At 41.8% G+C, this 142,109-nt stretch overlaps 25 protein-coding genes across 25 annotated transcripts in view; 7 read left to right on the top strand and 18 right to left on the bottom strand.

Annotated features, from left to right (window-relative positions):
• MELLADRAFT_91102 (uncharacterized protein) overlaps window positions 1-1,645 on the bottom strand; it is a gene marked incomplete at both ends in the record, with an annotated part of 1,983 nt that extends 338 nt beyond the window's left edge. The window contains 3 exons of the mRNA XM_007405102.1: window positions 1-365; window positions 523-926; window positions 1,033-1,645. The exon at window positions 1-365 is cut by the window's left edge and continues 185 nt beyond it. Coding sequence (XP_007405164.1) covers window positions 1-365; window positions 523-926; window positions 1,033-1,645 — 1,382 coding nt within the window. The remainder of the gene's footprint in view (window positions 366-522; window positions 927-1,032) is intronic.
• Window positions 1,646-2,745: 1,100 nt separating this feature from the next.
• Window positions 2,746-3,716, top strand: MELLADRAFT_33341 (uncharacterized protein; the record flags this gene model as incomplete). The annotated part of the gene is made up of 8 exons (XM_007405146.1): window positions 2,746-2,832; window positions 2,905-2,919; window positions 2,990-3,050; window positions 3,156-3,218; window positions 3,297-3,304; window positions 3,380-3,463; window positions 3,531-3,561; window positions 3,625-3,716. 8 exons carry the CDS (start codon window positions 2,746-2,748, stop codon window positions 3,714-3,716), a joined length of 441 nt encoding a protein of 146 aa, XP_007405208.1.
• Window positions 3,717-24,969: 21,253 nt separating this feature from the next.
• MELLADRAFT_91101 (uncharacterized protein) lies at window positions 24,970-27,293 on the bottom strand (the record flags this gene model as incomplete). Its single annotated transcript, XM_007405101.1, has 7 exons — window positions 24,970-25,355; window positions 25,446-25,484; window positions 25,559-25,693; window positions 25,739-25,784; window positions 25,841-26,082; window positions 26,161-26,243; window positions 26,311-27,293. The coding sequence occupies 7 exons, from the start codon at window positions 27,291-27,293 to the stop codon at window positions 24,970-24,972; spliced, it is 1,914 nt and encodes a 637-aa protein (XP_007405163.1).
• Window positions 27,294-30,491: 3,198 nt separating this feature from the next.
• On the bottom strand, window positions 30,492-31,151 carry MELLADRAFT_70850 (uncharacterized protein; the record flags this gene model as incomplete). Its single annotated transcript, XM_007405100.1, has 1 exon — window positions 30,492-31,151. The coding sequence occupies one exon, from the start codon at window positions 31,126-31,128 to the stop codon at window positions 30,592-30,594; it is 537 nt and encodes a 178-aa protein (XP_007405162.1).
• Window positions 31,152-35,733: 4,582 nt separating this feature from the next.
• On the top strand, window positions 35,734-40,528 carry MELLADRAFT_74086 (uncharacterized protein; the record flags this gene model as incomplete). Its single annotated transcript, XM_007405147.1, has 12 exons — window positions 35,734-36,212; window positions 36,294-36,407; window positions 36,481-36,632; window positions 36,724-37,721; window positions 37,818-38,204; window positions 38,315-38,438; window positions 38,512-38,641; window positions 38,726-38,797; window positions 38,867-39,090; window positions 39,235-39,741; window positions 39,848-39,933; window positions 40,037-40,528. The coding sequence occupies 12 exons, from the start codon at window positions 36,041-36,043 to the stop codon at window positions 40,122-40,124; spliced, it is 3,054 nt and encodes a 1,017-aa protein (XP_007405209.1).
• Window positions 40,529-41,933: 1,405 nt separating this feature from the next.
• Window positions 41,934-48,408, top strand: MELLADRAFT_76707 (uncharacterized protein; the record flags this gene model as incomplete). Its single annotated transcript, XM_007405148.1, has 6 exons — window positions 41,934-42,561; window positions 42,683-46,678; window positions 46,800-47,413; window positions 47,508-47,701; window positions 47,778-47,893; window positions 47,970-48,408. 6 exons carry the CDS (start codon window positions 42,001-42,003, stop codon window positions 48,003-48,005), a joined length of 5,517 nt encoding a protein of 1,838 aa, XP_007405210.1.
• A 480-nt stretch (window positions 48,409-48,888) lies between these two features.
• On the bottom strand, window positions 48,889-49,921 carry MELLADRAFT_59749 (uncharacterized protein; the record flags this gene model as incomplete). Its single annotated transcript, XM_007405099.1, has 3 exons — window positions 48,889-49,268; window positions 49,366-49,693; window positions 49,778-49,921. 3 exons carry the CDS (start codon window positions 49,919-49,921, stop codon window positions 48,889-48,891), a joined length of 852 nt encoding a protein of 283 aa, XP_007405161.1.
• Window positions 49,922-51,974: 2,053 nt separating this feature from the next.
• MELLADRAFT_91097 (uncharacterized protein) lies at window positions 51,975-53,332 on the bottom strand (the record flags this gene model as incomplete). Its single annotated transcript, XM_007405098.1, has 6 exons — window positions 51,975-52,111; window positions 52,199-52,310; window positions 52,421-52,571; window positions 52,664-52,734; window positions 52,846-53,007; window positions 53,084-53,332. 6 exons carry the CDS (start codon window positions 53,330-53,332, stop codon window positions 51,975-51,977), a joined length of 882 nt encoding a protein of 293 aa, XP_007405160.1.
• A 956-nt stretch (window positions 53,333-54,288) lies between these two features.
• Window positions 54,289-58,682, bottom strand: MELLADRAFT_91096 (uncharacterized protein; the record flags this gene model as incomplete). Its single annotated transcript, XM_007405097.1, has 6 exons — window positions 54,289-54,928; window positions 55,043-55,607; window positions 55,677-57,928; window positions 58,014-58,091; window positions 58,183-58,273; window positions 58,520-58,682. The coding sequence occupies 6 exons, from the start codon at window positions 58,680-58,682 to the stop codon at window positions 54,289-54,291; spliced, it is 3,789 nt and encodes a 1,262-aa protein (XP_007405159.1).
• Window positions 58,683-60,369: 1,687 nt separating this feature from the next.
• On the top strand, window positions 60,370-61,875 carry MELLADRAFT_59746 (uncharacterized protein; the record flags this gene model as incomplete). The annotated part of the gene is made up of 2 exons (XM_007405149.1): window positions 60,370-61,386; window positions 61,492-61,875. The coding sequence occupies 2 exons, from the start codon at window positions 60,370-60,372 to the stop codon at window positions 61,873-61,875; spliced, it is 1,401 nt and encodes a 466-aa protein (XP_007405211.1).
• A 2,792-nt stretch (window positions 61,876-64,667) lies between these two features.
• Window positions 64,668-66,110, bottom strand: MELLADRAFT_91095 (uncharacterized protein; the record flags this gene model as incomplete). Its single annotated transcript, XM_007405096.1, has 8 exons — window positions 64,668-64,729; window positions 64,815-64,948; window positions 65,036-65,117; window positions 65,191-65,414; window positions 65,483-65,657; window positions 65,709-65,727; window positions 65,831-65,888; window positions 65,959-66,110. 8 exons carry the CDS (start codon window positions 66,108-66,110, stop codon window positions 64,668-64,670), a joined length of 906 nt encoding a protein of 301 aa, XP_007405158.1.
• An 8,079-nt stretch (window positions 66,111-74,189) lies between these two features.
• Window positions 74,190-74,938, top strand: MELLADRAFT_59745 (uncharacterized protein; the record flags this gene model as incomplete). The annotated part of the gene is made up of 3 exons (XM_007405150.1): window positions 74,190-74,483; window positions 74,550-74,717; window positions 74,816-74,938. The coding sequence occupies 3 exons, from the start codon at window positions 74,190-74,192 to the stop codon at window positions 74,936-74,938; spliced, it is 585 nt and encodes a 194-aa protein (XP_007405212.1).
• On the bottom strand, window positions 74,921-76,786 carry MELLADRAFT_115289 (uncharacterized protein; the record flags this gene model as incomplete). The annotated part of the gene is made up of 7 exons (XM_007405095.1): window positions 74,921-75,334; window positions 75,409-75,541; window positions 75,637-75,748; window positions 75,852-76,002; window positions 76,094-76,164; window positions 76,261-76,422; window positions 76,502-76,786. The coding sequence occupies 7 exons, from the start codon at window positions 76,784-76,786 to the stop codon at window positions 75,241-75,243; spliced, it is 1,008 nt and encodes a 335-aa protein (XP_007405157.1).
• Window positions 76,787-83,865: 7,079 nt separating this feature from the next.
• On the bottom strand, window positions 83,866-84,868 carry MELLADRAFT_74085 (uncharacterized protein; the record flags this gene model as incomplete). Its single annotated transcript, XM_007405094.1, has 5 exons — window positions 83,866-84,050; window positions 84,133-84,229; window positions 84,331-84,408; window positions 84,502-84,597; window positions 84,726-84,868. The coding sequence occupies 5 exons, from the start codon at window positions 84,800-84,802 to the stop codon at window positions 84,006-84,008; spliced, it is 393 nt and encodes a 130-aa protein (XP_007405156.1).
• An 8,486-nt stretch (window positions 84,869-93,354) lies between these two features.
• Window positions 93,355-94,304, bottom strand: MELLADRAFT_123913 (uncharacterized protein; the record flags this gene model as incomplete). Its single annotated transcript, XM_007405093.1, has 5 exons — window positions 93,355-93,479; window positions 93,557-93,599; window positions 93,738-93,806; window positions 93,890-94,081; window positions 94,166-94,304. 5 exons carry the CDS (start codon window positions 94,302-94,304, stop codon window positions 93,452-93,454), a joined length of 471 nt encoding a protein of 156 aa, XP_007405155.1.
• Window positions 94,305-95,547: 1,243 nt separating this feature from the next.
• Window positions 95,548-97,065, top strand: MELLADRAFT_102546 (uncharacterized protein; the record flags this gene model as incomplete). The annotated part of the gene is made up of 3 exons (XM_007405151.1): window positions 95,548-95,792; window positions 96,047-96,366; window positions 96,722-97,065. The coding sequence occupies 3 exons, from the start codon at window positions 95,548-95,550 to the stop codon at window positions 97,063-97,065; spliced, it is 909 nt and encodes a 302-aa protein (XP_007405213.1).
• Window positions 97,066-97,534: 469 nt separating this feature from the next.
• On the bottom strand, window positions 97,535-98,768 carry MELLADRAFT_33109 (family 43 glycoside hydrolase; the record flags this gene model as incomplete). The annotated part of the gene is made up of 4 exons (XM_007405092.1): window positions 97,535-97,721; window positions 97,786-98,142; window positions 98,230-98,441; window positions 98,505-98,768. The coding sequence occupies 4 exons, from the start codon at window positions 98,766-98,768 to the stop codon at window positions 97,535-97,537; spliced, it is 1,020 nt and encodes a 339-aa protein (XP_007405154.1).
• A 3,865-nt stretch (window positions 98,769-102,633) lies between these two features.
• On the bottom strand, window positions 102,634-103,760 carry MELLADRAFT_91090 (family 43 glycoside hydrolase; the record flags this gene model as incomplete). The annotated part of the gene is made up of 4 exons (XM_007405091.1): window positions 102,634-102,712; window positions 102,774-103,130; window positions 103,216-103,433; window positions 103,497-103,760. The coding sequence occupies 4 exons, from the start codon at window positions 103,758-103,760 to the stop codon at window positions 102,634-102,636; spliced, it is 918 nt and encodes a 305-aa protein (XP_007405153.1).
• Window positions 103,761-104,887: 1,127 nt separating this feature from the next.
• On the bottom strand, window positions 104,888-106,646 carry MELLADRAFT_33336 (uncharacterized protein; the record flags this gene model as incomplete). Its single annotated transcript, XM_007405090.1, has 7 exons — window positions 104,888-104,965; window positions 105,077-105,116; window positions 105,198-105,309; window positions 105,395-105,823; window positions 105,939-105,975; window positions 106,317-106,475; window positions 106,563-106,646. 7 exons carry the CDS (start codon window positions 106,644-106,646, stop codon window positions 104,888-104,890), a joined length of 939 nt encoding a protein of 312 aa, XP_007405152.1.
• Window positions 106,647-106,995: 349 nt separating this feature from the next.
• Window positions 106,996-107,855, bottom strand: MELLADRAFT_70846 (uncharacterized protein; the record flags this gene model as incomplete). The annotated part of the gene is made up of 3 exons (XM_007405089.1): window positions 106,996-107,300; window positions 107,390-107,529; window positions 107,642-107,855. The coding sequence occupies 3 exons, from the start codon at window positions 107,658-107,660 to the stop codon at window positions 107,238-107,240; spliced, it is 222 nt and encodes a 73-aa protein (XP_007405151.1).
• Window positions 107,856-115,520: 7,665 nt separating this feature from the next.
• Window positions 115,521-116,744, bottom strand: MELLADRAFT_91087 (uncharacterized protein; the record flags this gene model as incomplete). Its single annotated transcript, XM_007405088.1, has 2 exons — window positions 115,521-115,541; window positions 115,584-116,744. The coding sequence occupies 2 exons, from the start codon at window positions 116,742-116,744 to the stop codon at window positions 115,521-115,523; spliced, it is 1,182 nt and encodes a 393-aa protein (XP_007405150.1).
• A 670-nt stretch (window positions 116,745-117,414) lies between these two features.
• Window positions 117,415-122,257, bottom strand: MELLADRAFT_102541 (uncharacterized protein; the record flags this gene model as incomplete). Its single annotated transcript, XM_007405087.1, has 13 exons — window positions 117,415-117,893; window positions 117,959-118,035; window positions 118,112-118,452; window positions 118,533-118,749; window positions 118,810-118,931; window positions 119,028-119,585; window positions 119,674-120,542; window positions 120,629-121,238; window positions 121,307-121,569; window positions 121,632-121,827; window positions 121,905-122,003; window positions 122,075-122,182; window positions 122,255-122,257. 13 exons carry the CDS (start codon window positions 122,255-122,257, stop codon window positions 117,415-117,417), a joined length of 3,942 nt encoding a protein of 1,313 aa, XP_007405149.1.
• Window positions 122,258-126,080: 3,823 nt separating this feature from the next.
• Window positions 126,081-126,991, bottom strand: MELLADRAFT_115287 (uncharacterized protein; the record flags this gene model as incomplete). The annotated part of the gene is made up of 3 exons (XM_007405086.1): window positions 126,081-126,184; window positions 126,243-126,383; window positions 126,467-126,991. Coding segments are annotated over 3 exons (588 nt in total), but the record flags the coding sequence as incomplete, so codon positions are not given.
• Window positions 126,992-128,596: 1,605 nt separating this feature from the next.
• MELLADRAFT_91083 (uncharacterized protein) lies at window positions 128,597-131,240 on the bottom strand (the record flags this gene model as incomplete). The annotated part of the gene is made up of 9 exons (XM_007405085.1): window positions 128,597-128,695; window positions 128,804-128,923; window positions 128,968-129,197; window positions 129,260-129,402; window positions 129,498-129,591; window positions 129,667-130,447; window positions 130,545-130,600; window positions 130,680-131,124; window positions 131,190-131,240. The coding sequence occupies 9 exons, from the start codon at window positions 131,238-131,240 to the stop codon at window positions 128,597-128,599; spliced, it is 2,019 nt and encodes a 672-aa protein (XP_007405147.1).
• An 8,505-nt stretch (window positions 131,241-139,745) lies between these two features.
• MELLADRAFT_59734 (uncharacterized protein) lies at window positions 139,746-140,607 on the top strand (the record flags this gene model as incomplete). The annotated part of the gene is made up of 2 exons (XM_007405152.1): window positions 139,746-140,096; window positions 140,167-140,607. 2 exons carry the CDS (start codon window positions 139,746-139,748, stop codon window positions 140,605-140,607), a joined length of 792 nt encoding a protein of 263 aa, XP_007405214.1.
• Between the last annotated feature and the right edge of the window lie 1,502 nt (window positions 140,608-142,109).

Below are 142,109 nucleotides of genomic sequence, written 5' to 3'. Positions count from 1 at the left end.
CTGACTGAACGGCTGGGTTCGGCAAACGACGGCGCGCGCCTTGGATCTGTGGAATTCATTGCTCTTTCCGAAGTTTGATGTGAATAGACTGGGTTCCATTCAGGTTTTGTAGGTAAATCCAGTTTGACTTCAAATGGACCATCTTCCAGCTCGTCGGGGCCATCATTACAAAAACTTTTCTGTGTCTTGCGACTGTTGTTACAGCAGCAGAAATACAGGACAGCGACAAAGAAAAGCAAGATAAACACCAAACCTCCAAAGAGTACGGTGCTGTTAACGACGGGAGCATGTGCGGATTTTGTAGGCGCATTTGCACTTGCAGCTAAAGGTGATCCTGCTCCAGCCGAAGGCTTCAGCTGCTCGGTCTGATTGGTTGGGGTTTTCGAGGCCTGTGTCACATCCGCGGAGACAAACAAAAAAATCGATCAGATATTTTTCTACGGCCTTTTCGGTTCTTCCTGTGGATAGGCCTTGTGATTATTTTGCCTACCACTTCAAGGCTGATAAGAACCCCCGACTCACCAAGACATGTCCACCATCCTCGGGGATTTTCTTGCCTGTAACTTCAGAAGAACTTGCAAGCAGGACTTTATTAGCCGTAATGTTTGCAAGAGGGATTGAAACTGAATTTTTTGAGCTCTTGTTAGAAGAGGTTGAGTTCTGAGGGAAAGATGTTGAAGTTTGAGTTAAAGATGTCGAGTTTTTTGTCGCCGTTTTCTTTGATTCGGTGGGGGTTGAGGGTTTTGTTTGGACATCAGCAGTGCTTTGATCGGTGGTGTTCGCTTTCTGGATTACCGACTCCGTGGATGTGACAGAAGGGTCAGGGGGTTCTAACAAGGGCTGCGCGGTAGTTTTTTGCTCTGTTTCAACGGGAGGACTTGCGTCAGAATCTTTGATAAAGCTTGGGTCTGTACCAGATGAAGTGACTAGTGGCATCGATTTGGATATATGCATCAGCAAAAGTAGCTTTGGAAAGACTCAAACTGGATGAGACCTATGCATGAATCAGACTTCGTATAACAGCTGACTGACCTAGACGAGCGCTTTCACTGGCCTTGACTGTCTCGATGAGAGAAGAATTCTGCCCAGGGATGATCACCGAACTCTCAGAGCTACCTCCTGATTTTGTGGAGGCAAGTAGTTTTGCCGCCGTCGTGTTCTCTGAAGTTTTCGACGGATCATCAGTATCTACCTTGAGGTTCCTCGTCCCGTCATCGGTTTTCTTGGGGTTTGGATTCATGGACTCTAAGCTTATCATTTGTGTGATGTCAGGGAGCTCGAGAAGAGGTGTGAGATCTGCAGTGTTCTTCGTATCCGATGATTGCGTGGTATAGAATTGGCGCTGCCCCAAGTCACTTGAATTCTGGTTTTCCGTTTGTAAATTTATCGAATTTATCGATGAAGATGAAGATGTACTATCTGTTTGCTTTGATCGATAATTTTCGCGGGCAGCATCCAAAACTCGATTTCCGGTGAGAGACTGATTGTAGACTGTGTTTGAGGTGAGGGGAGTGGCTTCTTGATCTTCTGGACCCAAAACGGAGGCAAGCAGCTGTTTGGCCGTGAAACTTCCGTTGCATGAGTCCAGCAACAGACAATAGCCCCACAGGGCCCAAATGAGCCACTGTAGGCGGCGTTTTCGCATGCGAGAGTATTGATCGCAGTGAGAGAATATTTTGAGGTAGAATTATTGCCGATTGAGTGAGGGGGATAGACCCACGAGTCAGACTTGTAATGCCTGAAAAAGATCCAAGGAGTGAGTCAAGAAAGAGAAAGTTTAGATAGGACTCTGGATGATTGAATATGGGAGCTCAGAGCAGATGTCCCTGTAGAGTCTTGATGATTTTCCAGCGATATGCGTGCCAATCACTCTTGCTAAACGATAGCGACTGCCGAAAGTTAGTTGAAGTCTTAGATTCGATGGCATAGCGTCCGGGCCAAGTCGACCCAGCTCGAAACTCGTCAAGCATGCATGGCGAGAGAGCTACCTGGTAATGTAAAGAGACCAAGCAACCGGAGAAAGGATGGATGTATTTTCGGTGGCGAAGCAAGACACATGGCACGGTGACGTAGGTTCAGCAATCGTTACACCGATTGATGTTGACAACTGAGGTCTAGGTGGTGATCACAAGGATGTTAGTTCGTTTGGCTCGGAGCCCAAACTAGCTGTGAATAGAGATCGAGGTGAGACATTTGGTTGTGATGGTGAACTTGATACCTTCCGACACCGCTTCTGGATTGCAGAGGTTGTATGCGCGCATCCACACGTGATCCACCGCTGAACGAGGAGTACAAATGGACATCAACAGACATCAACTATTTCCCCTGCGCACCCTTGCAGAGTTGAAGTCTTGCTAACGACAGTCACTCAAGACGACACAGGACGAAGGCGCGCATACAACGTTTGAAGTCTTGAGGAATGCAGCTTTCCGGTTTGAAGATGTGCCAATGAGAACCGATTGAGTGTGGCAGAGTGTGGCGATTAGGCGAATTATGGTTTCAGTGCACCCATTTGAGGAATGCAGAATGTCTGTAAAAATTGCTCTTACAAAGGGTTCAAAGGAGGGTCTGGCTTCAACTTCATAACATTAGATTGGATTTGTCTCCATGCATTCATCGTTTCGCCTCTGCATCAGTTCCCAGCCCTCACACATTCCTTGAACAAAATAAATTCAGCATAAACTACATATTTAACGTCCCGCGCTTTCCTCACCAGAGCCTCATCAAATTCACGCTTTCGATACCATGACTTTCTCGATCCTCCGTTTCCTCCTCTTGGCGCCGATCTTCTATCAAGTCGTGAGAGCAGACGACAACAACACCATCGCTCCAGTCAGTAAATCCTCTATATGTATACGTCAATGTTGATGGCGCTTGATGCTGACCAGCTGGCCTTCCTTGTAGTCCTCTTTCGCGGGTGTAAGTGTCGAAGCGACTCTATGTAGCATGAACCTTTCTGATATTCAGATCCACTTCGTCTATTATTCAGAACATCCCACCTTGTGCAGTAGCGTGCATAACTGAGCAGGCCAATAATTCACCATGTGGAGGTCAGGGAGATCCTTTCTTTGCTTCGTCGCATCTCAAAATCTTGTCGTCTTCTCAGGCCATTAAAACTCCAATCTTTTCCGTTACACTCCCAAACCTCTCTTTAGCCATCTCCCATGTCAGTTGCCTTTGCAACGATGGAAACTACCAAAGCGCTATATCTTCTTGTAGTAAGTTCTTGGAATTTCACCCATGTAATGGTCGGAAGAGCTAATGAATCAATTCGCAACTTCGCGCATTGTCATCAGTGCAAAAGGTTCGTTTCCCAGCTCACTTATCATCCACGTCATCTGGTGATGAAAAGACTAACCCTTGACACTTTAATTTTTAGACCTGTGATTCTACGGCTGCTAGCTCGGCTATGACTTATGCGACGAGCTTGTGTGCTTCGATTGGTATAAATGCCGCCGCACCGGTAGGGGACCCCCACTTTGATCGCACTTTGCTAGTAGACTGACTACTTCCTTCTCATCAAACTTTAGACTTCAAGTTCAGCCAAGGATAGCGCCCGCTGTAAGTCAGACCGTTATTCCATCCAGTCTGAACCAAAGGCTGACGTGCATGTCCCGACTATAGCCGCATCCCCGCCGGCTACCATCCATCCATCCTTGGGTCACATGTCCATTATCGGTGCAATTCTCTTATCAGGGGTCGCGCTTCTTGCGTAATGCCCGACGTGACATCTATACAAGACCAGAGCCACACACATCTGATTTAAATGATTGTAAATGAACCCCTTCAGCCGGGCTTCTCGTCCTCAATCAATCAATCCTATCTTGGAATTACCAATGTGTTGTTATCTCGCCCAGCTAACATGTTGTATATATATTTAAGGCCACTCCAGCCTGCCATCCATTTGCTGTTGATTGTGCAATCACACCAGGCTCAATATGTGGACACACTTGTTCACAACCAGATGGGGATGTCTGGGCATTTTATGTGAACCCCCGGCCGCCAGATGTGTTGACAAATATGGCCCGGCACAACATTGAAAGCCATACATGTTTTCTTGTTCAAATGAGCAATGCTTATAAGTTTCAGCCCACTATCATCAATACATACTCACATCAGTGTAATTTTGGTCAAAGGTTGCTGTGATGCTCTTGGCTAGCCTTGTGTGGTGTCCAAAATGCATGGTATACGCACACAAACATCAACTTTAAACCAACATTTTGTGTCACTGTTTTCCAGATGACATTCTACATGCGGCTGAATCTTAGAGTGAGCCAATCCCAGACCCCCTCTGTAGTGTGTAGTCATCTTTGATATAACACATACTTGCCATATTGGGTCCTATAGTACACCACAACCTCACTTTTTATGGATTGAACACGCTCAGGGGGTTGTGATGATCCACAGTTGTAATTTGGAAGAGACCCGGCAGAGTGCCGGCTTCCCCAGTACAGGATAGGTCATTCAGTTGCCATTGGTTAATCACTTCTCCTCTAACATTCTTCATTATTGCCTTTGGTAAAAGGCCACATTTCTAATCTCTCCACTCCATCAATGCCAGCCGCGGCCAGCCTACTGAAACCAGAAATATGTTCTCCCCCTTTTCTAAGCAGTACCACACCTCTGCTGGTCCCAATGCAAAGCTTAAGATAGTGGTGGTGCATGTTGCAGGGACAAGCGCAGTCTTGTGCTGCACCCTTGCACTTGGGTCAGGTCAAAACTGGCATCAAGTGCACAGGGGCATTGTTGTGGGTAGACAAGACCCTTGTAATTTCATCCAGATGTCTGGACAATATGGAAGGGATGATTGGTTCAGGCTTGGTCTCATCTTATTGGAGCATAAATTTACCAGCAGGAAAAACACAATGTTACACTTCACCAACCTCACTGTCATTTCAGGCAATGACAAGATGGACACACTGGCAATCACACCGGTGTACTAGCAATTTCTGCAATCTGGTGTTGAATCTGTTCCATTTAAGGACTGATAGAAATATCATGATCATTGGAATGAGCTACTCTAGTGAATACTCAGTGCTAACAAATGGTGTGGATGTCTCAGTATTGGGTTTGGAGCACCAACATCCAAACCAATCTGACACAAAAGTTGGTATTGTATTGCATTGCCAATCTGAGATCAAAAAATGGATTTCTCCACATAAATTCACCCAACCCAACATGAGAAGTCCCCTTTTATCATATTGGGTATTGGCAACACATTTCAGGATTTTCCTTTTCTTACCTTGAAAAGCCTTGAAACCAATTTTTAACTACCATATTTGAGCAATACAATATAAGTCGTGTGAGAAAACAAGTTGAATAGCTATTTGAGTGGATGTGGCGTTGCCAATAAAAAAATTTCCCTGGGGTAATCAGGTAAAGGTAAGTAAGGCAACAAGCCACACGAGCTTTGAGGAGCTAAACAAAAGTGTAGACAAACCTGTGCACAAGCAACAGGATGTACGATGGAGGTCAATAAAGGTTCAGATACTAAAAAGTCGTAATAAGATTCTTTTTGGTCAGAAACAAAGCATACCTTGGGTAATCAGGTAAAGGTAAGTAAGGCAACAAGCCACACGAGCTTTGAGGAGCTAAACAAAAGTGTAGACAAACCTAACAAACACAACAGTTAGTGAGCAGAGAAAAAGAGAAAGAAAAATAGAATAAAAAAATAGACATACCTGTGCACAAGCAACAGGATGTACGATGGAGGTCAATAAAGGTTCAGATACTAAAAAGTTGTAATACTATAAGGACGTATAAGAAGATGATAAATTAGACTTGAGTGTATATAAGAATTTATGTAGAGAAAACACTTACAGATTCTTTTTGGTGAGGAAAAGAATCTGGGTGAAAGATAAGTGCCACTATATATACAAACACACAGCGGAAACACGAACACAATTAAAGTAACAAAGAAAGATAAAAGAAAAAGAAACTCAAGTCACATTTGACTTATTCCCAAAACAGACTATATGAACCTCAATCCAATCACCACCTAAATTCTCATCGCTCTTTAACTCTTGATTAGTAAACTTCTTCATAAACCAACTTGAATTAAATACCAATCTTGATGTAACTTGATGATCATTAAATTAATTCGTCTACACACACACTGGAAGTCCTTGACCATTAGGTCAAAAAGAGAGATAGTATGTACAATATCACAACAAGTTGCCAAATATTTTTATCTCCATGTTGTATTGGGTATTGGTTCCAATATACGGGCTGCCCAATACAACATGAAAAGGGTCCGATATATTGTATTGTGATGGATTTGTACATAGGTGCCATTGTGGTGTTTGTCAGACATCTGAATGGAGAGCTGGCTTCATTACAAATGTCAAAGACAATGCTGATTGATAAAAAAAAGTATGTACACAAGTGGTCTTGCAATCAGGATTGTGACTGATGTGTTTATTTTGAATTTGTTTAGCAAATTACCGGTGATGCACAATGAGTGAGGATAGTTCTTGCCAATTACCTGTGGTATACAGTCTTGACTAACAAAAAAAAATGTGGGTACCATTGGGATACTTGGTTGTAAGAATTTGATAAGAAATTGAAGGACTTCCAGTAGTAGAAATGATGAAATTTCTACATAACCTTTTAATCCTATTTTTAGAAAACAAAGCCAATTTCAATGACCCAATATCACTGTTGAAATTAAAAAGTGGTTCTACATTTATAGCTTTTGAACAATACCTAACAAAAGTGTTGGTAGTTGAATTAGGTGAGTGACTTGATTACATGTCCATGTTAAATAATCTGAGAATTTTCTTCAGGTTTGTGTAAATATTGAACAATTTGTGAGGCTTTCTGTATAGTTATGTGAGTGTAAGTATTGTAAAAATGTGAAAGTTGAACTTAGAATCCAGAAAATTTCTGAATATCATGAAAACGTAAAAGATTAAACCATTGAGAAAGGTTGATAGATTTGCAAAAAGGTTTGAATTTTTATTGGACAATGATCTACAGGTCAAACCTTCAGCATTGCTGACATATGTTGTTTTGTATTGACCCAAAGCAACATTCTGAAAGCGCCAAATATCTAGCAATACAGATCAAAGTGAATCAACATATCAATGGTTTATAGACTAAAAAACATCAAAATACAAAAGAACAATATACACACCTTGTTGGTCTAGTATCTAAGACCCAAAAAATAAAACTGCATATTTAAGGCTAAGAAAAACCAAAACATAAAGATAAAATACAACTTACTGGTCCAGTAAAAACTGTCACAGATCTGGAACACAAGAACAAACCTGCGCCAGCAACAGCAAAGTTGTGTGTTGCTCAGCGCAGTGTTCTGGTTTTGTAGCCCCACCACACAGCTTTGTTGGGGCTCTTTTGCTGTGGTTTACCCCACCTCTCCCTGCCTGCCTGGAGGTCCTTGGATTTTCCCTTTTTTTCCAACCACAACATACCAGGGTTTGTGGACCCTGAGACCGCAGCACTTGCGGCTGTTTTTGCCCCATCGCAGCCCTGGGGTTTTCTACACTAAGCCAAAATAGTCATGTCGCCTGCATGTTTCCTCACATTGTACCACCACCCAATGGAGACCAATTTTTGCTGCTCCAATAATGCACCATGGTATCCTCTGACACTTCATATGGCATCATAAATCTGTAGCAGCTGCTTCTGTATCCACAAATCAAGAATATATAGTTTGATAGACTTTATCATGTAAATTTACTGACTTACTGGGGTTTGAAAAAGATCTCAGATAACAAAGGCTATTTTTGCACTAGAATCAAGACTTGAATCTTGGATATCTTCAACATGGACCAATATACATATACATCAAATTTCATATTCATTTCTGTGATATGCTTTTCCAAATTGAGACCAGCCAATTCCTGTACATTACATAATTTACTGTCAAAGATTGGTTCCAGAAATAGTGGATTCCAATCACACAGTATCTAATGATAACTGTGAACATCATTCAACTTTCTCAAGTGGGGAGGGGAAACAGATTAGGAGTATAATTTATCCTAAAAGGGTCTATCATTGCACACCTGAGCCATGACACCCACACTACATATGTGCAGCAGGCTGAGTGAATAGGTGGCTACCATGTACAGTCCCCTCCAAGTGGTTTACGCAATCATTCAAGTTCTGCACCGGCGGGGCCAGGGCCTGTTGCGAACCCGATGATTATGAAACCTAGACGTGGGACGTGTACATACAGGTTTGCTCAGTTATGTCCTCATCTGGGTGAGTGAATCAGAGGTAATACATGCTGTAACTTTTTTTCAGCGTGACAAAATCATTGCAAAGATTGACTACATACACTGATTCATAGTTTTGCTGTAAGTTTGTCAACCAAACTTCATGTAGCACCATTTCTGTTACTGACAAATGGCTACCAGAATGTTGCCTGAGTAGCCTTGATAATATATGTAGTGGATTGTTGGGACAATTTTGTCAATGGCAAGAAAGTTACATGATGTATCACATGTGATTGATTTATTCAGATACGCAGGCAGCTGAGCAGACCTGTTGTACATGATAGGCAACTATCAACTAAGCCTTCTGCACATATGTAGTGTGTGTTATGGCTCAGGTGTGAAGTGATGGCTCCTTTTATGACAAACTATGCTCTTAATCATTTTCTGCTTCCCACTTGGGGAAACTGAAAGATTTTACAGTGTATACTGTACTTTACAAACATGCACCATACCATTACAATAATTTTACTGTAATAATGGTGGATGCTGTAAACCAGTGCTATGGCCCAGTGTCGTATCTAAAGCTCAAGATTTACAACACCTAAAAAGGGATAATCTACCAAACTTTGACTAGTAGAAGAGGTCTAGGACTGCCTTCTACAAAGAAATCATCACATGGGGTGATTCGTGACCGCTTTGTGATAACAGAGAGGTAGATAAAGGCACTAGATCAATAACTCAATACTTTTAGGTATTATTATCAGTTTTTAAAGCACCAAAAGATCAAATTATATCATCAACTAGCTATTATTAGTATTATTCACAAAGAAGACTTGCAGCTTTAAGTTTTCACACGTAATTAAATTTCTTCTTAGCTTTGAAGGGGCTGATTCAAGTGACCTTGGTGCAGATATAGTAATTTAATGATGATTAACAGCACTATAACAAGGTATAAAATGAGAAAAAATGGGACAAAAGCCTGTAAACATCCACCACCAGCATAGAACTTCTTTACACACACCCAACAAAGTAACCAACAAATCTTGACAAAATCCCTCAAAATCCCTCTGATGTAATCTTATGATAAAATTGTTGCTGAGTTTCAATAAACACAGGCATACAAGTTGATGATCAATATGCTTGTAGCCAATTTAAACCAACCAATCTGGATATAAATATGTATATAGTTGTCTATTCTCATTCTGCTGTCTTGTCCTCATCTTAGAAAAAAAGACTGTGAGCTGATTGATTTCTTTGATCTTTATTTTATATATTCACTAAACACTCATCTAACCTCTGTCCTTCAATTACAGTTTATCTTGAGTGCTTCTCTATCAGGTCCAGATCAGATCAGAACCCACTTGTATTTTCTCAACTTGAGGTGCATATTCTTTTTTCATCATCTTTGTAAAGAAAGATTTTATCTCAAGTGCTTCTTGATTAGATCCAGATCAGACTATGAACCCACACGGATTTTCCCAACTTTAGACTGTGTTCCAAGACTTTCACAATTATTACTAGTAGATGACATGAATTAAGCTGTGAAATTGATTAATTGAATCATATAAATTTTTGCGAGATCTTCTAATGATGTATACAGGTAATTTTTTCCTAATACTCTTAGCTGAAAACCATTTTTAGAAGCTCAACTTCTTTCTAAAGTGCTCCAATTTTTGATTACTATAGCTCATCTTGCAGATCTTGTAATTCTTATCAATACTTGGCATTACATGACCTACTTCTGATGTGCGATGAAAGAGTAATTGAGCCAAAAAGATTGATAAAATAAGCTTTTGGTGTGGTAAATGCTGTTACATGTGTGCATGTAAGGGCAAGAGTCAAAATTCACACCATTCTCTTTGTTTCCTTATAACCTTTTCACAAATCCTGTGGTACTAGTGGTATAGGACCCCGGTATGCTCCTATGAGGGGTACTGATGTAAAAAGATGACTTTTGAGCTCCCGCGTAATTACGCTTCATGGGATTATGCACTACTGTCTTAGATTTTGCCGGTTTCTGCTCATTCCAGAGCTGCTTAAACATACGATACAGCCAATTTGAAAGATTAAACTGTCTGAAAGTATGGGTAAAGCAAGGGGCTTATCTCCGCAGGAGCTCAAAAGTCATCTTTTTACATCAGTACCCCTCATAGAAGCATACCGGGGTCCTAGTGGTATATTATGAAATGGAATAAAATGATTTGATTGAACTATTACTTGTCCTGACCTGACAAGTTTTGACATATGTGATTAGCTGAAAACCTTCATTTTTGACAATTTTCACCCTTTTCACCATTTTTTGCTTCTGGTACTAATTCCTACCCACTACAAGATACTTGTAGATCATTCTATTATTAAAATTGACTTTTAAATTATCATAAACCTATTTGAAACCCTCAAATCTATCTAACAACCATTGAATATGAATTATAGCTGTAGTACTGTTGTTAATTACCATCCTCAAATGTCCTTTTTCCTCTAATAATTTCACTCCTCTCTTATCAATCCTCATGGTGAATGTTCTTGCTAACTAATACAACCCTGCTATTTCACAATTCAACATTCTTGAACCATCAAACAAATCTTAGTACCCTAAAACCCATTGAACAAACTATATGTTCTTCATCTTTTATCCCAACTTTAAGACCATATCATTAAGGGTACACAAACATTAAAAACCTGTATCAAAAACCCATATAAAAAACCCATTCCAACCCATTTTAATTTTGGCTTTTTGTTGGGAAATCTTGAAATTAAAATGGGTTTCAGCAGGTTTTTCATATGGGTTTTTGATGCTTGTGTACCCTAATCAAATTAATCTTACTAATTTCTATTTTTATGATTTTTTGACCTTTTCTTCTTTACCTACTATCATTCATGTCAGCCCCAAGCGCTATTACTAGTACCAAAGGGCTGTGAGAAATGATTATAAAAGAATAAAAATAATAAGGGTACACAAACCTACAACCCAACATGAAAACCCATGTAAAAAACCCGTGACAACCCATCTCGATTTTGGATTTTTTTGACGGGTTTTTTCTGATGGGTTGCCTTGGAAGGTTTGAACGCCCCAACCTGTCGTAACCTCTTGAATTTGATCAGTCTCATTTCCACAAGCCGCTGATCATCTCTCAACACCTTCACTCTACTCATCTCACTTTTCAAATGACAACGATAACAACAATGACAATAAAACAGACAACATCTCCGACATCATTAACATCTACATGGTCTCGATGTCAAATTTTTTTTCATCTTGTCTCAAAGATATACAAAAATCAATTATCACTCTCACCATTCAATCCAACCTCACCTTCAATGACTTACACTATATCTCTTCTCCGATTTCAAGTCATGATGAATTCAATGGGATTCAAAATATCACACAAATCATTTATGAACATCCTAAAGTGCTATTTGATTCTAGGAAAACAAAATAAGATACACAAAGTTGTTTTCAAGTTGTCCTTCTTCCAGCTTGATTCCTTTTGAGTCTTTCTAAATTGAATCCTGACTTGTCTATCTCTGAAGATATCTCCAACGGTTGTTTTGTACTCTTTAGTTGATGAGTAGAAAGATTTCAGTTTTTCATATTTTGTTTTTGTTTTGTTAGACCAGTTTTACAAAATAAGGTTATTTTGGAACAGATATGACATAATAGGATTGAATTGTATGATTAAAGTTGATTGCAGTGGGTGTGGCTGTGGTTTGTGAGGTGATTGGTCTGTGTTGGGGTGGTGAGTTGTGTATTTATGTAGTCACTTGAACGAGGAGGGTGTGAAGGGGTGTGATCGATTGACCCAACTATTTCTTTCACATGGGTGATAAGATCTGGCCAAATTTCAACCCATCAGAAAAAACCCGTCAAAAAAATCCAAAATCAAGATGGGTTGTCACGGGTTTTTTACATGGGTTTTCATGTTGGGTTGTAGTTTTGTGTACCCTTAATACCTACAACTCATGGCTCAGTTTCAAGAGTCAGTTACATATGTAATTACATATAGTTACATATGAAATTACATATGTACACACATGTAAATCTAAACAAGAGCTTGCACTGAGTAAGAACACCTTTCACAAGTGCACATCACATGAGTTACACATGTGCGTAATCAAATAATAATTAAATAATTGAAATTATGATTACATACAACAAGTGAGTATGTAATGAAACCACAAGTTGTGCATAAAAGATTTCCAGGGTTTTGAGTATATAAAGAGCTCTCTGACCCGCCAGGAAAATCCATCATCATTGTTACATTCCAGCAAATCATCAACAACTTCATCAATCAGATAAATAGAGTTCTTGTCCTCATTGTCAGACATTATAGATTTCTCTTATTGATCCTTACTTTGGTAATTTGTTGAAGTTCTTTTGAAGACTTCTCTCAGGAGGTGATCCTTGCAGTACTGCTCACGTTATTAAGGGAATTCAATAACTTGAGAAACTTAAAATTCACGGGAGTTCCTTGGTGTTCAGAGTTTAAAGAACTTTAAATATCACTAGGCAATATTTCCTTTGATTAACAAACTCTAGAGTAGAGTGTTGTTAGCTTGGGCACAAACCTAGACTGTTGTTTCTACTCTACATCCTGCTAGAAGACTTTTTGTCTTCCATCAATTCCCGGATTTGTATCCAAACCCTTTCTTAAAAGGTCATCTAACTGAAGTCAGTGCTGATTTGATCACACTACTTCTTAACAAACCTTGTTTTTGAACCTTAAAACAAGGTTCTCACACGCTTAATAAATTTAGTTCATTATCCCACCCTTTTCTTTAGTGGTTTACTAGCCTAAAACATGCTAGTAGCTCACAATTCATGAATTGTATAATTACTTTGTATAACAAAAAATTGAATTGATCAAAATTAAATCAAAATAACCAGTTGACCAATAATCATAACCAATAAAAAATAACTTTGACCAAAAACACACCTATTCCATTTGTTATTTTTTTTTGCTTATTTGAGAGATCATACTCACCACACCGGACTTGTGGGTTTGGGGCTGGTTGTGCCACCAGGCCCAGACTTTATGCAACCCAAGGGCTTTCAAAAGCAGCTTGGCTTGGTCGGGGCAGAGCCAGAAGCCTGAGGCCAACCTGGCAGGGTCAGGTAGCCAAAGGCATCATGGATCGGTGCTATTGGTGTAGATTGGTGATGATTAGCTTGCAGGTAAGTTGATTGTCCTTCAAATTTAGTTGGTCCACTTGTTGTTGAGTTGAATTATCTGAAAATATTGACGGCAACCCGGATGGGTCACCCCCCTGAGATGCCTGCAGATTTTTTGCAAGGCTCATCAGGCTAGGCTTTGTGGCCCCAGGCCCAGCCATGGAGGCTCTAAGATTATGCTCAGGCAGATTGGGTTGGTCAGGGTCAAGCCCCCTACTCTAAACATTTGGATGCACATCTTTTGAAACACATGTAGCACTGTTTGGCCCTGGGCTTGCCCCAAAATGCTTTCTGATACAACTTCTGAGCCATTTGAGATAGGATAAGGATGGCACTATTTGGCGCCCGGTCTAAAATTACCCGACGCCCGCTTTTTTTGGGGCCTTTTTTGAAATGCCCGGACTTTCTCAAGCCAAATTTTACCCCAATTTCAGTCAAACCGCTTTTATTACAAACCTGGTGAGAACCGGACAAAACCCGGGCATATTAACCATCAAATTGGGCACTGACCGGGCATTGGCCAGATACATCCCGCTTCAGAAGCGGGTGAGAGGGTGTCTTTGTCCTTTTCATCCTCATCCCAAAGCGGAAGAGGGCTTGTTGACTCAACTGACACCACATCCCAAAGCGGCAACCATCAAACACCACTATCTTACCATTCTCCTAAGATGGTAAGTTCTCTTCTTTCTTCAGACGTCCAGCGGAAAGAAACACACTGACACTTCTTTCAACCTTTTGTATAGGCTTTCTTCACACTCACTGTCACCTCCCTTACCACCAATCGTCCACTCTATCAAGTTGTCTTCCAACCAACTATGTTGACTATCACGCCTCCTGCTTCATCATTGGCGGGTTTGAAAGACTCCAACACTGATTCTCGTGTACCTCCTCGACAATTGCCGCCACCTCAACCAACTTGTTTCCCCTTCAATCCATACATGATGAACCCTTTCATGTTCCTGTTTCACCCCAACTACTGGTCTTGCCCTCCAGATCTGCCATATCAAACCTCAGAAGTTGAAGAATCAACCGCTCAACACAATCTTGACTCATTCAACTGGCAAGATCCGCATGGTTATTATCACCACGAGTACCGCCAGCTGATGACCAATTGACAATCTATACCTCGTCCTATACCCGCAAATGAGAGCTCCACTTCAAATATGTTGTAGAACTCCTACGCAGTGTAGCGTAGGCTGAGCCGGAGAGGGGAAGAATCACCACTCGAGAGAGCGGATGAAACTACAGGCGCTGTGAAGCTGCCCTCGTTCTTCAAAATTGCTTTTGAATTTAAGATGAGATTTCTCTACTTTTCACTTCTTTGTCTTTTTGAGGTTGCTCAAAACCTATTTTACACCACACGGTTGGATGCGCAGCACTGAGCGGAGTCTAACACTACTACACACAACTCTACACAAGTTTGTAGTACTGAGATATGTGAACTCGAGTTTGAGTGTTGATTGTTACGCTTGTGTAACACAGCTGTACAGGACTGGAATAAATTCCTGAACCTGACTTGACCTGGCCTCGACTTGGATCAAGAGGCAGGTTTGGCAAAACTTGATGTAAATCACACAAAGTGTAATTATGATAGTAAAGAGGGGGAATGGGTTTTATTGACGGCGGGGTTTTATCCGGAAGGTAGAGTACTCGGACTCAGGGCCAAATTTTGATTTTGAAGTAGTAAATATAATAATTAAATAAAATAATAAGACTCTAATAAAATATAAGACTCTAGACTCCAATCACCGAGCTCAGCAAAAAAAAGAAAGAAAGAAAGAACAAAACAGAACACTCAATAACAATCAAACTCAAGGTAGGAGCAATCTTCTTTGTCTCTGTTATCAAAGAAGTTCTACTACTGACTCAAAAAAAACTATACTCTTATTCAATAACTTTTAGGACTTAAACTTCAAATACACAACACGAATGATGGACACTAACAAAAACACTCGATAACACTACCACTTTTACTATAACAAACACATAAAACAAAACGGACACACACAAAAATTGATCAACAGATGGATTGATGGATTATCCCCCCTTCTCCTCTCAAGTGAAGCCCTCTTTATACCTTTCCTCGATCCCAGACCCCAACTCGATCATTCACATCTCAGCTATCTCAACCCGAACCTGTTCTTTTCCTCAGACCGATCATTCTTAAAGTAGTTTTATCATCTCTTCTACTATGTAAGTGTTTTCTCTTCCTTCTCTTATTTGTTTTCTTATATTGTTCATCATCTAATATTTTCATTCTACTTTAACTATGATTTCTCTATAGGGATTGTACCCCAAAATCGATCATCCTATCAATACCATCTTCATCATGCTCTATCCAATTTCGATCTCGAGTTCTGATATCAATTTAGTTTCAACTTTGGACCTCAAAATCAAACTTTCTATTATCTTTCAAATTCGATTTTGATCTCTGATTTAAGTATGATTCAAGTATGAACCAAGGTGAGTCTTGTATTCATCTTCTAAGGACTGTGGCTCCATTCAAATCGATCCCAGCCCCTTTCTAACTACCACCTTCAAAATTTGTCATCAAACTTTCATATCTGATTTGTTTCTTATTTCACAACCCACTAACACTTCTAATTGTTTTTTTAGGTATATACCCCAAAATCGATCCTCATGTCAAATATGTGGACACTCTTCAATTAAACTATAACTTCAATTCATTCTTAATCTTATTCTCGACACTAACACTACTTGATTTTCGATTTTGGCCTGTACATTAGGTGTTTATTTAATGCATCTTATTGTCATATTTAAAGCTTCCTTGTAGTTATTTTGTGTTTGTTTCATATGTATATCTTCAAATGTATTTTGAGTTGGAATCAAATAATAGAGACTATAATTGACTGAAATGATTGATAATAATCTTGATTGAGAGTGAATGTGCCATAGTGAGAGGATGATTCCAATATTGAATATGTTCTCTATGTGTGGTATCTGTTGATATATATTAGAATGATAATCCTATTGGATCATTAGACTGACAACTCAAAATGAGCAAAGGGAACTTGTTTGCTTATATATATGAAAGAACGTTCTTGTTTGATTTGATTACCACAACGTCTCCAATCATCGACGCAAACTCGACTCTCAAATCTGTTGTCAGCAGTTCAAACCCCATAATACCTACACACAATCCGATTGACTCTGAAGCACCTACTGTTACTCGTACACATCAAGTTCCAAACTCCACGGTACCTTCTTTGGCTCCAAGACCAGTCCCTCTAGTACAAGACAATGACCTTGAAGAAGCGGACGAAGAAGAGGTTATCGACATTCAAGCTGAACGTGATGATGATTGGCCTGTAATTGGTATGAATCAACATTTCAATCGTTTAGTTCCTTACGATTTTCTCCTTCAGAATGACTTCTGACACTTGCTTTCTTTTCCTTTTTAGGAGCCAAACCTGTACGCCTATTGAAATCACCTAAATTTGGCAAGGAATTCTTGACGATGGCCAGTGGAATTATGTATCTAAACGTGGTGGCTTGACATCAAGGCTATGGAATTGCGATCAAGAGCTTCAAGACTGAACATCATCAAAAAGTCTGGGTATACTTCAGGTGTTCACTCGGCCGTGAAGTGAAGACGGTGGCTGCGGTTTGTGAAACGTCAACCAAGATGACTGGCTGTCTTTACCAAATCTCTCTCAACTACCGCTCAAGATCAGACCAATGGGTTGTTAAACGCGATGAGAACGTGCCTGATAAACATGAACATAATCATCCGCCATTTGATCAACCTAACAATTACTCAAAGAATCGACAGTTTTCGAATGATATCCTACATCAAATCAACCTCTTACACTCAGCAGGATGTAGTGCTAGCCAGATTCGAAGCCTGATCACCTTCCCAAATGGCTCTGAACCATTGGTCAGAGACATTCGCAACGCTTTACAACGCCAACGAGACAAGTGGTTACGTGGCCGAACACCTATTCAAGGTTTACTCGATCTTATTACTGAACACAACTGGGCCTTTTGAACGACTACTTCAGGAGATGGGACTCTTCAATCTCTCTTCATGGCGAGCCCTGAAGGCATTGATCTAGCACGTCGGTTCCCAACCGTTATTGGACTAGATTGCACATACAAATCAAATTGTTTCAATCTACCCCTCCTTCACATTGTTGGAACAACAAATACTCATGCGACTTTCACCATCGCCCTCTGTTTCATGCATAGCGAGGTTGAAGATCGATATACCTGGGCAATGGAACAATTAAAATCAGTAGTTTTTGATGGCGACACGGAGCACACCAATGTCAAGCAACCCTAGACCTTTTGCACCGATGCTGAACCAGCTCTGTACAACACTATTGGAAAGGTATTCCCTAGTGCATGTCATATATTGTGTATTTGGCACATTAATCAAAACATTAGCAAGAATTGCAAGAAGAAACTCGGATCAGACTGGGACGAATTTATCAAGATATGGAATGTTTTTTTGCAAAGCGCAACCAAAGAGCAATACGATGCAAACCTAGAAGCAGTCACGACCATGGCGCGAAGACATCACATCTTTGATTATTTGGAGAAGACGTGGCTGTACCGAACCGACAAATTCGTGGCACTTTATACTGCTCATCAATCTCCACATTTTGGGAACTCTTCAACATCACGAGTTAAAGGTGGTCATTATCGACTCGAGAAGTTCTTAGGTGGTGGTAATAATGACTTTATCACGTGCTTCAAAGCATTTAAGCACGCAGGAGATTTACAGCATAGAGAGATTACTATTTCAACTGGTGTTGAAAATCAAAAAACTTTGTTAGGTCTTCCAGATTGTTTTCAAGATCTTAATTGTGTAATATCTCACTTTGCTATCAAGAAAATCAAAGCTCAATATGATGGCATGGCGGACTCTATCAAGAAGGACTGTACTCATTCTTTTCGAGGCACATGGGGAATTCCTTGTGCGCACGAGCTGACTGGTGCTCTTGTGGAATCAGATACCTTATATCCCAGCCTTGTCCACTCCCAATGGCATTCAACTGTTCTAGCTCCTCCAGGATGTCATGATGAACTCAAGAAGGCTGTTAAATTAAAATTAGAACTACTGATGGAACTTCCTGAACATCATCTGCAAAAGATTTATGAAGAATTGGGGAAGATTGAAACTGGACGGTATGCGCTGATTCCTATTGAGAACGCAAAGGTCAAAACTCAGACTTGTGGGCAACCTCGAAACAGCAATAAACGGCCTTCATCACAAAAAGACGGCCGATGGAAGTCAGACTTTGAACTTGACGAAGAAGAAGAAGCCCAGGAAGCTAAAAGGGAAGCTAAAAGGTCTAAAGCATCCACTTCTCAAATGACTGAAACAACCGACAAAGGCAAAGGTAAAGGTAAACAAAAGTTCAATGCTTCTCAAGTGTCTCTTACTTCTCTTACTTCGAAATAGCCGGAAAGCTCTCAGCTCACAAAACTCAATATTGCCAAATCTCCTCCAATTGCCACACTGGATATTGGACCTCACGCTTTGACTTCCGAACTTACTATTCCCAAATAGATTTTTCAAGCATCTAATGATCAATCTCAAAAGTCTATTATGGTCACCAACGTCAAAACCTCAAATGTCTCTTTTTCTCAGCCTACCGAATTATCTAGATTGTCTTCTACACAGGAGACTATGCCAGCTCACCAATCAGAATCAGTATCACAAAAACCAACCACTCGAAACAAGCGAGTATACTGCTGTAGTGTATGCAAAAGGGCAGGACATTGCGCAAATAATTGCCCAAACAAGACGTCTGTTCCAGCTCAGCAACCAGTTTCCATTCTTTCACCAAAGTCCACACCTAAGGTTGAATCTCAAGCCTTGGACATCTTCGATCTGGACTTGAATCTTCACTTGAGTGATTCAGACGAGAGTTTACAATCTCAACGTGATCTTGACAACAAAGAAGAAGGCAATTTGTGTATGTGGTGTGATGAACTGCTTCCTTCTGAGCCATCAAAAAGACTCACCGTTATGAAAAACTCATTATTGGCTTTGCCAAATGCGAACTCATTACCCGTAAGTATTCATTCCCTTTGATTTCGAAGCATTGAGGTTGTTGCTCATACTTAAGCTTGTGCAGTGGCCACAAACAGCGGATTTCTGTGATCTTCATCAGAACGAGAAAAAAGTCATTCCTTATGGAATACGCAAAGGATGGCCGACTGCGATCAACTTCGGAATCATACCACAGTAAGTTGATTTTCTAAGTTACTCAATGTACTCAATGGCTTTCTTTGGACTAATCAGAAGTTGAATGTCATAGACAAATTCAAAAGCATTCCGAATTTCTTCTGCGGATCATTGATAAACAAGTTTGTTCTAGTTTTATGAATGAAGCACAAATCAATTTGAAAAGACATGGACAATCCTTGTTCAGCATCACTCACGAGTTTCAAGGCTTTGAGGTCAAGCAGCCTGGCTAGTAAGTTGTTGGCTTTTTCTCCAAAGGCGCGATGGATTAAACACTGACCATATTCATTTGTCAGCTATGGACAAAAAGGCCTTGAGGTTATCATCAAGACATTGACCACAATGTTCTTGTCTGAAGGATCCAGCCCTATGCTTAATGTCACCAAAGCCCAACCATTTCCTCCGGAATACCTTATCTGTCGTGTGCTGCTTCCCGAGATATCAATGTTACTCATCGCTGAAGATCTGGCCCTGTCCAGAGACAATCCCAAAGTCAAACAAACCCTGGAGGCAAGTCGAGTTTTTGGAAATGTGGTTTTCCCACTCGACGAAGTTGGAAATGAGGACGACCAAGAAGATACTATCCCGCAAGATCAAAAGATACTGAGACAGCTGCCTGGATTCATGTTGCCCCACATCAAGTCGTCATTTGATCCGCCGGCTTTCGGAAACTGCGGGTACTATGCCATTGCGGAGGCTATTGGGTCTTATTCTGTAGACTCTTATTGGGATGTTTGACAAAAACTACTACAGGAACTTTTGTCTCATGCTATAGATCATCAACACCTTATTGGCCCAACTCCAACTCGGCGTTCTGTCAATACCATCTGCTTTGCTGCCAAAGTTGTCCAAGACCTACTGGTTCGACTAGATCACCGCAAGGTACACTGCTCCAAAGACTTTTGGTTGCGAATGCCGTATCTTGGGTTCATCATTGTAAGTACTTATGATCACCCAATGATCCTCTTGGATCCACATGCAGGGAATTGCAGCACCTTTTTCCCGTATTGCACCCCACCAAATAGCCAATCTCCAGTGATTCTCGCTTTCATCAATGGTGAACACTTTGTCACCTTGAAGGCAAGAGACCCCTCTCTTATTCCTTTTCCGCAAGTGTTTGGGGAGCACCGCAACTCAGGTATGCTCAACACTACTAGTATACCTGCTTGGGTGAGCAAGTATCGAGCTCAATTGGATAGCTGGACAACCCACATAAAAGTTAAGAATTCGGCTTGATATCTTGGTTCCTAATGTTTTTTTGTCTCTTAAAGTATCTACACACCCATTGATAAACATGTTCAACATTTTTTTCAATCTTATTCTTATCAAATCACACTCTCACACTCATTTATTGCTTGTCTTGGGATTTTAGTACACACGCATTGAGATTGAGAAACATGTTCAACTTATTCTTATAAACATCACACACATGTTTATTGTTTCTTGTCATCTTGGATCTTGATATCAACATATGGTTTATGTGTGTTAGTGTGTAGTTACGTGTTTTGTTATCTTGTGAATGAAAACATGACATTTCACGCCCATCCATTTCCATTTGAAACGAGTGAAATAAATAGCCGTGTTCAAACCTGACCCGGTTTCAAAAAACCCAGTTGACCCGGTGGACTTTTTGGCTGGAAGCTGTCAAGAACTGTCAATGGATACACAAAGTTACCACCAGAAAAGCAACTGGGTTGCCGGGTTTTTGTGTCAACCGGGTTAGGTTTGAACGCGGCTAATGAAGATGTGCCTGTACCTACCCTAGGGTTATCATGAGAGCCTCTCGACAGAGAGAGAAACACAATATAATGATATGCTGGTCAATTCTCAATTGTCAAATTGTGAAACGATGATGGACCAGACCATATGGGAAAGCCCGGTTTTTAAACCGGTTTCATTCAACTCAGCATCAAATTTCGACACTGCCCGGTTTTATTATCCGAAAAGCGGGTGTCGGGTTTCCAAAACCGGGGGCCAAATAGTGCCCTTTGAGATATTGATAATTGGACAACATGAAAATATGTGTGGCAAAGCTGCACAGATTTCTTGTTATCAAGTCAAATACAAATTATGGTACTCAAAGCAAGTATGGACATGTACATACTCTTTGCTACATACTTTTTTTGGCAGGGAAAACAAGGCCAAAAGTATAGTTGTTGTTTTTTTTGCGCCAAAAAAAGTATACATGCAAATGCTTTGAGAGCATCCACAGCTGTGTGGCGTAAACTGTGTTGTACAAAAATTTAGGGCAAAATCATCCACAGGCAATGCCCTAAATTTTCACATAGCTAAGAGCATCCCCAGCCGCGTGCCGTAAACCGTGCCGTACGTAGATTTGGGGTATTTTTATCCACAGCCGCTACCCCCAAACAGATACTTAGCTTGGGCAATTCTCTACGTGCGAGTCGAAATAGGCCAAATATGGTCTTTTTCCGCTCGCACCCCAAATCCCTCTGTACCTCACTTCTCCCATAAAATCCGACTTCTACGATCCGACTCTCCGCAAATCACACACCTCGATGATCAACTAATCCATAATACATCTCCCCTATTATGCTACAAACTGTACTGTAGGGAACCACGGCTGCAGATTGTTTGAAATTCATACCTCAAACCCTGCCCTAAACGCTCTGTGCGACCCTCCGTACGTTACAGATTTCCGGCACGGCTGGGGATGCTCTAAGGGAATTTTGTCCTTGCTTCTCCCATAAACTCCCACTTCCTCAACCACACTCCCTGCAAATCATCTCCCTTGATGATCATTAACCCGTATCTCACCTCACAAGATATGCTTCAAGCCGTACTGTACCAAACCACAGCTGTGCATCGGTCAAAATTTGTGCCTCAAAGGCTTCCCTAAACAATCTGTGTAACCCTCTGCGCAATGCAAATTTACGGCACGGCTGTGGATGCTCTGAGTACCGTAATTATTGATGAGATATGTGAGCAGTGAGGATGATTGATGAGTTTATAAGGATGATAGATTTTGGAGAAAAACCCCAACAAATCTCACGCCAAATTTGGGACATCACGAGTACATACAGTCAATTGCAGCTCGGAAAGAATTCCGCGCCAATTTGCTCAAATTTGGCAGGCAAATGTTTCCAAGCTTTCTGAAATCGACTGTACATAGTCCCTTGTTTGAGCGGGCCAGTACAGCCTCAGGTAAAAAAACGGGGAACTTTGTTGAGTTTGGTCACATTCATGGGCTGACATGAGTCCATGACCGTTGTTCAAATTTACAAGATTGACAGGCGAAAATTTCTTGTGCAAGGACTCCGACCAAGGACTCAGGAGAGATGCAGTATCAGTCTTTTTCTGAGACTGCGCTGAGACGAGCCCTGGGACATACAGGCATAGTATAATTTCTTCTCGAGTGGCGCCTGTTTTCGAGAGGTGTGTTTTGTTTTGATTCGCTGAACTTCTAGGCCTGTACACAGGTATTCAATCAAAACGATTTGAAGGAAAGTTGGGAAATAGAAGACAAATATGTAGCTTACGTTAATTTGATCAAAACGTCAAATCAAGAGGTTGGGTCAGCAAGAGTCAGAATCACACAGTCACATATAAGCTCTGTGAAAACTAGAGCTACAAAGATACGAATTGAATGAAGTAAGAGAAACAATAAACAGATGATTAAAAAATTAATCGCTCCAAACGAGCCAATTGTAATGAAAAGGACACCCTAATAGAAAATACTTACAACGTTTCAGCTTTATAAGAAGCCGTTAATGTGATCAGAGGATTCAAAGATATAACATATGTTGGATGAGTAAGAAGTGACAAAGCTCAGTCCAGACTTACCAATAGATGAGCTTACGAGCTTTGGTCGAGCTTGTAAATGGTTTCATAAATCGATTGAAAAGTTTGTGCAAGTTAAATGTAAACAAGTAGGATATCAAATTTGATTTGAACAAAACTAGTTTCAAATGTAGAACCATTAGCCCCCCATGTAAAATGAATCATTGATGGATTTAATTTGATCATTCTTTGAATTCTTGTTTTTCAGTTCTGTGATTCATTGATTGATTTTGTTCCAAGAAAAGCCTCAAGTCGAGATAAGTGTTTGTGTTTTGATGCCTTGATGCGTTGACAACTTCTTTTGATGTTATGTTGATGAATTCCAATAGCTCGGACCATCTTGGTTCCCTTGGTATGGTACACTGTGCAATTGAACTATGGAGTGCCACCTTTTGTGACCACACTGTATACAGACAGCCACTATTTTTTGTAGCTCAGAGACACCTCGGGCCTCTGTATAAAACCACTTGAAGTGGAGTAGAAACGTGTACTATTTGACCATTATCAATGGCCTGTCTCGTATCTCAAATCATCTCACTGATCTCGCCATCTCTCGGTCCTCAACTTCACACTGACCCGAGAGATTTTTTGAAATTCACAACGTACGACTTGGCCGCTCAAGGCTTAAGAAAAAACATCGTATGTATGTCAACGTTACACTACCTTGAGCCTTGTAGGCCCCGATCCATAGCAGAAACTCTCACTCAAACTACAACTTATTCATAACTCGAACGGAATCTAGGTCACCACATTATAATCATCAATCAAACTTCAACTTAATCATAGCTCGAACGGAATTTAGGTCACCAGATATGACCAATCATCAATCAGTATTTGAAAGACGCTTGGAATATTACAGTGAAGCACCGTTCATTTGATCATAACCAATTTATTTCAGAGATTGGAATTGACTTGCTAAAATATGAATACAGCTTCGAACATGATTTAGCCTTTCGAGTTGAAGAACAATTCGAAGTCTCTATGCTAGAGATGAAGTTGAATTTATTGAAAATTCACAATCAGATTAGGAAACGAGATCAAGTTGGAGTCCGAGAATTCAATTCGGTAAGTGATTACAATGGATGTTTGATCAGAACTTTTCTCTTCGTATACTGATTCCAATTTTTGTTGATGACTCATTTGATGATAGTATATGAGAACATTATTAAATGTTACCGAACAATTGGCTGGAGCTAAAGATGATGGATGATGACTCTTTTTATCATTTTTCACTTCAATCAAATTTCGTTTTCGTTGTTGTTTGTTGTCATTAGCAATTTGGGATTTAAAAGACGATTCAGATGAATGTAAGCACATGTAACATAAATTGTAGTTGATCTGAACACGAGTGACGATGGGATAACCAAAGCCATGTAAGAGTCATAAATCATGATGACTGAGTAAAAATTAAATTTCATGTAAATTAAGAACGAACCAAGCGATGAGGTTATATACATGAACAATTGAGTTTTTTATGGGGAGAAAAATATGAATAAAAAACAATTGAACCTGATACAACGAAATGAGAGTGCTATGTAGCTTAAGCATTTGCTACCTTTATAAATACCGCATCAGCGTGTATTAGCATCAGCGGTCAGATGTTGTTAGATAGCAGCCATAGGTAATTGGGCGAGAGAGTCTTCAATTGATGAGTGATCGGCGCGAGGTGTGTTGTTGGCATTCGCCTCTGGTGGAGCTGGAGGCGTGTTATCAGCCAAAGGTGTTGTAGGAGGTGTGTCATGATGGGGACGTTTTCGTTTGGTCTTTCGAGTGGGACCGGCTTCAGTTTCCAGAATGAGGATCCTGTTGTGTTCAAGATCCGCCAACACATTACGAGCCTGTGATGGGGTCAGTTTATTGCTATCTTGCATGATATCGCTCTCTTGAGACTTTGAGTCTGGGGCAAAGTGAACGTAGTAGCCTTCAATGGCAAGCTTTTCTTCACATCCTTTCCACGGCCATTTGTTTGTAGTGCCCTCTGTCTTTAAGCCTAAGACAATGTCATCAAGAAGTCAGTCAGGTACGTACATATAACGTATATACATAAGTCAAACTTCAAAGGAGATTGAGATTGCCTTACTGATCAGATTGGATAGGGCTTCTCGACACCTTGCTCTTTCTGTGTAAGCCAGACATTTCAGTAGGTGGACAGCGGCTTTTGACAATGAAAGTATATACCAGACCAGAACTTACCATCGACTTTGAGTTTACTCAAGTTGAGTAGCCCAGCCTCGGTGCCAGTAACAAATGCTTGTAGTTGCGCGGCTACGTGTTTTTGGGGGTCGCATAACTTATCGTGCTCCACCCATTTCAGAGCGCGCGGTGTAGCTCAGACCACCTGGTAGGCATCGTTGCCTAAGTAATTTGATACACCCATCATGACAAAGTCGCCCTTGTATGTCGCAGCCATATCGTTGGCCTGAATGTACAATATAGTCAGTATGAATCCCTCTTTTGTAAATGAAGAAAACCCACCTCGATTTGCCATTTTATCATAAAATTATTCACAGCGACACGCGCGTTTGCCAAAGATCGATTTTTGCCTCGCGTATTATTTGATTCGGCATCGGGTACAGAATCCAAGGAGCTGGATGCAACGTTCACGGGTTCGTTAATGGGTTGATTCTCTACTTTGTAAGAATCTTGCTCTGCCTTTGACAATTCACGCCATCTAGTTGAAGCCGATTTTGAGCCTTCTCCGGTTGCTACACCTGAGGCTGAAAGCAGAACAATAAACTGATATCAACTTGTTATACATATATATTATCATTGAAAGAGTCACTGTTCTCACTAACTATTTCGATAAATTTCTCGGACTGCTTGGCTTTGGGTAAACCGATGGTATTTGTGCGCCCCTTTCCGTGATGCTTTGACACCCCTGTGATCATGTATGTATGTCAGTAGATTTGTATGATGTTAGATTGGAAAAAATCAACTCGACTTACCATAGTTTATGTACCGCCGGCACCGCAACTTGATTGTTGATGCAGTTGATTGCCAGTACCTTGTCAAATTCATCATGCAAACGCATGAAGAGATCGGTCAAGGCTGGTGGAACAGTAGACCCCTTAGCGTGCTTGGCAGCGAGTGTTCGCAGTTCAACAGAAGATCGATTCATCATATCTTCCGGAGTTGGAAGATTAATTGAAGGTGATTTATCACTATCTTGTTCTCCTCTGAGCGTGTTAGGGAGAAATAAATTAACAATAGCCCTTGTAGATGTAGATGCCTGTGTCTGAGTTGAAGTCGGTGTGGTTGTGCTGGTGGGTGCAGTTGTGGGTGCGGATCGCGGTGGTTCTTGACGACGACGGCCGAGGTTGCGTTTCTGAGACACTCTAGGTGGCTGGTTTTCAGGACAAGTAGTTCCACTGCCGTGAGCAGTCAGTGGTACTTGCACACTTCGATTTGGTTGTCTGACGGATGGATGCAACTCCAGCGCATGGACCGAAGCGACGCGTGGATTAACTGCAGGAAAGACTATGCCGGCTTGAGTGTTTGCCTCGTGTGTATGGTGAGCTTGAATTTGTTCGGAGTTCTGAAGGGAGTTTGAGTGTGTATTGTGACTTTGCTGGCTGTGAGGAGTCGTCAAGCCAGGGGGATAGCAAGGATTACCATAACTATGAGAATTATCATAGTTAAAATGGTTATTATCATGGTTATCACAAGAATCGTGATAGTCAGGATCAGGATGAGGATATCTATACACATCACGTTGAACTTGCTGAGCTTGATTTTGCTGACCACCGTGTTGTTGTAGCGAGTGAATGTGACCATGATCATGAAGATGTCCGTGATTCTGATTGTGTTGGTGATGAAAATTGGCTTGATTGGGTTCGTGCTGAGTTATCTGCTGACCAGAACCCTGTGGTTGTGATGTGCCCAAGTTAGTGTGAGCAGGTATTCCAGAGTGATACGGATTATTATTCATTATGGAGTTGTTGTGTGCAAGGAGAATGTGCTGGATGATTTGGAATTTTTTTTCACTTTGGAGATGATGAATAAGATTCAGCGGAGTAATGCATGTCAGAAACAGTGCCCAGACAGGTTTTTACCATTTGAAATTGGTAAGATTACAAGTTTCTGGCCAAATGAACTTGGCTGAGACTGAATAAAATTGCACATTGTGGAAGCCAAACTAACCAGATGTTAAACATTTTGGTCCACACTGATATCTCAACCCTGATAAAGTAAGAGCAAAGATAAACTCTTTGTCATTGGGTTACTCTTTGGCAACTGTAACTATTGCCGTCGCAAGCTAGAGACGAAATATGCTCTCTTGATTTCAAACTTTGGTTACAAAACATAACCATTTAGTAGGCAAGACAAAATCAAGAGTTATGCACACTTGATCAGCACCTGAAACAAAATAATAAGGGCCAAGTACCATGGCATTGAGGTTCATGAACACATGATATTAAATAAAATGCTTGTTTATCAAGACACAGGACAAGCCAAAGTTGTGGATGATCATGTCTCTGAGGAGCAAATGAACAGCTCTGGAATTGTACAAGGGGTGGGATAGAGGTTGTCATAGGGGTGAGCTGATGTGACCATATATAAGTGCTGATTCTTGCACAGAGAATGAACCATTAAAGAAGAAAGATAATTGGATTGCAATCATAAAAAAGATAATTGGATTGCAATCATAAACAACCCCGAGGATTGGGTCCCTGCGGGCTACTATACTACACTAAATGTACAAGGTTAAGAAATTCAACACATATCATACATGGGCTGTGAAGTTAACTTAAAATAGATCAAAAATTGTTTGATTTTGGGATCCAAAATTGGGGATAATTAAGTTAAAATTCGAAAAGTTATTTCCAAAATGTGTCCTTGCGGCTACTATGGTGAACGGAAGATATGCAAGGTGTCATATAGCTGGCGACGGCTGTAATAGTAGTAAAGTGAGGTTATCATCAGATAGATCCAAAAGTGACATTGAAATGGCTCAGTGATCAATGTCATGAGACCCAAATTGAAAGAGAAAATCAGCCTTATGTCATTGTGCAGTAAGGCATGTGGAATGCGGGACATCTTTGGGGTTATAGAAGTTGCCACAGACAGAACAAGGGTATTGTGATGATAGAATTAAACAGGACAAACATTGGCTGAAAAGATGAGACCTTACTGAAGCTAAATGCAGGAATTTTGGCAAGCTTATTGAGGATGATGTCCTTGTGTGGTCCTACCGCAAACACGGGAGGAAGACGGGAGACATTTATGGGGTGATAGAGGTTCCCACAGACATGTTGACAATGTTCTGAAGAGAACATATTAGCCTGCTCACATTGGCGGAAAAATTTGGCCCTTACTGAAGCCATGTCGGACAAGTTTGAAAAAGTTGTCAAGGATCGTGTCATTGTGTGGTACTACACTCAACCGGGAGACATATGAGGTTGTATAGCCTCCCAAAGATGTCATAGAGGGGAAGTAAGGATTCCATCAGAGAGACCTGACCTTTGCGGAGAGAATGAGTCCTTACTGAAGGAATTTGGACCTAGTATGGAAAAGTTATTCAGGAATATGTCCCTGCAAGTCATAAGATTCGAAATATGCTGAAGCGGGGGGACAAATTTGTGGATTTAGAGGTTTGCACAGATGTCTTAGGTGTGATTGAGCTGTTCCATCAGGAAGACCTCACATTTGCGGAGAAAATGAGCCTATATAGGCTCATTTTGGACTAGATTTGATAAAGTTGTGAAAAAAGTTGTGTCTTTCACCTGTGATATTGACACAAATATGTGCATTCTTGACTCAACTTTTTGATGAAATTTCAAAGTGCCGTTAGGCTAAAACTTCCTTAATTAACCCCCCCTAAAAAACCCTCAGGAATTCAATGGAACAATCCCCGGCATCAAAAGACAAATATTGACTGAGATATACTCATAGAAAAATGTGTATAAAAATTTCAATGACCCAAAGGAGTGACAAGATGGCAACTTTTTGGAGAAAGTTCTTATTAAATGGAAAATGAAATTCAAATACAAACAACTTTCATTAGAAGAATATTTTCATGGGATCAAAATTGAGTGAGATATGGGCACTTTGTGACATTTACAATCACCCCAAAATTCACCAAAACCTCTACATGGCAATCAAGGCGTGATATTTTACCCAAATGGTGTCAGTAACTATCCATGAAATTTCATGGGGAACAAGTTTTATTATTGGAAAATTAGGCTAGGACAAATATTGAGTGAGTTATGCGCATTTTGAGGCATTTGCAACACCACAACATATCATCAAATCCTCTATATGACCATGAGGAAGCAGGATTTAACTGAAATGGTGCTATCAAACTATCAATTTAATTTAGTTAGCTTCAACTTTGATTATTGGACCATCAAGGTCTGGCAAAGAATTGGCAAGTTATGCTCATTTTGAGGTGTTCACAACTCACCAAATCCTGTACATGAGCATCAAGAAGTAGGATTTCTCATAAATGGTCTTATTGAACCCCCCTTTTAATTTGACTGCCAACAACTTTCATTATTGAACCATCACGGTAGGGCCAAAACTGCGCGAGTTATGCCCATCTCCAGTGCTTTCGCAATACCTGTTTCTCAATTTACTCGAGAATACACAAAAGTGTAATCATATTCAAAATTATGTGAGTGTTCATTTCAAACTTGGCATTACCTTACAAAACGAAAGTCTACAATGACTTAAAAGCATTGATCATTAAAATCGAGTGTTTGATGAGTAGCTACACGGATGAAGTGTGATGAATGAATTCCAAAACGTTTTAAAGATGAATGAATGAATGAATTCCAAAACGTTTTAAAGATGAATGAATTCGAAAACGTTTTAAATCATACCCTACACCCCAATCAATGAGTGTAGCCAATGATGTTGATAAGTTTGCAAGTGAAAGAAGAGTATCTGGACCACCTGGAGCCCCGAGTACTTGGACTAAACAAATGACCATTGTAGATTTAATAAAGTGACCCTAGTGATCGAGCTGGTAGACCATTACGATTTGAAAATCAAGAAAGACTTAGAATTTCAACGTCGTTTTCATAGATTGATTACGATTGGTGAATCTTTCAAACAACAAAAAGGGTTCATATGGTACGGCGATTCCATGTACTTATATCTCACTATCATGTCTAAGATGAAGTTTGAGAAAGAGAAACATTTGTTTGTATTACTTTCAACTTCAAAGACATCTTATATCGTCTCAAAATCAACAACTATGTATGTATTACAAGATAGAACGAGAACTATTGATCCAAAGTTGCTGGGTCAAGGGCAGCCTGTATATCCACTAAATCGAGTCGATGTACAAGCCCGGAAATTACATCACCATCATCATCTCCATCTAAACTACTGAGATCACTTTCATCATCTTCGATAAACACGTTGGCCTGTTCTTCGACAGCAGGTACCATTGGTCTGTGCGTAGCTATCATGTTGTCTAAAACACCAGGTATCATAGACATACCTGCTTTGTGTAGAGCTCTGATATGATGTAGCTGGGTGTCCCATGTTCGCATCAGGTCTTCATCACCAATTTGATCTTGTGACTGAGTGAACACTTTGTGTACACCTTCGTGCCACGCGAGCTGTAAGTCTGTAATTTTAATATACTGATTCTTCAAGATCACGGCAGCTGCATCGCGACGAGCTGATGGTGGTAGATATGTAAGATTTGGGTGAGTAAGGAGGGGAGTTAGTAGGTTGGGGTCTGGAGTCGGTTCGGATGTTAGAGAGATCAGTCGGCTCCAGATGCGGTCGTGGCTGGTAGTGGCCCAACGCATAGCTCGGCGAACCTCCCAGCCAAGGCGCCTGAGCTCTTCGTTGGCTCAATCAACGTAAGCCACCTGCTGCATCCCATGCCTTGTGTTGGGATCAACAGCCCAAGGCGCTTCGATTTCGGTGAATAGAGAGTTGTTCCAGAAGGGGTGATCAGCTTGTATCTCAAGTAAATCGTTATAATTGATATCTTCAGGGAGCTGGTGTTCAGGATATTCAGCATGATATTCCGCCCGACGAGTGCGATATGTTTCTACTAGCTTCTTAAGTTGGCCTGTGTGCTTTCGGAGCGCAACCATAAGATTGGTCTTGCCCTTATGACCTACAATCAAAGAGCATAGACAATTAGTGAGATTCCAAAGCGTGCCTAACAAAGGGCTGACCTAAATTTGATTGGTGACCATCAGATCGACTTTGTTGAAGGGGTCGCTTCTCCTCGCAGATGGCGATGAACTTCAAGCCAACTTCGTGTTTACTGTACCAAAGTTTCAGGAACGCTTCTTGTTCTTTATCTAAGTTCGAGATGTCTGTAGTGCCTACTTTCGCCGCCTGCTTGCTAATCTTCTCCTCAAGTTCAGTTGTTGTCTGAAGTCGGGCTATAGCCTGCTCCGCTGTAAGCGCCGGCCGAGACCTTCAAAGAAATCATTGATGATAATCAGAGATATATATCGATGAATCTGATAAATTCACTTACCAAGCGTGGTCCAACTCGTCTTTTAACGATAATAGTTGTCCAAGTTCCAACTTTTGCTTCAGCAGGATAGCCTGCTTGCTTGAATACGCTCCGCGCTCAATAGACCATTGCCCGCGGAAAAAATCCGCTGAATAGTTCTCTCCAGGTTTGGCTGGGTTGGCCATCGCACACAGTGACGTTACGGTGGCTTGAGCTTCTCCTAAGACTTTCACTGCATTTCGAAATCGTTTTCGAAGCCACTGACCTAAAAGATCAAACACATGTCAGTTTTTGGTTTATATGTGATGAATGGCCAGAGACCTGACTCACCACATCCTTCTTTGACCTTAGCAGCGTAAAAGACCGTCCGCCAATGAATCGAGAGGAGCCGATGAAGTCGAGTTGAGATTCGAAGGCAAGCTACAAGGGCCGATAAAAAGGACCACAGCCTTTCAAGGCCCTCGCCATCTGAAAGCCCCCAATACTTGTTGAATCGAGGGTGATATTTGATCTGACAGGCCCACTGATGGATGTAGGCATGGAATACTGAAGTACCAAAACTCATACGGAGATCGTCAGGTGGAAAGAGCCCACGCTGTATGAATCAACTCATTGATGAGTAGCTGCGAAGCTATTTGATATAGGAAAGACACTCACTTTAGCTATATGTTCATCTAAGTGACAACCTATGTCATAGAGTATGCCTATGAACTTGTCAGGGTACAATTCTCGAAGCTGTTTGAGAATGGCTACAGGATAATAAAGTCTAAATATGAAAAGGGTCAGTCCTTAGTTTTTTTCTTTACTCGATAGGAAAATAGAAGGTGAGCTCACTTTTCACCGCTCTGATAGATATTGACGAAGTGAAGGGGTGCATCATGACGACAGGCAGCTGCAAAAAGCCCTGTATCATCACACCTGTCCCATGAGGAACTATTGCGAACATCGTTCGCAGCGGTGTGAGAATCAGAACATGGGGTCTAGATTTGAGAGAAAACAGCTCAGAATTAGTGAACATTAACAAAAACAAATGGAGATGAATGACAACAGATACATACCTTGATGTTATGGGCTTGGGCATCGGTTCTTTGGCAGGCGACGACCTCTTTTTCGAGCTTGCTAGGTCAAATGAAGGAGTTGGGATATTGGTGTTCTTGAGGACAATCTTTACTGGCGTGGGATTGATGGCGATGTTGGAAGTTTCCATCCATCACAATTATAAAATCGGGTTCTTCAGGTGACAGCTTGACTTCCCCTTCTGCTGGACCAAAACAGCGACAACATCGATTGGCAGACACATCAAGTGGAGTTAGTTCGAGGCCTTCTTCATACATAACTTGCTCGCCCAAGAGAATTTGGCGATAGATATTGATTGACTGAGTGAAAGGATGTCTTAAACTACAATTGATGTTCTTTGTGGTTGTCTTTCTGACTTGTTGAGGTTTCAATCGTGATGCACATTGTTCATCCAGAAACGCCATGAGTGCGTCAATAAATCCTGAAGTTGAGGAAACCGTGTTGTTCCAGAAGTGATGATGGAATCGCACAAGCCGAACGGAGAAGGCGGTGCGAGGATGATGAGGCGAGCCGGCAATATAACCGAGATGAATCAGGCGGATGACATCAGGTATGCACTCACAGAATGTGACTGGTTGTTTGCTGGTGTGACCTAGGTGAAGACGTAAGGCATCAGTCTCATCAATCTTAAAGGGAAATCAGAAATAAATGATACTAACTCAAAAGGTCAATCAGATCAACGTGCCGTTTTCAAAGGTTTTCAGGCAAACACTGACATTGGATCTCGTCAGCAAGATAGGAGTTGAATGTGGGCTGCGAGGTCCAATTGCGAGTGTAGTGTTGAAGGTAAAGATACGAGGCAGTGAGTCGAGGTTCAAGGGCCTTCCACCTTTCCTGGATCCTGGCTCGGGCTTCCACACGGCGAAGTGACTTCTGATGGCGAGCATAAAGATCTCCTGGAGAGTCTGGCCGGATTTTGCTATTGATACCAACACCTACTCTATCGTCTACATCGTCCCAATTGAATTCATCCTGATTGTGTTGTTCGAGAGAGGGAGATGAGGTCAAATCTCGTGGATGCCTAAGTAAACCGAGTGATTCATTGATCTTCAAAGCTTGGTCGCGGGTCATAGTGGAAGGTGAAGGTTTTTTTTGCCTCTTCGAGATCGTTTGATTCCATGGCCAAACATATCAGCATTATACCCAAAATGATGATGTTTGCCCATGGTGAGAACAATCGTTGAGAATTGGATCGAGTAGGTGTGGAGATGATGAGAATTGATGAAGATCAATCAGTGGATGAAGTGATTGTGCAGGTATGATAGTGATGTATGTATTCAAGTGGTGGAAGGGTTTACTTACAACTCATGCACGTATGTAAGTATGTAAGCTATGTAGTAAGTTTAACATAATAAGAGCATCTGCACTCGTTTGCGGTTGTTAATTTGGTCACGTGCGGTAACAAACACAACATTAAGTAAAAAGTTACTTAACTCAACCAAATTTCGCACTCGTTTGCATTAGCAGCGCTGTAACTTTTATAACTTTACAGATAGTGCATGTACTCCGCACCGGTCGTGCAGTAAGGTAAAGTTTTAATTTTTTGAGTACACATCACCTGCTTTCATGGCCAGTTTTCATGTGATAGAGGCACTGTTCTCTTCTTTGCACTAAGATACTAATACTCCATCTACACATGAAGACCCGATATCATCCTGTTCATCTACTCGATCGATAGATCTTAATTTAAAATTACAAATTTAACATGAGTTTGTTCAGATCTTAATACATGAATTCCAATTAAAAAACAAAGGCTTTACTACATCGAGAAAGCTTTTAATGAGTCTGAATACACATAATGATCTTGTAAAAGATTTAAAGATTTAAAACTAGGAAATAAAAATCCAAACTTCAATTTTTAATTTGTATCACTTGATCCTAAAAGTCCTCCAATGATTGGTCTTTTAATGTTGATTTTCTTAAATATTGACCTCTACATAGCTATATGAATCTAGACATCTTTCATTTTCATCTGAATGGTTTGGAGTCGAGTTCAAGATGGTTGATTGACTTATTTCAATTGAAGACATCGATCGGTGTCGAACGTTCTCGAGTTGATTCATGCAACTGTAAGGCTTGGAATTCATCGTGTGTGAGTGGTGAAAAGGAGATATTGGTTGTTGACTTTGGTGTTGGAGGTCTGGTTGAGTTTTGTTTTTGGAGTCGAGTTGCCGGGAACAAGTCGTGATGTGTGATACCGCATGCGTTAGCCAATTGGTAAATTTACCGATTCGCTAACGCAAAATGACCGAAAATTAACTACCGCGGGGCTAATTTTTCACCGGTGTGGAAAAGACCCCGCGTTTGCGGTAAATTTAACCTTACCGCACCCGACTTACCGCACGAGTGCGGATGCTCTAAGATGTTTTTTCTTAAGCCTTAAGCGGCCAAGTCGTACGTTGTGAATTTCAAAAAATCTCTCGGGTCAGTGTGAAGTTGAGGACCGAGAGATGGCGAGATCAGTGAGATGATTTGAGATACGAGACAGGCCATTGATAATGGTCAAATAGTACACGTTTCTACTCCACTTCAAGTGGTTTTATACAGAGGCCCGAGGTGCTCAGAGAGAGTCTCAGAAGAGTCTCAGAGCGACAGAGTCTCAGAAAAAGACTGATACTGTTACTCCGCACCGGTGGGATTCCGAGGAGTCGTTCTTTTTTTAATCTCGATTCTCAAGACAATTGTTGAGTTTATTTCCAATTCATGACAACCGCATCATCATAACTTCAGACGGCTTTCAAGTTTCTACAAAAGATCTGTAATGTAATCTAATTACAGTTTTACCTATCAAAAAAAAATTAAACAGATTCACACAAATCCGCCTTCGAACACTTTTCCTCACACACTTAGCTTTACATATGTACTTTTTGGGTCACTACTAATAAATATCGGACGGGCGTTGCAGTAACTTGCCAGTCATCACATTTTCCTATACCACTTCAGCATCGATTTAACATCAAAGCGAGATCAGCTCAAAATAACTTTGCGAATTTTGTGGATGAATCTTTAGCATCTCCGTTTGATATATTTACGACCCCTCATTCGACATTCCTCCTCTGCGCCCACTGACCATCTCAGCAGCTATCAACTGGTATTAACAGTATCACGCAGAATCTGTTACTTGAACTCTACAGCTGTTGCCATTTTGTACTCCATCAATTCCCCAAATGTCCATCCTCTCAAATCGTCGTTCCCTTTCCTTCCCGTTTCTCTTCTGCCTTTTTATCGTCCGAACATACTGTCAGTCTTGTCAGGACCTTAATCAAACTGGCTCAAACTGCGTTTGTTTACCTGGTTTCACCAATTCACCAGAATGCAATACCCTAGCCTGTGGAAATCGTATGTAGAAGCGCTCGTCACTTTTTCAATGTCGCCTTACCGTGCGTACCCGCCTTACTAACCTTGTTGCTTGTTTCCCAGCTTTTGTTGATGCCTCAAAGCGGCCTGCTTTGATCCCGAGCTCGGCGGGAAGCGGCGGCAGCAAGGGATGTGGCAATCAATGTACTACGGGCTTTACTGGAACGTCCTGCAATAGTTCAGTCTCATTATCATCAGCTAACATCAAACTCTCTTCACTGCCAACTGACCCAAGCGATCGTGAACGTAGTATGCACGAGCTCGGACGCATGTCAGGCTGGAATCTCCTCTTTGTCTTCCGGATCTCAAAAGGCCTCCCCTTTGACCTCAGCCACGCAGGATATGATTTGTAGTAACGAACCGTCTGCATTTGGAGTCAACTTTGGTCAATGCGATATTGAGGTAAGTCTCATCGTATTTCCAATCTAGCTAAGATCAATTCTGACCCAGAAGCTGATCTCTTTACTTGCACCGCTGTGCCATCTGTACGTAGAACCCAACTCTCAACTCACTGTTCCCTGGAAAGATATGGGCTACTGCACAGCGGAATCCAGATCCCTCAGCTGCGCCTTTACCCACGTCTCTGTTGTCTGCTCTTACGCCGAACTCACTTATAGCCCAGCTTTGGTATGCTCCCAACACGTCAACTATTGCTGTGGAACAATTCTTTTGCATTGCTACAAATTGTACACAGGAGATCAAGCAGGAGGTGGACATTAATGCCTGTCCTGCAATGAAATGTCGTTGTATACCTGGAACTGCGATGTGTGGAGGTGGCCCGCTCGACATTACCCACACAATCAACGACCTCACCGGCGAATTGACTTTGGAATGTCCTATTTCCAATACGAGCTCTTCATGTAGTCTGAAGACTGAAACGATCAAAGCTCTTCTCGGTCCTAATGGCTTTACTCTTACTAATTGTCATTTTGGGGAGTGTATCCAACAAAGCGTAGTCGATATGAAGCGGAAGTTACTTTATCACCTGGAGGACAATTCGCTCTCAACTGGCCTGATCGTAGGCATTGTCATCATCCTCGCAGTCATTGCTGCTCTTCTTGCCCTTGTCCTATTTGGGTTTTGGCAACAGCGTCAAGCACGTCACCCGCAGCACCCATCGTCACCACTTGCTTCAGGGGGTGCGGCTCGATTAGTTTGGCAAGATTTACGATATGTGCTCGAACCCAAGGGCTCTTCCTCTGCACTTTACCATCGTCTCCGGTCTACTGTTGGTCCCAAAAGTAGGTCTAAGTCTCATCATCTACGAATGCCATCGATTGCCTCAACCGCGAATCACCCTGTCCTAGATGAGAAAGGCGGAGCCGTTAGGTCGCCTAGCTTCTCTATCGATACTCAAATCCCGGTCCCATCGTTATCAACCCATCAAGACTGTAATCGTCACCAACATAAGGTTATCTTGCGTGGGCTCAGTGGAGCAGTAGAGCCAGGCACTATGATGGCCATTTTGGGACCTTCTGGTGCCGGGAAAAGGTATGCACTTTGTTGTTACCTCGTCCCATTATCACTCATGACATGAGCCGTAGCTTCAGTCACTCTTTCTCATCAGTCGCGCAATTTCATCCCTAGTACCTTCCTCGACATCCTAGCTGGGCAAAGGAAAGCTGGTAGAGTGACCGGATCTCATAGCATCAGTCTTCCAGGTAGCGATGCAGCTTCAGATGATGGGTTCTCGATTGGTTTTGTGGACCAATCAGATATTCTACCAGCTACCGCCACAGTCCGTGAGGCACTGCTCTTTGCTGCCAAACTCAAGCTACCAGAGGATATTAGTGATGAGAAGCGTGACTTGAGAGTAGCAGAGGTGATCGACTCATTAGGGTTAGCCCATGTAGCTCACTCGAGAGTTGGTGATGACGAAGTGCGCGGTTTATCTGGCGGTGAACGTCGAAGGTTATCAATTGGCTTGGAAATGATCTCGTGTCCTTCAATCCTCTTTTTGGACGAGCCAACTTCGTATGTTGATCTCTTTACTTCACTCACCTCCATCACTAGAGTCTATTATCCTAATTTGCCATTCTAGTCATGAGACTGATCAAGTTTGGCTCCCTCTTCTACATCCACAGCGGGCTAGACTCAGTCTCAGCGTTACGGGTGGTCAATGTCCTCAAAGCGCTTTCAATCAATGCTCCGGAAGGCTGTGGAACCACTATTGTTTGCAGTATTCATCAACCTAGCTCCCAGATATACGTTAGTGCTTGATTCTAAATTCCATTGGTTGACTGACCACACGAGCTGATCGTTTGCAAACTGCGTTGACCAGCATTCTTTTGATTATATTTGCCTGCTCGCCCTGGGTGGTCGCCAAATTTATTGCGGAAAGACATTAGGGGCTGTAGATTTTATTGCTTCCCATGGGCTTGAGTGCCCGCAGGGTTACAATATGGCTGATTGTGAGTTACAAGGCAGTGAACGATACTTTTGACACCACACAATGATTCGTACTTTAGCTGACCGCAGTTTTTCTCTTCATACAGACCTCCTCGAAGTCGCTTCTGACCCACCCGCTATGTTACTCGACCAAGCTAATGCCACTAACAAAGCTTTAGGTGAGTCGGCCAATGTGGCATTGAATGTACTCAGTGGGCTTGCCTAAGTGTTGCGACTTGCATTTACAGAGAGCTACCCTGCTTCAATTCAATCGACACCCGTCAACTACCTTGAGAAGACTCGACCTCGAACCACTACCATGACTCAATTCCAATGCCTTTCGAAGCGTGAATGGACAAACTTGAAGCGTGATCCTGGATTATTTTGGATGCATGCCATCATTGCATTGGTGACAGGAATATTTGTGGGGGCAATGTACTTTCAAGTAAAGCTGAGTATCGCTGGATTTCAGGTTAGTTATCGCAGGTTGTTTTTAAGATAGACAAGGAACTTCGGATCAATTGAATGCTCCTATCTTCGTCACCTCTGAATTGTACCATGAGCTGATGAGACTACTGTTTTGTTATTGACCTTTTGGGTAAATTGCTGTCCTTAGAATCGTATAGGATCTTTATTTTTCTTGGCATCCGTTATCGCTTTCAGCGCATTATCTGCTCTAAACAACTTTTTGACTGTGAGACTTTTATTCATGCGCGAGCGCGCAGGTCGATTTTACAGCCCCGCCGCTTGGTTACTCTCACGACTCTTCTTTGACATCATCCCTCTTCGAGTCATCCCTGCTCTCATGATGGGTATCATCATGTATTACATGGTCGGACTGGACTCTTCATCTGAACATGTCCTAAAATTTCTTTTAGTCGTCCTCCAATTGAGCATCGTTCAAACGCTTTTCAACTTATTCCTAGCAGCAGTTTTTAAACAACAAGGTTTAGCGATCTTGTTGGCTAGTTTGACAAACTTATTACAGATGGCTTTTGCTGGTTTCTTTGTCAATCTTTCTTCACTCATTCCGCTGCTTCGATGGATACAATACCTTGCTCCTTTCAAATTTGCTCTAGAGGCGATGACAGTGAACGAGGTTGGGACTGGACTGATGATCAAGGTGAGTCTGCATCAGCAAGATTTTGAACTAGCTATTTGACCACGTACCGGTTGATCTGTGTATCTGATTGCCTTCTTGCTCAACTTCGTCAAAATACAACACGTAGGATACAATTTCAGGTGTGAACATACAAACTTCGGCATCTATGATTATGAATTTGTTATTCGGGTTTAAGCCTGATGCGTATTACCGGTCAGTAGTCTCGACCTCTTCATATTTAGCCGCTCTGTGAGGCAAGGCATGCAATTCAGATGAAGGAACTGACTGAGTCTTCGTGACACCTTGCTTGTTGTAGTGATGTCATCGCCCTTTTTGGCTTTATGGCTGCCCTGGTCCTCTTCTTAGTAATTGCAGTGTACTATAAATTGCGTCAGACACGTTAATCTGGATGATCCTATGTATGAAGGTAGCAAAAGATACATTCCTCGGACATCACGGATCTACTTATTCACTTGCCGCAGCCTTTAGAAACCTTTGTTCTTGTATACTCATTCACTCCCTCCTCGTTTTAACAAGCTCCTTAATTCTCTCAACGCACGCTTTGTATTGTGACAACTTTAGGATTTTGCTGATTGTTTCATCTGTGGCCTTGCAATTTTGTTATGCACAATGCATGAAAGTCATTCTTAAGATAGTATTCCCAAGGACAACCAAGATAAGAAGAAAAGACATCATGTGTCCCATGATCTTGAGGCCAGGGAATTGGTGAGGTTCTTCAATTGTCATGTTTCTAAACACCTTGAAAGTTATCATTGCAATTTATCCATTCTCTTGCCAGTCTTCTGCTATATCACGGTCATCTCTGTCCGAGCTAAATTGTGATTATACCATTATCATATTCCGTATATGGGCCGAAGGAGCTCACCTTCAAATTTTGCAATGACTCATGGATTTAGTATATTACATCTGCCCACAGTCCAACTGGCCCGTCTGCATTCTGCATAGCAGTGTGATGTCCAAACACCGTTAAGATTTATCTTAGTTAGAATCCACTTATCTTGTTTCACTTCATCTCAAGTTTGGATTTTAGTTGATTTCTTTACTGCCGTGTTTCCCACTTTCTTGAGATATAAAAGTGATCGAAAGTATTATTATCATCATTCATCTCAGTTACAATTCTTCACTTCAACATATTCAGTAGTCAATTCATGATCAGATCAGGGTTTATTACTATATACCCCTCTTTTGTTTAGCAGCTTGGTCTTTTGAAAATCTCTCTTCCTTGTTATTACACCTCCACTTCACATTTTGAATCATTCATTTTCAAATCAAATCACCCTCTCAATAGTCAGCCTGGAATCATCACACCAAAACATCACTCAAATTCAGAAGGAAGATTGAGTCAGCATACTATTACCAATCATGAAGATCTGAACCCTTCTGCTACACTTCAAAATGAACCATCATCCACCTCAGCTCATACTTTCAATGGTTTCAGCGTTCCATCAAGTGATAAATCAGTTTCACAGTTGCACATTGATAATTGTCAATTGACATTAGAATTGAATAGAATGAAAGAAGGATTTATACTAAAATTTAAGCAAATGGAAGAAACCATCAAGAGTAAATCTTCTCATCATATTGAACCTAGATCTGTAAATATCAAGAAGATCAACAAGAAAATTCCAGTTGTTGTTGATAGTAGCTCTGATTCTGATTCAAGTTCCTCTACAATGTAGTTCTGAATCTGAAGATGATAGCAATAGTAGTAGCTCTGAGTAGGAGAAAGAAGGACCTAGAAGTAGAAGTAGACCTCCAACAATTAGTCATAAGTTTTGTGCTTGGTGATAACATCATGAAAAGCAAGCTGATAATGTTAATATGAGTACATCTTCTAAATTAGAATTTAAATCCTTTAGACTGAACTTTGGCAAGATCTATAATTACCTCTATAATTATGGCAGAATTGACTTAAAGGTGCAGGTATGTAGCTCAATATTCCCATGAATATTTCTCTTCTGAACTTCAAGCACAACTCAAGAAGCAATACTAGTACAAAAAACCCATACATAAGAACGTGTGTGGCAAAAATGACGATTACATATCCGGTTTGACTTCAAGATGGGTTTGTAAATCCGGGGACCGGGTGCTGATGAGCCCCGTAAAACCCGGAGGTTACAGTGAGATCGGCCCGTGAGATGTATCCGACATTTTGGAACTGGTTTCCACAATCGACGCGGGTCCAGCTCTCAAGTCAAAGTAGCAGCACATTCATCTCGTCAAGGTCATCGCTACATTATTCTCCTACCGACCGAATGGATGACAATGTCAGCAGAAGAAAATGAGCAACGGTTTGCTATAAACCACCTGGATCTCTCAAAGAATGACCTATCAGTAGAAAGAGTTCGAGGCGATAATTCGTTGCTGTCGCAGATGCCTTCTAGCTATCCCAATTCATCTCATGCCTCGCCGGACGTTCCGGCCTCACAGTGGGTGATGTCTCAACCGTCCACCGGCACTGTGATGGCTGCAGTACTCCTTTTTACTGTTCTGATTGGTTATCGCAACACTCTCACTATCGTATCATGCATTATGATTTACCTTGTCGGCGTGATTATGGCCGTTCTAGCCTTCAACCTTGGTTTGCCACATTGGATTCTACGGCACGATACCTCTCGGATTCCACTCCACCCAGCATTAAAGACCCATTATAGAATGCGATTCTCGACACCAGCTGCCTATTCAGCTGCTCAAATCAAGAAAACTTGGGAGACACGGTCTGATTGGCGTCACGAGCGGCTCCATTCCAAACTTCTGGAGACGAGCACGTCGGTTCTCGACCGGTTGTTAATGAAGATCATGCGGGATTTTGTGTGGCAGGCAAGCAAAAACTAGTACCTCATTTTCACCCAGTCTTCCCCTCACTTGTCCAGTCGTTGGATGGCCTACGGAAACGTTCAAAACGGTACTGACCGATGATATTTACAATTCCTTGACACAGTGGCACAATGACCTTGTCCCATCGCCTTATGGATCTCAAAAACCAGGTTCATCCCATTCCTCCGCCGACACCTACTCGAGTCCCTCGTTCCCTCTGGCTGTCGAGAGAGTCATCCGGCATTGTCTCAAAGTCTTATTCATTCGACTTGAGCGACCCGATTTGGTTGATTTGGTGGTACACAAAGTATTGCCAATTCTAACCACTCATATTGAAGCATTCAGACAAGCCGAGTCCGACTTGCGCGGTGGTGGAAATTCTGGTCGCCACACCGGGCATCGTCCTTCCTCGCGCAGAGATTCACGCGGAGGAATTTATGGCGCATTCTTTAGCTCGGGAAATGATGAAATAGACCTTCTGTTGGCGCGATTGCATGCTGAGGTATTGCGGAAACGGAATGCGGAAACTGAACGAAATCCCTCCACCAATGGCGATTGTGACGGACCGCGGCCCATTGTTCGATTGCATCCTGCGGTCGACGTTCCTACTCCCAATTCTCAAGCATCTGAACAGGCTCACTTGCGTCGCTTGCTCGATAAGATATTACCGATTCTCCTACCCCCAGCCGAAGCCGGAAGTAGAGCGGTCAAAATTCTAGTCATTGAGCTGTTGACATGTTCAATCCTGGGGCCGATCATAGAGATGTTATCCGATTCTGACTTTTGGAATCGCCTTGTCGAGGACACGGCCGGCAATGTGATACGCGAGCAAAAGATGGTCGAGCAATTGAGAGAAGTTTTAGATCGACAGCTGGCGCTCGCGAGCATGGCCCCCTCCTCAAACACTTCTAGTTTTCACAATGACGCTTCTAAGGACGAGCATGAGACACTACCAAATTCCTCAAGTGCCAGACCGAACAATGCGCCAGCTGAAGGTTCTAAGGATTCGACTCTCACTGATCAGTACCCTTTTAAGGGCGTGTCAGCAAAACCGACCGACCGAATATCAGTCAAGAGCAGTGTCAAAGATTTTGAACGAATTTCACGATCGCTACATAGATGCAACACTTTGTTTGATGTACGGCGGCTCAAAAATGATATCGAGACTGAAATTAGGAGGACAGAAGCTCTGTTGACCGGTCGTATCAATCTCGAGGAAAACAGTGACGTAGAAATCAATCACAATGCCCCATCTACTGCTGTCACGGGCCTAAATTCATCAAAGATCCAGTCGCGTGATCTTGTGACTTATCTAGAGCGCCTTCAAGCTGTAAGAGAAACTGCCGATCATCGAATCGCTGCCCTAGGTGGCGCTGGAGGTCCAATCCACACCAACCGGAGCCTTAGCGCTAGATCCAAGACTGCGAACGCATATACTCAGCAACACCCACCACCATCACAAAACTCAATACCTTCTCAATTCGGCCATAAACCCAGTGATATTCTACAAGCCATCTTGAGAGATCGAGAAAGCCCTGCGTTGTCATACTTCACTGAATTTATGGATCGTAGGCGACGTGTCAACTTGGTTCAATTCTGGTTGGCGGTAGATGGTCTCAAAGATCCCTTGGAGGAAGAACTAGTCTTGGAAGATACCTCATCGCCAGGACTCCAAAACGCAGGTCGCCCTCACAACTCGTCTCATTTCTCTTCTTCAGCTACCCAGGCGACAGACGACCAAGAGAGCACCAATCGAGACTGGGAAGCTTTGAAAGATGATCTCAAGGCCATAGCGGCAATCAACTTTGGTTCTGTCGCGGCTATGAGCGCCCTCGGACTCCGAGAAGAGGACGTATTACCTCTACTGCGATTCTTGTCGGTCGATCCTGGCTCATATAGTTCAGAGACAGCCCCCACGATCGATAAGGCATTACCTGCGCTGGCCAATGTCAAAGAAGCCAAGAACCGGCTGTTCAATATGCAGCACAAAGTCTTTGAGCGGATGTTGTGTGAGGACTTCCCAGCATTTTCCGCTTCTGGTGACTTATACCTCCGAGCCACAGCGTCGGTCATACTCAGACCGTCTCGCTCTAAGCCCGCCTCATCAAATGCATCCATCTCTGAAGATATTTCACACTCATTGCGTCAGAAGGCGCGACCAGCCCTGTTGCCAGGGATGTCGATGTCTCCTATCAAGTCTAGATCACCTCCGATTCACCAATCCGATTCACCTGTCTATTCTGATCTAGGTTTTGATGGACCGACTAGCCCACAGTCTGCGGGCCATAACGCACCCAAAGTTCGACGCCCTTTAGTCCGGTCAAATTCCGACGAGCCCAAAATACGACCCACAAATCCACTCACACTACTCGCACAATATCAATCATTTCGCACGAGTGACACAGATTTCGGCTCCAGTGTAATCGAACATACGTCCCGAACACCGCCACGTGTTGTCCAACAGAGTTGGAAGCCAAGCGATCGATCGAGGCTTACAAGGGGTACAGTCGCAACAGTCTTACCTCCTCAAGTCACACTCCAAGCAGCGTTTGATGAACGCTTACCAAGCGAAAGGTTAACTGGCACCACTCACTACAGTCGTCAAAGTAGTAACCAATATGCTGAGCGACAATCCACGCCAATAGTTGATGCAGAGGCCAAGCCGTTTTTGCTATCCCCTTCATCAAGTTCGAGCTCTCGTCAAAACCATATCACCAGTTCATCTAGTCTTGATTTTCTCATGTTTCCTTCAACCAGTGATCGTGCCCCATTGTTCGGTGAGGACCTAGACCGCCATCATCAGGATATGACGCGACTGAGGTGCGTTTCTGATCAGTTCACCAAAATACCGAAATCGGGACAACCGGGACCTAGGCCTCAATCAGAATTGAGATTGAGAACTCGAGCGAATAAGCAAGAAGGAAGCTCAGGAGAGAATAGCTCGTCACAGTTTCCACAAGCCACAGAGCCTTCCATGAATCTGGCTGCTTCGATAGCGTTACAGGAAGCCTTGAGTTCAATCATATCGACGGCAGACGACGAAACTTCTGCTGATGAGCCAGTGCTCCGCATATCATCTTCACCATCGGGAACCTCGCCACGTATCAACCCGTCTCATTCTGATACCCTCGCGAGCCAGCTTCCTACTACGTCCCAATCGTCTAGTCATAGAGCTGATGATGTAAGTGGTGAGTCTGATAACATATGTTCTATGAAATTATGCGATTCTGAGGTTCTTTCGACCCGTCCATTCACAGAACACGCCCATCAGCGCAAAGGACTTTTTGATGACGATCCAGACTGGGATTCCGACGACTGGGATCCGAGGGACGCTACATACGGCTCAATACACTCACAGTCTACCGCTCAGTCAAGTTCCATACGAACACTTCGTGGACTAGGTTTTGATTCACGTACCCATGGGCGTAGTGCCTCGCGAGACCGCGCCCAGTCTAGTATTATGATCACGGGTATTTCAGATGCCGACGAGCGTATAGTGAAGTTAGAGAACCAACTCAATTTGCTGTCTAGTCTCATGCGACGGGCAGAGCTTACAGGAAACCGATTGGAGATTAGGCTGGTACGAAAGTCAATGGACTCGGTGGGCCGCGAATTATCGGAAGTGATCTATCAGAAGACTAGATTAATTGAACAAAAGGAAATCGAAGTAGGCGGATTTCGGGCCAAATTGATCCCAGGAAGGGTGAGAGTATCCATCACTGGCACGGCCTACCGCTCCGTGTCTACTAGCAGTGCGCCACTTGCAGCGCGAGGCTCCAACCTGTCTCCCATCAAAAGTGGGCCGACTTACTCGACGATGAACCTAGCCACGGCAGCTACTGGTTTAGTGACAGGCGGCACTCAAGATGTAGTTTTATACACAATCGAGGTACACAAACTCACCGAGGAAGATGGCAGTTTTGGGTCGGGTTGGATAGTGACAAGAAGATATAATGAATTCAATCTACTTCATAAAGCGCTAAAGGATCGATATACTATAGCTCGTCAACTCGATTTCCCTGCCAAAAGCATTGGTATTGGCATAGGTATCAGTATAGGAACAAACAACAGTCGCGGTTTGGTAGAGCAGAGAAAGCTTGCTCTTGAACGCTATCTGAGGGTGAGTGAGGAAGCCTTGATCACAGTTTGCGAGTACATGTTCATCACTCACATCTGATTACTTTTCCACTCCATGTAACTTTGCTCTCCTTTGATTCTCTTTCTCGATACCATCTTCAAAGTCATTGATACAAATTCCAGTCTTGTGCGAAAGTCCAGAATTGGCAGGGTTTTTATCGCGGTCGAAAGCCAACCTCCCATTTCTACCAGAGGATCCCAGTACAAGTCTGCGGCGGCAGATGGAACTTTTTGCTGGATCTGGTTTTGTCAGATCGATCTACAAGTCCATCACTTCTAGCGGTATGTCGAGCGTGGACGACAATGGTCGTAGACGCAACCCAGTCACCTCACCGCCTTCGATGTTCGAAGTGATGTTGAGTGGATTGCGTCAGCAGGCTCATGAATTTGCCTATGGCTACCCCTCAGGGTCTTCAGGAGTCACAGCTCCAAGTTTAAATTCGACAGTCTCGCCAGAAAGTATCACAAGACAATCTAGTGGCACAAAGCAGTCAGATGAATCTTCTCGGAAGTCACAAGATGAATACTACGAGGGAGATGCCCTTGCAAACTTAACCACCAACGTACGACCCATCGAAGGCGAGCTGCTCACCTCCTTCACAGCACCAATCTGTGACTTTCTGATTGAGATCTTTGAGCTAAATGACAAGAATCAATGGTTGAGGAAGCAAGGGATTGTGATCGTATTGCAACAAATACTGGGAGGTACTATTGAGAGGTTGGTCAGATTTTAACTTTATATATTTTTATCCAATACGACATTCTCTCGCATTTTGACAATCCTCGTTGCTCATTCATTCCGCGCGTCATAGAAAATTGCGTGAATCGATATCTGAATATTTAGACGACGAGCATCTATCACAGCTTATCGGTATGCTTGAAGAAAGTCTGTGGGAGCCTGAAACAGAGGGTGGAAAGCTGAAGAAACCGCCGCCGCCAAGGACATTTGAACAAAAGATTGGAACGCGTGACGGTGCCTATCGTAAATTGTCTGCTATCATTCCAGGTATGAGGTCTACCTATTTGATATACATAAAAACGGATCACTCAAGTGGTTGCTTACAAATTGATTGTTGCCATAGATCTCGCTGCTAGTGTATTAGGTCGTTCTAATGCGCGTAGAGGAGTCAGAAGATTGTTTTCAATGTGTCAAAATCGAAGGCTAAATAAACATTTGATTTACACCATCATTGATGAGGTATGAATCATGATATTTTATCGCCCATTTTGATAACTACTGATATCAACTCTTCTTCTTATCATGGTCTCTCTAGGTGTTACGAACATTGTTTCCAGAAGCCGGAATTTGAGCCTCTTGATACCCCACCAATGATGTTATCACATCCTATATTTTTCTTCCCCTTTTTCATGGGTTAGAAATACCAAACCTCAAATTTGAGATCTTTCTTTAACATTTCACTTACATTTAGGTTGTTTGATCTCATGATTCGCTCTGCATGCTTCATAATAATTATAATATAAATGTACTTCTTTGTATTGATTCACATAGGTCTAGTGCTAGAGACTGTTTGAGATTCAAATTGCTTAGGATATGGATCACTCTAGTCTATCATATCATCAATCCTAAAATATCAACATGTGATGCCACTGCTGACACATCACGGCTATGTACATCATTCTTATCAAAAAACCGACAGGTTGGGTCCGAGTGGGTCAATTGAAAGATCAGCAATGTGAATCTTTGATAATCATACAAAGTCATCTGACCAAGCAATGACATTTTGCCTTTAACTGAGATCTACTGAGATCTGCCGCCCCCACAATGCCGACCCATAAAGTCGCCATGCTCTCGAGAGACGTGAATTCTACCGTTGCAGTGTAAAATTTTGCAGAAAATCCATCGAGTTACAGTCAAATCAATACTGGTTGTATGCGGGGGCATTATGAGTTTACCAATGTAATTCTTTTAGGATAAGGATACATGATCATATGGATTCATTTCGTAATGGAAGTGCTGATTCGAGAAAAAGAAAAAAGAAACTCATTTGGCCATCCCCGAGTAGGCAAGGTTCTGACTCCAGTAAAAGATTCGACAAAAATCCAAGGCATGTGATCTCATGCTTTATTCAGATTGAGTTCCAGAGATAAGAATTTAGGTACTTTAGATCTCAATGAAAAGATGAGTTCGAAGAAAAAGAGTACATACCTATGTCACAAGTTTCGACGGTGCGATCAATTTGAAGATCTCCTCAGGTTGATGAGTCCATTAACTAACGTCAAGAAAGCCTCAATAGTGACTCTCGAATTCAACTTATCCATACAACCAGTAAGCATTTCTTCCAACACCGCTGCAGTATTGCAAGGGTGAAGTGACCAAACAGGTATTTGAGTAAAAGGATGCTCAACTTGAGTCATGAATGGAAGGATAACATTCTGATCTTCATCTTTAGGTTTTGCGGATCTTTCGAGAGTATTGAAAGGGTATTCGAGATCAACCAAGTTGGGATTCGATAATTCTTCCGTATGATGATCATCGACAAAAGATAAGTGAGATGTTTGAGGATTGAAGATATTTGATCGCATTAATTCTTCTAGTGTCAATGATGTGCCATCTATTGAGATCAAACCCAAAAGATATATCCAAATTTCTTAGTCATCATACCTTGAGGTAAGGGAAATATAAAAATAATAAGATATTTAGAAATTGACCGGACTTGTAGGCATTAAATAAGAAATGAGGTACTCTATAAGTTTCAGAGTAAACTATCCAAGTTTGAAATTTGATTATCATTGGTTCATCGGTAGTTTTGAGTCCTGATGAAGTTGATAGAATACTTTCATCTTCTAATTCCACTGGGATCTCTATATCTTGTAATTCTTCATCAAAGCTTTCTGATATTAGTTGAGAGGATAAACTTGATATTTCGTCTTGATTTTGTTCATTTGAAGACTCGTAGTCTTGGTTCCTAGAGAATGATTTCTTATTCAAGATTCTATCTAAAGCTTCACTAACTAAATATCCAAATCGATCATTCATCTAAAATCAAAATCACAAAAGTTCTCTTCAATCTACCAAAATTTATCCTTTGACAATCAAAATTAAGTATACAAAATTGCTCACCGGATGAGTTTCACGTTTCCAACCTTTGAGAAAATGATGTGAGTTGAAATCTGATTGATCATTTTGATTTTGAGGTGAATTCCAAAAAGTAAGGAACTCATTGCATGATTCTTCGAATTCTTTTCTGCTCAAATTCATCGACATCGTCCAAAGCTCTTGACCAGAGGGATTTCTTTGTCAATCTTTCTCTCTAATGCCCTGGTCCGAGGAGAGTGAACTGGAGAGCCATCGGGACGGATCGCGATCAAGTCACCCTATCGGAGTAGATAAACCGGCCCGACAGGTCGGCCCGGCTCCGAAGCAGAGGGCTTCAGCCTTTATCAGAGAATCCTCACTCACTGCAGATGTTGCATAACATACATGTCCTTTTCCTTTTCTTCATTTTCTGCATATCATTTCAACATCAACAGTTACTTCTCAATGAATCTCTTCTCAATGGGAATCTCCCACTCGACTTGTGAGCCACCTCAACCAAGCCCCTGATGAGGGTTGGGGGTTTGAAAAGGTGACAGCAATAGTAGAGGCTGAGGCAATCCAACTCCAGCTCCCAGAATCAGATTGAAAAACAAGCCAGTGCTCTGAGAACAATTGCTGGTGTATGTTAGTAGCCATTGTCAGTTCCACAATTGGTTTTCACTGCACTAATACATCAGCCAGCCACTCTCACACAAGTCTGGCCTTTATGATCAACTTACACTGCGAATATAGTGTATTTTTCCGAGCTGAAAAATGATCACATTTATTTCACAAAATGATTAAAAATGCATTAATTCTGCATTAATTCTGCATTATTAATCATTTTGTGCATTAATGTCAATCATTTTTTGCCTTGGAAAAATACACTATTTTCACGGTGTTAGTTTGTGATCTAGGCAATGTGTAGCTGAGTTTGTCAATAAATTTGTTAAAAATAGTTTACCAGCTGTCAAAGGAACCGGTGACTGTGAAAAACAGATGTGAAATCCAGGACCTACACCCAAAACAGTACCTGGTGGATTACCTCACTTCATGTCATTTTCCAGGTGGGGAGTGGTATACTTGAAGCATAACAACACTTGTGCACTTGAGGATAATATTGATTTTGGTATGGAGTTATCTCATCATCTTCAGCCAAATTTATATCCCAAAGAAAATTCTTGGAATCAAGAAATGGGTGTTGTGCTTAGATTTGGTATGTCTTGAGCTGAAATATCTTGAGGGGTTCTTCCATTTTTACTTGCATATGATGTTACCAAAAGTAGTGCACCAGTATTAAGGGTCAACAAAGCATAATTATGAGAACTTCACAAGAAGATAAAGCAATGCCAAGTGAAGGGGATTTTCTTGAAAAATACTCAAAAGATGCACTAGAACTGGTGCATCTTTTGTTCCTTGGTTGCAAGCTGAGACTTGTTTCTACAGTCAACTCCCTCTAAGTTGATATCCCTATAAGTGCATAATTCTCTATGTGCATAGGATTTTTTGCCGCCAAAAAGGGGTTTTCAAGCCAAAATGAGGTCTATAAGTGCATATTCCTTTAAGTGCATGAAAAAACCACCCGCCAAACTGTATGTAATTAGAGGGAGTTGACTGTACAACAAATGAAGCTGGTAAAGAAGTATCAAGCTACCTTCCAGCCAATCCCACAATTCCTCTCAAGACTAGGGGGGTCAATATATCCTAGAAGCACTGCCACCTCAGCTGGTAGATTTTGCAAAATGAATGCATTCACCAGCCATAATGTTCAAACCACCAGGTACCAGATCAAGCGTAGATTTTGTAATTCACATGTGAGTTCATAACTTCCCACAGTTTGGCAAACAAATTTAGTCACTTCCTCTCAAGTCTAATAGATCATTTTTGGACAACCTCCTTCAAATTCAATTTGTGATGAACAAGATCATAAGTGGTACCCGTGTGGCATCAATTGCCTAATGAGGACACTTAAAAATAGTTACAATCATCATTCATCTACAAAACCTGAACACAAGCTAAAATGCAAGATACAATGCCAGCAGTGCCACAAAAAAGTAAGAAAAAGATGACCCAACAAAACCTTTGTGACCACTATTGTATGGATAACTCCAAAATGGAAAGACAACATTTTTCTTAAACTCACCCATGACATTACCAGCACTTTACACACACACACACATGATGAATAAGTACTTCTTGTGTTCTTCTTCTTTATAGATCAATACATGAAATGAATCAAGACTTACGGAAAATAAACACATGCCACTATTGAAGCTTTCTTTCCCATCTTCTGGTATACTTTTGAACCTGAAAAGTGTCCTACATCATCACATGCACTGATAGCACATCCAACTTGAGTTGTTTCACGCCATACAACCTCTATGATGTATTAAATCAATGTTAGATGTGAGCTGGTCTTGAATCCTACTCAGTCAAAGAGATCATGTAAAATAGAAAGAGATTCACGTGTGAAATGTGAATAACTCGGTGCACCTGGATTGTATGATCCTGCTTCATTTGGCCCATTCACCCATGCGTCCACGATCCCTCGAATGTCAGAAGCACCAGCAAACAAGTTCTACATAAGCAAATCCACAACACATATGCCAATCATAACACTCAACTCAATTTCAGTGTTTGTTTCTGAAAGCTTTGAAGAAAACAGATTGAAAAGTGAGATTCTCTAACCTCTCCATAATGTGGTCCATTTCTTTCTGGTTTCGAATGTTCAAAGTTACATCGATTTGTAAACTTTTGAGCTCTATTTGCCAATTCTGGATCCCAACTTAAATCAGGTGCAGCAAACTTTTTTCTATGAAAGTTATGCCATTTGACCCATCTTAAGAAATTCATTTGTTCATTAATCGATTGATCTTGTAGAAGAATAAATTTTTATGTGAGTTTGAAGTGAAGAAGTACGAGATTACTTACATATCAGACGCAGTACTTTCTTCCCTCCGCAAGAGCTTCAAGTTAGTGGCTTCTGTGATCGTGTCATCAGACTAGTTTAGCAGAGCGAAAAAGATTGATTCTGATGATCAGTGCTTTCCAAACATTTTTCAAACCAATATTGTGCATCACAGATTATGAGACAGATCCTAGTCAAAGCGTACCATGTCTCCTTGCATTGATAGGTCATAGTTCAAATTGCCCGCAGTATATTCGAGCTTTTGGTCTTTATCAAGGTTCATTTGAAGCTCTGCCATATTTTTGAGTGTCTCTCCAACTGAGGAATCGGAAGTGCCACCACGTTCCTGGTGAAGTAGAGAGCGGTCCTGAGCAACACGTTCAGATGTATCAGTACTTCAGCGGAACTCATAATCAGCAGGTGTGTGAGGTTTCATGTCGTACAAATATGTTGTTGATATGATCATCCGAATCGTCATATCCGCTGATAGCCAATACTTGATCCTCAGAACCACCGTGATGCCCTAAATTGGACCTCTCTTGGTTAGATACTTGAGACAATAATTTTATTCCACTAAAAGTCGAAAGAAGTGAAGAGATTTGTTCTCCTAAGATACCAAGACGAGGATTCACAGAATCGTAATATGCTTGATTATCTATCCCACTACATAACCAAGTCAAATATGAAATCATGATAATCCTCACAAGATGTGATATGACTTTGATCATCATTTTAGGCTTGGTGATATATTAAGAAAATAATATAATTGCTCACATACAGAGGAGAAGATGATGTGAAGAAGTACTGACCCAGGATCAGAAGTTGATGGTGTAAATTTTCTTGTCATAATCCAATCATATGATTATATGCCACCAGTTGCTCATGAATTGGTGTACGCTGTTGTGATGTCATGGTGTTTTCATAGACGGGCAAAGCACCCGAAGGAAAAAGTCTGCACTCTTTTCCATCATCACTATGAAGGTTGTTCACGAACCTGATGAATATTGAATTTCAATCTCCAGACATGACTTCATATTAGCTGACTGAATGACATTTGGAGGAGAGCTGGTATGATCGACTTGGTTTCGAGATGAGATGGTTAATGAAGGATCTGGCTTCGAGAGTAAAGCAACCTTTTCGATCGTTTCATGACCATTCATCACTCAGACCGAGATATGCATCACAAATCTCTTCGGTCAAAACGACGTCGATTCGGAACTTTCAATCCTGCTCAAGATGATCGTGACTTGTTGGGTTTATTAAAAAATCTTGTGTTGTGAGTAACTTTAGTTTCGTGATTTGAAGTCATGTTAAAAATATCAAGATTTCGTCTTCACAACATTTAACTATCAAAGAAAAAGAGAAACAACTTATTTTGCAAATATCTTACATAGTATTGATTTGATCAAATCAAAGAAAGTCTTAACAACCAAAACCTAAATCCCAACACTGAAACTAACCCCCTCCTCCCATAAAAGAAACCTCAAACAATAAAGATAAATTCATCCCTTCTCTCCTATATACTTACATCAAAACTATATATATACAACAAAACCTATTCATTTCAAAGCTATCATTACCCATCTTACTCTTCTCTGTCTGATTACTGGACAAGATCTACATACCAACAAAAAGGAGAAAAACCTGTTCATTTAAAAAACGATTTCACCCCAGAAATTCCTGAACTAAAAGCTGATTTGCTAGCTTGTTGTTGTCCAATCCGTTTAGCTTGTTGAACAAGTTGTGAAGCAGCATTCGATAAATCATCAAACCTTTCATTCAAGGTTTCTAATCTATCTCCGCGTTGATTTAATTCATTCAAGTTTTGTGAAAGTTGATCATTTGTGTTTGCATTTGAATTTGTAATTGACTTGGTTTGATGAGTAGGAATCATCACGTGTGAGATTCTAGATTGGGTAGGTGGTTGTAATGATGAGATTGGTTTCTCTGGTCGAAGTGGTCCGGCTAAGATTGAATCGATTTCTGCACCAGTGATTCGAATGGATGATGAGTGATTTAGATCATTTGGATAATGATTGTTCGAACTATGTTGAGCTACATTAGCTCCTTGTAACCATGATACTAGGTTAGATGCCAAGGTCGAAGCTGCTGCAAGAGCTGAGGTCCTAGGGTGAGGGGGCTCAGGTGTCTTGATGTTAGGATTGTGAGCAGTAACAGAAGGCAAGTATGCGGAGTCTCTCCCAACGAACAGCGTAGTCAAATGGATCGTCGCCAAATCCACTTGTTCAATCACATCAGCCGATGAATCGATTGTCAATCGACCTACGCTTTCAATACTTCATGAACGAAAAGATAACATTCAAGATGGGGGTCAAAAAGATTTGAGTCAACAACTAACATAAAGGGTGAACCATCTCTGTTAAAAAGAGAAAAGCACATACCCATTGATTACCGGAAGGAATGTTTTACATATCTGATCAAGATGTGGCAACGACAGCACATAGCACATCCTTTTCTCATCAATCAACAATAAAGCGCATGAAGTGTGATACCTGATAATGGTAGCTTGAATAACAGGTTCATTTGAGAGGTTTTCCTTCTTGAGCAATAGGGGTCCATTAATATTCAGCCTAACCACGACTGAGCGACGAGATACAATCACTAATAGTCCATGGATCGCTTTAGAAGAAGATCCGTCATGGTGCTGATCGGTGATCGGATCCATTCTTGTCCCCTCTGATAGAGCTCTCTGCAAGCTTGCCAAGTTGGATGATTGAATTTGGCCCTGTGAATCGAAAACAAAACAGCCAATCGGTGGGTTATTCTCTCCCTTTTCGTTTTTTTCATGACCAATGCTATCATTTGATAAACCGGTGGCCGACCAACTATCGATCATGTGAGATTGTGATAGGTAGAGCTTTAGAAAATCGAATGTGCCATCCTCATATCCGACCAAGAGTCGAGGAAGCATCAAAGAGTCTGTTAAATCCGCATACACAGTCACAGCTCATTGTCAGTCAATGACACATGTCTTCAAATGGTACGATCCTACGGGGACATAATAAATGAGCTTACCAGTATAGAGAGCAGAAACCGCCCATCTCAAACATCGAATTCTTTTCTCCTCGGATTTCTGTTTACCTTTCCCTGCGTTGTGATTTTGAGGAATCACTTGATCGTCAAGCAAGAGCTTTTGATTTCTCAGATCATATACTTTGAGTGTCGTTTGATCTGCTTGAGCTATGGCCATAAATCCCATATCAGATATTGCTACGACCAATTCATTGGTAGTTGATTCATTCTTAAGCCAAATCATTGGACGAAAGCACGCTTGGGTTTCATAATAAGATTGAATGTCCGAGAGATCAAGTCCAATACTGTTTTGAAGCACTTTCTCTTCCATTTGTGCTGTATTCGAGACATTTGCTGTTATTTCTGGTGTATTTGAACGTGTACAGCTGGTAGATACCACCCGTCTACCTGAGCGAGGTGGGCGAGGCGGAGGTGGAGCAGTTTTACCGACAGGAGTACTTGGTGTGGCTTCCTGGGGCTTTGGATCGGTAGTAACATCAGTATCGATTGGGGGAAGGGAGACCTTTAGTTTCGAAATGTCTTTTTCTGAATCCTCCATGACAGTCTTCAGTTGCGCAGCTTCTGATGAGACCTGCGGTTCAGCAGCTTCCACTGCGCCCTGCGGTTCATCAGAGGTTGTCGTCTTTGAATCTAACTCGTGCCCATCAACCAGGATAGCGGAGGTAGGATCTCCTGTTGACAAGGTGAATTGAGTAGGATCTGAGGCGATATTTGTCTTTTGAGGAGAAATGTATTTGGCTTGATGGAACGAATAAACCAAAATTTGATGATCAGGAAAGGTGAGAACAAGATCTAAACTTTCTGTACTGAGGAAGACTCGAACAGGTTGATCCAAATGTTGACGAGGATAGAGGTTTGAGGTCTGATCTAGGAAAATATTCAAGTCAATGGTAAGATGGTCCAACCTGGCTGGAAACTCGGTTTTTAACTTTCCCGGGGTAGAATAGATAGCGTCGGTTGAAGACCGATTGGACGGATTGATAGGCAAGAGTAATCCCATACTAAAGTCCCAAAACCTAATCTTCTTGTTCATATGAACGGTGACCATGATTCGGAACTTTTGCTGAAATTCAGTGATCAATTCTGATGAAGTGGCATGATCTGATCTAAAAGCTGGTGAGATACCTGCTTTTCCTCCATTCAGAGGTAATCTTGCCACGTCATTCCGACCTAAACTGGAGTCGGGAGTAGGCTCTAGCAATTTATGGTATGCAGTCTCTGGCAGCTCAAATACTTCGCAAGCAATAACGGTGTTTGATCCGATCCAATCGAAGGTCCCAGGTAGCTGGAGCTCCCTAGGTTCATGTTTTAGGCTGGGAGGGAATGTAAAGGCGCGAAGAGAACGATCTGAGACGGAGGGTTTAGAATCAACTCCAGAGTGATCCGTTGACGGTATGCCAGTAGAAAAACGAGGAGGTACATCAATCTGGGCGGTACAGTTGATGATGATACTGATCGGATCATGTGAGCCATCGAAGTAAGGATTGCTTCGTGGTATCAAAAGGAAATCCTCTGGGGTCTCTGAAGTCAAATAAATAGAATGACCAGATGGCGATGTGGATGCTCGAAGTGACTCGCGAAGTTCAGGTGTCATCTCTTTCGTGATATTTGCAGAGTGATAAGCTGGAAGGTGAAACACATGGACCCCCACCGGATCGCCTGACATGAGGCCGCCTAGAACAGTCAAGAGAGTTCCATCCTTTGAAGATCTAGGCTGATCGCTAGTGTCTAAATTGTCGACAGAGAAGATAGGGTTCTTGCTGAGGCCTGATGAGTTGGATTCAGAAGGAAATGAGCTCCAAGCAATCCGAAAGATTGGCTCCCTGGTCGGCTCTTCGGGTGTTAATCGAGAGTTGGAAGGTTTCTGGTCGACTTTAGACTCAGTCTCACCCCAGTCAAATACTAAGGCATCTTCTCGCTCCATTGTACGGACCAAGATGGGAACATCGCCATCATGAAGTGACCAAAAAGCTAGACATCCATCCAAATGACCTGATACAAACATCTCTCCATCTGGACGAAAAGCTAAACATGTGACACTGGGTCTGCGTTCTTCGAAGATCAATGGACTATTTGAGTTCCTGGTTGAACCAATTGCGCCTGGTGGAATGACTAATTCGTATGATCTTATCGCAGATTGTTGTTTTAGATCGTAAAGAGTGATTCCGCCTTCATGAGCTATGAGGAGTAGATTGAGGTCTAGCGGATGACACTTTAGGTCGGTACAGACTGGACTAGAATAATAGAATCAAGAAATGAGCTGATTCTGTCCCTTCAAGACCTATATACAGCTAGGCTGCAAGAGCTGATAGTACTTACATGTGTCTCCGACTAGGTGCATCCGGTACGCCACTTCGCCTCAACATTTCATCGTGCTCAAGCCAGAGATTTCGAATTCTGTGAAATAATGATCGAGAGGATCAAATGAGAGTGACAGAAGTTGAGTGAGATCAGAAGTTGAAAATTGAAAGATTTGAACCAGATGTACCGATAAGGAGATGTGACACCTCTATCGAGATCAAAACAATCCACTGTTCCATCTTTGAGACCCAGGAAGAGATGAGAATGAGCGGGGGACACTGCAAAACACCTGAAAAGAAGAGATGATCCGCATCAGATGCTGCCCAATTGAAAGAGTGTTGATCATATGAATTATAGCAGACATGACGATAGATCTGATCGAGTGAGTAGATTGACGAAATGGAACCCCATCTTGAATAACAGCCAAATTATAGACGTATAAAGTATCTTTGATATCTGTGAAATAAGAGAAAGTTGAGTCAGATCAAACTTCAATTTGAAAGATATCAAGAGAGCAAATGTACCTATACAAAAGATGAGTGAAGAACCGGGTTTGAAGGAGATATGTTTGATCTCATGAGCCGGTCTGTTTTTCCAAGTGAGATACACACCAGGTGCACCCCAAACATGAATGGATCCAGCGGCAGTTCCAACAGCCAACAAAGATTGTAGAGAGTCATGGCACATGGAAGTCTGAAGTTCACCGAACAAAGAAATGAGTTAAATTGACGGATAATGAACTTTGAAAGATATGATATTTTGATTTTGATTTACAATTTTAGGTAAACCGAACTCGAATGACTTCGCCACTGAGAACAAATCTCTAGTATTCTTTGAGAATGACTCAGACCAAGACAAAGATTGAAAGGCTTGATTTGATTGATGATGATGTTTGTTAAGTTGAGCCTTGATGAAATCCATGATGAATAATAATTTAAGGTGAATATATGATATGAATTGGATGATGATGGATGATGTTTATATACTTTTGATTAGTTCTTTGGTTCTTGTGTTGTTAGTTGATTGAGTTTCTTTCTTCTTGACCATGGAGATGGATGAGATGAGATGGATGAGATGAGATGGATTCATTCATGACTTCATGACCGTTGACCGTCGATGATGACTTGTGATTAGACTCTGCACTACCTGACTAAAGCCATAAAACGTGATCAATACAGATATGATGTTTTGGCTATTCACATGAATCTTGATTTTCCCTTTGATCGATAAAAAGAAACAGTATCACGATTTAAAGTTTGAACTCAACACTCGTTTCATAGTCCTCATCAACTTTCATTCATTCAAAGTATCACTTTCAAAATTACCAAGTTAGAATCACCAGGAACGATGGTCAACTTTCTATCTTGATGTTCCATGAAACTTGATATCAAATCGAAAAAGTTTCTTATATACATATCACAACTTGATAAACTCGAAAATGAATCTTCCATCATGGTTAAGATCATTAGGAGGATTTGCATCGCAAAATGAGGAACAACTTGATTCTCAAAACCATACTTCATCAGATTCAATTCATGTCCAAAAGCATTCAACACAATCAGTCTCAAAAAATTCATCCAATGATAAACGTTCAAGAAAACTCAAACAAACTCAATCTACATGTCAATCCAACAAGCAACTAAGCTTGAATGTAGAAGGAAACGTATCACAGTCAACATATCTTGCGAATCTACGAGATAAATCTGCAAAGACGCTTCCACCAGCACCCATAAATACAAGGAAGAAGACTCAAAATGATAATTTAAAGAGACCCAGAAGCCCATCGAGTCTAACCGATGAAAGAAACAGTAAACAAAGAAAGTCTAACCGCGAGGAGCCAAATCAGTCATCTAAACCTTGGCTACATCGACTTTTTGAATCTGTTGGAATTAATTCATTACAAACTTCACAAACTGATGAATCTTCATCGCTAGAGCGTTCTTTACCTGATGGTTGGATAAAAGAAATTGATAGACTAGGGAGAGAGTTTTATGTAAATCAAATCACTCATCAAACAAGCTTTGAGTTTCCTCAAATTGAAGAAATTGATGTAAAACCAATTTTATCTAAATGTATGAAGAAAACACAATTGATATCTAAAACCTCAAGGTTACCTCGTTTTCTTCCTGATCTTGAGGGGGAAGAAAGTACTCAATATCATCAAAACAGTCAGACTAGATCTGCTTCTCTTGACCTTTCATCTACTTCTGACAGTCAAGATATATCTCAAAGAACTCGTCTAGATCATGAATCACTTGGACGTCTTCAAACTCGATCATCATCCAGTAGGACCATAGAAGATGATCAACTACAACCCCAATATATTAACCAAATCAGACATGAACTACTTGAAGAGGATGTCAAGCCAATAATGATGACTACCAAGGAAGGAAAGAAGGAACCGAAAAGACCTGTTATACTTGATCTTGGATCAGATTCAAGTATGGAGGATATTGAACCTGACTTACCTATTGATAATCAGAGACCCTGTAATTTGGAAACACCTGCTAGACAAGAAGACCATAACAATGATTCTGATCACGATCTCTCTGATTCAATTATACTTCTTGAGGAAAAGCCACAATCTAGACCAAGTTCAATAAATCAAGCCTCATCTCATCCTAACTCGGAGTCCTGCGATATCGACCTTGTACCTTATGATGAACTCGAAGATCAGTTAGCAGGCATTGATAGAGATCACATAGATATGTCTACTGAAAGACAGATTCAATCGCATACCCCTTCAAGCGCTCACACTCTTGCATGCTCGAATTCATCATCACTCGGTCACAATGACGAACTTGATGAAGAAATAGAATATATACAAGCTCAGCAAGTGAACACTGATCAAGATCTCATCAACTTATCTCTTGATGAACAGAACAAATCTAATACTCCTTCACGCATTCAAAATCTGCCACAGTCTACATCATTCTCCCTGGATCATCTTGATTATGATGAAGAAATGAATCGATCAGAAATTGGAAAGAAAGAAGATCGGCTTCTTATCTTAACACATTTAAATGAAGAATCAAGTATCGAAGAATTGATTAAATTTGTCAAAACAGGTGAAGATCCTAAAAAGAAAATCAAATCAATTAAACCAGAATCAAAATCGGATCTTAAATTACCACAACCATTGAGGATTTGGTGTGATCTGAATTCACGTGGGTATCCAAAAAGTTTATGGGATTTCGTTTCAAAATCAAAACGGAATTATATTGGTGAAAAATTTAATCATGGAAATTCAAATCATCGATTTATTATTATTGAATACGAATTTAATTTTCAAAAAGAATTGGGTTATAAGTTTTTTAAAGGTGGGGTACATGGAAGTAATAGTACATTTTATTCGGGATCTGTTATGGTTCATTTCTTGGATGATCTTAATGTAAGTGAAATCAAAAGAATTTTTTCTTATGATCCCAGTTTGATCTCAGTTTGATTGAGGATTCGGTTTCTATTTTTTGATTACGTTTTTGTATTTATATAACAGGATCTTAAAGGGTGTGATTGTATATATGATCAAAATCCTGAAATCATTACATGTAAAATTGTAAGAGAAAACTTTCAAAGATTAATCAAAACATTAATTTCAATTGGCCAAGAGAGAAAAGAAAAAGATTTAAAACCAGTTTGGCAAAAGTTAACAAAAGAAATCATTGAAGATAATTTTACAAAAAGTTTAAATGATGAGGATTTAATGGTAGGAGATTTTAATGAGTATTTAAAAGAAGCTTCAAGAGTTGGAATTGTTAGGATGAGTAAAGTGATTGTTGGTAAAGATTTAAATCAAGTTGATCTTTTGGGATTGGGTGAATCGATTGTACATTGGCAACTTATGAAACCTTTTAGGAAATTGATGGTAAAAGACAATTGAAATATTCATGAAGTGATATTGATCATATTTAATTTAATTTGTTTGTCTGTTTTAACACTGGTTTAGCAAGAGGGATTGTAATAATGTTTATTGATGTGATGAGTCTGAATGTAGATTGACGGTAGATACAATAAATAATTTTGATTAATGAGCTTTCCAGATACGTTAAGATTTTTCATTTTTTTCCTTTCAAAAATTATTGACTCTTGATCTAGAATGCTTGCAAGGATGTAAGTGTGATGATCTAAGCTTGAAGCTTTCTACTCTTGTTGACTCACAAGTTGATCAGCTGGAGCTCCTTTAATACAAAATGAATCATCCTTGGGGTGTCCGTTTTCATAGAGTGGCATGTTGAGAGAGCCGTGAGAACATGGTTTCAAGGGTGGATTAGTTTCATTCAGGCTAGGTAAGGTACTAGGTACACTAAAAGTCCACCTTTGAGGCGTACCAAGAAAAAACAAGAAGGGTGTACGCCTGAAGGGGACTAACACCTATTGTTGTGATTCTTGGTGGTAGAGGCAATGGACTTTGAGTGGTAGCAAAAGGTTCACAATCAAAACATCTTGATGCACTTGTGTGGTTCTGTGTGCTTGCAGTATGTGATAGTTCCGCTTCCTGTGCATCGTTCCCTTGACTCAGATTATTTTTCTTTGTTTGAAAACAAAAGTTGCTCCATTGCTCAAAAAGAGCACTTGTGAATTTCTCTCAGACCTGCTTTTTTGTTTTGAAATTGCCAAACTGCCCTTTTTGTACCCTTATACCCTCATATGTCAGTCTGGAGAGGTTTCAAGGGTACTTGGCTCAATCTCCACTGCAGCAAACTGCTGGACTAGTCCTGATTTCTCTCCTATCCGGATTTCTCTCAAAGTCACATTGCTATCAACGAATTTTTTTGCTCCAATTGCAGTGCATATTTGGTTGGAGTTTTCTTCTGTCATAGTTCTCCCCCAAAACAATGAACAATACATTCAATTTGGGTCCTTTCTTGTATCACAAATTGCATATGGATGGACGAGTTCATATTCCAAAGCATCTGACACTGTGGCTGTAGTTGTGTGGCACCTCAATGTGCACACACAGAGAGGTGTCAACAAAAAATGAATGTTTTTGATCTTGTTCTGATTGAGAGTACTGTGCAAGCCTGAACACCCCTTTGAGAGAGAAAATTAGCACAAAAAGTTTCATTGATTGGCAATTTGATCTTGCAAGAACGGTCCAATACAACCTTTCTTCAATTTTCAGGTCCACTCAACCATTGATGTTTTCTCACCCCATTGTATGCATACATTGAGAGTTGTTTGATTTGGCATAATCATGATTGATCTTTTGAAGCCGCCAAGGATATTATAACACACCCCAAAAGCAAAGTTGTGGGGGAATGCACTTTCCTCAAATTCAACCTGGTAGTCTATCTGAACATTTTTGATTTATCATCACCTGCTGACTAGCTAGTAGTGTCTTTCTCAATTTCCAAAAATGACTCCATATCCACCTCAAAATTCAGTTCCGACCAGTGCCAATGCTTGTGTTCATCACAGAGGGAAAATTGAGGAGCTGTGTGAAGAGCGTGGAACCCGCTTGATGTACCTTTCACCTTATCCACAGGTTTCAATCCCATATAGAAAGCATTCAGTGTTTTGGTGGCTTATCTTCATCACACTCAATTCTTGCATGGTTTAATGCAAGAATATATGAAAGATGCTATTGAAGAAGCTGTTCACTGGTGATTACTTCATCCAGTACAAGTGCTATAGAGCTTTATCCAAGTGAACTTTTATTCTATTGCATCAGAAGTAGCTGAGACATGAAACCCAGCTGAGGAACCAATCAATTAAATTGGATTTTTCTATCAAAAACTTGAAACAAGAAACTTTCATCCCCAGGAAATTGAAGTATAGACACAGAAACAGTTTAGAAAGCAATACAATTTGACAGGATTGTTTTCAGTTGGATCACATTTTGGGGTTTGGGTTGTTTGAGGGCTGGCTGAACTATTATTTGCATTCACATTTGTTCAGAGCCCCTTGTAGCTTTATCCTTGATTGTCTTATACTCAAAAAAGAAACAACAACGGTCATGATTTTGAACTTGTCTCCCTTGAGGGAGCCCTCTTAGGGCTTGATCCAACAGGCTACAGCTAACATCAAGTTCTTTCTGTGAGACTGCTTCCATGAGGGCTTTGGAGATATTTGCCTCAAGCAGAGTGGACTGCATATCAAAGATCTGAAAACCTCAAGATTATAAAAAGTGAAACACATGTGACACAGGCCTCTGCCTGGATTCACAGGCATGCTCTTTGGCTGATCAGGGAGAAGGTATTTTGTCACAAAGGGGGCACAAATGTGTGCTTGGGGTACAACTGTTATTCAAAATCAATGTCTGGACACAATCAACCTTCCCATGTCTTGAAATCTCACCGTCTGAGCGCACCTCAACAAAATAAATCTGCCTTGTGTACTGAAGACTTGTTTGAGGGTTCAGTCGTCTTGCCTCTACAAAAAGTCTTTTGTGTGTGCACATCAACATGCTACACAAATACATACACGGTGTGATGACACAGTGTTAGAACTCATATGAAAAGCTTTGGACTCCATCTCTATCTGGAGCTGATGCGACTTGAGAAAACAATGCATTTTTGCAGAAACAGAGAAAATTTATCAATCACGACTTTACAGATTATTACACTATGAAACATTATGTACGGCCACATCCTATGTCAGAAATGCTTTTTCGGAATAACAAATCATAACCTCGAGCAAAAAAAATGCGTGTTTGAACCAATTTGAGAAAAATTAAGAAGATGGTGCCTCATCGCTATTGGAACAACCGACGTTGCGAAGAATGAGCTTCACTCCTATTTTAAACAGATAGAAAGGCGGGACATTAGAAATTCGGAACAAGGAGCCAGCATTCTAGGAAGTAATTATGCTCTTGCTCACCTTGATTCGAAAATGCCTTTGTGAGGGGAGTAGAGTCCAACATTCCCCTGAATGTTTTAGCGGGAGAGACGTGAAAAGGCTCACTGAAAGTGGATACTAATTCCGGCATATCTCCATCAAGATTGTCATCTGGTCTTTATATTGATTGCACCAACGTCACGTCTGGTAAGCTTAATGAACGGTCGTGTGCGTGCATCATTAGACCTTGAAGAATCACTTACGAATTGAGGTCTACTATTGAGAAACGACATGTCCAGCTGCCTTCGGTGCGAACTGCGAGATCCGAAAATATGAAATAAACACCTGAACAAAACAAAGAGTATTACATTTGATGAGCTATCAGAGTGGACAAATGTCGCAAAACTCAAGGATTTACCAGGCTGTCCAAACTCGTTGCGCAAAAGGCGCGCCTGAGTGGTCAACGACCCAAGCAAATTGCGTACGGGATACGATTCCAACTCCGAATCAGACACATTCAGAACGGGAGATGACAATTGGTCAACTATAGAAGACGATGGATTGTAAACTAAACCACGCGGCTCCCGCCGATCGGCACTGTGGAGTGACACATGGCAAAATAGTGTATCTGCATCGATCGTTCTATGGCACATATGGAGATCAGTTCAGTCACAATCGAGGTCGACAAAGGGTAGAGAATAGTGACGAACTCAGGCGCCACAATCCCACCGCGTGAATCCACTACACTCAATTTAACGACCGGTGGTGGATCTGTTAGGAAAGAAGACCTGATGATCAGAAGCTTTGCTATAGACTGATATACTTGAGTGTGTATCGGACGCAATCCCCTCCAAGTAAGAGGTACACCCCAGACACACAAGAGCGCTCAGTGAGAACAAAGAGCGCGTTTAAAATCCAGATGAGATTTAACTCAACCTATTGGGCGGCGGTCTTTCTGCAAAAGACCGCAATGGTAGCGCGGTAACACACGAAAGTCGAGACTTTGAGTAAATGGTCACGCGGTTGCATTAGCTCTGCTTGGAGATGAAAGCACTGACTTCTCCAAAGCCCGACATACGACATCGCTCAGGTTGTTGGACTACTTCTGCCCGGAAGCTTAAGGCAGCCAAAACGTGGGTCAGTGACAGGGCGAATCGGAGTGTTAAGATTTAAGGTTCGAACGCACATCAGCTGTCGATGAGCAAATTGGCCTTTGAGAAGTGTGAATAATTTAGAAGAGCTGGCGGTATTAGCGCTGGAACCAGAAGAATGTAATGAGGCACCCTGGGTTTGCGAATGAGTCACTGATTCAGACTCAAATGAACGTGAATGAGACATGGTTGGGCTTGAGGGATAGGCGCGATAAGCACAATCACTATCAGGCGATGATCGAGAGGCAGCAGTCGAAAGAGGTGATGGCAGGGAAAGATTCATCCTGAAGGGGGGAACCTCAACGACAGTAAAGATTCAAGAAGCTTAAGAATTGAGAAAAGTGAATAGAAGCTTGATAAGTCGATCTGGCAGTCAGTACATACAAATCGTGTCTGAATGCAAAGTATATATTTTACAATGTGCTTGGTACCAAATTTTAAGAAACCACATCTCCTATACATCTCCCGGAATAACTACAACTCACTTGCGAAGTTGCGCGCCTCTATCACCGGCCGAAGTCGCCAAGCTCAAGCCTCGGATTAGATTTAGATATAGTGTACTGCCATCTTCTCACGATTCCCTTAGACTCCCCGGCCATCCAGCAGGGGAGATGTTACCATACATACACATGTTATTTTTGGAATTCTTTTGTCTGGCCACGCTTCTTGCATACGGACGTAACGCTCGACGACGATGAAAACAGCTACACCAGGGGGTAATGGTCCTCGGCCTCGGCCGGTTCCTGTGACGATTTCAAAGGTTTCGTCACAAGAACCGCCCAGGAAGGTGTGGAACCGGTTTCGCCGAAACGGTTTCGGACACCATTCCACCACCGCTTCTTGAACGAGCTGCATGTCAGCAACCGTTTGAGAACGGCTGCTGAGGCGGTGGTGAAGCGGTTTGTTCGAGAACTGTCAATATATGAACAGTGACCGTATGAAAACGGTCACGGATGAAAGTTATGTTTCAAAAAGACAACTCACCTCAACTCACACTGATTGATTGTGCCACCGATAAGGTCACAATCAATCTGAATCACCATGTGTTGAACAAAGCACTACCTTTAAAAAGGCATTGTCCTTCACAAGCAGCACGTGCAAAAACATCTACATACTCAGATTTTATAATTGTACTTGTGTTGTGATCCGCTTGATCTTGTATCCTTTTAATACTAAGATGTTGGTATATGAACTTCTTTCAAAAACAAACCAAAAACATGTTGTCCTTGCTCATATTGATTTCTTCAATCTTCAAGTTTTGTTCTTCACGCAAGAAAACATTTTTCGTGTGAGTTATACAATTACCTACTTCGTTGACTGATCAAACTCGGTTATCAAACTCAGGATCGAATCCTTGTTTCGTGTACCTCATCCTACCTTTACTTTCCCCCAAAAAAGATTCCTTATCTTTCTCTCTAAAAATTCTGATTTGGTTTACCAATTACTCAATTTCTATTCCCCATTTTTTAAAGTCCTCATCCAATTCCTACCCCTTTCACCTTTCTTGTTTTTTTGAATCTAAGTTTTATGAATTGGTTGACAATTTGAAATCATATTGATTCGACACAAGGGGATCTGGCAGTGTGGTCCCTATGGTGCAGAGGTGGAAGGCTCGGGGATGCTCTGCGCTCATTGGTTTTGAGCCTGTGTTCAAGTCTCCCTTTTTGCAAATTCTACGCCGTACCCTCAGAACGTTCCAGGAACGTTCCAGAACGTTCCAGGCCTTGTTCCAGGGACTGTGTTCAGGGGTCACCGAGGCGGTTTGCTTGCACCGCCAAAAACAGTGATGGGAACCGTGTTTGTGCGGTCCCATCTGAAATCGTCTCAGAAACGACGCAAATAGTTTAAAACCGTGACGGCAGGAAAACGGGTTCGAAAACCGTTTTCTTGCCGTAGGTTTACCCCCTGGTGTAGGCCAGAGAGATCAACTTCTTGGCGTTCAAGTCCCAATACACGCACGTAGAACTTATAGGAACGTATACTTCTGTATACTTACTCTAGCTCCTATTCCAACGGGAACAATAACCGGGAAAGACATGGATGGAGCTGTATGCGGGTGGAACCGGGTGCGAGTGTGAGCACGGATGCAGGTATGGGTATACTCTATCCGTGCAGCTTCCCAACACCAGGAACTTGCAATGCACCTTCAAATGTGGGTTACAAGAAAAATTCCCTTTGTCTGGTCAGATTTAGAAAAACCTGAATAATCCCTTTTTTGGTGACCCATATACGCCGGTTTTTGGACTTTTGACCCAAGAAACTCCCCTTTGTGGTCACCCATATTGGGAAAACAGAAAAAGGGCTGTTGGAGCACACACAGGTGCCCAATATGCATTTATAGCATTGTATTTCAGTTTGGGCCTGGATATTTAGATATGATTGATTTGCAGTAGTATTTACAACTTCTTGAAGCACAAAAACATGTATTTGATCATTTAGTTGGGAGATTCTTTGTTGCTGGGCTGCGATTTCAACTTTGCTAATTCATCATAGGTTCAATCAACCATTCAAGATGAACAGAGCCAAGCATGTTGTGCATGACTGGTGGAATCATTCCCTTGTTGTTGTCAGCAAGTGGAGCATTGGAGAAACCAATGAAGATTATATCTGCATAATAGGGTTAATAAAAGGTCCATCCCATTTGGAATGCAGCTTTGATGGCTGTCCTTCAAATGTTTGGAGCACTCTATCTCCTCTCCTGATATGTCTTTTGGTATAAGAGGCTTTGCCAATAGGATTTCTGGCTGATGCTCTTGAGTTGAGCTTGTCAATGAGCTCCTTTCTTGTCCTCAAGTGCTTCCTAATTTATAACTTACTTTTTCAGTGAATTAGTTCCAGGTTTTCAATTGAGTCATTGTATTTGATACTATAGTGCTCAACACCAAGACTGCCATAACACCGGATTGTTTTTTTTGTTTTTGAGTGGGGCCGGGTCAAATTTCAAATTTCAAAAAGTCATAAGTGATACGGTTTGATTGATCTATCAATCACCTACCTCATTGCTTTATCAACCCATCAACGGATCAACTCGACTATCTATCAATCAACTTGAATCTATCAATCAGGATCATAGCAGCAAGGTCTCTGGAAACTTGACCGGACTCAAGAAACCGATTCCTTGCAACTTTTGATTAGTCTCAACCGGATTTGAGACCTCTCATTAGTCTGATTAAACCAACACAACATTGATCAACTCCTATCAATCACAGCTATGAAACTCAAGAGGCCTCAGAGGTCGCAGAGGCAGCACTTCAAAGATTGTGGACCTTGCAAGCGTCCAAAAATCATTTGTACCTCCTCACTCTCCAATCTCAGCAGCTTGGAATCATCACTTACCTCAGACTCCAACAGCAATCTTGAAGGAAGCTTATCACCTGATTCCACATTCCACTCAGAAGGAGCTTCACCACCTATTAATCCTATGCCAGCACGGCCTCAATCCCCTGCAATTGAACCTGAAAAGTTTACCAAGACCCCATTTGAAATTGACAACATCAATCAATCCTGGACTCACCTTGACAAGGCTATTGAAGAAGCTGCTGTCTATTACAACCCACACAAAGCTAACATCTCACTAACCAACCGCTACTTTGACCTACTTGGTGAACTGCAAGACTTCAACTACCACACCCAACAGCTGAACCTCTCTAACCCTCAATCATCAACAATTGAAGCCTCATTGCAAACAGTCCACAGTGCCTTTCTCCAAGCTCAGAATCCCGATCCGGAATTCACAAGTGGAACTTCTCATGCATCCAAACTTAGATCCCAAGCCAAGTACATCCTTTCCCACAAGCGTCTGGTTCCTGATGGACGTGGTGAATCAACAAATCACATTTCAATTCTTGACAACTTTGATTTCCGTAAATGCATCACTGACTCAATACCCACCCATAAAACTGGAAAGGTATGGCTATCCATATAACTCATCTTTTTTATGTACAGCTGGGTAGAGCAGATACTAACCAATTTCCATTGCTTTTTTATTTGTATCTCATAGACCACTCCATCCAAGCTTGCTTATATCATCAACACTGAAATCTTGCCTGATTTCCCCAACTTTCAAGATCATATCTCTTATATGACAGTGAATCAATGGATGCATAAGCTTGGCTTGGGTTTCAAACCATTTAAGAAGTGCCTCTATTACAATGGACACAAACAAGCTGATGTTCTTCTGTACCGGCGCAAGTATCTTGACAAACTCACCAGTTTCTGTCTCCGTCCTAAAAAATACAATGGACGTCATCTCGACAAGATCACTCAACCCGTCTTAGGCTTCAGTGATAAGGAGGTCATTTGTATTTATCACAATGAATCAACGGTCCACGCAAACAAGGATGAATCGACGGGATGGTTATCAAAGGATGATGGTGATCTCCGACTGAAATCACAAGGCAAACTCATGCATGTCTTGGACTTCATTATGGAACCAACAGGTTGCCTCATCCTTCCTTCCGATTCTGTTACAGACCTGTGATTCACTGATGCGGGTGTTGTAATATATTCTGGAAGCCAATCTGATGCTTGGTGGGAGTGTAACCAACTTATCAATCAAGTCAAGACATGTGCAATTCCTATTTTTGAAACTCTCCACCCCAACACGCAGGCTCTTTTCATACTTGACTGTTCTTTGGTGCGCAAGTCTTTTGGACCTGTGGCACTCCGAGTGTCTTTTGTCGTTTTTTTTGTCAGGAAATCTGAAAAATTTGCCTCACACAAGTAATTTTTTTTTTCTCTTTTTTTTTCTCTCACATGACAGTGTGCCACCCAACCTATCAGTGTATATATTTTTTAATTTGAATTTTTTGAAAAGGAAAAGTTGGTCATTGGCAATCTTGCACTGTTTTTGAGCTTCAATCCTTTTCACAAATTCCAATTGATTTTGGATAGCTGCCAATCATCCCATTTTAAAACTTCAATCAGAACCCAAAAAAGTGAAAAATTGGCCCTGTTATAAGCTTTTGAAAAAATACCTGGTGCTGTGCCAGTCTTGGTGTTGAGCACTATAACCTTTGGAGGCTTATTCAGCTCTGCTGCTGTATGCCATAGAAAAAGGTGATGCCTTCATAGAGTGTGAGTATGCAGCTCTATAGTTCAATTTACAAGAGTTCAAGTAGCTGTCCCAAAGGTCTTGATGATAGATTAGGGCCCACAGCCGCCAATTGCTAGTCACTGGCAGGCCAGTGTGTCCCAGTGACTTCAGTTCATTTTCAATCTGTTTTTAAATTGTTTTTAATTGGTTGTTTAGCTGGCATCAACAACCAAACAGATACAGTACTGGTACCATACCTAGCTACAGTACCAGTATTGTATCTGAATTGATTGTACTGCTAAATGCCGTACCTGGTACCATACCAAGAATCAGATATGGTAGCCCGTATCTATCTAGAGGTAGAGATTGCCTTATGACTCAGGCAGCAGTACAGTACCCAGTGAGTAGGCCATGTACAATACATGTATCTGGTTGGGTACTTTACAGTATTGTAACTGTACAACAGCTGGTACCTTTAATTATATTTAACCAAAAATTAATTGATAATCTGGATTGCTAGTAAAAAAAGAAATATAATGACAAATAGGATGAAAGAATAAGATGAAAAAGAATAAGAAAGATAGACAGAAAACAAAGAGATTCATCCACTTGGCTACTGGCATGACCATCATCTCTAGAGCTTATTCAAGCAGATTAAATAAATGAGTTAGTGACAAACAACCTCCTCGGGTTTAAGGTGACAGAAAGAGGTGGAGATGACTTACAATTGTGTCCAGATGTGTATGCTATCTTTGGATAGGTTTATTGAAGGGCATTTTGAGGTGGTGTAAAAAAGAGAGTAGCTCAATAAAGGGCTACAATTTATGCTTGATCAGAGATGGTAAAGTTCCTTGGGGCAACGCTGGGCCACTGCGCTGCAAAAAAGGCGCAGCGCACCGCAATGCACCGCACTGCACCGGGGCACTCAAATACCGGGTACGTTAGGTGTTAAGGACCCATAATCTACAGGTCTGTGGTGCAAATGCAGCGGTGCACCGGGCAGCGCAACCCCGCAGCGGCCCGGCCCTGGTTTGTAGGGTGAAGGGTTTTGATTATCTCCGATATCTCATGATACACATTGAGCCAAGTTGAACTCCTCGCACGATGAAACCCCCTTGATTGACTAGCTCAGCCCAATCCTTGCTTCCTTACGCGGTCCTTAATTCATCAAGACAACTGAGACTAACGTGCAGGATGACACCCCTTCAATTGACTGGGCCAGAGTGCCCTCAAATATTACTGACACCACCCCAATCCTTGCTTAGTTCCACACTGTTTAGTGTTATATCTTCATGGCATCCCTTTTCTAAACTCTCAAGACCGTCCTTATCTGATTATTCAAGTTCAAGTTCCTTCAACGCTTGACCAAGTTTTTCTTTTGCTCCACCCAAATTCTACTTTTCCTCTTCGTTCTTATTTTTTGCTACACCTAGTTTTTATTTTAACCATTGGTTTATTAAACATGTCCAGTAGTCTCCAGGCAAGGAACCACACTCAGGTAAATCTCAATCCCAGAACGAAGTTCAAGCTCCTTCAATTTCCACTCAAAATGTGCCTTCAACCCCTCTTTGACGTTCAATTCGTCCACCAACACCTCGTAAAGACTTATCTAGAATGATTCAGCCATCTTCCAATAGCAGAATCTCAATCCCCCTGCCAGCTTCCAAATCCATGTCACGCAAGAAGTCAGGTGGAAAGAAGGACACCAATAACAACAGCTCAATCAACGTAGATTTGCCTTCCACCAGTTCTCGAGCAACGAAACCAAAGAAAGCACCGGCATCCGCTACCAGAGTGAGTTCCATCCATCTTATTGTGCTCATCTCTTGATCTAACTCAAAATTCATGATTATTCTCTATTATTATATCATAGCCTAATGAGGATGATGTTCCGTTGGAGGGAAAGATGAACCAAGACTCCGATGATGGCTTAACCAATCGGCAAAAAACCAAGCAAGCTAAGGTCATGGAAGAACAATCCGAAGAGGAAATCGAGTACAACGAGGTTCAAGGTTACTTTGCTAAACCTACATACAGGAACGGTGATGTGAGTTTCTGTTCTAGTTCTATTGAATAGCTCTTTTCCTGACTTATTATGGTTTCTTTTGTAGGATCGCTCAATGAAACCACTTTCATATGAATGTCTTTGGTGTGGAATGGTTTGCCAAGCGTCTGTTGACTCGTATACCAACTTGAAGTCGCACCGGGACGGTTATGTTGGCAAGAAAGGTCGCACTCGACCTTTCTGTAAACCCCGCCAGAACGCTATCAATGCTGGAGGGAACCTTCCACCAACAGCTTTTGAAAGAAACAAGAAAGCCATTGATGAAAGCCAACAAGACATCACAATGTTTTTTGATTCAAAGGACTCTAAGCTTAAGCTTGACAACACCACACTCCATCAGATCCTCACTGTTTGGATCCTCGCGGGAGCCCCACCTTGGAGTCAAATCAAAGACCACTACTTACATCTAGCCTTCCGCTACATCCGACGTGACATCAAGATCTTTGGACGGACGTGGGTGGCTAGAGAGGCAGCTGGGATGTATATGTCGTTTCAAAACACAGTCTTGAAAGAAATAGCTGTAAGTTTTAAATTTGATCTCTCCGTTATCTTTTTCTCATTGTATTTCTCTTTCTTGGGTCCCTGATTTGAATCTTTCTTTCAATACGGTAGGGAAACCAGGGCAGGTTTACACTGATTCACAATGGTTGGACCACCACAAACAACATCCACGCCTTCTTAGGGCTTCAGTTGCATACATTGACCGCAATTGGATGTACCAAGTCCGCCATCTTACCCTTAAACTGGTTGCTTGGCATCACAACGGGAAATGGCTTGTGCAGCCTTTAGTTCATTTCATGAAGAAGCATAAACTTCATTACAAGATAAGTTTTTTTACTTGAATCTTATCTTGACCTAATTCTAATTGATCTTTTTTGTACTACCACATGCTGGGCCAGGTCACAGACTCTGTATCCAACAATATCACTATGGCCGAGGAGATGCACACCCAATTTCAAATTGCCAAAGATCAAATGACGACCTCTTCTGATCCCGAAACTACAACTCAAACTTACACCTGGGATCCCAAAACAAACTATCATTGATGTTTTCTTCACAAGATCTCATCAACGGTAAAGGGTGGTCTGGCCCAGCTAGGTCATGCAACTCCTTCACGAGACCAACAGCGTGAATCGCTTCTTGAGGTCTTTCCAATCCCTGAATGGATGCCAGTCATCACCGAAGAGGACAAAGACAAATCTCAAGACAAATCAAAAAGCATTGTGATTGATTGCAAAGATCAAGATGATGATGACATACCAGCCAAAGACAAAGACAGGACTGATCATGATTCAGAGGCCAAGGATTTCACAGTCTGTGATCCAGACTACGATGAAGATGTGGAGGATCAAATCGACAATCAAGATCCCCTTAACCCTACGGAAACCTCTAGTCTTGATGATTTCAAGAACAACACCTTCAGGAAGCACGCGAAGGAGCTCAATGAATTGATTAGTAAGGTACATCAATCCATATTTGTCATCACAACCTTGAAGTTTTCTGACTTTGACTATTGTTCACTCTAGGCTAATTTTGATTCACGACGCGTTGCTCAATCTGCAGCGTGGAGAAGACATTTTGCCAGAAAGGCAAAAAGTCTCAACCTGAAACTTTTACCTCTTATACCGGGATACAACACAACTCGTTGGAATGCAGAATTTGATTCTCTTAATTGGTTGGTGCAGGCATGCAAGGTCAGTTCTTCACATGTTTTTTGCAGATCATCTCTTGAAACCTAAAAATGATTGCTGACCACTTAATTACTCCAACTTGATAAAGCTTTCCAAAACAGATTGTAGCTGATATTGTTCTGCCCTTTACCAGTCCGTTTGATAGCTATCTAGGTGCACCTTTCTCTGTGCGGTCTGATCGACCATTGGCAATCCTTTCAAGTCATTTCAACCTGGATGTATGATCCTGGCTTTATTAATGTACATAACATCAATCATTGTCAATGGAAGATACATAAATAAAAGTTGAGTGAAAAAACAAGAAACTTCAATGAACGGACTGAGATGTTTTTTTAGTTTTATTCAAAATGATGTGTTTCTAAGGCATTGTTTCATAGATAATGTCAAGACTCCTGGGCCCTCTTCTTCTGACCCCAATCTTCGCACTTCTCTTGCTTCAAAATAGACGCACGGATATAAGCGAGAATAAAAGTTCTTCAGAAACCGAACGATAAAATCTTTCATTCTTCCTTGAGTGGGGTAGTAATCAGCACACTTTGGATCCAGCAGGAACAGCGTGGCCGGTTCTGACTTTAGGTACAATCACATTTTGCGGGAATTGACCGATAACATTACCAGCACTTCACCCAAAGGATCAGTGAGCAACTGTCGCGGCTCTGTCTTTACATAGATACACCAAAGAAAGAAGACTCACGGAAAATAAACGCAGGCTATGTTGGGAACTTTTCTTCCCATCTGCTGGTATACTCTCGAGCCTTCGAAGCGTCCCACATAGTTGCACTGTGTGATGGCGCATCCAACCCGACGTGACCCGCGCCATACAACCTCTATATACAGAATAAATGGGAGGTAAGTATCCTACTTAGTCAATGCATCTTATAGGATTTCGTAAGTATCATGCAAAATCGAGAGAGAGATTCACGTGTGAAATGTGAATACGTCGGTGCTCGTGGATTATATGATCCTGCTTCGTTTGGGCCATTCACCCACGCGTTTAATACCCCCGGAATGTCGGAAGCACCAGCAAACAAGTTCTAATCAAAGCCATATCATGGGTGCGAGGTCGTGAGTGACACTAACTCATGTAGTGGTTTGTATTTGAAAGCTTAAAAAAAGATTGGGAAGCGGTTTTCTAACCTCTCCGTAAGGGGGGCCGTGTTTTTCTGGGGCCGAGTGCTGAAAGTAACATCGATTTGTAAACCTTTGAGCTCTATTTGCCAAGTTTTGATCCCAAATTAAATCAGGGGCAGAGTACTGCCTTCTGTGGAAGTTATGCCATTCGACCCATCTGAAGAAGACCAATTGGTTTACGATGAAGTAAATTTTCAAAGCCTAGATTTGTATGCGTGAGTATGGAGTGAAGAGATGGGAGTGCTCACAGAGTAGACGCAGTCCTCTGCTGCCTTCGCAAAATCTTTAGGTCAGTGGCTTCTGAGAGACTTTCATCGGACTATTGTGATGAAATCAGCAAGATGGATCTGATTATCATTCCTTTCTAAACACTTCCGGAAGCAGGTTTGCGAGACAGATTTGAGTCGAAGCGTACCATGTCTTCTTCCATCACCGGATCATAGTTGAAATCGCCCGACGTATACTCAACCTGCAGGTCGCTATCAAGGGTCGAGTTGACCTCCACCATAGTTTGAAGTGTCTCTCCAATTGAGAAGTCAGATGTGGCATTGGGTTTCTGGTGGACTCGAAATCGGACCTAACCAACACGTTCAAATATAGCAGTGCTTCAGCAGAGCCCATAAGCCGGTTCACAAGGTTTAACTTTCATGTCGTACAAATATGTTATCATAATCATCGGAATCCACATATCCATTGATAGCCGCCCCTTGATCATCGGAACCACCGCGATCTCCATAATCCGACGGCTTTTGGTGAAATGCTTGAGACGATAATTTTCTTCGGGCGAAAGGTGAAAGACTTGAAGAGATTCGTCCTCCTGTGACACCAGAACGAGAGTTCTCGGAATCGTATCGTGCTTGGTTTTCTATGCCGATGCATAGACGAGCCAGGTACGTGACTGCAGTAATCTTAACAAGATGTGGTCCGATTTTGATATTCATTTTGGGGCTTAGACATGTATGGGGGAAACGCTTGAATTGCTGAAACAGAGGAGATACGGATGTGATGAAGCGACGACCTGTGATCAGAAGTTGATCGTGCGGCTTGCCTTGCCATTACTACACGAAAAGTTGACAGCATCACAGTTGCTCCTGTATTGGCTTAAGTTCTTGCACGGTGATGCCATGGATTTTGTTTTCACAGATGCACGAAGCACCCGAAGAAATTTCTCTCAAGCGTTGTGAAGTTTTCCATCACCAGAGGGAAGGTTATTTACGAATCCGATGAAAATTAAATTTTGAACTACAACTCATGAGCTCATAGAAGTTAGCAGACTGATAAGTTTATCGAGGAGTGAGAGAGCTGATGCAATCGACTTGGTTTCGCCATGAGCTGCCCGACCATCGAGGTCCCAGGGAAACCTCAGTGATCAGCCAAGCAAGCTTCGAGGGTCCAGAACCGTCATCCAAATGACCGGACTTTTTGATTTGGAATAGTCATGACTCATCATAAGAGGTCCTCCAACTTGCCGTCGACGTCTTGGACTCTCGACATTTCGGAGGCCAAGACGTCAATTGGACACTTTTCAATCATGTACAAATCGATCTTGACTCGTGGCTTTTTCTACATCTCTTCATATGACTTTCTTGCTTCGATCATCTATCGATCCCCTGCCAACAATGATAACAAAGGCGAGATGTAATGCAGAAGCGTGATCATCAAACTTGATGGGACTCCATAAACCAGTAGAAATCATGTCAGGTGTGTATGTGTAGCCCAGGATAGAACTCAGTAGCCCCCGTCAGAATGATAAATACCAAGATATACCCATAGACCAACCATGCTCAGGCCAAGTAATATTTATCAACACCTTTATTTCTTTCAAGTCCATTTCTGGGCCAAACTGTGAGGTACAACATTGAAGCTCAACACAAACAAGGATAAAAAACTTGGATATCCTGAAATGCAATTTGGACACATTTTACTCAGCATGAGGGGGTGCAGAAGTGAGACCTAGATGTAACACAGAGCAAGAGCTGACAAATAGGACGCAATGGCCTAAAAGTTGACCAGTTTCCACCAGCTTTCAAGTTTTCTTTTTGTAAGGTTTTTGCAGAACCCCCAAAGTTTTTTTAAAATAGAGTGAACTAGTAGGGCGAACAATTTGCCTCTTGCGTTTTGTTGTCCACATCAGTGCGAGTGATCATAGGGACCATGGATTCAATAGACAGCTTGAGAGATTGAGAGATTGAGAGGCAATTCTAGGAGGTGGTGAATAGTCTTCATCCCAATCCTCGCCAGTCTGGCCAAAAGCAAATTCATGGCCCAAATTATCATGTTGTTCAGAGGACATGAAGGCATTGACCGACTGGACCCCAATGAAGGCCGATGAGGAACGTCATGAGATCTCCTTGGCGAACACATGCTTGCATAAGTTGAGTGGTTGTGGTTCTGCTCCCACCAGGCTTGAGCAGACGCGGGGCTCCAGCTTTCCTCTTGGCCATCCACCTGTCTGGGCCGTTCTTGGCTTAAAAAGACAGTCAAGACCAAAGCTTCTATCTTATTGCGCACAGACAGGATGATCAAATCCAGATTGGAGCAATAAAGTCTGTTCAGAAATTGATCTTGCCCATGCAGATGGGGATGAAGTCACCTGTAAGAGACATAGAGGACAAAGTACACCAGTAAAATCACAAATCCTCTGAAAGACCACAATTTTACGGAGAAATACAAGGTGGAGTGTTTGATAAGTGTGATTGAATATCAATCTTGAGTTATCTAGATGGAAGCAGACCACAAGAGGTGAAGAGACATACAAAGCCATAACTGTACCAGCTCAGTGCCAGAGAGACCTCTGCACACTGGATCTGCACGCAAAGGAAGTCCTCCACATAAAGAAATATTGACATCTGCAAAGAGTGTTGATGCCCAGCGGTTAGTGCCAAAAATACATACATGCAGTGCATCTCAAAAACCTACCCATTGATAGAACCCGCAAAGACAGGATTACTGGTATGCCAAACGTCATGAGCACATTCAAATGAAATGATCGACCCTGCAAAAACAATTATCTTTACAGGCAAGAAGGACGACACTCACCCATCTGTTGATCAGGATGTTTCTTACATGGTAAACCATTTCCATATATCAGTGAGGCGGAATTGCCATGGGGCCTGAGTGTGTTATTCCAGGATCTAGGCAGCAATGTGCGGTTGTCACTCAAATAAGTCCTTGCTGCAATTAATCATGATATTGTGTGACTAACCCTAAGCTTTCTCCCATTTCTCTGCCTTGTTACCTGTAGATACCAACACTCTCTACCCGCTCAACTCCACAAGTATCCCTGAGAACACTGCCTGTGAAGGTCAGCCAAGCGGAACAAATATTATTGATTGGACCCATCCAAGCGTTGGGATTTGATGCCCTCATTGGCAGAGCATCCCCGCCATTCCACTGACTCAAGTAACAATACGTACGCTCTGCACACGTTGATCCAGAAGACATCCTCCGTTTCTTCATATGTTACGGTATAATTGGCTAAAATTGAGAAGGATCACTGACAATACACTCATTTCAAAATGGCACAGGACATCCAGACAATGGCAGTGCATAATTTCTGACCAGTTGATTGGGACAGCCTGTTGAGATCAATTGTTCCCTTGGTAGTGCATCATCGTACATGGCCTTATCCAGCTTTGGGAAACGCCGCGAGGGCTAAGCTGGCCACCCTTCTCAAAAGCCCAAACAGAAGATAGGATGAACGACGTATGGTAAAGACGAAGGCAATGCGGATTCATGTCAACGATGACTCTCCCTTTTCACGCGGCCACGCCCATCTTCCTTGCCCGAGGGCATCATGAAGTACCCGGGCTATCAGATCCGGGCTATACGGGTATTCATGACGGTCATCCTGTATCTTTGCGAGTTCTACCGCGGCACTCACTAGAAGCATATCACACCTCGATACGCATAAATGAGCCACAAGTTGGCCACTCGGCCACCTCTCTTCTGACCCTGTCCCCTATAAATTCGGCTGGGTCTCCCATCTGCCCCTGTTCATCATGGCACTGCAGTCTCAGTCTCGTTCATTCGTGCTCTGTTGACGTTCCTCGACCGATCGGGAGTTACTCCGGCCTCAAAACCGCTTATGAGTTTCGCTTTTATTCTCATTACGGAATACCCTCAGTCGACAGTTGACCAATATCGAATTTACTTCCGAGTGTAACTTTTTCTTACTCCTTCCCTGTGTTGTTTCTGGTCTCTTGTTTGCTGGTCGATTCCTGGATCTTTGATTTGGTTGAGTCTTCTCGGTTTACATTAGGTTGGACTTCACCGCTTTAGAAAGGGGTCGGTGGAAGAGAAGTTGTGCTTGTTAGTCGGCTTATATTCTGTGGCTCGTCATACGTTCCTCTGGTTCCATTAAAGCTCGAGCAAAACCATAAGCCAAACATACATTCTTCCATTTATGCTTTTTGTAATCACTGCATAACACGACTTGTCCTTTTTTTTCTATCACTCGTGTACGATTTGGCATCGAAATCAGCTGCTCTACTTCACCGACACGACACTTTGTCCGAGTGGTTAAGGAGACGCCCTGCTAGCCTCGTGACCAGAATTGCGAGGCCGTCAGGCGTTGGGTTCTGCCCGCGCGAGTTCGAATCTCGTAGGTGTCGAAAACTTTTGCCTTCCGCTACGATTTTAATGACATCCACACGAATATAAGCATGCCCACTTTTTTTCGCCATGAGTTGGGGTTGTCATAGCAGTCGACAAGTTCTCCAACGTCAGAGTCTTTCCACATTCCCCCCCGCTTGATCCGGTGACTTTTAAATCCCCAATCTTTGAGCAGCTCTAGACTCAAACTTGACAAAGTCCACTCGCTGGGAGAGCGGACTGGTGCAGGTCCAGTGAGTAGACCAATTCAAATTTGAGCTCCATTATTATTTGGATCCCAGTATATCCACCCCCCCTGCTTTGGTCCACGCACCCCCTTGAGAGCTTAAGTGGTTTTGGTCAAGCCTTAGGCCACATAACTCAATCTGTCTTGATCCAGTGTACCGTATCTGCATAAAATTTCACACACATGCTACTTAGTCCCTTCAACTTTTCTCACCGCCAAAAGTCTCTCTATGGATTTCAGTGTTTTACTTCAAGCCTATTCGTCTCTAGAGGAAGCCGAAAGTGCCATACGGACATGTGCTAGGAATGCTGGATACTCTCTCAAGAAGGCTGGGTCCAAGAAAGATTCTCAGCAATATGTTCGAAAGATTCGCTTGGTCTGCGCACATAGTGGTAATCAAAAACAGTTGGACACCCGAGTTCGCATGACATCGAGTCGCCTTCTAGGTTGTCCGTGGTATGCTCAGCTTTTACGGATTGAAGGTCTTCAGTGGACAATCAAAATCATCAATAATACACATAATCATGAACGTTCAACAACACTCTCTGAGATACCCGCTGAACGAAGACTGACGGACACACAACACGAGAATGTCTTAGCAATGGATCGTGGTGGGGCACCTCCACGAGTGATACTGAGTACACTGAAGGCTTCCGACCCTAGTAATCTCACCACCGCACAGGACATCTATAACATAAAGAAAAGAAAGCGTAATGACTTACTGCAAGGACGTACATCACTTGAAGCCCTGCTAGATACCCTTCAAGCCACAAATGTCTTCCACCGATATGTACAAAACGATGACGGTCAATTACTACGATTATTCTATGCACCAACTGTCTGTGTATCGGCGGCTGAGGAATTTGGCACAACTGACATTCTTTTGATGGATTCTACTTACAATACAAACAGGTAATGTTAATCCTTCCAAGCCGTCTAACAAATTTTTACTGACTTTTGAAACTCCTGTCTTGATTTAGAGCCAAGATTCCGCTCCTACATATCATGGGTGCCTCTTCAACCCACCAGTCTCTGTCTTTAGGCTACTGTTTCATGCAGAATGAAAGTAAAGAAAACTATGTATGGGCTTTGAAGCAGTTGAGGGATTGCTACGGACCACAACTTTTAAAGTTCAAAGCTGTAGTCACAGATCGAGAGCTAGCTCTCATCAATGCAATCAACGAAGTCTTTCCTGATTCAAAAAACTTACTTTGCAAGTGGCACATCTGGAACAACATCTTATCGAATGTCAAGACCTGCTTCTCAACCCTGGACTGGGAAAAGTTTGAGGTTCAGTGGAACGAGTTGTGCAATTCAATAACCCCCAATATATTTGATCAGAATCTAGAAAAACTCAAAACTACTATCCCTACCAAAGCTTACAACTACATCTTTAAAACTTGGATTGGACATAGGGAGAAATTTGTACTTGCTTGGACCAAAGATGTTCCTCATTTTGGTCATACAGTCACATCTCGAATTGAGGGAGGACATGCCAATGTTAAAGCCTGGATACCTAACACAAACGGCGACTTGGAAACAGTCTACGGAAAGCTATTACTAGCTTGTCAACAACAACGCAACCGCATCTTTCACAAAATCGATTATGATCGCACTCATGTATTGACACAACTGAGACCAAAGTTTTGGGATCACGTCAATCGACATATTTCTCAGTATGCATTACTGGAGGTAATTAACTCTCAACTCTCACCTAATCCAGTTTGTTTAGTCACCATCAGCTGAGGACTCATGTATGTATTCATCTGATCCGACACAGGTCTTCAGACAATATCAAAAGTCACTCTCGTTAGAGGACTCATCTTCCTGCTCACATGTATTTTCCACCTCAATGGGACTTCCTTGTGCTCATTTTATAAAGCAGCTATTGAATTCAGGTGGTCAACTTTCTCCAGAGCATTTTCATGTACACTGGCATCTGAAACGAAGTGTACCCGATCGTCTTGAGCGCCAACCACCCGGGCTGGATGATATTCTACAGAACATCAAGGATCAACATCAAATCTTACCTCCTCACCAACAGCGACATGTTGAGGAAAGTCTGGCTAATATACTTGAAACTCCATCCCCCACTGTCATTGAGCCAGCACCAATCAAGACACGCGGGAGACCTCGAGGAGCTTTAAACAAAAAGAAACGCCTTGACTCAAATTTTGAGCGATACAACAAACAAACAAACGGTCATAAATGTGGAGTTTGTCACCAGACTGGTACCGGTCACAATCGAAGCACATGCCCACTTCGCCCTTCAACGTCAACAAGCCAGCCTTCATGAAAATGACATTCTACAGTTACACCGGTTTAAAAATACAAAACTTCATGCTTTCATACCAACTGAAGTTGTAGAAATTGCATACGATGCTATAGGATGACTAGTTCAATAACATATATACATATCTGATTGTTTCCGAAGTGATTGATCTAACTTCGAGATCGTTTTGTGCCAAACTAAAAGCTTTCCTAAATCATTGATCTAGCTTCAAGATCTTTTCGTGCCAAACCAAAAACAAACTTCACTTTTAAACACACTTCATTTTTTGATTGACCTGATTCATAACAACTCACTCTCTTCACACAACCCGACTCTAGAGAAGTTTCTTAATCTATTTAACATCATGTACATACATCATTGTCTATCTCACTGCTCGGCCTGACTCTTTGTTCAATGTTTTTGTAACTCCTTCTCGCCCCTATGAGCTTGGAATTTGTCAATGATTTGAACGGGATTGTGAAGCATGTAAATGCAAATACCGTTGCTTTTTTAATTGAAAATCGAGCCAAACACAAACCAACGTTTCAATGTTCCAACCGATCCCTCGCTCCTGGGGAGTCGATCCCGAGCTTCGAGTGACTTTGTCAAATTTGGCTCAAGGCTTGACCAAAACCACTTAAGCTCTCAAGGGGGTGCGTGGACCAAAGCAGGGGGGGTGGATATACTGGGATCCTATTATTTTGGGCTCTTTGCGTGCGGTGAGAGAGGATCTATTATCTCTCGATACTGCGAAGGGACATTTGGACCAGGTTTTGGACAAGGAAGACATTAGAGGAAGTGTCTCCCTCACCAGTTTTGCTGGGTCACAATTGATCTTTGACACTAAGATAACGAGGTAAGCCTTTGGCAGACTACTGAGGCACTTCGAGCGATTCTCATGAGAATATCTGATCTCAGAAACTGTGTTTAATTTCGGAGTGAGCTAGTTATCGTCAAGTCAAACAGATCCCTCGAAAGAGGGATGCAAAAAGCGGGAGGAATATGGGAGGGGTAGAATTGTCATTGAGCATACAACTTGGAGCGGGGTTTACTCTGGGGGAGGCATGTTAGTCTTTGGGTTATAGAAGAGCGTCTGCATTAGAGGAAGAAGGCATTTCTATCAATTGACTACTCTAACAAGTCAGGGACGAGAACGCAGATGAAATAGGTCTTACGTAATTGCCCCATGGGAAGCTCTTGGCACGACGATTGAGGTAGTCATATTGGATTCGCTCGGGAAGTTCGCCTCCATTCTCTTCCTTGATGTGTTCGCTGTAGTATCGCAACAAACATGGAATCAGGATTGCCGGAGTGATCTTGCAGAAGATAGCGGACTCAAAAGAATGACTGGGTAGAAGCGAGGCGGTACATACAGGTGCGCTTCATGCTCGTTGGCGAGTTTCTGGGCGTTGAAAAGAGCAAGAACGACTGCAGGAAATCCGACGTAGTAGCTTAGCAGCCAAAAAGGCACCGGAATCAGATCAAGGGTTAGGTGATGTCATTTCGAGAGATGCTTCCAGTTCAACGTAAGTCAAGATACATACGTGATTTTTCGCCAGAGATCTGTGGATCCTGATGCATGTTTCTTAACGGCTTCTCGTTCCTTCAGGAAAGCCTCTCCTAAGGCACCGTCGCCCACGCTAGTTGTATTTAGTCATGTTGTGAATGCGGGAGAAGAGGTGAAAACAGGAAGATTGAGAAGCGTCACTATCTTTGTTTTCAAACGTTCAGATGGCTGTGTTGGGAGAGGAGGAGGAAAGCAATTTACTTGGCATAAGTCCTTTGTCCGATGACCTTCTTCGTAGTTAGACCCCGAACAGCATTTCGAGAAGCTGGGATGATCATGTTGGGTTTGGATCGAGTTCCGTAGGGGATATGACGAGTGGTTGTCAATTGTGAGTAGGTTGTGTTGGTTGCTTTGAGTGTGTGGTAAGGTGATGAAGACCGTTCACGACTGGCTCAACTGGACTGTCCAGTTGAACAGGAGGGAGCCGGAGTACTGCTCATGTGACATGTCCGACTGTAGCTTGATATCAGCATACATATGTATATCGAGGATTCCTGTCCACTCGAGCCAGGGATGCGCACCTCATAGCCTCGCCTTTCACAGATGGGATCTCCCGGGTCTCGTGACATCTCAAAGGTACACTGCCAAGATCAGAAGCGCATTTACCATGATTCATGAAATAGAAACATTTACGGGATACAAAATTGGTATCCCCTGATAGGTCATGGCCAGAAGGTGTAACTCTACCTTTCTGCATGCTGATGGGGCAAAACTGCAGATGCTGGCAAGCAAGACAGATGTTTGAAAGGAAGTGTTAGGATCACATCACGTTGGAATGTTTGTAAACCAGGAAATTACTAGTGAAACAAAGCTTGGATTGCCCTGTTCATACCAACAAGACATAGGACGAAGCAACCCTGACAAGATGGAAGGGTGCTTAGGATGGCCCAGACTTGAGATTGATTTGCTTGATCATCACCTTTGTCTTCAAAGAGCTTGTGCAAGGTTTGTTGTACAGACTGATGGAAATTGGAAGTAAGAATTTTGAATATGGTGTATGATACATACAACTGAGGATTGCTGGAGATTGGGAATGGGAATGGGCACTGTATGAATGAATTGGTGTGCAAAATATAGTCATCACCCAATTTGACATTGCTTCTGCTTTGACAATTCCAGAACAATCTTAGCATCAAAAACTGTTTGAAGACAATGCAATTTAATTATAGGCGTTTGACTATTCTCATTTGATTATAACTTCTTCTCTGATTTTTTCATTTTTTTCTTTCATCTTTCAAATTCTGTTGCTCTTTTTTATGGTCTTGCAGATTATGGGGCAAATGCAGCATGAGCCAAAAGATCAGAGGAATTTTAGGACATCATTGAGTTCCTTCTGGAAGATGTTTGAACACAAAGGACTTTCAGGACTGTATGTGCATTCATTCCTTCATCATTTGTCTCTTATAGTTCCTATCTTTTTATTGCGTTTTTGCTAGCTAGTATGCAAGCTTGGAAACATATCAGGTGCTCATGGGTTTGTTGATGTCTCTCAAAACACCAGGTACAAAGGATTAACAACTCATTTCTTGAAACTTGCGACAGTGATTTGTTATATTTATGCTCCATTTGGTTTAGATATAGGGGGGCTCAGGTCCAGTTAGTTTACTGCTTTGACCATAAGAAACTTCTCCCAAATTCATAAAAGTCACACAAAATTTTATGAAATTGGGAAAAGTTTTAAGACATCCCAAATTCTTTTGAGCAGCAAATTTGCGTAAAAATTTGCGTAAATTTGCTGCTTGGCAATTTTTTTTTACAAATTAGGGGGTGTCAAGTTTGATTTTTTATAACAAAAAAAACTATGAAATGGCTACAGCCATTCCGATATTGCTTGTCGCTCCATTTTCAAAAAGAAAAAGTGAAACCTAAGTTTTTACTCAATAAAACTTCAAACTTGGCTGTAATTCAAAGCAATACAGCCAAAGTTTGGGTTTTAACCGGTTAAAATTTAGGTTTCAAGCTCACAAACTTTTTCTTTTTCAAACAGGTGCGACAAGCAATATTGGAACGGCTGTAAGTTTTTATCTTATAAATCAAAAAAACTTTAGCTGTGGTTGTATCATAACTGTTAAACCACAATCAAGGTTTTTTTACTTTTTGCCTTGATCATCCACCTGGTGAGGAGAAAACTTCTGGTAAAAGCATGCAAGGTTGTCCTTGCATCCACTATCAAGACCACTGTGTCTGAGATCAAATTGGTCAAAGTGAGCTCTTGGATCACATGTTCTAAACATAAATTGTTTAAATTGGAAAACCTTTTACAGCCTGGTGCTGTAAAAAACTTTCCAATTTTTAGGACAAGGCCACAAATATCTTGACCTGAGCCCCCCTAATACCAAGTCAGGTGAAAGTTCTGGACAACCGGCTCACTGGGGTAGAGTTTTTTTGGTTTTCATGTTTAGCCAGGGATGCAGGAATGAGTACCAAGTATGAGTATATACTCAACTGATACTCACTTTGTATGGGTTTACAGGTCCAAAAATAGGCAAAAATACTCGGTATACTCAATAATACTCACTTTACTGAGTAAACTCATACTCACTCCTGCATCCCTGTGTTTAGCAAACAATCATTACTCTAGAAGCCTATGAAGCGGTCAGACAATTTTGTAGGCATTTTGTATGCTCCTATGAAATCTTGACAGCATTCCTCTTCCCTGTACTGACTCACTTGAGTATCTTTCACATGACCACATTTATTACAGGGTTGAAGTATAGGCTTGGAAAATCAAACAAAATCAACAAATCAAATTGTGGTCATATTATTCTTGAGTAATTTTCTTGCAATCACTGCATCTATAGTAGCTTGGATAGAATCAGTATGATGTATGCTGGTATGATAAGGGCTGGTTACTATCTCAACAACTCCTTGGTAGAGGAAAGGTCGAGGTGATTGGTAATGGATGATCACTTTTGTGTAGATTGTTAGACTGAGCTGCGAGATCCTCTGAGTTATTTTGCACTTCTATCACAGTCACCATAAATCTTCCAAGGAATGGAAGAGACTGAGTGGATCATCCAGTGACACTGATTCATTGGGTTCCTTTCAGGGAACGTGCACCTGTCATTTGAGAGCAGAATTGGGTTTGGTCTTTGACCCACCATCGACTTTTGAATGTGACAAGATATTACAACATCTTACCAAGAAGTAATTCAAAAGCTTTATCGGGGCTCCCTGTGGGTTATATAGATTGATGATACCCAATGTGAAGTAAAACCTTCAATGTGGAATGAAAGCAGATTGTGTGTCAGCCTGAGACTTAAAACAAGTAGCTTTAATAGAACCATAGCTGAATGATGTGTGCTTGTAGCTTCTTATTGGCTTTGTTACAGTGGGTTCACTGAGGTAAATTCGAGCCTTTATCATAACAGGAGCTGGCAACTCCATGTTGTCTTAGGTGCGGAATGGCTACCGCTGCCTGGTACTCGCTGAAAGGTCTGTTCCGATCAGGGTCTTCTGAGGTAGGTACAAGAGTACTCTTGTCTCAGGTATATACAGTCTAGTTTCTATGTATTAATAAAGAGACATCTTTATTGATTCAATCTTTGAAACATCTTCGACAATGGAAGTTATATCTAGTTTCTACATTTTTGATAAAGAGACGTCTTTATCGATAAAGATCTTTGAAACATCTTGGATGATAAAAGAGGTTAATCTAGAATTAAGATTGCTGAGTCTTATTCCGATAACAAAACTGCTTGAGAAAGAGATAAACAATAACAGTACTAAATGTCAAAAGTCAGATAAGAAAGATGATATCAAAGAATTGAGATGATCTAAATTATAAGTAATCGCCGGTTTTTAGTATAAGTCATAGAGTTTAATATCTCAAAGATAGGTTTGTTAGTTTGTAATAAGATGTCCTTTTCTTGAGTTGCAGAAAACCACTGCTTATATATCATTGTGCATTTCTCTTTGTGATGTCATTGTAACACAGGGTTTTTGGCACGTGTTCATGATGGTACTTTGTAACCAATGTGATGTTACTTGTTTCTGATCCCTTAGTCACATTCTTGGAATGTAACAAAGCTCAAGGAAATGTATACCCTTCTTTAAGATCAGGGTCTTCTGAAGCTTGAGTATGTCATCATGATACCTTTCAAGCTGATGTACATATGTATTGATATCCTAGCCCGTGTAAACCATTGTTATCTGGAAGCTTCCTTGGATAATCTTTATGACTGCCAATGGGAGTATTACCAAATACTCCTCATGGCTGACACTCACCGGGGTTGGAAGAAAAGAGAATTCATATATGAATTTTCTTTTAAATCTAAGTTTTCCAGGTGGACTCGGGATACTCCCCTATGTTATTGGCTCGCACGTATTGGAATACTAATTTTTGTACCTTACAAGATATAGTGTTGTGCCTATGTTAAATTTTTCACAATCACAAGCATCTGATTGTGTGCTACCTTTCCAAGAGGTGTTGCAAAGATCAGATCAAGCTCTCATTTTGTCAAATGGCATCAGGCCTATCACAATACACGATACACCACGGCAAACAAAAAAGAAAAGTCATCAATAAATTTTCTTTTACTAAAGTTTTCTTTCACAGCATACAACTGCACTCACTACTCATTCAAGATCTTGTCTCCGGGAGTTAATTGTGCCTTTTTCTTGAAATTTCTTCAGACACCTCTTTGCATAATAATAATGTACATTATTCATTATCGATTTCCGTAGGCTTTCTTTTTCATTTGAATCGGTTCCATTGATTTGTCTATTGGTATATCTCGACACCTGAGTTGTGAAGTGTTATTAGTAACATTCTTTTGTTCGTTAAAACCACAACCAAAACAACCTAGTGTAAAATAGTTTCACTCCGATTGCTGCTTTTGAATATGTAGACGTTGCTACAAATCTCTAAAACAATTTCAATGCATTCGAGTAGTGGGGCTAGTCCAGAGACTCATCATCATCATCATCGACTACCAACCGCGAATTTCAGTGCTTTGATTGATTATTAGTTATTAGATCTGATCGTGTGAGTTTTCAGTTCACTACAATATCTTGTGTGATGAAATCTGTGTAATGAGGATACAAGTGGTTTTGAGGTACCTCAATAGGAAGCTTGAATCTGAGTAGAGGTCTTGTGTTTTCTTTTAAAAAATGAATGCTTCAATTCTTCATCGGAAGATAAATCGTTCAAATTGTTAAAACAACAACAAAAGACCAGAAACAGTGATTACCCGACCCTGGTGATTACGTCAGATAGATCTTGCAGATTCAACTATGTTTTTTGCTCAATGGTAGTCTTGATACTATCATGCTTACTTGATTTCTGCACTTGGTTGGTTCTGATCAATGAGTCTGTCAACCTGAGTATAAAAGCAAATTTGTATACTCTCTTTAACATTCATCACGATCTAAACCAAAGTGACTGTTGATCTTGTACCACAAAAACTATAGTTCTCGGTCATGTCACTTTGCAAGATCATTTATAGTCTTTATAACTTTGTTATCGTCTAGGTATTAACTTCGATTGAAGGATTTTGATTGAGAATGTGCTTTTGATCCACTTTGCATTTGCTGATAAGCCGAAAATTGGTAACTTCCAACTCTGACAATACTGACTTCTGGCAACTTGCTTAATTAGTGGAACAAGAGGTAGTATAAGGCTCTATTATACTTTTGTGTTGATCGGTACAATTTCAACACAGCAATGGGGGATGTGATTTGAGGAATGTCCAGAACATGGAAAATTAAAGCTGCCCAAGAGTTTTCTCTGTGGTGAGCACTTGCGATTTCAGATTGTAATTGCATCGTTCTCATCTCAGTTGCCTAGCTCTTGTTCTATGTATACCTTTGACTATGTTCTTGTACTGTTTATGTGACCGGGGAAGTCTAGATACGCTCATATATGATTGTTACTCCGTTGTTGTGCGTGTTCGATTCTTACAATTAGGTTCAACAAACCAGGGATCTAAAAAATGGAGTATATTCTTTGGACTCTCATCCTAGTATGACATCTTTGTACAATACTAATCTGAACCAAAAAAGATCGAACTTGAAGAAGTAAGATATGACAATGTTTTGTTTCAAGATTTCAGCCTCTGTTTTTGTGATTGGATAGGTATTGTATAGGTCACTATGACTCTGTCAAACAATCATGATGAGATGGTTCAATGCCAGGAGGCTTCAATCAAATGGCGGTAACTATGAATAAATTGATCTTGCTCCTTTGGTGTGTAGTAGTTTTACTTATCTTGAGCCAATTGCTCAGTGTGGACGGTGCCTGACACGGTGACATTGAAGTAACCACACATTTTAAAATCAACGATAATTGTGATATTGCTACATACGTGCATGTTACCTTTGCCTTATCTGTTTGGATGTGGTAATTCTCCACCAGCAGGTTTCTTGCAACAATTTTTATAAGATCGACGATTAGGAGGATTCCGTTATGAGGCATTTCTAGTGCTTGTTGTCTCAAGAGCGGTTCTAGGCTGCAACAGAGCGATAGCGTTGCATTTGGTTAAGAATATGAAATCCAGCTCTTTTGGTCAGGATAAATTTCACACTCAGAAAAGAAGGTGTGATGAAACATTAGTTTTGATCCTGATGTCTTGTCAAGGTTGTACATATAGTTCATCTCTCAATGAGTAAGTTGACTTTTAGAGTCTTTGTTCATCAAGGTTGATACTGAAGCTCAGATGAAATTCCAAGTCGGTTATTGAAATTGGTTCAACATGAATGTTTGTATTCATTTGAGACCGTGCTTTTGGACGCTGGATCATGTGTGAATGGATGATAGGACCCAACAGTGTGGATTCGATTCGGCAGAGTGCCAACTCTTTTGATGTTTGAGGATTCCTTACTTGTTCGTTAGCGATTTGCATGTGTGATGAATCATATTTTCAAGTGTACGGTGGAAGAGGAACGATCTGAATTTTTGTTCTGGATTTTCTCTGTAATTGTAACTTGTGGGTTTGGAAAGGTATGCTCCGAGTCTCACCATCTTATATTCTTAGTGGTAGTGATTCTAGAAAATTGCAATCGTCTCAAGGTGGAATCTTGTACACTCGCTCAAAAATTTATTCTTGTTAGGTATAATGTTTTCATTACCTTGAGAGCTTATGATCCTGACAATGGAACAATGAAAATGATCACAACATCTGGCTGACAGTGTACAGCTCAGCGCAGACCAAGTAAGGGAATTCTTATGTTCAAAAGATAGTCGTAATGATATCATGATCAAATTTATCAGTTGAGATGGGTGAGTAGCATGTTTGCATTGATTGAAGACGCGCTTTTGAAAGCTAGATCATTTGCTAATGTTAGATTCAATCCAGTGATATGGATTTGATTCGGTCGAGTGCCGAGTGTTTTGGGTATGTAAGAATTTTTCATTCGCTTGATGGGCACTCGCGATTAGCATGACTGAGGAATCATACCTTCAGGTGTACGGTGAATTTGTTTAATTCTACAATGGTACTGAATCCATGATTGGATGCGAGAGGTCTTGGATAGTTTTTTTATAACACTCCTGGTCGCAGTGAAAAGGAGTATTTCCCGATGAGGCCCCCAAATGTCAGCCTGAGACTTAAAACAAGTAGCTTTAATAGAACCATAGCTGAATGATGTGTGCTTGTAGCTTCTTATTGGCTTTGTTACAGTGGGTTCACTGAGGTAAATTCGAGCCTTTATCATAACAGGAGCTGGCGACTCCATGTTGTCTTAGGTGCGGAATGGCTACCGCTGCCTGGTACTCGCTGAAAGGTCTGTTCCGATCAGGGTCTTCTGAGGTAGGTACAAGAGTACTCTTGTCTCAGGTATATACAGTCTAGTTTCTATGTATTAATAAAGAGACATCTTTATTGATTCAATCTTTGAAACATCTTCGACAATGGAAGTTATATCTAGTTTCTACATTTTTGATAAAGAGACGTCTTTATCGATAAAGATCTTTGAAACATCTTGGATGATAAAAGAGGTTAATCTAGAATTAAGATTGCTGAGTCTTATTCCGATAACAAAACTGCTTGAGAAAGAGATAAACAATAACAGTACTAAATGTTAAAAGTCAGATAAGAAAGATGATATCAAAGAATTGAGATGATCTAAATTATAAGTAATCGCCGGTTTTTAGTATAAGTCATAGAGTTTAATATCTCAAAGATAGGTTTGTTAGTTTGTAATAAGATGTCCTTTTCTTGAGTTGCAGAAAACCACTGCTTATATATCATTGTGCATTTCTCTTTGTGATGTCATTGTAACACAGGGTTTTTGGCACGTGTTCATGATGGTACTTTGTAACCAATGTGATGTTACTTGTTTCTGATCCCTTAGTCACATTCTTGGAATGTAACAAAGCTCAAGGAAATGTATACCCTTCTTTAAGATCAGGGTCTTCTGAAGCTTGAGTATGTCATCATGATACCTTTCAAGCTGATGTACATATGTATTGATATCCTAGCCCGTGTAAATCATTGTTATCTGGAAGCTTCCTTGGATAATCTTTATGACTGCCAATGGGAGTATTACCAAATACTCCTCATGGCTGACATTGTGTTTCTCAGTCTGTAGAAAGATGTGTCTTCATGCTATCAAGGAGCTGCATAGAAAGGACGGAGCTACTCTTATACTTGCATATATTACATATCATAAAAACTACGCGACCACAAATTGAGCAGACAATTTTATTCAAGCACATAGACAATTACTTTGAAAGATTATTACAACATTTCTACTTTTTCGATCCTTCTTCTGTTCCTAGCTTTTTCTTCAACCCGGCAAGAGATGTGGTGCCGTGTACGCTACTTCCGAAAATTTGAGGCATTTTTGCAAGCTTCGAGGGCGTACAGCTTTCGTCACTATGAATAGCACGCGTGGTTCGAGTTCATTGGAACCAAGCTTGAAATCATCGTCTTCAAGCTATCTAGGACCACACGACTATCTTTAGACGCAGATGTGAGCTAGCTCGATTATCCATCAATATAAAACTCTATGTCGCTGTGGTATGGAACAAACCTCTCATCAACATTCATAAGCAAGTAGATATACAGTTCCTTTTTGAGGTTGTGACTCACAAATGAGGTGCAGGATCTTCAATGACAGTACAACCTTCCATTGCTGAGAATCGTTGTCCACGATGAGATTGGATTAAATAACACATATCAGTAGTTGCTCATAGCTTCAAAATGTTGTCACATGTCGCCAAGGTGGGTGTGATGTAGTTTTGGAAGAATTCATGTACCAGAGAGAACTTACCCATCGCTGCGCGTTTTGGTACTTCACATCGATATGCTTCTTTTTGTCCGTTTTGAAGTACGACACAATCTGAAAGATATAATGATTTTAAAAATTCAGTATCAGGATGTGATGACGGAGTCGTTGCAGATAACTTGAAAACTAAAACTTACTTGCATACACCGGTTTCTTACGTGGTCGATGCACTTTGATAGCATCACATTGTTTTGGCGTAGGTGCAACTGGGGCCGGCCCAAGGGAAAAATCGTCGATGTCATAGTACGGGATACATCCAGTCATCGTCACTGGAAAGGCTTTTACTGGGCGGGTACAAGTATAAATTCGGCCATTAGATACTTGACAGACTGATAAATGACGATGGAAAAAAGGAAGATTTCGTCAGGTTGATGGCAAGAGCTTGTGATGATAAATCGGTTCTGTGAACTCACAGTAAGCACCATCCTGTTTCGCTCCAAAAAAAACTGTACATGCATGTCGACCTGCCATCATTACACCTTGCATGCACAACATCAAGTATGCAAGCATAACGCCCAAAGATTTCATTAAATGTGTCTTCTGTTTGATCATAGGTCTGAATCGCTTGGGATCTGATGCTATTTTTGTAAGTTGGAAATCAGATGAGCTTGAATTCGCACCCAGTACTAGAATCCAGGAGTCAATTTTCGAGGCTGATGAAAAGGCATGTTCAAAACTACCCAGACACAGTGCTTATGAGCTTATCACATGAAGAAATCCCAAAGGTTGGCTTGGAAGCAGAACCGCTTGGTTACGGGTTAAAAGTGCGCGTGACCTCGAGGAAGCCGATGCCGAGTTATATTCTCGAGTAGGGCCTGAAGGATGTCATAGCTTCCGAGAGTCCATCTAAAAGCAAGAAAAGCTCTAAGGCAACCAGAGCTTCCTGGATGAAGCAAAATATATACGCATCACTTTCCTCAAGCGTCGAGATCCGGCGCAGACTAACCATATATATACCGTTAAGCTGATCCTCGTTACATGCCTGCTGAGTCTACGCAATCATTTACATTTCGTCTCCACGAGGGTCGCATTAACTTAAAGACCACTAGCGAGGATCAATGCTGTCTTTTTCTCAAAGACTTAAAAACTTTCAGTTAACCTCGAGTCTCTACCAAGAAAATTCAAATGATTTCACCACAGGAACTCAAGATAGCCAAACAAGCACAGTGCAAACCTGGGCCCCAAACTAACAACGGGATACGTAGCTTCGTAGACATTTCTTTCCATCACATTCTAAATAATGTTTAAAAAGATGCATAAGCTCCACCTGAAGGCACTCATCCCAAGTCACATAATTTAAATTATTCACCACAAATCCTTTCAATAGGATCACAGAATAATTTTGACGCTGTATATAATATCTTCCTCATATGTACTATGTTGACCCTCAGAGTGTGAATTCCATGCTTTATCATTACCAATTACTTCCTCCCATTGTTCCAGATTTTATTTATGTGAGCAATTCTGTGTTCATGATTAAATCAGTGTATCGCACTCTGAGCGTCTCTCGAGAACCGAAGAACTGAATGTTGTCAAACCTCCATCCGATGAGTTGACTTATTTGACTTGAGCCCCAAACGGGCGCCTGCCCAGCTGGTGGCAAAGAGCCAGGGCGCGCCTCATTTCCAAAAGCGTGCCCATACTGCATGAGTCAAAGTCAGAACATCAATACGTGCATAGACAAATGGGGTTTAGCAGGTTTCAATATGTGATGTTCTGCCTTGTCTTTTCACATTTCACATTTCACATTCAACATCGCCACAACTATTTACCAAACAAAGTCTTACACTCCAGTATGCTTACATTACTCTGCATCACCATCATCAGTCTCCTAATTACCCTCACCCAAGCTAACCCTGATACTCAAGTTATCAGTTCAACGACTCATCGACAGCTAGTTCTTCAACCTCAATTGGTATCTGACACTCAAAGAGAATACAATCACCCAGAACCATCGACATCTTCCGATCATCAAATGCTTTCAAGTTTACCTGAGCAACAATCTAGCTCGACATCTGATGAAGCATCCCGCAAGGGCTTGTCCAACTTGACGGGTGCCCTTACTCTCCAAGCCAAATTATCCTTATTCTAGTCAGTATGCCACCAGCCTTTGAACCTTGAAATGCGATGTACGCTTGGTCGGCTCCTAACGTCTCAATGTCCTTGCGCATATAATCTTGGTTCAGTGACTACATTCGTGATGTTGGCCCTATCAATCAACGAACCATGGACCCGAACCAAAAAGTATGAAGACATGTATCTCATTTTTATCTTTACCTTTCCTTCTGCAATAGAAAGTGTACTAAATCATTCTCAACACATCCACAGACTACCATTCTTGCACCTTTAAACGCTGCTATCATGCGCCTAAGTCGAAAACCGCATCAAGGTCTTCAAACTCCTGAATCTGAAGCTCCATTTCATGAACTATCACCCGAAGCGCAGATCGCTCGTGAAGAATCCAACTTAAGCTATCTAGCGAATTGGGTCTCAGCATACGTGATTACTGATACTGTTGAACCTGAACAATTTCCCTCTTCCGCTCAATCTTCTCTCCCACTCAAGACCATCAATGGCCGATCAATTCAAATAATATGCAATGATATACAAGATGGTGAACCGAGATGGCGAGGATGCAGGATTGAACCAGGAAACATCCGGATAATTGACTTCACATCCGTTCGTTCTCTTCTTCGTCCTGATCTCAATAGTCATATGCTTGGCTGATTAGATTCATTTTCTTGACCCGTCTGTTATCAAACACCAGGCCTCCAACGGAGTGATCTATACCATTGATGACACAATAATGGTTGATGACAAATGAGGAGCTAATCAGGGACCATTGAGGTTTCTCTTCCCTGCATCTTTTACTCTGTCTACTCATTCACTGCTGTGAGGAATTTCGCTACTTGGCTCGGCCGGACGTAGTATGTACTTGTAATGACCTCTCGATTGGTTCATCATGTAAGATATGACTGAGATGTCAAAGTTGAGTGCTCAAGATGCCACAACATCCATCACACAAGAAATTATATTGATGAAGACTCAATGTCTCGATAAACAACTTGAAAACATCTTTCATCAACGGGCAAGCCTCGCCGAATCCACCGACATACTTTTCACGAAGTCCAACGATGTTTATTATGCGAGCTGTGCAAATGGCGCAGCAATTCGCACTTGGGCGTCGAGTACCTTCACAATAGTTAATACATCAGCCGTGATCGAGTATTCTTTTCAGAATGAGAACAGTAGTTATATACCTATGAGTGACACACGTGAGGTCTTTCCACGCCTGGCATCTGAATACGATTAGATGTAGATCCAAAACTTTCCTGGAAGTACCACCAGGCAATGCAGTCAACACTTGGAATCATATATCCTCAGTGTTCGCAGGGAGACGAGCTTCTCTATGGAAAACCCCTGTCCCCTTCTCGAAAGAAGGTACCTTAATCTTTTTTCATGAAGATGGCACACTGGTATATCATGGGACTGAAATGCAACATTCATATGCCACCGGTCGTAAAAACTATACATCACCAGCATTGTCCTTATAAAACCAGTGATGAGATCACATACTAATCTTTACAATCCTCTTATAGGTAAGTCTCCGCAACTAAAGTATGCAATATTCTTAAAGAGAAATTTAGTAGGCTATACAGCAGAACCTGTCTGATTGATAGAAACACATAGCGCCCTCATAAGATCAAGTTTCGCAATAAAGACACCACTTCTTTGCAATCTATGCACTATCAAGAAGAGTACCACCAGTAGATTTGTGATCTTCATTTTCGTCTTGTTTTTTCAGTGGACGCTGTCCTTTCTTCATGAGCAGATGTCACGTATGGCCATCCATCCCGGAATTTAAGGTAATTATAACCAAATACATAATCGCCATCCGCCATTCCTAACGTTCGGTTTGCATAGTGGTAGTAGAGCAGTAGATCCCCAGATTCCGTAGTTGTAACACCTCTGAAAGGTATTGCAATATTGATCATCAGTACACATTGCCTGCAAGTGGGAGAAAAAAACTCACTGTCCACCCGGTCCATACACGTCGTCATGACTAGCTAAGAGAGTCGATCCTCCGCTCTGAGTACAGTCAGTGCCGTCCATGTTAACAAATCCTGAGCTCGGAGATCTACTGCGACACATTACAATCTGGTATTCTTCACCGCGGGAAGGCATCTTGTCTTTATAACCACAACATGTACCAGCAGAGTACAAGAGGTAGTAAAATCCATGGCGATGAAACATATATGAACCTTCTCCGGAATGCCTCCCAGTGGCATTGTAAGCTAACTTATTGATTTTTTCATGGGTATCAATTTTCGTTGGAAGATCTGACATTGGGACTTGAAAGATACCACCACCAAAAGAACCAAAGTTCATCCTAAGATCCAATTCTTGAGATTAGAGATTGAGGCAAGAAATACTATTCAAGTGGAAGTGGAAGTGGAAATTTATAAAAAGAACTCACAAGAAATGATCCCCGGATTTGATCAAATTGGAGTCGATTGCATTATACGGCGTGCTTTGTGAAGACTGTAAACCAGTTGAGCCAAGGTCTGTCCACGATCCTGGTTCCATATCTGGACTTGTAGCAACCCCAATCGCTGAATTCCTTGTCCCGAAGATCGATACAGAATAGGTCATATAATATTTTGATTCAATGAGATGAACATCGGGTGCCTATAAATAAGTTGTTTCAGCAGAGAATCATTTATTTGACATAGCCAAAGAAAAGGTATTCACCCATAGAGATTTGTTTCCCTCGATAGGGATTATGGACCCGCCTTTTAAGGCTTCACCGACATTCACCCAAGGCCCACTCAGTGAACGCGATTTCCAAATGCCGATACAGCCACCAGTGTTGAAACGGAACCAGGTGCCATCTTGTCGACGGATCAAAGCGGGATCGTGAGCCCAACACGAACCAATGCACGCTCCAGGCGCGGGGTATGAAGCATATACAACACTGAAGAGAAAAAGAAACAAAATGCAACATTGACTGAACATGATGCAAAAAAAAAATGTCTAGCGAAAATTATGGTACGTTTAAATATGGTTACAAGTGAAAAATCGAAACATAAAGGAAAAAAAAACATCTCCACCACGCTCAATACTTATGAACTCAAGTCTTGAATTTTACCACATTCGAACTCCCACTGAGATACTCGGATGTAGCGATTCTCCATGATCATTTGTTTGTGTAGTACAATAGTGACGGTTGAGCTACAACTAAAATAAGTTGTGATAGAGATAGTTGCTAGACAAGAATGTGATGAGAAAATTCGTTGTAAGAAGTATGGCCATAAGAAGTATGGTCGTAAGGAGTATGGTCCTCATTATGTATGGAATGAACTAAGACGTTTCAAGGCATGATCACTCATATGCTCCATTCGAAAAAGCTTGGTGATGTTTTCCACTGTGAAGGTTACCCGGAGTTCTCTGGCAGTTTAGCGGGATTTTTGTTTTGGTTAAGCTTTCGAAAATCGAATGTATGAATAAAAGCTCGCATAAACTTTTTACATCTCGCCACATTTGAGTTTCTCCGATTACCACTGAAACCCATTTACGATTGGAGGAGCGGCAAGTTGGCAACGTTCTCGATATGATTATGAATGATTGTTTCAATAAACAAAGGGCCATTGACTGCCACTGGGCTTGTGCACAATATCGATTCTGAAATGCCAGATCCGAGTTCAAAGATCAACACGCAATCAGAACTTTGAAATGACACGGCCATTGATGAAGTCTCAACATCGAAGGTATTTGATTTGATGAGGGTGTGAGCAGTGTTTCAGGACTATTACTGCCTTGCATGATTGTTTGGAGGACAATCCCAGCCACAACTTAGCCCATTGTAGCTTGTCAAGAGACTTCTGAGCCTCTTCCACTCAGCATGAGTTTTTCTCTCAGAATGCAAGAAACATGACTCACGAGGATTTCAAGAGGTGGTGCATATGGCCGAGTCCGCGCAGTCAAAACAAAAACAACATCATTCCTTGACCATTCAAACATGTAGATGCAAATCAGTCTGTATATACTGGAATTCAAGACAAGACAAGGATCAGTTTGACTTCACAACCACTTGGCAAATGATAAGCCTCAATATCCTCTGGAGGCATGTCATCTTTTTGAGATGGCCCCCGTGATTCTATCACAATTTGGGTACGGTAATGTGATAGAGAAGTGACTTGGGATTCCATTCTAGGGGGGAGAGGGAGACCTTATATAGTCCTCCATCTTCTAGAACATACAAAAAAGGTAAGAGTTTGTATAACAAGAGACCACATGAATGCTGTCCTGGTACAACTGATTAGAAGGTAGGGAAGACCAAATCCGGTACTTTTGGATTTGGTTTACAATTAGTAACATGCAGTTGATTGGGACAGATCTGGGGAATATCTGTCTTATGGAAAAGCATTTTGGTGGAACCAGAAAGAAGTGAAAAACAGTGAAAAGTACATCAAGAGTATTGAAAGTGGATATACACAGCTTCCGTGTACTAGTCACTGGCAGGCCAGTGACTCCCATCCACCTCAATACAATTTCAATCCAATTTCAACCTTTGGTCAAAGCATCATGGCAATAGACAGGAAATCCTGGAAGACCATCAAAATTTAAATGGCATCATATGGTGTTGTATATTTGGACACACCTGCTCCTGTAATTCTCTGTCAAGAATATATATGGTGGCTCATGTCAAGACAGTGGTAAGTCTGAATCAGTAGCTCCACACCTTTGACCATATGAGTCTGTAAAAGCCAGTGAGAAATCCAAATTTCTATGGTGAAAATGTTAAAAGGTTGTCCTAGATCCGGCTGAGAGATCATCTTCAGGATGAGAGTGTGAAGAAGTATTTTCAAATTGCATTCAGTTTCTTGAAAAATCTAGATTTGTGGCCAGCCGTAGATTTTGGGCCAAAATTTATGGTTACCACAGTTTTGACAGGTCCCACTATACAGTAGTTTTAAAGATGTTTGTCACAACTTTTTGGTCAAGCAGGGGCCCAAGCCTGGTGGTTGAGCATTTTGAATTAAAAGTGGTGCCAAAGCAAAACCAGGGTGGGCACAAGTATGCTACTCCTAAGCAGTATCTAAAGCTCATCCTGTGCAGACACAGCTTGATTTGTATAATCTGTAGATCACCATCCAATTGTGATTCAATTTTCTCAACCACAAAGCTTGGGCCCCTAGTGTAGCAAAAATTTGGCACAAATATTTTTAAAATACAGCTGTTGTAAGATCTATTGGCAGATTTTTAGATCATTGTGTTGTTGCCAAATTTGATGTGGAGGTCAAAAACTCCAAAAAACCCTTTTGAGACTGATAACTCTGCTGCCTATTGGTCAGATCTAGCACAAGACCAATTGAGTTACTCTCAAAGTGACATAATTTTCGAGTTTTTGACTTCAAAAGTTAAATCTGGTGACAACACAACTTTTCAAAAATCTGCCAGTAGATCTCACAACAGCTGTATTTAGTTTATGAAGCTTCATTGCGTAATTTGGAAGAGTTATTACACTTTTATGAAAAAATTTTGATATCTGCAATGTTTATGGTATGAATTTAATTTTACAGACATCTCTGCCATATATTGCTCCACATTTATTTTCGGTTAATCAGTCCTGCATCAGCTGTATTTTTATATGTAATTCCAAATGTATTAAAGGTACATTCTTCATGGCTTTTTGGTATTGAGGAACAATGTGGAGAAATTTCTGGTGGAAATTATTACCAAATCCTCTGTATATACCCATAGGTCAAATTCCAGAATAATTTTGGCCATTGGTTCTTCCACATTGTTCCTCAATGTCAAAAAGATATAGGGTGTGATACAATGGAAACAAAGGAAAGAGACAAAAATATGCATTACTTAACATTGCCCCATAATTGTCACCACTCCAAAAAGCTTTGGCTTTTGTGATTCCCCTATTTGGCTATTGCGTTTGTTCTTGAATTATGTGCTTTCATTGTGGTTTTCTTTCTCTTTTTTCCCATTTTTATATCTCTCTTTTCTCACTTTTACTTGTAAAATGGATATTGCCAGATCTGTCCCAATCATGTACTGTGTATAGCTACATCTGTAATTGTAGACCAAATCCAGCAGTATTGGATTTGGTCATCTCTTGCCTTCTCTATCTTATATTACGGCAATCATAGATTGCCTCTTGTTGTATCACCTATTTATCATCTCCTTATTTGACCCTCAGTTTAGGATGCTTGTCTATATAAAGACTCTGCATCCTCATAGCAATGGATCCCAAAAGTTACTTCCTACTTACATTCACCCACCGGATCTTGAGTAGAATCACTGTTCCAGTTGGTATTCCCGGAGGTTTTCTCGAGCATGAATCTCTGTCTCTACACTCTTGATTTATTTATTGGAATTGAATGCATGGTGTGGTGCACAGAGAAACAATGATACTATCAACTCTGTCATGTCATTAATTCGCATGCAGCCTTGGGTTTTCTGATAAGGCCATGCATGTTGGGGGCATGACTAACATTGCATTAATTATAATTGATTGTCCTTTTATTTCTCACCCATCAATCCAAGATATCACACAGATGCTTCCACAACCTATGTCACACTGTCACAACTATGTAATTCATCCAAAACTCTGAGTCAGAGCTACATGAAACAGAGCCTATCAGTGGCAAAAACACCAGAAAATTCTTCAAATGAAACTCTCCAAGAACTCTATTACTTACATCATTGAATATGCTGCGCCAACAGAGCACTTTCACCTATCAATTTATCTGTAGCAAATTTTATTTCTTGCTTTTCTACAGTGGGATTATTTCTTTCTTCCTGCACAGCTGTCACATATGGCCACTCATCTTTGAATCTGAGGTAATTATAACCAAATATATAATCACCATCCGTCATTTTTGTCTTTAGACTTGCATAGTGGTAGTAGAGCAATAATTGCCCAGATTTCGTGATTGTGACACCTCTGTTATGAATTGGAATATTAGTGCTCATTTAATTATGAGTGAGAGAGACAAAACTCACTGGCCACCAGGGCCATACACGTCACCGTGACTAGCTAAGAGAGTTGATCCCCCATGCTCAGCACAATCAGCACCTTTCATGTTCACAAATCCTGAGCTCGGGGATTTACTGCGACACATCACAATCCGGTATTCTTCACCACGGGCAGGCATCTTTTCGTTATAACCACAACATCTACCGACGGAGTACAAGAGGTAGTAATATCCGCGGTGATGAAACATATATGATCCCTCACCGGTGGGACTTCCATGGGTGTTATGAGCGAGTTTCTTGATCTTGCCATTGGATTCGATTTTTGTTGGAGGATTTGACAACGGAACTTGAAAGATACCACCAGCAAAAGAACCGAAGGTCATCCTAAAATCCAATCGTCGAGATTAGATCTTGAGAAACAACTGACTATTCAAGTGTAAGTGGACTTGAAGATTGACAATGAACCCACAAGCAATGATCCCCGGATCCTGCCATAATAGTACTAGAATCGATGGCATTATAAGGCGTGATTTCTGAAGACTGTAAAGCAGTTGAGCCAAGGTCTGTCCACGATCCTGGTTCCATATCTGGACTCGTAGCAACACCAATTGCTGAATTTTTACTCCCAAAGATCGACACAGAATAGGTCATATAATATTTTGAGTCGATGAACTGAACATCAGGTGCCTACAAGTGACATGTTGAATTACTCAGTTCGGCATTCAACGCAAACAAACAAAAAGTATTGACCCATAGAAAATCGTTTCCCTTGATAGGTATTGAGGATCCCTCTCGAAAAGCATCACCGGCATATTCCCACGGGCCACTCAGTGAGCGTGATTTCCAGATGCCGATTTTATTACCAGTGTTGAAACGGAACCAAGTTCCATCCTTCCGACGGATCAAAGATGGATCGTGAGCCCAGCATTGACCACTGCATGGTCCAGGCGAAGGATAAGCAGCATATACAAAGCTGAAGAGAAGAGTGAAGAAGATGCAACATTGATTGAGCATGACGAGAGAAAAAAATATACAATTTCAAAAAATGTTTGTATTGTGAAAGAAGTGAAAGGTCAGGAAAGAAAATAGAAAAAGGACCTTCTTGTCTTCTAGATGTAGACCCAAAACTAGAGTTTTCTAGTTATATCTTCACCTCCGACCGAGATGCAACATGCTCGACGTCGAACCTTAACCCTTCCTTTGGGTGACGAGAAAGTCGATTCGCCGGGTTCTACGCGACCAAGTCACATTGTTTATCTTGCCGAAACTGCACGGTTGATCAGGATGATATGTATTCTGCCACTGCCAGCCTAGCTTACTTTGTTACCGAAAATGGAAGGTCGATTTCAATCTTCTCTAAAAAACTAGGTTGTTGATCAGTCATAAGGCGATATAGTGAGCAACCAGACAAGTAATCAAGACGTATTGGCAAAATAGACAACGGGTTCCACAAACATGTGGAAATTCGAGATGGAAAACAAATAGTATTATAGAGTCTTGATCACGTGACCGTTATGTCGCAGTCGTGTATAATCATGTTGATGTGGCTATGTATTGACAACAGTCGAGTCGGGCATTTCTATGGTGGCGCACATCCGACGATCCTCCTCCACAACTTACAAGTGACTGGTCACGTTTTGCATGAAGCGCAAATGAGGGTCGGTTGACAACGCCCTCCCTTTGGTACGAAGTAGAATGTGACATCTGAGGAAGTGCTCCCAGAGCACATTTGAACACATGGGCAAACCGACCAAGCTTCATAACAAGACAGTGACACGACACTCCTCTCACTATATGATGCAGATAGACACAATGGTATCTATCTTCTCATCAAAGATGTTAATCTCAGCTATCCTTACCAAATGAGTGCGTATCATATATAAAAGGAGTGCAGTAAACCAAAATCACTTCAAAATCAAACAATCGTCAACATATGCACCTTAATCACCGGCCCAACACCAAAAGTGAGGCACAAAGGAAAAAGATCTATATCAAATACAAACGCAACAATGAGAGATGAGAGGACACATTTGAGATTTTTGAGTTCCAATTTATATCGTGTTCTGGTCGTAGTTCTTTAAGCTATCAGCATCCGTTTTGACCCTGAAGACAGATCAAGATGAAGAAACGTGAGTAAACGCTCATGCTGGAGATCTAATAGGTGGGAACCAACACCACTGAATGATCTGCTCATTTGCTACCAAAGTGATGATAGTATGCTGAAAAACCCGGATCCAAAGTATCGCATTTCGAGACATCAGTCTTCCTTACGAACTTGCAAAAAGCAGATGGCCCGGAGATACCAATTCATTAAAAAGATGAAAACTTACCGGGGCAATTCTAAAGAAGTGAGCTGTAGATCCTTTATACCTACAAACAAAATGAATAACAGACGGGCAGGAGTCAGGATTTTGGCTTCTACGTCGTCATTGAGGAGCAAAGAGAGCAAACAGTCCAGTGAATCCTTCGATTTTGATTGTCTTCCAGAGACAATCCCACGGATTCTTGTATAACCTTTTTCCTGGGTCAGTTGGCTGATTGTACATTCTTGTAAGTGTAGTATCTAGATTTATGATAATTGAGACAGTACAACTACAAGTCAATTAAAATGTGTCAATTATTGTTTATTCAAATGATTTTGTGCATACCAGCTGGTTGCATTGCTGTCAAGACACACATCCCACTGAAAGAACTTGAAGCAATATACAGCCAAACCGAATTTGGATCAAAATATGGAGTGAGATTAGTTTTGGCGTAATTATAGGCGGGTAATTGGACCGAGCTGCCCATCGCAGTCCTTAACATAGAGGCATCTACTCCTCTCATCATACCCTTCAATCCTTCTTGATGGAAGATTTGAGCAAGGCCATCGATCGCTGAACGATATGCGTAGCGAGATGAGTGAGAGGTCGAAGCTGAAGCCTGTAGGCGAGCCTTGACAAGAAAGAGAGGATTTCCAAAAATGGCTCCGATGACGCCTGATAATGCACCGGCTGAAACTGAAGACCATAATTGTACATGCGAAGGATGGTGTCCACTAAGCGAGCTTATGTTACTCCGAATCGGTTCATAAAATCCTGGATGAGACATACAGCATAATCGAAGACACCCAGATCAAGGTCAATAATTGCTATCGAAGTGGATATCAACTGAGGGTCAAGAAAGAAGCCTTTGATTATATTCGTGACGTACCTAGTCGAGAGCCATTTAATGCAAATTGATAAGCATACTAAGCCCCATTGCAGCGAATTTGACAAGTTTTTGAGATATTCATTGGACCATCGATAAAACAAATTCGTGGGTGCGCATGCGTGCATGCGTGCATGCGTGTGTACGTGTATGTATGTCAGTGAGACGACCACAGTCTGCTTGTGGACCTGGCTTTCAAAATGAGCGACATCTTCGAAAAGTATCAAGATGCAAGAAATTCTTATCTGCGTCCTGTTTTTTATTTGAAGCCAAAGAAATAGAAGGAGAGGAAGGGAAATGATGTACAAGATGACAAGCCAGAACTGGTAGAAAGATATAATGGATGAATAGCAATATTGATACTGAAACGGTTCAACTCACAGCAGCACCTAGACCACGCTGACAACTCCTTAAACCTTCAGCACGTGCAATTTTACGTAGTACATCGTAGGTATTTGTGTATGTTTTGGGTGACCCTTTTTGTTGAAGTTCTCCATCTAATTGAAGCCGTGTCTTGGCCACCTCCATCGGATTTGTGAACTGTTCAGAGGCATGATATTAGGAAGAAAGTAACATTCAATTTAGCTATGAAGTGATCGATCGACATCTTTGAGAATTATGACTTACCGTTACTGCCACACAAGCGCCCAAAGCACCAGCTACAAAGCCTTCACCGGCTGATAGGCTATATTTCTTACTGTTCGTAGCCATCTGAGCTGACTTGGTTGATATTGAAACAATTGGTGGAACGTGATCGGTCGAGAGAGGCCAAGTGAGGGTTTTGTTGTAGAGTGGCAAGATAGTTTACCATCTCCTCTTTCACATGCACTTTCACATCCCATTCACACCTCCCACTTACTCACCTTTCACACGTCTCACCTCCTCATAAGTTCGAACATCACTGGCCGATAAACCCCCATGGCAAGGAGAAGTTGGAAGACACCTGTAGTATGTGGGTAGTTCAAGTCTGGAAAAGCTTGTGGTAAGAGTCAATCATCCTCATTCGCTGTTTTGATAGCTTCTATTACATCAAACCTCTCCAGCTGATACAAAACATTTTGACAAGTTGAAAATACCACAAAAAGGACGAGTCTGATAAGTCTAATATAGAGCTATCTGGTATCTCGATCACTACCAAGTGGGCAATAAATAAGCAGCAGCAGAAAAGGTACGAAGACAAACTCTAGAATTCTGTAAGCAGATAAGGATGATAACTTGAGTTGGGTAGTTTACATAGAAAATAATGGGACAAGGCCCGAGAAATCGAAAGGATGTTGTGATAAGGAATTGGGCCAATCGGATTCAAGTAGATTGAACTCGTGATTCGTCATCAGAACCACATTCACTAGAGGCCACTGAACCAGCCTGTTAGATTCCATCACGAGTCCACGACGAAGTCAGTGAAAAGATCAGTTTCAATGCTGTCTGTGTGAGGACTCGAAGTAGGGCCTTACAGTGTTACGTTTCACAAGTTCTTTCGAAGATTCAGCAGATTGATTTTGTGTGGTTTGTTGGTGTAGTAACTGTTGTCCAGACCAAATCAATTCAGAGAATTCTGGTTTCTTGCTACGAGCTTGATTGCTAAATAATCCACCTATCAGATAAAGGACAAGCGAAAGATGAGTGGATATGATCTATGCGAGCTTGACGGCCTTTGAGCCGCGTGATATGTAAGAAAGGACAAAAGAAGGTGGGTAAGTGCTCACCAGAGGTGATTGTAGGCATTTCAATTGATTGTCTTGAAGTTAAGAGTTAACTGAGATCGAAAGGTGAACGCGGTTTGATGATACGAACTTTGAAGTGATGAGAAGATGGCGAAAAGGAATGGTTGTCGAAGGGATTACAGTTATCTTCTGCGGGGAAACCAGGATTATGTACTGGCCGCGCCCGAAGCAATGAGAAAAAGAAAGACCTCAACAATCACAGCGTGACAATCAAGGAGACCCTGGGCGTCGGTCGAATGAGTTTAAGTGAAGGGGATGAAGTATTAAGTTTGTATAGAAACGTCGAATTAGATTGAATTGAATTATTCAATTTTCTTGCTCGGTCTCTCCTTGGTTTTCTGATTTCTGTTCTGATTGGTTGAGACGGTGATACACCACAAGTGGAAGCAAGATGATTGAGCTTTGAGGATTGGAAATTCCACCATCAAGATATCCTGGAATCTATTGCACATGCTTCAATGACTCATGAGCTCTCATGATAAGTAATCTAAGCTTCATCTCTTGGACGATGAGGATCGCTCAATCACCATTACCAGCGGAGATTAGGCCGATTAGACCAAACTCAAATCAAGAGTTCGTTATCAAAGCGGACTGGTTATGTACATATTCATTTGTAAATTCGACTTGACCTTTCAGTGGCCATTGACCATTCTCCAGTCAGCACCTCTGCGAAAATGGGTGGAAAATGGCGTGATCACAACAGTCTTTGGCTCGCCACTTCAACTGTCGAGGTATTCCAGCTCAAATTGCACATATCGGTTGGTGCAAGCAGACATAAACTTAATTAAGTCCCTCGCCCTCGGGAGCACTCGAGCAAGGCACTTAGAGCACCCACTATGGTGGGAGTGTTTTATCGTAAAGTTTGCGTTCCTGAGCGCGAAGTTTGATCATGCGTGTTTTACCAAAGTTGGTAACCGCGTGAAATCCACTATGGGATGATTTATCGTCTGCTTTCCCTAGTTCCTACGATAAATCAAGTCGTAGGCTTGCGTAAATCTGAGCACACGAAGTGCAAGACTTGACGCAGCCGTACGGACCGCAGGTCTAAAACAGGTCCATAGTGGACCTGTTGGTATTTTAGCGTTAGGGTAACGCTAAATCACCGAGTTAACGCAACCATAGTGGGTGCTCTTACAGACTCACCTATACAGCTGATTTGAGAATGATGTATTTTTTTTACAAGTGCATCATGGATTCATGATGCAAAACTGGGTTTTCTTCTTGACCAAGTTTTGTTTCTCTGCTCATTTTGAGAATATAAAGAATACAAAACCTTTTGGTTGGTTTTGACCACTGCAGCAACACAAATGTTTGAGAAAGACAATAGTGTACCACGAACATCAAAAACTCATATGAATTTTTTGGTTTTTTCAAGTGGGGTTTTCCATCTGGGAAGCCCTGGAATTATTGTGAGCCCCAACCCATCCAAAAATGTCCTATTCCCTTTGTCTCAAAATCAGTCAATCTTACTGCGTTGAGTCCCTACACCACGGGGCAGTTGCGGCGTGAATTCCACGTCGCCATTTGGCTCTATAGTGGTTCACGTGGCATTCACGAGAGGTGAGTCATGTCGCGACTGCAATCCATGAACCACATGGGTTTCACAGTACCGCCCGCGTGGTAGCGCTGTGAACACCACAGCGCTTCACTGCGTCAACTGGATACAATCGGTGATGTGGCCATTTGCTTCATAGCATTCACCTTCCATTCTGGTGACCACGCCGTTGCATTCCACCACATGGGCGTACTCCAACAGGCAACCACGGAGCATTTATGTGGGCTTTGCGTGATTGCGATGTCGTTCGGCTTACAAGAGGATCAAAAGAAATCTCCTGACCGATCCAAATCGGATCGGTCAGGAGCGTGGGCTAGCCAGGATACAAACTTGAAAAACAAAAACAAATTACTCCCTCAGGAGATCATGACCAAATCAAACACACTCAAAGTGATATAACATCTTTTCAAGTTGAATAATTCCCTGCTACCATCCTACATTTAGTTCAATCAGTCTTGCCTTGGATATCATGTTCCTAAATCTCTTGTTCATATGCGTAAAAATGTAAGTAAACAAGACATAAAAGAGTTGATTGATTGGATATGTGATAGATGAAAGGTTGAAAATACATTCAACTGATACTGACTGGTGAGTACTCGAGATGACAGAGTTCAAGTGATTGAAAGAAGTCTAGAATATGAGATGCAAGATGACAAGTTTAACTGATCTTGAAATGAAAAAGATCCGTGAAAAATGTTCAGGAATGTCTTTAAAAGTAGTCAATGACCATCGAGAAGATCTGTAAGTAGTAGAAGTTAGTAGAGAAGGATGAGATGATAATGATATGTAGAAAAAAGTGTAAAGGGATGAATGAGATATTTTGGATTTCATCGAGAGGTCGAAGTTCAAACACTTTTTATACCAAAACATTGAGTGATATGATGAATGACATCTTAATGACATCATATCATGTTGTAAGCTCAGGACAACAGTCAACTGGGGTCAACTGCACAGCACACAGATTACCTAATATCTTCATCTCAACTCTCAATCACAATGTGATCTTGAGTGGAATATTTGTGCAGTTATGAGGCAGTGTGTGCTATGGCTACGATGAGGTCCTCAGGTGATCAGATGGTGGCCAGAGCTGATGTGGAAATCACACGGCGATTGATGTGGCAAACATGGATCTGTTACCTATTGTTTGCGACCTGATGGCAGCGTGGTCTTACTACTGCCAGTTGTGACATTGCATTGATGTGATTCAAACTTGCAAAGCTTTCAACATTGCTGATTTTCACCTGCGATCCAAGTCGATTGCTCGGTGAAATTCACGTAGCCCTTGATCGCACTCTGGCAGCCCTTTTTCGCTCAAAGGCTGCCCGGTGGTGTAGAATTAGTTTGGTTGCTTGTTGTTGATCTGTGCTAAAAATCCCGATGAGAAGGTTTTACCTAGAATTGGGGCATGGAGCTCTAGTTGCAATACAGTCAACTCTGATATAACCGATAGCTGTCAAAACCGATAATCTTGGCAAAACCAATAATTTTTGGCCATTTTTTTAAAATTTTCAGTGAAGTTGGCTCTGACAAAACCGATACTCCGTGAAAACCGATACAATTTTTTGGGTATTGGTTATATCAGACTCGACTGTAGCCGTGTTCAAACCAAACCCATTTGCACAAAAACCCGGTACACCCGGTACACCCAGTTGACTTTTTGGCTGGAAGCTGTCAAGAGCTGTCACTACATAGATACACAAAGTTACCACTAAAAACGCAACTGGGTGTACTGGGTCTTTGAGTCAACCGGGTTTGGCATGAACACGGCTAAAGACACTATTGCAGAATAGCTTTAGTTACATAAGCAATACCTCAAAGGCATTGATAAACCAGTCTGCTATGGGGTGGCCCTATTTTTTTTTACAAATTATATATACAAAAGGGAGAGGTGGGCTGGCCAAAAAAGATTTGTATACTTGATCAAGGAGATGAATATGGTAGAAGATCTCAAATATAGTGAGAATACTACATAGTAAGGAGAAGTATTTTGATGATTTCCTTTGAGAGTGAAAACTAAGTGGGAAGAATTGGAGTTAAGGTAAAGAGCATCTTCAATGACAATGGTAATGAGGAGTTTAATTATTTTGGAGATGGTAGATAGCACAGCAGTGCAAACAAATGTACAATATGGGTCAGCAATGATCATGATTTGAGGCCATCTGGCCTGATCTTGATATGACATCAAATTGACTCAAATTAAATTCTTGACTTCAATTTTATCTTGGTTCAATATCATTATAGTATCAGACCTGTTTGGTTCTGTGACTGATTGACAGGCCCTGAGACCTTGACCAATACAATGAAATCAATTTATTCAAATTGAGGAGTGGGTTGAGGGTCAGGATGAGCCCCGAGACCCGCCAAATCAGGGATACCCGGGGGACAGCCCGTTGGGTTGGGGGGTCGTTCTGGCCTTTGAAGGGTCACAGAACCACGGGGATTGTTGGGCCCTGGGGTCGTTCTGAGAGTCAAAAAAAGTGACTCTCCTCAGGGAACCCGAGGAAAAATCAAGCTGTGAAATGCGGATAAATACACGCTTGGGAGAGGTTGTGCTCAGCAGTTTCTGCCGCAAATAACCAGGGACTCGGGGATCCCCGTAATTTCCGGGGATTTGGTAGTTTGTTGGGGGTCAGGGTACAGGAGCCAGGCTTGACCTTTGAGCCACAAAAAGCTCAGGGAATACCGGGGTCGGTCCTCGTTCTGACTTTTGAAAAAAAGTTGGTGGGCCGGGCAGCCCAGTCCCCGGCATTCAGGGGTTGGGGCTCATCCTGAGTTGAGGGTGGCTAGGGGTGGCTCTGGCTGGTCTGATTCAAGTGTGCCCAATCAGATGCTTTCAGGTAACACCCTACTTGCTTGGGCAGGTAGGCATTCATTTCAAGTAACATACAGCTTATGGACACCCAGAGGGGCATATCAAATATGAATGGAAAAAACAAAAGTGCTGGAAAAGAGGTCTGTTGGCTGCCTGCCAGCGGAGGCTAATCATCAGGTCTCCAATATTGAACCAATATAAACTTGAGATCATTTTGATTTGAAAACAATTGTAGATCAATTTGACATTGGGCCTGTCAAAAGGTTGACCCATAGTGTAACACAAAAGCTTACACATTGATTGTTGTGGCTACATCACTAGTGGCACTTTTGACCTATTCCTGTATGTAAGCTTGCTCCTAGTGCCCAGGAATTTCAATTGATTGGCCATTAAAAGTCCCAACTATGGAAAAGTTGTTCCTAGTACTACACCTTGGTCACCTCTAATACCACTGTCAAGTATAAAGGCCTACCCTTTATGGTCAAGTCAAAGTCACATCTGCTTACAGCACTGGTGATCATTTATATATTTTTGGTCAATTGATCATATCATCTGGATCATTCACTGTTGCTTGTGCTTCACATGCCATCTGTTCAACACCTCAAGGGATTTTTCTGGGATATCATGACAGTCCCTTTCTTTATCTTCTACTATCACAAATTCTTTTCTCTTTCTTTCTAGCTATCTTTTGACTTTTGATATATTGCTGCTAGCCAAGCTATCTTTTTGTTATTCTCTTACTTTTGTTGTCACAAAGTTTCAAGTTTTTGTATTGTGTTGGTTTATTTCATTTTTTGTGATAAATAGAATATCAAATAAGTTTTTGAATTTGCTTTCAAATAAAAACACAATAACCAGGCAAAGAGAGTCTCCAGAATCACAACATCAGCCCTTGATCAGACTGCTTTACAAGATTTTATTCTATGAAGTGTCAGTTTCTGAAACCCTTAGAGGAGTTTGAACTAGGAACAGACAACAGTTTTTCAAAGGCCATGTTAGTATTGTACAATTTCCATCTGGATTACTTGCAGATGTATCAGTTAAGTATAAGATATACAAGTTCAGCCTGCCAGTTCCAGAAACATCTTTGGAGTAAATCTGAGAAAGAGAAGCCAGACTCTAACCAATTGGGGGTCTAGAACTTTCAAAGGCAATTCTGCGCACAAGAACTCACAATGTCAACATCTTTGTAGCACATCAATGTTTACACACCAAGAGTTTTGAAACAAATCTCAAAGTCTTTTGGTCAGAATCAGACTGAGATTCTTGATGAGAAACCTTGGTGAATAATAATTTAGTTATAGGGTTTATGGAATCCTTTGTCAGCAGCTGGACTCAACTGAGTGTCAACGTCCCAGTTGATAAGGGGAAGATGCACCTGCTGTGGAACCTCTTTGAAGGGTCTTTTGACTCTGAGGGTCTAAGAAAAGTCCTTTGCGTGTACACATTGACATGCTACAAGGATACAGACACAGTGAATGATGTTCAATGAGTAAGACACTAGGATTTGCCATTGGGCAACTATAAAACCCCACACATTAGTACTTGTCTATGTTGGGGTGAGTCTTGAAGAGTCTACAAATTCCAAGTGAGTGGGTTAATGGGAGGACTATTTTACTTGTAGATGGTACAGAGTATTATCAGAAGGGAATCTGTGACAGGTGAGGGACACAGACAAAGGTTGTTGTGTGATCTCAAAAGAGGCGCAAAGGAAATGGAAATCACAACAACCACCCCAACGGAAGGCTCTGTGCCAGTCTCAATTCAATTTTTCTCCTCCTCCTATCCTTGCAAGTAAATCAGTGGTTTCCCTCAGTTCCTTTCCAGAAAATTGTGCCAAGTTGTTATAATCCTCACCACTTTTCTTAAAAATTTAAAAACAGTACTCACATATAGACAAAAAAATATACAGTTTCACTGCCTGTTTTTTTGAAGTTTCAACTTTTTTTGTTGTCAGTTATAAATCTTTGTTCAATTTCCTTTTTTCCCACCCACCACCCTCTAGTCAAACTAGGGTTAAGTCTCAGAGTAAACACAACAACCCATGCCACTGCACCTTAACTGATTTCCATTAAACAGTGACACATCCCAAATTACAAGTCATCTTACCAAGACAGATAAAATCACAGCTCAAAAAAACTTGTACATCTGAAATGACACGCTTCAACATCACAGACAACAAAAACAAATGCCTCAACAGTGAGTCGAACACTGGACCTTTTGCTGCCAAGTTCATTACTAGGCAAACGCTCTACCACTGAGCTACTAAGGCTTATGGCGTCATCGAGCCTGTATGCGTACAGGATCTGCCAGTAGTACCTGTATGCTGATGTGTTTGAGACTAAAAAAATCAAGATCGATGTAGTAAAAGACGAAAACAATGTTTAAGACCAGTTGAAAGTCCATATTCATGAGCAAATTTAACAAACTAAACACTAGAAAGTTATAAAACATTCATAAAAGATTTATAGAGTAAGAAATCCAAGATCAAAGTAAAGAAATATGTATACATAAAACATTATCTTTTCTAAGAAAAACCCTGTTTGACAATCAACTATACATTTACTTATCATGACCAGAAACCAACTGAAAGAAAATCATTCTAAATCTAATCAAACGGAACTACTATGTATCATGTTTTTGAATAGATCAATCAATCACTATGAAATCATTTATTCATTTATTTAGACTTGCTTTTTGTTCTTCTAGTACCTTTCACATGTCTAGTTTTTTTCTTAGATTTCCAAACCGATGAATTATACCAAGTCTTTCGTTTCTTATTAAACGTTGAAGAAGAAGAATGAGTGTTAGCTTTCTTTTGTTGTTTAGCCAAGATCGCTTGCCAAGCTTGAATTTGTTCTTCTTCATTAATCTCTTGATGATCTAAACCTTCTCTAGCTTTTCCTTTTGAGATACCTAATCCTGCCATTTTACGAACTGATTCAAGTTGATATAAAAAGTCAATGTGTCGAAATGTTGGTTTGCGTATAGTGGCTGAATCAGATTCAGGTTTTAACTTACATATATTACGCATGGCAGGTGGCCAAGAGGTCATCAGTGGTGCAAGTCCCTCTGATGGTTCATCATCGACTACGATCCCAATCAATCTTAATTGTTCCTCCGGGCTTTGGCGAGGTTCATGAACCAAAGATGTTGTTGTATTGCGTACTATTGTAATCTCAGCATCATCATCATCATCATCATCGTCATCCTGATCTTGGTATGAGATATCTGAAGTCGAAGGTCTAAACAGGTTAGATTTTGGTGCCTTTGTCGGCTTGGAAGTTGATGCTTTAGGACCTTGGATGACTTCAATCGATGAACATGGCGCTTGATCGGCTTCCTCAATGTGACCTTCGTCACCAAAGCCAAGATCACGAAGCAGACGGTTTCGTTTCTCACTGTCGGTTGGCGAAGGAGATGGACGCATGCTACCGCGAGACTGATGCAACACCAATGCCAGATTAGCCACTTATACAAAAGTCATATGTCGATCATGGAACGGTCTGAGAGTACTGGACTTCTCAAAGCGTAGCAACGAAGAGATCATGACTTACTTTGATAGACTCTTGGCTCGCAATCGTGTGTTCATGAAAATATCTGGACGATGGACCAATGGATGATACACCTGGTGAAGGTGGCCTGAGATCGGCTTCATGATCTTCATCTGCCTCATCTTGATTTCTTTCATATTGTTCGTAATCAAGATGACTCAAATCATTAAGATCTTCATCTTCTTGAAAGTTGTCCAGATTCTCTTCGATTGGGAAACATTGATCTTTCTCTGGCGTATCAGAGGAGTCAGGTGCTAAGACTCGACTGAGGTTGACTGGTGATATTGGGGGAGTTAGATCAATTTGACGACCTTTGCCCTTATCCTTCTTGGGGGTTGATGTAATCTGTTTCCAAGGTGAACCAGTGGAACGAGGAGATCTTATAGTATTTGGTCGGAATGGTTCTAAAGGAGGTCTGACAATTGGTGATGGTAATATATCAGAGGGAGAGAGCTCTCGAGTGATTTCGGGGCTGACTAAGCATTGACTTCCAATCGTGGGTGATGGTGTTGAATGAGATACCTTCGTAGGTGAATCGGGTTCCAAACTTATCACATGCTCAGCGCGCCGACTTTCACGTGGCCGTGATGGAATTGACCAAGTGCGACGAGAATTAAGTGAGTCTGTTTGTTTTCGAGTATTGGTAGAACGTGATCCACTCGTATTAGCCACACTAGGAGGTCTGGCCAGAATGTTAGGTGAATGGTAGGGTTGAGGTTGCTTGCGACTGGCAGAGACAGAAGAATTCTTAATTTGACGCCGAGGAGGACTCCGATCCAAGTCACATTCCAATTCCATGTCCGAAGTAGGTCGTCTGGCAGTGTGTGCGACTTCTGGGCTTTCAGGAATCACCACGTCCCTCAGGGAGCGATCAGCCCGGAGAAGATTGGCTAAGCTGTGTCGATCGATCTGAGAAGCTGTCAAGTCATCCACCTCCTCATTCTCTTCATCACTAGAGAGCTTAGAGGGCTGATTCCAGTCGCTCCAGTCAGATGATAATGAAGCGGTGGGAGATGCATGAATTGTTGGACGTCGAGTCGAAATCTTGGCCATACGCTTCTTGGATGTTTGTCCCTTTCGAGCTGAGGATCTAGCCGACAAACGATCCGGAGTGAGTTGAACGGGTTTGGGGTTCGATATGAAAAGGTCGAGATCATCTTCCATTTTCTTGATTGGTTATGTGATATTTGAAGAGTTGATGGTTTGAGTGTTGAGTGATGTACTTGATGATGATGATGAGTGTTGTGTTGTTGTGTTAAGTTAGAGTTTGGATGATATCGGCCGCAGTGATATGAACGCGTCAAATAATCGAAGCGCGCTCATTTCACACATTTGACATGAGCCAAGTATCAGGATCTATATATCAATACACACATGTCACCTGTAACCCTCGTCACATGTTTGTTAATCTCAAACCTTACAATTTGCGTACTCTCTCTTTCTGCTTTCTCTATGTATGATTAGATACTCAAATACATCTTGCTAATTTTTCTTTACTATATTGGATTTCTACAAAACAACAAAACCAAAAAAATCTAAACTTGCAGATAAGAAAAAAATGTTCTCAAGGTTATCAAAATCACATACATACAGAGATCAACATAAAATAGATTAAGAGATGAATCCAAATATAAGAGAGAGAAAAATAAAACCCAGAAAAGTTCCTAACAACTCATTTTCTATCTTACCGTATCATCTTCTAAGTCAAGAAAGTTTATTATCTCCATCATCCTTGTCTAGCAAGACACACACACACATATATATATAACATATATATATAGAGAGAAAGAGAGGAATTCACAACCATTATAGAAATATATAAAAAGTTAATCCCTCAACTGTTTGTTCTTCCAGCTCTTTTAGCCAACGCAGCTGCCAAGTCCATCTGACCAACTCCTGGTCTCGGCGGTTTAGCAGCAAGTACAGGAGGTGGAGTACCACTACCACCAGGTTTAGGTGCCAAAATCGGAGGTTTTGGTTTTGGGGGTGGTGGTGGTTGAGAGTTTCTTGGTGGTGAATTAGAGCTTGACTGGTCTTGTGCATCAGCAGCAGCTCGTTTGGCAGCAAGGATACCTGCTAGTCCGTTTGCATGACCCATGCCAGGCATTACCGATACCGGCGCAGCTGACACATCCGCACTCCTGTAACCCATCCCAGCACTCGCCGTCGGCCCAGTCTTGTTCGCTACTGGCGGTGGCGGTGCTGGGGACCTCTTAGGTGGTGGGGGTGGTGCTGATCGCTCGAGTTCAAGATAATTGGATGGTGCCCAACCTTGCTGCCCACCTTTTTTCACCAACCACCAACCGTTCTCCTCTGTGTACCACATAAAAAAGGTCAAGCTTCGTCATTCTTCGATGGAATTGATAAAAATTGCATACCTTCTTGGACCACTTCGACCAAATCGCCCATCGACAATGGGATCTCTCCATCCTCCTCCGTTTCGAATGCACATACACTGTAGACACGAGCAGTCGGTATTTGAATCAGGTCAGAGCAATAATGAAGAAAAGGAATCAAAGAGATCATCTTACACTTTGTATCTTATAACATCCGGTTTTTGCTTGGGCGGCGGCTTTCGTGGGGGAGGTGATGAATTCGCAGGAGCTACAGCTGGTGCCCGATTGAAGGCTGGAGCGGATTTTGCGGCTTGGCTAGGTGCCGGGGGAGGCGGGGGTGGAGGCACAAAACCTGGACGGTTAGATGCAATTGGAGGCGGGGGCGGAGGGGGTACAAAGCCCGGTCGACTCGAAGTGACTGGTGGGGGAGGTGGTGGTGGTGGGCCAGGAACAGCTCCCATACCTGGAGCACGTGCATTGGATCCGCCAGGAAGAGGTCGGCTCTGAGGGATTGGTCGGGCTTGTGGTTTGGGTTTCTAAACAAAATGAGTGAAGCAAGGAATGTTTCAGTATATATAGCGGCCCATGAGATTGGGAATGGAGAAGTCAGACAAACATTATCAGATGGTCCACCTTTCCTTAGAAGCTTGCCGCTCGTGATGGGGCGAACGACACCAGGTTTCTTCTTCGGAACAGGTGCCGAGACACTGCTTGCAGGTAAGCCAGAAGCTACAGAGACAGTGTGACTTTTGTAAACATCTGATTTCTGTATTGTTTCATCCTTCTGGAATTTGATAGTTGCCATCTTGTCTTTCTTTTTTCGAAATTGTACCCTGATGTTTCAGACGTCGTTAGGATATCATGCAGCTGCAATTAATAAGGAGATAACTCACAGTGGTCCGATGTTGACAGTTATTGAACCATTAGACTGCTGCACAAGATGTGTGACAAGCTCAGTCTTGAATATACAAGATAGTACAGGATCCGGTTCCTCGCTATGGCCCACGTTCACTGCCTGGATCAAACAAGAAGGAAACAGGAATGTCAATTAGATTTCAAGCAAGCCACGCACGGTCAAAGATGAAAGCTTGTGTTGTAATTGAACGCGTACCATCCAGTCATCTCGTAGATTCGACAGCCCGACAGATGTGATAGAGGATGTATTGATTTTCCGCTCTACCATGGTATCCTGTCGCTTTTGCCCATCTGATCCCGCCACCAGCTGAGTGACAAGGATGTAGAGAGCTTTGTTAGTGAGCACCAAAAACCTCGGGGAAGGTTTACTTGATCGGCCTAATTTCGAAACCAATAGCTGCCCTTTCCCACTGAATACTACATTTTCACCCGATGATAATCCCATCTTGGTCGCCAACATCTGTCCTAATGCACTCTTACCTGCCTTTCCTCCTCCGCCCACATTCAAATAATCACCTAGAAATTTACGAGAACCAAGCATACTAAACCGACGACGTTCTTTTCGACCGCCAAGAGCAGCATGACCAGCCTCTCGGATTTGATGATAGACGATTCCTTCCTTATTGTTCCTCCACATTCGCTGAATTCGGGTAGCACATTCGTGGCGATACCTTACATAGTTTCGCCAAGCTCTTTGTATACGTGCTGCCATGTTGTGCCAGTAACGGTCCCGCATGTGCTCCAAAGCGAATAACTGACCATTGCCGAACGAGATCAGATTAGCATCCACCGTGGATGATACTCACGTTTGTTCATGAAGACGAGTAGATTGAAGGACTTACGGTCTCTGGATTCTTGATGAATGCCTTTGTGGTTCCCATCTGCCATTCTTCTTTAGCTATACCAACGTCCTTTAAGATACGCTCACAGCCTGAACGTGGATCTCCCGACCAGATATACTCTCCGGCATAGGATGTAGCAGGTGACAGTAGGTAGAAACGTTGAACAACTTGTTCAAATGTATTCCGATAAGCAAAACCCGCACGTCGGATTCGCACATTCTCCTGTAGTCCAAGATACTTGATTTGATGTAGAATCGAAGGAGAATCGTACTCGGTAGGTGATTTAGATTGATTAGGTTTGATGGTACGAATATATGAAGGTTGAGATCGCATCAGTTTCTCAACTAATGCATTGGCTGAAGTTTTAATTTTATCGCCTTGACTAGGAGGCCTTTTCTTTGAATTCGGATCCACCCGTTCGGTGAATAGTTGACCGGTGATAAATGTGTTGGCAGAGGATTGAATGAGTTCAAGTAGATCTTTTCCGAGTGCATCTTTATTTTTATCTGTCATTCCTTGGATATCATACAACACATCTCCAGCATAATGCTTGATGAGAAATTTGTTGCCTCTAGGCTCAAAGTGTGGATTAGCAGCTAGCATACCCATACGTTGAGCAAATGAATTATCGGCTGCAGAGGAGTCAGCATGTGCAGTAGCAGTAGCATCATTCATAGCAGCAAACACGCCAGGTGGACGTTTTTCGTCGATCAGATCGCATACAATCTTGTTGTTGAAGAACTTGATAGGCGTCCACTTGATCTGTTCAGAGGCATATTCCTCCTGTTCCTTTTTCAACGTCAATTCAATGAAGATCTGTTGAAGACGTTCGTTTACATAATTGATACAGAGCTGCTCAAAAGAATTGTCTGCATGTGTTTCAAGTGGATGGAAAGGAGAGGACAAATCAGTAAGACAAATCGGTAGTAGAAGATCAGAATGAGGCAAGACGGACTGTCAAAGATCTCGAACCCGTAAATATCCAATACACCTAAAACGTTACTGGCTTGAGACCTTGACTTCATCGAGATATTCACACGTGCAACGATCCATTCGAATAGATTGTTATAAATCGCTTTAGCAAGTGCGTCTCGAGCCGCAGCAGCTTGAACCGGATTCAATGGTACCTCGTAAACGCTTCCACGTCTCATACCACGCTGAGTCTCCATCGTACGAGTTGTTAAAACCTTTTTGACCATTCCAACATCAACCTCAAGTAGATATGCAATAAATTCGGCCACACTTTCGTCCGTCACATAAGCATTTCCTTCTTCATTTTCGGCATACTGAGCATTCCCAAGCCACAATACAGCTGCAAGCATACGAAGAATATTGGATTGTTCACTCGCACTCAGGCCAATGGTCGACATGGCACGTAAAGTATTGGACCACTCCTCTACATCATCCATCTGTGGTACATCTAAACAACCGGCTCGAGATGTGTAAAAGTACGCGGACGGCTCTTGAATACCATATTCTTCACGTTGTTGAGCTGAAGCGCCCTTGGTAAATTGATAAAATATATGAAAGTTTCTCTCGTCATCAATCTGACCCACAATTCGACCCTGGATGATCGAATAAGAAGTCGTTAGACCCACAATTACAATCAAAGGACAAAAATGTGCCTACTGACCTTTTCCAATAGATAATTTGTGATCATTGCTCCTACTGGTTCTCCATTAGCTCCAAACTCTATCTCAAGGTATTTGCCATGTCGACTACTATTGTTGTTACGTAGGGTTTTAGCACATCCAAAACTTTCGAGAAGTGGATTAGTAGCAAGAACCATGTCTTTGATACCAGTGATACCTTTTCCAGTACCAGCACTTTCATCTTCACCAGCCACAGCTGCAATATATTCCATGATCTTCTTTGCAGCCTCTGTTTTTCCAGCACCTAGATAATCAAAGGAAAATATGAGTGACGATTTTTTATATGCCACACTTCAAATGACATACCAGATTCGCCAGAGATGATGACACACTGATTAGTGCCATAAGCTCGCATGTTATAGTACATTGATTCAGCCACCGCATAGACGTGTGGAGACATTTCTAATCGGTTCTTTCCCTTGTAAGATTGAAGAATTTCAGGCCCATAGATAGGCAATAGTCGAAAAGGGTTGACTGAGATAAGGACATGTCCGATATAAGTCTATTGTAAAAAGATGAGATAAGGCTTCAGTAAACCATCAGGACCAAAACAGAGATATGATCGAATCCTTAATTCACGTAGATCTCGGCATTTTCGAACCGCTGTTTCAAGTTTTCATTAATAGCTTCATTGGATATTGTACTAAGGAGAGTCATATCCGAGACACCTGCACCTTTCTTTAAGAATAAGAGACGTAAGAGGATCAGTGATAAACGTGTAACATGATTGATAGGAATACAAGAATAACCTTTTTGAATGAGTCCGCCCAATCTGCTTTAGATACTCCTCCGTTTGCTCGCGAGCCTCCAGGACCCGGTGTCCTGGCAGACTTCTTGCCGGCCTTCTTGGACGGAGCCTAGCATTGACAAGACAGATAAGTTAGATGCGAGATTGATATAGAAATGAAATGGAAAAATTAAACACTGACCATGATGATGTTGGTATTCGCTGTGACTCTTGATAGACTTTTTGGAGGTAAAGTTTAGAGATGAAAGATATCAAGCTTTTGAGAAGTGAGATGTGTCAAACTCCAGCGTGCTGTTTCAGAGCGAGAGGCGGTGATGTCAAAGTCAAGGAACACTTCCTGTATTTTGTCACCAAGTCAAAACAATAAAAAATACTTAATTTGGCTAAATTGCTATGTATCGTTAAGGTAAAGACATACCATCCTTCACCACTCCAAACGTTGTTGTACCTTTGTGCTTCTCCAATATGAGATCTTCACTCATCTTACCTATATCAAAGTGAGTGAAAAAAGCAGTAGAGAGAGGGTTTGCGCACTTTTTTCATAAACATCTCCGTGAGGAAGACGAGCTCAAATGATCTCAGTATGGTGAGCTCATTGGGACCTTGATTGCGTGTCTAGCTCAACACATTCACATCAGCAGGGGAATGCCTATTTCCAACGGTCTTTGAGGCTTCATCCACACATCCAAATTACACAATAGATTTTTGAGAAAAACCGATCCTGTTGAAGCAAGACATTGGAAGTAGCTTTGGTTATTTGTTTGCTTTGCCTCCATAAAATTAACTTCATGTTGTTCTGCTCAGTATGATGTCACACTCAAAGCTCTCAGTGTGCCTCTCACATACTCAAAAGATATAAGACAAATAGAAACCAATCTTTTCCTCACAACTACCAAATCATATCTTAACTTTGTATACAACTACAAAAGAAAGAAGAAATGAAAACAAACTTTTTTTTTCTCAACTCGGCTCAATCCTTCAAAAAGACATTCTGATATCACATTCATTGACCAAAGAATCGATCAGATGAAAACGCATTAAATGGATCTTTTCGATCATTCCCATTTCCACCTGGTCCACCTAGGCCAACTTGACCTCCTTGACCTCCACCACCTTGATGATGTGAATGTCGATTGTTACTTTGAGGTTGTTGTTGTGAATGATGATGTCCTGCTCCAATCGCTCCTTGTTGGGCTTGTTGTGAATCACCGTATCCATAATTAGATCCATAATAGGCATGGTGTTGTTGCATTGAACTAGGTTGTTGACCACCTTGAACTCCTCCAGTTGTTGAACCAGGTGCTACTAGTCCGCTTCCTACCACTACACCCTGGCCAGTAACTTGAGAGCCAGGTAATTGAGATCCACCTACGCCAGGTTGAGATACTTGCCTGAAGCCTGAGTTACCAACCAGCCCAACGCCACCTCCTAGAGTGTGCTGAGATCCATGTTGGGGTTGTTGATGGTGGCTACCTGGGAGCGGATTGCCTGCCGTACCACCAGTGTTACCAGGTCCAGCTTGAATCGAATATTGACTTTGACCACTCCTTGGCCCGCTGACAGGGTATTGTTGGGAGCCTTGAACCGAGTAATACGGCGAAGGAGCTTGCATACCGTACGGATAGGCTGGATTCTGGTAGCTGGGAGGCAATTGTCCATATTGTTGATAGTATGGATAGTAGGGGTAGGGCATCGGTGAGGCTTGCATTCCAGGGTATTGTTGGTTAGCAGCACTAACAGCTGCGACAGCAGGTTGTTGATGCTGCGTGACTGCTTGAGGCTGACTTGGAGGACCAGCAGCTTGGTTCGGATTTGTGACTGTCGACTTAGATGCATCTTCGCCGCCATGTGGAGATCGGCTTTGGAACGCAGCTTGAGCAGCTTGCGCATGCGAATAAGAGTCGTAGTAGCCCTACAGTTTTATAGAAGAGACATGAGTGACAATATCGTCTTTGAAACGTCCATACAACGTACCAATGATCTGAGTGCCTCCTGACCGTACAGAGAAGCATACTCCTGTGCGGTTTGAGGGGTTTGGCCAAACCCAGGCTGTGCAGGCTGCTGGCTTTGCGGTGGTAGCTGCTGTTGAAGTTGCTGCTGGTGCTGCTGAGCTTGCTGCTGCTGCTGTTGGCTCATGTGATTGAAAGCGCCGTAAGCAGATGATTGACTTGCTGGAGCCGGACTGCTGGAATGTTGACCGACAACGGACTGCTGCTGAGGTTGTTGTTGTTGACCTTGCTGTTGGAAATAAGCTGCCATCGGATCCTGTCGAAAACCAGGATAATGTAAGAAGGCGTCCTGCTGGGGCGGTGCCTGCTGTGGCTGTGGCTGTTGTTGTTGCTGTGGCTGAGCCTGAGGATGAGACAGCGAGCTAGATGGATGCGTAGTTGAGGTCGGTTCGGGTGTGGAGTACTGGTTGTTCGCTGGGTAGCGAGACGCAAAGGCGGAAGATGGAGGTTGAGCCGCTGGTGGCTGTGACTGGACGTTTGCGTGACTTTGTAAGGGCGAGGTGTGTACGATGGTGGGAACAGGTTGCGGAGCCAGCTAAGTAAGGAGCATTGAATGAGCAAAAGCTGAGCCAGCCCAACTATTTGATGAATGGTGTATGTCCAAAATCGTACCTTTTCTTCCACCACAGGAGCGACTGACGGAGGACTAGGTGGGGCAAGCTGTTCCGCGGGTGGTTGAGGAGGAGTAATCGGGTTTTCGATTGATAGCTCTTCTGCCTTCAGACTGTCAAAAACCAAAGCATATGAGCGGTTGGTTGGAGAACAGATGGAGAGCTGAGAGTTCAAATTACGTTGTTTCAGCGGCCACAATCTTGTCCATCGAGGTAACAGGTGGAGACGGCGCGTCTTGAGGAGGAGCATGGTCGACTTCTGAACCTGAAGCCTCATCGAACAGACTCAAGCTACCGAATTTGAGTCCAATCCTGTCGACATTCGGCGTACCACTTCCAGGCATCACAACAGCCGCTTCCTGACCTTTCCTTGGATTCGCGCGCTTGGACAGGCCTGGTGGGGCGGACATGCCCATATTCATGGCTGGCTGTGAAGCAGGTGTCACGTGTATCGAAACAGTCTCAGGAACTGTCTGAGTGCTTTGATCTTGAGCAATTGCGCTCGAGGGCATCGAGATATCAACCACATTCGATGCGACAGGTGTGTTCATTTCAAGTGGTGCAATATTGATCGCGTCACTTGGCGTTAAAAGTGTTGAATTAGTGACTTGGCTATCGAATATGCTAGATTGTTCGTTGGGACGAGCCAAGACTGTCTCCGCCCAACCTTCGCCAACTCCGAGAGGCTGTGGGACCGGATCGTCGTTCCATACATTGGGTCCAGTGGCAGCGACATCGTTTTTAAGGGTATCGAGGGCCGGTACCGGTTCTGTGTGCCAGACATCGGCAGAAGCGTCCGGAATTGTGATTGTCACCTGCTTGTCTGCTAGGAGAGCAGTAGCAGAGGGTTCGAGGTTCTCTGGTGGTGAGATGGGCTCTAGAAGACTTGGGGCGATTGTATCACCTGACATGTCTGCCTCAGAGGCCAGGATAGGTTGCGATGGAGGAGCGCGGACTACAGGTGCAGGTTGAGGCTTTGGAGGCTCAGTAGGTCTGGCAAAGAAGCATGTTGGTCAATACGCTTTCAATGTGAACCCGTTCGACGATTCGAAGGATGTGCAAACCTGGCGATCTGAGCCCAACTCATCTTAGTGCCTGGAGGTATCACGCGGCTCGCAGGTCGTTTTGGCTCGGCCGTATGGCTGTTAGGATGTAGTTCAGCGGGTGCAGCGTTCAAGTCACGGAGCAAACTAGCAGGTTTGGTCTCTTCGGCAATAGACGTGGGAGGGGGCAAATCTGTTCCTTCGTCGAGTTCTGGCTCCATCGAAGCGACGGGCACAGGTTCAACAGTAGCAGCATCGCTTGACAAGGCTGGAGTACCAAGCGAGGTAGGCGGGCCGAGATTCCAAGCTGATGGAGTAGCTGTTGCAGTCGATGAATCGTTCCCAATGGTCGGTGATGGACGTGAAGAGCCTGTAGCCCATTGCCCACGACCGGAGCCGCGGGGAGCAGCGCCACGACCTCCACCACGTGTTGTACCTCGAGATGTATCTACATCAAAAGTAGCATGAGATATGTGTGGTACATAAGTCCAGACAGAAGACCCTACCAGTTCGACCACGTGCACCTGAGCCAACATTGTTCACGCCCCCAGAGTTCTGGGCACGAGGATGAGACAGAGCTTGAGTAGCCGAAGGGACGACTTTTTTGTCCTTCTTGCTTTTTACTGATCCCCATTGTTCTGCGAGGCCTAATGACGGAGAGAGCAATGAGGGTTCAGTTAGATCGGTATCAAGGGTAAAATCAGAGGGAGAATAAACCGATCAAGCTTACCTTCACTTATACGAGTAGCAGCCAATTCTAAATCGCCACTAGCTTCATTCAAAGCCATGAGTAAATCCTCGTCAGTCCAAGTTGGAAACAACTCCCTGATGGTGGCTAATTTTTGACCATGTTTTTTACGGATCATTTTCAATTCTTCTGGTTCATCGTTTGGAGGCGAATGGGTGGAAGGTCGAGCTTGATAGGGACGATGTCCGTTGACCTTAGATGTGAAGCCATTGGTAGAATTGTTGGAATGAGGAGTACCGTTAAAGTTAGAACCCCCACGACCACGACCACGACCTCGTAAAGCAGAACGAGGAAGGCCACCTCCACGGGTGGTAACTTCAGCCATTGAATGAGATTGAGAGAATCAGGTGGATATCGCGGTAGACCGAATAAGTCTACTTTAGATGAAGGATGAGTTAAGAAAGCAAAAGATGTGAGTAGATAGTGATCGATTGAGCGATATCAGATTGAAGGGAGAGATGGAAGTGAACTAGAAAGCCAAAGCGAAGGGGGGTCAATCGAATTTTAGTGTGATAGGTTTTTAAGCAAAGGAATCAGAGGGGGATCTGATTCTGAATGAACTGATAAAAATAAAATAAAACTTAAATTCACCTCAAGTCTTCAGACCAAACCCTTAATAACCACTAAAATTCAGAAATATTCAACTTGTTTCGAACTCAGAAAAAATCAATACTTAACCACCCACTGAGCCACCGGCACCCAAGGAGTAAAGAAGCAAGTCATACATACTTTCTACTTGATTTACATTCCTTCTGAATCTGTACCAAATCTCTCGTGATCGTCATTTTTGCCCTAAGAAGGCTTTGAAGCTATTCACATCAAAGCTTATCTTTCTATTTACCGCATTTGCTGTACTCTGGATGCAAACTTCCACTGAAGGGTATCGCGTATCGAGATATGATATCTATCAGTATGTATGCTACATAGAAAACCCCCTTCTGAGAAACGATAGACATTGAAGCTGCTCCGTCACATGCCCACAGGATGGGTGAGGGCAAGTCTCTGGGGCTTTAGAGATTGATATACAAGTAATGGTTTTGAGGGTTTTTGGACAGATCAGATTCACAATGCATGTGGCAAACAGAGTGTTATCCGCGTGGCCTTGTAGAAACATGTCAACATTTAAAATTTCACGCTCTTTCGTATTTACACCATCAGAGTTTTCAATTTTGATAAGTTTATATGGTGAAAACAGTTCAACTAGATGTACCTTGGGGTCCCCTCATCAAAATTGCTTCTTGAATTTAATCCATTCAATCTCTTCTTAGATTGCAGTCAAGTTGAATTTCATGTATGCATGTAGCTTGTCTATCTATTCTTTTAGTGATCTTCCACAAGGTTCACACTATGAATTCAGTAAGTTGTGTAAGGCAATAGGCGTAAGCTGAGCATACCTGGATGTTGTAAACTATACGTTCATGGATGAGATGGATTGAAAAATACCTTGTTTCTCGATGTACAACATAAGAAGTTGATATAATGAGCTTAACAAGATCATCTGCTCAAGTATCACATAGAAAAATCAAAGACATCATCGAGTCATCTCCTTTCAAACAAGTCAAATAACACCCGATGATAACACATCAATCACTGTCTTTTGACCATTCTGAATCAACTCCATCAGTCGTGCATTCCCAACAAAGTCTTCAATATCGCCAAGCTTAGTAAGAGCACTTTCCAAGAATTCCACCAGACCATCACCCATCTCAGTCCCCCGAGCTTTCCCAAAGATGCGTTCCAGACCGACGCGGTCGATACGAGATGCAATAGTAGATGTTGCGAGACTTGGAGAGGTCGAATGCAGAGAAAGGATCATCCGTGCCAGGAGTTCTATCAAGAACTTGCGTGTGGTTTCAGATTGAAGCTGGCTGAATGGCAATGTCTGTATGGGTCGGACGACCAGGCAAGATGTCAGTTCTGGTATCACATGGCTTTGCTACTTTGAGACATTATGTTTCATGAAATTCAAATGATTTACCTTCAAAACAGTTATTGATAAACAGCCTTTTGCAATCCACCATCCGTAAGCTGAAGCCAGATGAATGACTTTTTTATGTGTCGTCTCGTTATCCCTATCCGGTGATGAGTCTCGAGCAGACTGAGAGAGACCTTTTAGCATCTCTCGTCCACAAACCTCAGTTTCGCCCAAGTCCCGGAAGAAATCCCATAGTGCAAACTGAAAGGTAATCTGAATCGAATGTGAATCACTCGCTAGTTTCTGGCCAACAAGAGTATAATATGGGTTATAGATGTTTTCCTATTGACGAGGACCTATCAGCTTAACTGGTGATTATGAGAATGATGAAATCTTAAACATACATGGCCGAGACAGTGTAGTAGAACTCTGACAATCTCGCGCTGCTGAACGGCTGTCAGGGCCAGACTGTTCAACTTGTCTGAAGCGTCGACGTAGTCCTGCGGAGGTTGAGGGACACATGTCTGAGTATGAAACAACGATCGTTGGTTATAAAGGGATGACTGACCTCAGCGGACATCAAGGTTGTGAAGATACTCCTTCGTACATCCGTGTTCATTCCTTGTTGTCTGGCTAGTTGGACAAGAGCTTCGCTTGCGTCATTAGTCGCCGTTTGTTTCTCGTTCAATTCGAGCAATGGATCGCCATCCCATGCGGCACCAATCAGCCACCACTTTCCTCGTTTGTCAGCTTCCTTCAAGTCCTTCAGCGTCAATTGGAGCGGTTCAGAAGCCGTGGCTGTAAAAGCATTACACATCAGTCAGCGAGCTTCATTGCAACGAGGCAAGACATCTACTAACATGACTTTTTAGCCAATCCAGCAAGATATTTCTTGAGGTTTTCTTTCAATTCCTCAACGGTACTGGTGGAAGCCTGGGCCTCTTTTCGAATCTTGTTGTTTTTAAGATTTTGTAGAGTCTCGAACATGAAGTTAGTACGAGAACTAAGCATCCGAAAGTAATAGTTTGTCATCTCATCAGTTATATATCAATTCCCGTTGCCAGAATCCGGATGTGGACTCCAAGTCATGATGCTTACTTGGCTTCACCCACTTCTCTCTTATGAGCTTGAGCCATCTGCACAATCTCTTTCAAAGCCACGGGATCATCGTACCTTAACCGAGGTCCCGCGTCTAAGGGTCAAGTAGTCAATTCAGTCAGCCCGTCACGCGTCAGCACACACTTCTATTGAGGGAGTGAAACTGAACTCTTCAAAAGGACCATCAAGCCTTCAACTCGCGCCTCATTCAATCCCTCGTTGATAAGAAGACGTACAAAGTCATACACCAAGGGACATCCAATGACTTGGAAGAAGTAAAGATGAGATAGAAATCCCAACAAGTTTGGTCCAGCTTTTCCGTGATCGCGTGGGGTTGGGTTTTCGTAAATTTCACAGAGACGACAAATGAGAGAAGCAACAAAACTAGGTGCCCAACCAATCTCCACCCCGCTCACTTGTACCCCTCCACGGCTGATGGCTGCAATCATGGCGGAGTAGGTGACGGCTAAGGAAGCGCCCAGCTCATCACGAGTTCCAACTAGCTCAAGCATGACTTGCACAAGACCCTCTGTGACGATTGCACGCGCATGGGTGGTGTAGAGCCCTCGCAAACTTTCCAGACAGGTTGGAACAGTTGTGGGTGAGACACGATTCAAGATACCCATGAGTTGCCGGCGAAGACGGGGATCGAGGGTTGGCCCATCTTTGGTGTTTGGAGCTGCCGTATCTTTCTGACGAAGATGCGGAGGAACATAGCGCGTAGATGTAGAAGCCGGCTGCGAGGGATCCTGAGTTGAATCCGTGTGATCTTCAGCCTTGACAACATCCAGCTTGTCCTGAACTTTATCGACCCATGATGATTGAGCGACATCGTGTAGGGGTTCCTCTTCTATATCCATGTCAATGTGGCATCCAGACCACGCCGATTCATCGCCCGAACCGCCTTGTTCATCTTCTGATTGCTGTTCTCCATCGACTGATTCCGGTACCTGTGGTACAAAATCAGAAATGAGTCACCGCCCCATCAAAGTGCATCAAAAAAAACTGGTCAAGCAAACATGATGTGAATCAAAAGGAAACACGGACCGATTCTCGCAACCTGTCGGCCACCTTGTCGAGCTCTTCTAAGCCGTCAAAAAGATCTGCGGTTATTCAAATCATAAGTCCAGTCCTGAATTCCGTTATAAAGTGATCAATCATGCCGATGAAAGTTCAAGTCACCTTCAAGTCCGTCTTCTTCGAACTCCTGTCGAAGTTTTGATTTCCCTTGAGCCTTGTCACGAACCCCTAATTCACGTTCGAGCCAGGCAATCCTTGCATCCTCTAGATCCTCCTCTGAGGAACGTAACTTACGCTTCTTCGATTTGATCAAAGGAGGCGCATCCTGACGAGCAAGCAATCGACCAAGAGCAGTATTTGGCGGAGCGGGTGGGCTTGGCTTGGTTGTTGATGTGGGATTGGTAACGACTGGCTTGGGTTGAGGCTTCGCGGGTTTGGATGTTGCTATTTTCTTATCCGAGCGGTTCTGTTTTTGTGTTGTTCCACGGCGATTTTTTTGAGTCTTTCCACGAGAAGAAGGAGCTTCAACCGAATGTCCAAGTGCAGTGAGCTCAGCGGCTATTTGTCGAGGTAAAGCAAGTCCAGGTTTGGATCGAGTATGCTTCTGCTAGACGGATCAAAGACGTTGTAGATGAGTACTTGAATATCGCTCAGACGAAGCTAAATGCTTACCTGCGATCTGCTCTTACCCTTCGAGACAGAAGAGGCTTTGAACTTGACCATGCTGAAATGTGGAAGATTTGAAAGATTTTCGGAATCTGGCTTTGGAACTGATGTGCCGCTGAATATGTATACATTACATGACTGCATTCATTGTAGGCATCCCTGTGAAGACACATACGCTCGACAAGCCATACTCTGAAACCCATACTTTTTACAGCCCATTTCGGTCAAATTCATCCGCAATGCTGAGCTCGAAGAACGAAAATTGGCCAATGGAGCAGCGTACGCTCACATCCACTGATGCACATGGATCAAGCTGAATTGCATACTCCTCACAGAATGTAAACAAGTAGGGTTTTAAGAGCCATTTGAAGGCGTGTCCCGAAGCTGCCCTTATTCGCGATGTCGTGGTCTGATCTGAGCAAATCTGGTGAATTCATTCTGTGTGGCATTTCCAAAATTGAGGAGCTAGGTCTTTGGCACCCAGGCGCCATGGAGCCTAAGCTTTCTGCTTACATCACAACATGCCAGATGCACACATGCATTATCTGAGAGTCAAGCAGCTGAACATGTCATATTACTTGAATTGCAATCTTCAGCATGAACCCTCCTGTGCTGCTGCACTGTTTTGACATGCATGTGTATAATTGTAAGATCATAAACATAGTCAGTAGTTATTTTTCAAACATCTTGTCCCATTGAATGCTTCTGCTTTCCTTGAAGTCCGGTACCTCTATGTAAAAAAACAGGCATCACCTTCCGCCATGGGACCAACGCGCAAGTGCAACAAAACACAACAAAACAGTGCACATTTTTATGGAAGTGTGGCCCTGGGTCTAATACCTGTCACATGTATTTGCTGAATTACTTTGAAATTCTATAAGGACCACAAGTCATCTTGCTGTATTTGGCGGCAATGAAATAGAAGGGAAAAGATGCAGTATTTTGCTTACAATGTAAACATTATACACTATTCCCGAGTGGAACTGAGAAATGATAATTATTGTACTTTGTCATCAAAAGATCCATCACTGTAGACCTGAGCCGTATCACCCACACTACATGTGTGCAACAAGCTGAGTAAATTATTAGCTATCATGTACATACGGGTCTGCTCAGTTGCCTGTTCATCTGAATGAGTGGATCATATGTAATACTTTCTGTAATGTTTTTCAGTTTGACAAAAGCATTTGAAAAATTGACTACATACACTGACTCATAGTTGTGGTGTAAGTCAGATCCCACCAAAATTTGGGTATCTATCGTTCTGGTAAACTTTGTGGCCAACTCTCTGAAATTTCACAGAATTGATATTTGTACACCCTAAATAAGTGTACCAAAATGTTGTGCTGCAACTGGGGCACAATGATTAATCAACCTTTTTGAATTTATCTTGAGCAATTACAGTGCCAATTTGAGGATTGTAACTTTGTTTATGCTGTGATGGAGTTGGGAGATAATGCATATTTTTTCATTTGGCCTTGCACCAGAAGTCCAGATTTCTGGACCCAAGCTAAAATCTGGGCAAACAAAATTCCCAGCTCAACACCCAATTGTTTTGCCCAGTTTTTTTATTTGTAAGGGAACAACCATTTTTGGCTCATCTCAAAGAATTGTAGGGTATCAATCAGGACATAATGGATCAAGCCAACAACCAAGATAAGAATACTACTAAAGTCCAACTCCTCTTTCAAAAGAAAACATGATCAATCAGAATAACAAACAAGAGTACGAAAAGACAAGTAAGAGATAAAGGTAGCAAGAATAACAAAGGTTATCAAGCAGTTGAAAAAAGTATGCATGAAAATAAATCTCTTTTATCTACGTAAACTGAATCCATTCCCAAAAGTAAAGCAGGAAGAAAATGAGGACTAGAGGTGTAGGAGTTTATGCGCTGAAACCATAAAGAGTTTGTCCTTGATGTTTACTGACTCAGTGCAAGTAATGATAATGTTCTCAAGGAAGATTTGAAGTGGATTGCAGCAATATAGACTCCAAAACTTGACCACTTGATTTCAGTGTCTGAGGTCTTGCTTCCAAGTGAAACAAGGCATGGAGTTGCTGATGAGGGCTTTGTAGGGTTGGAGTTAGAAAAGCCGCTGATTCCAGCTGACCCAGGATTCAAAGCTGCAGACGTGCCCGGGCACATTCCCAGAAGTCCAGATTCCAAATTTATAGCCAAAAATGGAATCTGGACTTCTGGCCACGTGCCTGGGCTTGTACTTTGTATCCCGTGATAATACAAGTGGCTGCCTTTTTTATGTGTTGCGGCCCAGCACAGCTGCAAATATGTGTTTTGGAGTGTTGCATTGCTGGCCCAGCGTTGCCTCTATCATAATCTTGCACTTGTAAGACCTTTTTTTGGTATGATATTTTCAACTCCTGAAACCTGCAGGCACTAGTAGACCATCTAGACTGTGCTTAACATGTGTTGATGTGCTGGAAGACTTGGGTTGATTGGAGGTCAATATAACTTGAACAGCAAGCATTGAGCATACTGTTACATATTACAATTACAGTTGCTTGATGTTTAGAAACAGTCATAATGAGTCCTGTGTCAGGTAAAGCCAGTGATCTGATAGGTTGCATCTCATTCTACCTGCTCCCAGCCCAGCTTTGTTGGCCTGGGGGACTGGGTTGGTATACCATAGATGGAGAGGATCGGGGTTGAGCATACTTCTCCAGTAATTAGTTTACTTCCCCCACCATGGCTCTGCTGGTCTGGGGATGGACTTGGTCATAAAATCTTGGCCTTTGTTTCAGAGCCAAGAAACCATAGATGGCTAATGAACTTTGATGATTGGAGCAAGCAGATGAGCAGATGATGATTACAGGATCTTTTGTACACTACCACTACCTTCTTTTGTACACTACCACTACCTTCTTTTGTACACTACCACTACCTTCTTTTGTACACTATCACTACCTTTGTTTGTATATGCATCCCAGGTCAATCCACCCTTGACTCTGAATATATATATATGAGAATATCATATATATATTCATTCTTGTGTCACAGGTGTCGTAGAGTCTTACTTTACATATGTTTGCTTGTGTCCTAGACAAACCAAAGACTTCCCACCAAGGTCAAAATCACTACACAATGGATAGTGGTAGTGTTGTGAAAGTGCTGTGGCACTACACTTTGAAAACTTAGTTTTTGTGATAGTAGTTGATGCACAGCCCTATACAAAAGTCCAAAATTTCTATAGTGGTATGACCACTACACTCACAAGTTTTGGCAGTGTGTCCACACATATAGTGGTCCACATAGTGTACTTCAGTGTGCACTGATAGATAATTTATTGAAATTTCATCAGGCTCTGCCCCCAAACAATTAGAAGTCATGTGCTTTGTTAGGACCCTTGTTTATCTTTACTTCAGCATGCAAGGTATACACATACTTGAGTTCACCTCTGTCATACTTTGCCCCACTCATCCACCTTGTGACCTTCTATCATCTGCTTTCCCCCACCACGTCTACCATACCAGTGCACCCCATCAAAATCGTGATCAAAAGTGAGTTTCAAATGAAAAGTATGAAATAACCTGCCTTAATCCCCTTGGACCATTGCTTGTGACTTATAAATCTAGATTTCTTATTGAGAACTTGGATTTAAACAGCATCCTCCCAATAATCATACTTTACATACCACTCCATCTCCCCCCAACAAATGTACTTTTTAATTTGAGCCCTTATCCAGTTTCTTTATAATCAATTCCTTATCCTTCATCTTGATTTTCTTTCAATTCATCTTATACTGTTATGCTGAAGGTATAAAATCAGCAAGATTCCACTGTTACAGATGTTAGGAACAATGTATTTGCTTCAATGCCTTCTCCTGACAATGATGTTAGTCATGAGATGGAGGGCTGCATGTCTCGGAAGTTCCCACTGATTGGTGGCTTGCTGTGTTCATGGTGGAAGGTAAGTTTTCCTTTCATTCTCTTTACCAATACTATGAGTTCTCACTACTTTGTGTGATGCAGGACAACTAAGTTGCCTTTCCTGCTCTTGCAGAGATGGCTCAGGATTTCCTGTGCTGTTCTGCAACCACTTGTTTGTGTGAGAGGGTATTTTCCAGAGCAGCTGATGTCTGCAGGTCTGATCAAGCGGCATTGGAAAGTGCAACTGTTGAACAACTTACTTCATTGTGTGAATGGATGAAGGCTGGTTTCAATGTTTCCTGAGAGTTTTCTGAGGCCTTGTGTTGGTTGTGTATATGTAAAAAATGAAGTAATCCTTAATTGTCAATCTTTCTACATCTTTTTTGTTTGTTATCTCCCTATGCACTTGTTCCTCATTCAACTTATCTTATTCTTCAGGTTTGCAGCTTTCTTTAATACAAATCTTGGGTATTTTATCTTATTATTTTCTCATCTCACTCCTTTCCCCTTGCTTCCCAACTCTCTTTAAAACTTGGTTCATTTTCAATCTCTCTTCTTTTTCCTGACCGGCTCAAGTAATCCATAAACCAAGATTGATAGCTCTTTGTACATATTTTCCAGGTAGTGCACTACATGCCTTTTGATAAATTTCTTTTTTCACATTCAAAAAACATGTGCACTATTATAGTGCTAGTGATACAATATCACAGTGAGTTTTAGTGACTAACACACACCACTACATATGATCCATAGCATGTGTCTGCAGATAGTGGTGTGTATTGGTTCTTTAAAATAGTGGTACACCACATTACTACTGAGGACCTGTCTTATAGCTGTGCATAGTGAAGTGATTTCGACCTTGTTCCCACAAATGACATTCTGACAGTTAAAAACTACAATGCTATCTAGATCAAAATGTGCAAAGAGACATGGGAAACCTTGAAGGCTGGGAGAGTTGACATGGTGAGGAAGAATAGGGGATGGTGTTTTTCACATTTTCTTGCAAGAATTAATGTCTGTGTCAATAGAAAAAAGATCCACATACTGGGTAAATATTTTCCTCAGTACAGTACTGGTGAATACCACACTGTATCTTGGAACATGTGGTACTTGTGCCTTTGATATATGCAGAGCACATATGGTAGTGACTTTTTATACTCATCATCCAGTTTATAGGTAATCAATTGCCTCAGGTGTATCAAAGACCTTATACAAATTTGGGTATACCATATTATCTCATCTGTGATCATCATCACCATCTCCCTCTCCCTTTTCCAAAGGTCACCATTATTCAATGTGTGACAGAACCTTTGAATTAGAATTTCTTCTCTGTAGGGTATTCATAGTTCTGCAACATCAATTGAATTTCAGTGTTTTATCTTGTGATTGCAGATATCTTTGTTGTGAAATCAAGGAGGGTTGGAGAACACATCTTCTCAAGCAATTTGTTTTTTCTTTTGATCAAGACTGTGTGATATTCACTCATTATCTTTTTTCTGGTTTATCAATACAATATTAACATAAAAGATGGTCTGAATCTGGTTTGGTGAGATTAGATGGTTAAGTAAGGAAACTGGAAAACTTAGAACATTTATTCATGGTTTCTTGAAAATGCTTCTTTGACAAATTGACAAATGCTTTGTTCCAATAATCAGTTACATGGTTGATTGCTGTTCATACTTTTACATAAGCAGAGAAGTGTTGACTAGAAACATTCAAATACAGATTTAACCTTTCTTTTGAGCTGAAACTGAAGTGTTATTTGGAAAATACCAAGCAGACACCACCTGATGATTTTAACTCATAGTAATTTAACTCATCAAAGCTCACAAGAGACTTACAATTATAGATTAATATTTTCAAGGTACAAATCAATCTTGCCTTCATCTGCATTCAGTATCAAAGCAGAAACTCAATTTGATTCACCCTTGGTGTTACAGGATAGAGCCATGATTAATAGTTGAAACATTGTTTGAATGATTTTAGAAGCGGTATTGAGGCAGACGAGACACCATACATTAAATTTGGGTTTAAGCATTGGCAAAAAGATGATGAGAAAAAAATCAAATGAGGTAGATTTGGAGATAGGAAATAAGTAATCAATGTGGAGACCAATGATTCATAATCTTTAAGCAATATTGATTAAATCAACTATGATGATGAAATGAACTTTGATTTGTAATTCATTGAATGGGTCTGAGCGCTTCTATGAATTTGAAGCACAACTCGTGAAATTGGAGATGTAACTCAAATGATTGATTGCAGCTTCATAGCCGGACTTGAGGAGCAAAAGGACTGAAGCAATATGTCAGCTCATTTCCTCATTGTAGAAAAACGTGTTTGCATGTTGATGTTATTTTCTCCATTTGTTTTGAGGTTTGGAGAGGTCTCCTTTCATCTGTGATTTTGATCAAACAACAAAGAACTATTGAAAAAGTCAAAGGTGATGTTTATAACATGTCAATCAAGATTTGGGATACCAGGGAAATGCTTTTAATGATATGACAACCTTTGATTGATATTATTTACATATTGTTGATTTCCAACATTCTCTTGCTGGCTAGAAGGACAGCATAACTAATATCCTTGAATTCATCAAGTCCACAATTGGTTATTGGGTCTGTTGACCAGCATAGGGTGCTTTGTGAGCATTGGTGGAAATCAGTTACAACTCTCCAGACCCAATATATTGTCTTCATGAAAAAATGATGAGGATTTTGATATACATTACAAAAGGTGGATTATAGGAGGGTTATCTTGGATTTTGGAGGGGGTCAGTCCTTATAGTCACAATGCAACACAAGGGCCATAAATGTTAGTGCATGATGAACAGGGTCAAAGGTTGGAGAGAAAATGGACAGAAAGTTCATGGGATGAGCTGTACTTGAGCAACAGGATCAAGGAGTAATGAAACACCTAGCCAAGTGAGTCAAGGGCTTGCACAATGGTATGGCTATGTCACAAGGAGGATGTGGAAAGGGGGTGGGGCAATTGTTCTACACAAACAACCTTTTATTTTATTTTTATAGTAGATGCCACTCTTTTGAGTCATATGCTTATGAAACTCAAACCCCACTAGCTTAACACAAGCCCTACCAACCACAGAGGCGTCCCCCAGAGCCTCACACAGAGGGGGAAAACCCATGACTCCAGTACACACCAGATCGACCTTTGAAACACACTGGGTCAGAGGTGCTTAACACCCTCTTTGTGTGTCTGGTTGACTCAATGGGATCCCCTTGCGCAGAGTTAACTTGCACACACCAGATACACAGTTGTGAATTTGTTTGACTGTGCCTGTTACCAAATGCCCCAACTGTGTTGAATCATGACCAGCCTGTCAGTGTATTGCTTGAGGCATAAAAAGATCTAGCCACTTCACAGGTGACCCACAGAATGTGTTATAGCAAAAGGATTAGCCACCCCTCTGGTGACCCCACAGGATGCGTTGTAGGGGAGTCGAACCCCTGACGAGGCCATGGCAAGGCCCCAGTTTACCGCTAGCCTAACAACGCACACTGGCTGTGACTGATGTTGGTAATTGTGCTACTGCTACAGGCATTTCAAGGTGTTGGTAATTGTGATAAGTTTGTGATGAGCTCCAATACTTTTTTTGAGTCTTCAGTAGCTACCTCATCACTCATGAAATGGAGATTGAACAGATAAACTTATGAAACACTTGACTTTGAATTTCAAAGAATTTTCTAAGATGACTCTGACCAATCTGTCTTCATGTAAGGACTTCTTGTGTCCTCACTGAAGGACGTAATGGAAGGGAAGGATTTCGAAGTTATCAAATAACTTCTAAGGCACGTTGGGGCAATCGACACCACAAAGTGGTGGAGGAGGTTTCTAGAAACAAAGTACACAAATTGAATTATACGAACTGACTCCAAAGAGACAATGACAATGATCAGTCAAAGATCCTTGAGGAGTAAATAGCACCGTGTCCAAATTTGAGTAGCACATCGACGTGCACACACAAAGAGGTGTTCAAAAAAATTGAATAGTTTTTGCTTGTGGTCAGTTTGTTAGTGTACGGTCCCAAACTGAGAATCCCTTTGTCGACAAAGGATGAGAAAACAACTGCTTCCTATTGCCCGTTAGATCTGGCAAGAAAGGCTTGACGCGGCCTTTCTTCGTTTTTTCAGTTGTGTTCGACCGTTAGCTTTCAAATGCCCATTGTAAAAGTTATCCTGAGGCTATTTTGATTTTATAAGATGATAATTGGAATTTTGTAACGCCACCGTATCTCACTCGCGACAAGCAATCAGGTCAAATATTGTATTGCATGATTTGAATCGCCAGACTCAAGATCTCTTCCAATACATTTCGAGATTTTAGTTTATATTAAAGCAATGGGTTTGCCAATATCTTCTTGATTCATATATCTCATTTCAAAAACCTGATATGTTTTTTCCAAAAGGTTGAGCATCTTTTCACTGAAAGAAAGGAGCAGCAGTGACCTCCTTGAAAGCCTTAAATGCTTTGGTTTACAAAACCCTTCCAAAGTCAACCGAAGCAATCTGCCAATTGCTGGCTACCTTTACAAGGGTTTTACTCGGATACAACAAGTCGGCCAAGAGCTACCCATCAAGTCCTTCTCCTGATGAGAACTGCAGACTCCGTCCTCTTAGTCAAACAGAAATTATGTCCAATCGTCAAGTTTTTTCGACAATGCCAACAGCGGTCGAAGTTGGAGTACCTGATGAGAACCTAGAAATGTTCAAAGCATTATGCCTGGCTGATTTGGCAAATCATGGGATCACCCGTCTTTCGTTTGATTGGGAGTTGGCGGACAGGTCTCCTTGGAACCAAACTGTAGCAATATTCATTGCCAAGCATTGGCAGTATGCCTACTCTCAGGGCGCGTTTGATGACAAGGCAATATGGTCGGCCCACAACACCGAAAAAACATGCATTGGCATAATACTTAGATGGTTACGTGGCCGTTCGGAAGATATTCGTCAAAAACGCCGATCTCCTGAAAAACTTCGACAGAAAGAGGCCTGTCGTAAAAAAAGAATGGTGAGTTAATAATTGTTCTAGCATGTAAGGGTAGAGAGGATCTCATAGCAATATTTCGTGAAATATTCAGCTTTTCAAATACCGCGCGGATTCATTATCGCGCCTTCTAGTAGCCAGAAATCTGCCTCAAGATGCATCCGTCATTTTACCACATCACAACTGTTGCTCGGACACCGAGTGGGATCCTGAAGAAACACAATATCCATCAGTAGGACTTGTCTGGAGAAGTCAACAGTACACTTCTTTGATTCATCAAATTGACGGGCTGTCTTTTAAATATTCTAAATCTACTCAGGGTGCACGTGCTGCCTCCCAACGGTTTGATCAATGTCGCACACAAGCCACTCAAACTAATATTCACGCTGCTGTTTGTCCTGGTCTCCCCGAAAATTGCTATGACCCACTTTTTATCTCCAATTTGACAACTGAAGAAAGAGCTGCACTTAACTTGAAGCCTGTGTCAAATCTGTTGATTACTCTACCTACTGAGATAGAAGACTTTGCGGTCTAGCTTTTATTTCAATCACGTAGTATCACTCCTCATATGTATTTGTGAAGTTACTGAGGTGAGTAGTGGAATGAACAATTGATGATGTATATAGAACCTTCACGTGTATTAAAGATTAGTTGACAACTCATATAGACTGTTTACAACTATCGCGAAAATATAATGTAACAAAACCAAGGCAGTACGTGTATCCCATATGTGTCCGTTCAATAATGATGTCATTCAATCATAAGTTGAAGACATTTCCGCTATGCTCTAAATGCACGTAGTGGTCTATCAGTTGAAGTAATACACATTCAAAGCAACAAATTCAGGGGCTCACCATGCTTCGAAGACTGACCAGAGAAACGGTTGGCTTTTCGATGCCAAAAGTTCCTGCAACGTTATGCAGTGCAGCGCAATGACCAAAAAGATCTTGCTTACAAATAGTTTGAAGTAACAGGTTATGATTATACTGAAATGTTGCATTGAGATGTGATATCAATTGATAAGGGTTTCAATGCTCGTCATTGGAGTCAAGCTCGCGGAACCCATGGACAACAAAAATTGGGTCGGAGTGGTTCAGAGGGCGTATGATATGGTGGATCACACCGAATCGTTGTTTGCCATCGTAGTTGAACTCAATATAGCTGTTCCCAGCGTGTTCAGAATGTGTACTGAAAGACTTTCCTTTGTGTCGCCAATTTGAGGTCTTCTCAAAATCTACTTGATTATCACAGCCAATTTGTTGTAATATCGGTTTAACCAAAGGAATAATATCACGGGGTAGTGAACATGACATCCATTTAGATGAAGCCTTGTGGAGTATAATATCAGCCCCAATTTCTTTTGCATAATTTGGAGGCAGATTCCTGAGGAAGTTTAAGAATATAGCTCTCTGAGTGAACTTCTTTATCATGGTCTGCCCAACAACTCCTGGAAGAAGATGCTCAAAACAAGAGTATAATCAGATTTTGCATTCTAAAGATGGTATTTGAAACCCAATACTTACCTCGATTACCATTTTTTCGACCTGCAACCAGTGTACCTATGATGCGCTCTCCAGACCAACATGCAGTGTATGAAGGAGGGCCCAGGAGTCGACATTGTTCAACAAGATGCTGCGCGAAGTGGAGGTTGGGTTTTGCTTTGATCCCAGGCCAGGTATCAAGGAGATGAGTGCGATATTCCACAAGTAATTTGGGAAGTGCTTCCAGGTCCGCAGGTGTCAGTGTACGTGAGACACAGATGTTGGTGATTCGTGTTGCAAGTGTGATAGCCGCATGAATTTTGGAGGAATCAGAGTTTGACTCAGCGTCTTTGTGGTAAGTAAAAAGAGATAGAAGCATATACACTGTGTATAGACTTAGCCACTCTGCTGCTTTAGGTGTCCCACACATTGGCATACCAATTTTATCCGGAACACGGGTTAGCCATGAGGGAACAATGGTGTCAGCAACACAGCCACAATACTATACTGGTATCGTATCGATGATACTAGTACAGTACCTGCAATTACAATACCC

The sequence above is a fragment of the Melampsora larici-populina genome (assembly GCF_000204055.1).
Source record: "Melampsora larici-populina 98AG31 unplaced genomic scaffold MELLAscaffold_3, whole genome shotgun sequence".
NCBI classification, from domain to species: Eukaryota; Fungi; Basidiomycota; class Pucciniomycetes; order Pucciniales; family Melampsoraceae; genus Melampsora; species Melampsora laricis-populina.
Note: the sequence above shows the minus strand (reverse complement) of the source record. Positions and strands in the feature narration are given on the sequence as shown.